This window comes from Dermacentor variabilis, chromosome 4 (assembly GCF_050947875.1).
Source record: "Dermacentor variabilis isolate Ectoservices chromosome 4, ASM5094787v1, whole genome shotgun sequence".
NCBI classification, from domain to species: Eukaryota; Metazoa; Arthropoda; class Arachnida; order Ixodida; family Ixodidae; genus Dermacentor; species Dermacentor variabilis.
Window position 1 is genome coordinate 47,735,197 of NC_134571.1, and position 121,896 is coordinate 47,857,092.

General features: G+C 45.1%; 3 protein-coding genes and 1 pseudogene across 7 annotated transcripts in view; 1 reads left to right on the forward strand and 3 right to left on the reverse strand.

Annotated features, from left to right (window-relative positions):
- LOC142579069 (cytochrome P450 3A14-like) overlaps nt 1-10,280 on the reverse strand; it is a 32,360-nt gene extending 22,080 nt beyond the window's left edge. For both annotated transcript variants that reach the window (XM_075688906.1, XM_075688905.1), the window contains exons 1-3: nt 10,180-10,280; nt 1,007-1,103; nt 586-638 (exon numbers count right to left, since the gene is read on the reverse strand). In XM_075688906.1, the coding sequence (XP_075545021.1) occupies nt 586-638; nt 1,007-1,103; nt 10,180-10,238 (209 nt within the window). In that variant the 5' untranslated portion in view covers nt 10,239-10,280. The remainder of the gene's footprint in view (nt 1-585; nt 639-1,006; nt 1,104-10,179) is intronic.
- Nucleotides 10,281-13,569: 3,289 nt separating this feature from the next.
- Ids (iduronate 2-sulfatase) lies at nt 13,570-30,033 on the reverse strand. 4 transcript variants are annotated; one of them, XM_075688914.1, is made up of 10 exons: nt 29,967-30,033; nt 26,101-26,248; nt 24,307-24,446; nt 19,360-19,540; nt 18,715-18,803; nt 17,600-17,828; nt 16,908-17,068; nt 15,819-15,945; nt 14,728-14,990; nt 13,570-13,955 (listed from the first exon to the last, which is right to left on the reverse strand). In XM_075688914.1, exons 2-10 carry the CDS (start codon nt 26,183-26,185, stop codon nt 13,638-13,640), a joined length of 1,593 nt encoding a protein of 530 aa, XP_075545029.1. In that variant the 5' UTR covers nt 26,186-26,248; nt 29,967-30,033; the 3' UTR covers nt 13,570-13,637. The 4 variants fall into 4 exon arrangements, with proteins under 4 accessions (XP_075545029.1, XP_075545025.1, XP_075545027.1 ...); XM_075688910.1 differs by having other exon boundaries at nt 24,307-24,449; XM_075688912.1 differs by lacking the exon at nt 29,967-30,033 and adding an exon at nt 28,350-28,431 and having other exon boundaries at nt 24,307-24,449.
- Nucleotides 30,034-39,945: 9,912 nt separating this feature from the next.
- LOC142579073 (cholinesterase pseudogene) lies at nt 39,946-43,101 on the forward strand (annotated as a pseudogene).
- A 15,639-nt stretch (nt 43,102-58,740) lies between these two features.
- Nucleotides 58,741-118,059, reverse strand: CngA (Cyclic nucleotide-gated ion channel subunit A). The gene is made up of 7 exons (XM_075688915.1): nt 117,928-118,059; nt 85,339-85,405; nt 67,602-67,873; nt 65,342-65,491; nt 63,205-63,341; nt 62,359-62,582; nt 58,741-61,878 (listed from the first exon to the last, which is right to left on the reverse strand). Exons 3-7 carry the CDS (start codon nt 67,782-67,784, stop codon nt 60,449-60,451), a joined length of 2,124 nt encoding a protein of 707 aa, XP_075545030.1. The 5' UTR covers nt 67,785-67,873; nt 85,339-85,405; nt 117,928-118,059; the 3' UTR covers nt 58,741-60,448.
- Between the last annotated feature and the right edge of the window lie 3,837 nt (nt 118,060-121,896).

Below are 121,896 nucleotides of genomic sequence, written 5' to 3' on the forward strand. Positions count from 1 at the left end.
CGTCTGGTTGACCATCCTGTCTTTCGTGTACTTGCTTTCTCTCGTTTCTCTCTCTCTCTCGTTCTCTCTCTTTCTCTCTCTCTAGACCAGTTTTTGCATTATAGGCTCTTTGTTTTTCTTTGCTGAGGCCTCAGTGCTACAGAAAGAAGGGAGACGATCGTCATAAGCTTCACATTAAAATGAAAGTCCTAACTGGCGGGATATGCATCGCCGTTTCCTGAGCGTTGATGTGTCTGGCTTCATTACGTATTCAATATACAAGATCGATCTTAGCTATATCATTAGCAAGTTTGTCAGGAGACACGCTCGTATCCTTTTCAGGAGCACATAAACCATTGTGGACAGGCTGTCAAAATTTGAGCACAGCATGGGGGCCCCTCTTAAAGGCGACCTCGTTGGTATGAATGAATGAATGAACTTTATTTTCCTTTTAAGAGAGGGGGGGGGGGGCCCGGGGGCGAAAGAGGGAGGTCTAAGTACTCCGGTCCCAGCGGGCGTCCGTCACCACATTATGTGGCTAGAAGTCGTTGGTAGCTTTCGTTGGATGATATCCGTTGAATACGGCGTAATTCGCACCGAACTTACCCAAAGATGTCTCCATACTTCTTCAGCCACTTTCCAATAACTTTGTATCGATCCTGGAAGAAAAAAAATTAAGCATCTAACTAACAGATCATGAAGTACGTGAAGGTTCCGCGTCTTTCTAGCACAGACGTCTTCGCTGGGAGACGCTCGCCCCCTCTCTGTTTTCTACGCGTATTTAATTTCTTCTCTCGCTCCCGTGTCCTTATAGAATAAACTGGTGGCGTTCAGAAGAGTGTCGTTATATGCAACATGGTATGCGTTTATCCTACTTAAGAAGCTTCAGGCGTTCTGGCTTTTACAGCACTCATAACCAGCAAAAGGAAAGGAAACAAGGTGGCAATGCTGCTGGCAAGCTGATGATAAAGGCGGAAGGGTGCTGAGCGTGTGGTTATGGAGCATCAGTTCATCGGCAGCAGCTCACGTCTTGGTAGTACTCCAACAAGTTTCCCCAAATCAAGTTCGGTTTTGGCCCTGGAACTCCCAGATCCTCGAAATACGAAAAATGTCTTCGACGCCATCTGCGGAAGCGTGAGAAACATGCAGAAGGTGTATTGTTAGTACCGCGTGGCTGGAAATGGGGAAGGGCGGCAAAAGATGCAGATTATGTTTATTCGCTATCGCACCAGTGGTGCTATGAATTATAAAACGTTTTTCCGCGCTCTAGAACGCATTACCAGGGAGATGACGCCGGAGAGTGTAATTTAAATTTGGCGCTGTAACGTGGCCACCTCTTCGGTGGCCACATGTTCCAGCGCGTAAGAAAAATGAAGATGTGCAGAGACAAACAAAAACAAAAGGACGTCGGAAAAGGTGGAACACTGGGACTAGCCTTGGCGCTCTTTGGCCACTTGTGGCCGTTGCGCCAACAAACCCCAATCATCACCATCATCATAATCGTCGTTGTCATCATCATCATCATCATCATCATCATCATCACTGGAACTAGCACTCTGCCTTCTTCGTCATTTTTTTCTCTCTGCCCCTTATTCATTTTTCTTCTATTTATCTAAATTCCTTATTCTTTATTCTTTATTTATCTAAATCTTCATTTAAATTCTTTATCTAAATTCTTTCTTTATCTAAATCGTAATTTATCTAAATTTGTATTTATCTAAATTTATCTAAAACGTGTATTTATCTAAATTCCAGATAGTCATTTACGTCTGAAAAATAAAGCGAAGTGTAATAGGATAACTGCAGTGCACCCTATGTGCAGACCACAGTCATGAATTTACCCTAGTCTCTGAGCAAGTTGCCATATGCGCAGTATAGTTACACAGCAACAAGTTGTCATTGCTATATGCTTGTTTCTCTTCCGCTTTTTCGTCTTCTTGCGCGTACTTTACGTATTTTGTTGCTTCGTTGGCTATGCGCTTTAACGCTAGCAACGCTATTCGAGCAGAGCTGCCAAGCTCCGGCCACTCTCTTCCTGCCTATCTCGCCGTGCATTTGCCCTTCTCCTCCCTTTCCTGCACGGCTAACAGATGCTCAAGTGCCCGCCACGCGCTAGAATCGTACGGTGTGATTAGCACGATTTTTTCTTGTTATGTTGTAGTTGTTTTTGAAAGGCCTACGACTGAAAGTATCATTGCCTCGTACTTGAACTCTCACTGCCACGCGAATGTAGTTTCTATGCATTTTTATTATCTTTAATCACTGCGGATATTGTGGGGCCGCGTTAGGTGTTTTTTATCCTCTTTTTTTGCGGCCAATGGCTTCACCGCATCTGTTTACATTGTACTTCCTCGAGTGCTTCTCCCCTGGCGAGGGTAACAGCGCAAGTGTCGCAGCACATGTACATGCCATTTTGTTCAATGAAGGCCGGTGTATTGTTGTAGCACATTGTATTATTAGGACAGGATAAACCAGTCTTGTGATGCAACTGGGTGATTGCAGGCTGAAGGGAACCAACTAAGTTGTAGGCAAAGCCTTTAAAAACAACAAAGTGCCTAAGAACTACGCGGACAATCGCTTGAGGAGACCAGGGCCGCGACATTGTAGCGATGCCTTCCCGTCAATTTTAGGCTACTCTTATCATCCGCTGATCCCATTGACGAACTAGTCTCATTGGCCCACTCATCCCCTTGATATCATCCGCTCATCAACTGATGAGCGGATGATATCGCGGATGATATGATATATGATATGATATGATATATGATATGATATGATATATGATATGATATATCGCGGATGATATGAGCGGATGAAACGCGGTCGGAGCGCCGTTTTGGCCAATGAGCAAGCGCGAAAAGGAATAGCGATGGAAAAGGCATCGCTAGAGAAGTGCGGCCCTAGGCTGGTTTTTGGTCAGAAAAATAACTTTTGACACATTTTCTCCTTCCAATAAGTCGTTTCTGCATAGAAAAATTGCTACTTGCAGCGGCATGTAACGTTCATGAGAGGCAAGGGCCAGGATATTGTAGCATTCAACCATTTTCGTACTCGGGCTTCGTCACAGGTGCGGGCGGCGCTTCATCTGCATTAGCAACCCGATAGACCGGTATTGTGGGCATGACAAGAAAGGAGCACACCCCAGACAAAGGTATGTTTGCACCATAGCAGCCAGTATGAACCTAAAGAAGTATCGGCATCGATGCTGAGGGCAAGTGTGAGGGATAGTGTGATGACGACTAGTTCTGCACTGTTATTTCTTGAAGTTTATAACAAATTCAACCAGCTCCCAAGACGTGTGAAAATGTGATGCACAAAGCGCGTTTCTATTTCAAATGATGCCGAACTCTAAACGGATACACAAGGCGCAATATCTCGTTTGTTCCGCACTACGTCGCCTCATCGGTATCTCTGGTGCACACGGGCTTCGTAATAGAATAGCACCTGACTTTCAACAGATTCTTTTGAAATTCATTACAGTTGTTCTACCCGCATTTCCAGGTCACCGAATGTGCGCCACTACGTACGTTCCCATTCATAGGTGATACCCGGAAATGTTACGTGCCTCTTTGGCACAAGATATGTGTTACACAGGAGTGTTGCTCTTTCTCCGCCCAACTATCCCCGTACCCCGCGTATTAGGCTTTAGAGCCATACCTTCTCCAAACAAAGGTTTCATTCATTAAATATCTGCATACGTCTCTCCTCATAATTTTGCTCAGCAAGCAACTGGCATTGCTTTAGGCCTCATGACATCGCTCCGTCGACGTCTCACAATGCGAAACTCCCCCGAACTGGGCGCAGGATCTGCGTAAGCTTTCTTTAGTGCTAAGGTAATTTGAAAGATACGTTCAACGCGAATAAAAACATAATAATAAATATGCGCGTTTAAATATGCACATAATGTGTAAGTTAGACTGCGCCTTCACCAAAGTATGCTCGACAAAAGATACAGGCGGGGATACAAAAGCCCCGGCGTATTCATGGGATATCTTGCAGTTTTTGAGCGTCGTTTTCGTTGTCGCTCATCCTGGCGACGCGTCCCACCACGTGCGCAGCTGGACGGCTGCACAAGTAATGTCGCGATTATGGGCGATATATTTTTCGACGCTGACATTTGTTGACGAGTGATAGCGCATTGGCAACTTGAAGTTCCTGTGAGCGCGAGGCACGATGCACAAGATGCAACAAACCCGCCGTGGTTGCTCAGTGGCTATGATGTTGGGCTGCTGAGCACGAGGTCGCGGGATTGAATCCCGGCCACGGCGGCCGTATTTCGATAGGGGCGAAAACACCCATGTACTTAGATTTAGGTGCACGTTAAAGAACCCCAGGTGGTCGAATTTTCCGGAGTCCTCCACTACGGCGTGCCTCATAATCAGAAAGTGGTTTTGGCACGTAAAACCCCATAATTGAATTTTCTTTAAGATGCAACAAATACCAAGTAACACGAGAGGGTAGCCTTCTTCGTTGGGCGGAGCTATGTTTAAAGACCACATTTGTGAAAGTGAGCCTATGGAGCTCTGATTGACGTAAACCACTTTGCCTTTTTATATACTTGCAGTTAACGCCGTTTCATCTCAGACCCTGAGTCCTCTCGCACCACCAAGGTTCTGGCGTAATAGTTTAATACTTCGCTGTCACTAATACTGCTTCACCTTTCTGGAGAAACTGCAGCGTCTCTCTCTCTCTCTCTTCCTGCGAGTCCGAGTATAAGCGCTGTTGCGCATGAATGCTGGTGATGTTGATTTCGAGTGAATCTGGCTTGGCTTCATTTCGGTTACTTAGGGAATTATACAGGGTGTCCCAACTATCCCGCACCAAAACTAAAGAAAAAAGAGCAATTACGTTACTCGAAGAAAACCTTGTGCATATTGTTTCCAATGCACTGGATTAGCCGACAGTAATGTTTCGTTACTTAGATTTAATGAGGTAATTATAATTATCTAACACGAGAAGTACTGTCGTAATTATCAAAGCGTCCCTGCCGCATTGTAGGCGCCTCCAAATGACATTTAAGTGCGGTGTTTTCAGCGACGTGCCAGTTGCGTACTAATATTTTCCGTCTGGTAAAGAAACCCCACAAAAAATGACGAATACCACGTGACTGCACTCCCATCTGCATCATAAAGCAGCGTCCTGAAACGAGCTGATTGGAAGCAACTGCTTTGCCTGTGGCGAACCCGAAGAGACAGTGCATCACCTTGATAATGGCACGGAAGGAGCACCAACAGCAGGTTTCGCGGCTTCGCAGCTATTCCTTCCTCTCATCTCTACGTCACACTTATTATCCGTCTCTCAAGGCCGACTGATTACATTGACAAAAAAAGCCCCTAACAACGTGGCCGAAGCGCCGCTCTGACCTAAATGCGAAAAGCAATGGAATAGGCATTGAATGTTTCAAAATCCCGGCCCTGCTCGCGCCTCATCGAAAGAATGCGCGCGCAGCTATATTTCGCGCCAGAAACTTGCTTCGGGCCGAAGCAAAATTAAAGTGACGCTTTTATTTTTTTATTATAGTGTATGCGTGCTGCAAAAACAGGTTCGCGGCAAAAAATAAAAGCGAAATAAAGAGGCCATGAAGCGACTCGCATGTAAAGTCAAAACCGATGCGTTCGAGGAAGTAAACGTACCACTTCTAAATAAGCCTAATTGCCAATCGGGAAAAACACACACACACACACACACACACACACACACACACACACACACACACACACACACACACACACACACACACACACACACACACACACACACACACACACACACACACACACACGCCCACGCACGCACGCACGCACACGCACACACACGCACGCGCACACACACGCACACGCACACACACGCGCACACGTAGAATCTTCTCTGGGATTTATCTCAATTATGCGTAAGCCTTTCGTATTACAGACGGTGTTTCGTGGTAGCATGCCAATGTGTTTCGTGTAATTGCGAGAACAACCTCGAAGGAACCGTGAAGTCGAGTATAACAGCTCGTGCGGTGTCGTCTTCTCGTCTGGTGTGTCGTCTACGTTGTGCGCTGTTAACACCACGATGGAAAACCAACAACGCCAAGCTGCTATTCTAGCGTGAAGCGGAGAAGCGCGGTTGCAACACCAAACTGTTAAGTGAGACCTGCACGAGACGACGTAGTTAGTGGCGACTACAAGCAACCTAGAAGCGGGTGTGGACGTGGGATGAAATGACCAGGGAGATGTAGCAAATGAAGCATATGTATGCAACACCTATTAGGCACACTGTACCATTATGAACCGTGATTATCAACCGTGCTCCGGCGGCGGCTACGTCTGGCGCGGCGGCTCGGCCCGTACCTGGAAAGCGCCAAAGTGCGTCATGTGCTGAGAGCTCCGTGAGCGCTGTGTTCTCGCGGCTTCGCTGGCGTTGTAGCGGGAGGCAGCACGCCGGGGAATTCGCTCGCTGCTGCTGCCGCTATTTCGAGAGCAGGGACGGACGGAGCGACGGTTTTTCCGTTAGGTAAGGATAGAAATGCTTACGCATTTAAAACCGTGAGATTTCAGTGTGCCCTTATCATCTACGAATTCGTAAGCGCCATTGAACAAAAGCTTCTGCCCAGAGGACGTGTTTGAACAGGTCTACTTTTGCAGCTATCCAGTATACTGTGTCCGTTTTATCACATCTTCAGTGACATTCATGATGACGCACGCTGGAATTCTACGGCAGACATCCGTTACCCTTTCCTTGAGCTCATATGACGTACGTCTCGATCATGTAAACATGATTTTTCCCATAACCCCAAAGAAAGAAATCGAGGGAAGAGAGGTCGGATGACCTAGCTGGCCGATATACAGGTCCGTCTCTTCCAATTTATTGCGCATGAAAAGTCGCATCCAGCCAATTTTGTGCTCGGCTGCTGCTGTTTGCTGGCGGCCGCATCTTGCCGATACCGCAGAAGTGGAAGACGTGACAGCGGGACTTCGCTGAGAAACTCATCTATCACTCCTTCAAGGATTTCGTCCCCGTAACGCTGTCCAGTTTCAGTGTATGATGGAAGAAGATGAGACCTATTATAGCACCGGCGTGAATTCTGAACCACACATTGAGCGACCACTGGTACTGGTATCGAGTGCGCTTTGCTCAGTGTGGAGTGTAGTCGTTCTAATAGTGCGCATTATTCAAATTTACCTGGCTGTTTAGGTAAAATTCGGCTTCATCTGTACACATGATGTTGCTCAAAAAGTCCGGTGACTCATCGGAATTTGTGAAGGCCCAATTGGAGAAATCTAGACGATTACGGGTCCCTATCTTAAAAGCAATGGTGCAGGTTAAGGTAGTACGCGTGAAAGGCCGAGTCACTTAGAATCCTCCAAACTTATGACTCGGAAATTTGTACATGGGCGGCCACGTCCCGAACGCTAGCATGGGGGTTTGAGGCCATAAATGCTAGAACATCCGTGCGTAGGCTAGGACACAAAGATGGAGTCCTCCGCCACTGTTTCTGGGGGCAGCCGGTTTGTCTCAAGTTTTAATAATTTCTGATCAAAGCCGATGCGTTCGGTCGGCCATCACACTTCCATGACTGATATACAGGGTGCCCCACATGACTTGAGACAAGAACTTAAAAAAGAAAGGCGCGTCGGAAGCGAATTGAACCGAACGCGTACTATTCGCAATAGCATATAGTAACTCAGAGAATCTTTTGTATTCCCCATAACTCACTAATTTTTTAAAGTTTCGCTACCCAATTTTTAATATTGGCTGAGGACCCCAAGTATGATACGCACATTTGTAGAGCACCTTCAGAAACCACCGATCGAGTTGTTTTCCTTACGACACGTCTCACGTAGTTCTTTTTTTTCCGGGTTGCAAAGAAAGCCGCGAAACATGAAAGAAGCCATGTGACGGAGCGTTTTCGCAGTGGTATTGTGCTGCTCTCAAGCGGGCGTTCGGTGAACAAGGTCGGCTGCATCGTGACTGGCGACGAGGAAGCGGCAGGGTTTTCTTTATCTCACCGGCAGCGCTCGGCCAGCAGCATGCATTATCGCCGTCATCCGACGGGAGCCGACCTAATGAATGTTGCAAATTATTAGATTTTTTTTTCCATGAGTCGTTAGCATTGCTTACTGGAAAAAGAAGCAATACCCAGACGCACATCATTAACGTGCATTACACACGCCGTTCATAAAAAGACTCTACCAAAGGGGTCTCTGAAGTCTGCAGGTTTTTTCAGGGTCAAAAAAAAAAAAGACACGCAAAGCAATTTGAAGCGAGGTGCATGAACATATAAGCAACATATTCATTCTCTAACTGTAGGCTATTCATCATACCATTAGAAATAATTTTAATTGACTATCTCCTTCGGGTATCAAAAACATAATAAACTTTGTCCTGTATGTATATTTAAATATATTGTATATTGGCGTGGTGCTCACAGCGAAAGTTTAATGCAACGTTGAAGTAAGAAAATACGAATGAGGCACCCCCAACTAATGCTTTTTCTAATGCGCTTGTCCTCCTTTATCCGGATTTCCAGAAATAAAACGACGAAAGCACGAGTTACAAGCCATGCACGTCCGCTCCAACAACGATGCAGTAAGCTGTTAGCCACAAGAAAATTTCAAGTGAGAAGGTGGGGGCAAGAAAAAAAAAACGTCAAATAATGTGGGTGACAAAACCTCGGTAATTACATTTTGAGTGTGTGTTTGTGTGGAGGGGAGGGGGGAGTGTAGGCTTCGGTATCGCCGAGAGGGGTGGACTCGGCCCCCTCCGGAAAACTCCGCAAATGGGGCTAAACCCGGAGAAGTCAGTAATCATGTCCATCAGTCGAAAGAAAAATGTAAACAAATACCCTTACTTGCTTACTACCCTTACTTACTTACCCTTATTAATAATACCCTTACTTACTTGCAAATACCCTTGCTTACCCTTACTTCATAATCGGTAAGCAAGTTAACAGAGTGCAACAGCACGAATACTTCGTTTAACTTTCACTCCCTACCTACACTGGAATACGCACATAGATAATGTGTGCACCAAGGCTTATCGGGTAACTCGGAGTCTGAGCCGTAACATCCGCAATGATACTACCGATGAAAAATTACTCAGTTATAGAGCACTGGTAAGACCAGTCACTGAATATGGGAAAATTCTGCGGGATCGCTACACCGCATCTAACATAGCAAAAATAGAAAAAGTGCAGGCACTGGCCTCCCGTTTTATCTCTAATAAATATCACCGCACGTATTCACCGACCGAGCTATGCAAACAAGCAAACCTTCAAACTCTTGAAGGCAGCACAAAGGTTCAAAGGATGTAGTTTCTTTTTCCGCTAATTCACTGTCACTTTAAGATAAGTACAACACAGCACTTTACACTTCATTCCGACGAACCATCTAGACATCGCCACAGTATGTACATTCCTGTGCCACTTTCTCATATAGGTTGCTTTAAATACAGCTTTTCTTTCCTCAAGTTATTAAAGAGTGGAACCAGCTGCCCGACTCCATTGGGAGAAGTGAATCCCTTTGTGTCTGTATTGAACGTCTCGAATCACTCATACACCACGGCGCACCTAGACAATAGCATAAGTCCCTGCCTCAACTTGTGTATTATGTATTCTTGTTCGTTAATTTAGTTGTTTTTCTTGTCCAGTGCACTTGTTTGTATATTGTGTCGGATGCGGTTGTTGAAATTATGCCCGTGTATACTTAAGTTTTTTTTTCCACTCCTGTAATGGCCTGAAAAGGCTGTCAGTATCAATGAATAAAGAAAATAAAAGCATTACTTCTCCATCTCTCATCGACTTGTTCATTTTCTTTGTGTAGCGCATACGAAATGCAGATTGACAAGCTGTTCTGGAATCTATTTGCTTTCACTTAATTTATTACCCGCGCACTTCCAAAGGGATTCTGCGTATAACATTTATAGGCATTAGTCGCAAAGTGCGAGGTTGTGAATTCTGGGGGCTGTCTACATACATTCTACCCACTTTATCAAAAATATGTGCGTACTTTTTAAGGACTCTCTAAATTTTTTTTCAGAGGAAGGTCCTGTTGCCCATTACTATTTTCGAGGCCTCACTCTCCTTCCGCTATCCGGCTCATGGCAAAGCTTTTTTCGCATGCGCAGTTACGTTCCCACTAAGTGGCCTAACGGAATTAGTGGCGGTGTACGAGGCTCAGCTGAATTAAACTAGTGAAATATCAGCGATGCAGTACTCACGCTATCAGAACTGCCAGCAATCCAGTGGTGACGATGAGTACCGCGAGAGTTGCAATCATCTCGTTTGCATGCACCTGCGATGCATGCAGTCTCAAACTATACTCCAGTACACGTCAGCCGGATCATAAACCGGTCGGGCCAGATCCACTCTCACCTTCTCTGAGAGGGAAAGCGGCTGGCCGCATCCACCACATCTAGCATCTAACAAGAAAGACGAAGAAACGAGCGCTTACTTAATAAGGACACGCTCACGGAGAAGTCAGTATTGACGGGGTTGCCTTTCGTGTACGGGTAACGATCGCGAAATCGGCAAAACGGAACCATGCGCACCTTTGAGCTAGAGTCGCGTATGAACAGTGGTTGCCGCGAAAATAAATTTCGCGGTTCACCTTCAGGTGCGCTGTGTGAAATTGGTGAGTGCACTGCGCTGTTCTTAAGGTGACATTCGGGCCACATTTCCTCATTCCAGGTTGCGCGCCTGTAGAGCGCCAAGTTCTGCGGCGCTCGTAGTTCGTATGCGGTTGATCACTGGTGCGTTCCCCTTATTTCGCAAAATGAAAGAAACTGACCATGAGGCGGTAGGATTACGGTTCTCCGAAGACGATAAGCGGGAAGCTGAGTCTGCTTTCACGCATGAGGAGAACACACAGCGTAATCGTTACATAATGCCATAAACAACGTGCAAACAGTAAAACATAGAACGATAAACAAACGAAAGACTGAAAGAAATGCAGTAAGCAAGTACAAGCGAATGAATAAGTAATGTTCGTCAAGAGAATACAAAAAAGTCACTGAAAAAGGAAAAAAAAGAAAGGCCGACTTATTCCATGTTTGGTTCCTTGGCGGCCGATGATGGTAGTTTTCTACCTTGCCCACTTTCTTCTCCCCACTCTCTTTGTTATTCGGGTCTTCTAACACCTTTATCCTATTCATATAGGATACATATACACTTTCTTCAACATTTTCTTCATTCAGCCCAACATACTCTTGTTTTCCTGCCATCCAATTCACGTAATCTGAGATACTACTGCACTTAATATTATGTAGCCATACGCCATAAGTGCAACGCACGACACCGGGGCATATTTGGAAATTGAACCCGTGGCTGCACGTGAGCATGCACAAAGCGAAATTCCTTGTAGAGCAAATACGTAAGGATATTTCCTAAAAGTGTAAAAAAAAAACCTGATGTCCACCGCCCCTGGTTTATGTTCAACCATTGTTTAAGCGTAACTCTCAAATGGGAGAGTTGGCTTTATCGAATTTTGTTGGCTGTTGCACGCACGTACGTGTTCCCCGTAGCAGTATTCGCTGCGTGTAAGTTTTGCTTGTTTCGTAATCGGGTGCTTCTCTGCTTCGGCACCCTACCTTCCTTCGTGTTACCTTTAATTTTCATGCGTTGCGCGTGTGTTTAGAACAGGACCAGGCAATATTTAAAATGTTTTTTTAACTGACCTCTATGAATGCCCTCTAAGGGAGCTAGCTAAGTGTTATGTTTAGAACGGCTGCAAAAAAAAAAAATTTATTTTCAAATATTCTTGTACCGTCGGCGGCATCAAGTATTAGTAATGTGTTATTAGTAATCAAAAAATATTTATTACTTAAGTACAGTTCGAAAGACGACAATAAGAGATGTCAGCATATCGTATTCCGAAAGTACGACTACACATTTCGGGTGACTAATTATATTGAATATAAAACAAGTAACAGCCAACCCGTATGCAATAAAGCCGCATCAAGAAACTAATAATGAAAATAAAATCATTTCAAACCTAAAATTGCATCCACGAACTAAATATCAGTTGAGGCACATCTCCCGTAGAATACCACAGATAACAAAAATATGGTTCTAGAACAATTGAGCTTTAGTGATTACCTGTTGTTAATACCAATAAACACATTAAAACCTTAGTTATGATTGTGTTTTTTTTTTCTAGGAATTCAAAAAGAATGTTAAAGAGTGGCTGCTGCTTAACAGAAATTAGCATATGTATGGAGTGCAAGTGCTGCTGGATGGTGATATTGAATCTGTGTTACTAGAAAGTGTTCCAGGTGAATATCTCATCAGGTTCATCTTCACTGTGCTGTGAATGGTGGTGTTGCTGATTGTCAGATGCTATGATTGTCCACTGTGGGACGGGCCCGGTCAGGCACGTTGCCTCCTGCCCTCCTACATACGTACGTACGTACGTACGTGCGTACATACATACATACATACATACATACATACATACATACATACATACATACATACATACATACATACATACATACATACATACATACATACATACATACATACATACATACATACATACATACATACATACATACATACATACATACATACATACATACATACATACATACATACATACATACATACATACATACATACATACATACATACATACATACATACATACATACATACATACTCTGAATAAACTTGATTCTTTGCAAGTGTGGAAATTGCTCCTAAATGATGTGCGTAATGTAACCGATTAAAATCACGAACGACCGCCTGATCTGGAACTATACCGACGCTCAGGACGAAACGGAGCGAAAGAACTCCCGTTAGGAAGGTCCATCAGCACAGCAGTGCATCCAGTTTTGCCTTTAGATAAAGACAAAAGAGAGGCCAAGTTCTACTAGGTTGTTGGCGTTTCTTTGGTCGTACAACCGTCATTCGTGGGCACAATAACGAGGTTACAAATGTACTGGAAGCATATCGCGTTCTGAATAACAATGGTATGCTTGCAGTTTAATACACCGCTGCCACTTTTGGTAACCCGCCGCGGTCCAATGCTCAATGGGAAGCGCAAACGCTTGCAAAAGCGCTTGTGTACATAAATGGAGCTGCGCGTTAAAGAAGCCCGTGTTGTAAAAATGAACTTGCTGCCTCTTACGAAGCGTCTCTCATATGCCCAGTGTTGCTTTGGTAAGTTAAACCCCATGAAATAAAGCAATTACTTAAAAGATCAGGAATAAATAAGAACAGTTGCGCTGTCTTGACAACTTGTACGTGGAATTTTCCTGTTTTCTCTGCGTTACTGTCTTTCGTGTTGGTTTATAGCTCTTGACAACATATTTCCATAAGTGGATACATTTGTTATGTATAGCTGACCTGTCGTAGCTACGCTAGTTACTTTATTGTGTCTGTTTTCAATAAATATTTAAAGTTACAAGGCAGTGCTTATCGTGTCGTTTCTAGTCTCTCCGTGCTTATTCCATGGTTGAAACGGTTCGGGGCAGCAGTAGGCTAAGGCAACCAGTCATTACCCATAGCAGCCATAACAGTCTGTTGACAACACCGTTTCACTGAGTGGTATTGTAGTACACTGCACTGAACTGGCAGCATACAACAATGCCGTGCACCTTACGCTGGTATACTTCTCTTACGAGATCACGGGCGTTTATTTGACAACTCGCGCTATACGAGCGCATTTAGAGACCGCTCAGCTTCCAACAAGTTCGCGAAGCCTGGAGGACAGCGCTACGACGACGTCTTTGTACTCTGGCGAGCCCGCCACGTTGCGGTCTTCGCGAGGGTCCGAGCTCAAGTTGTACAGCTCGCGGGCGTAAACGTTGGTCCAATTTCGGCGGAAGTTCGTCGTGTCAAAGCCGATCCACTCGGTGTAGCGGTAGTCGCGCGACAGCATGGAGTAGCCCATGATGCGAATATCTCCGAGTGCCGGCTGATCGCTGTTCTCCTGCGGGGTAGCCGAAGGGCGCGGGTACTGGTGCAGCACCTCCTTTCGTTCCACTGGATGAACCTGTGTAAAATAAAAGAAATTATGATCGGCATTAAAGAAAAGGTCCTGTAGGAGGCAGGTAAATTTTTTCAAATTGCGAAGATAAGTATCGCGCTTCAGCATAAACGCTTTCCCCTTTTCGTTGTCCCGGGCATTGTACAAAGTGCGGAGCATAAGAGTCGACCGGAACGTCATGAATTTTTTTGACGGTCGGTGTAGTCAAGCTTATGAACGATGTCATAATGCACAACAACGCTGAAATGCTATCGTATTCGCGTAGATATCTGTAGTAATGAGACATAATGCCTTCAATATTTTTATTTAGTGTAACGAAAAAGAGCTTGGAGTGAAGACAAAATTTCTAATGCGAAGGGGGATGGGGGCGTCTTCAGAGCTTGGACTCACAGAGCGTCGGTACGCACTCATGTACTCTATTCTCGTGTTTAAAGCAGTTGTACAGGGTCACTCATTCTTATAGAAAAACTCCCCCATAGTGGTAGCTCGGTCATAACTTTAAAATTCATTCTATTCTAGCAGAAAAAAGTCGACAATTTGACGCTTAACGCAAGTATCTGTTATTAACTCTTTAATCTTGAAGACTTCAATGAGAAGTTAGGCTGTAATGAGTACTTTAACACTGATGAGTTCTTTTTTTGTTTTTGCCTGAAGAGTAACTGAAGGTGTCATTATGCGTAAGGACAACCTCGCCCCCCCCCCCCCAAAAAAAAAAAAGAAAACTTACAATGTGCGTATCTAGATTCACAGAACAACCCTAGCCGATCAACGTGCGTACCAAGTTTACGCCGTCCGTGCAGGTCGTCTGAGTCTGCGACGAACCAACCGTCGACTGGCAGCTGGGAGGCACTGGAAGCGACGCCAGAGACGCCAGTGTTGGGAACAGGTCCACCAATGCCACCGGGTAGTCGACACGTTCCGCCGCTTTTCCTGCTGTCGAGCTTCTTTGGGACCTTGGCGGTGACACGATCAAGGGTACGTTCGTGGCCACTTGGAAGTTGCTGAACTTGCTGTACTCCTGATGCTCGCCGAGTGACCACCCTGTGATACATCGCGGAGATAAGTGCACACCGCGGCAAGACAAACTTCAGGGACTTTAAATAGCACCACACATTTGCAACCCGAGTCAACTAAACTTTTTATTCTTAAGGGTGATACGGATTGGTTTGTCTTTGTGGACCCAACGATAATGACAGAGTTTGATATGATAACTGAGGCATATTCTAATCCCGAACAACTCATACACGCGCTCAGGGCATTGTGAGTCAGGTGCACTTCTTTATTACCAGATGGCGAGGAACGCATCCGGCTGTCCGTAATTCCATTCCTAACGGCTTCGCAATGGGAAGTTGATTCATAATGTCTAGTTAGTAAAGCTCTAGAGTGTACGCCTCATGAATCGCTTCATAAATATTCAGCCCGTTAACCGACTCACTATTTACGAAATTTGATATCTTTGCCTTTGCATGCAAATTAACTTTTCCTGACACTTATCAACTCTCTGATGCGAATACACGGTATTCGAAATAAGTTTTGTATATAGTAGTGGATGTATTGCCAGAAATACGTCGGCGCCTTTGTGTCAGATAGAACGTGTGCAAAATTCAAACATTTAGCATATCTTTGTGGTTTCCTCGGCGACGAATCTTAACTCAAAACTTCTAACTATGGCCGATATTACTCATCCTTAGATCGTGTTTGTGCTATAAAAGGAAGCAGTTAGTGCGTTATTGGCCCTCAGTGATCGTGGAGTTTCAGAGCACAAAAATATCGAATGAAAATCAATGCAACGTTACGTATTTAAAAAAATTAAATATGATATTCTGTTTTTTTTTCTATGAACTTCAACGGTTAGAAAAAGATGTTTACCGTGATCGCCTACGAAGACGATTAGCGTGTCGTTGCGAAGGCCAGCCTCATCGAGCGCAATCAGAACCCTTCCCACTTGCTTGTCCATGTACGTAACCGCAGCGTAGTAATGTCGGCGTATTTCTTTCTGCCCATTCAACAAGGACGTAAGGAAACAAAACAAAACAAGCACAGTTAATATGGCCTAAAAATAAATTTCTACTTAGTATACGGACATATCCAAGGTGTAATATTCACATTTTAAGGATTGGAAGCTTCATTTATTTTCACGTTATGAGCCGTGTTGGATAATAACAACGCAGACATTAGGCCGTTGACGCTTACGGGGAGTGACAACACATGGTCGCCCACTTGCACTGCAATTCCAAACAATTGGTCTGTACGAAATGAGCGTCCTATGATACGAAATCTGCAGTTGCATGTCCGCAGTGCTATGTATGTATGTATGTATGTATGTATGTATGTATGTATGTATGTATGTATGTATGTATGTATGTATGTATGTATGTATGTATGTATGTATGTATGTATGTATGTATGTATGTATGTATACATATGTATATGTATATGTATGTATGTAAATTTGGACGCGACTAGCCGCGGCAGCGCAGTGGGGATGACGTTGCGCTACTTAGCTGGTGCTTCGGTGGCCGCATTCCGATGGGGACGGTTTGCAAGAACGCTCGTGTGCCATGCATTTTGTGCGCCTTAAGGAACCCCAAATAGTTAAAATTAAAGCGGAGTTCCCCACTATGACGTTCCTGATAACTAACTGTGCAGTTTCAGGACATTGAAACCGACTATTCTTATTTTGAACGCTTCCTTGCATGAACGTTTGGATTTCTTTTTAATTGTCAGCAGGGGAAGGGTATTTTTCTCTTAGTGCACGCACCACAAGAATACTTGACTGTAACTCGACAGAAGCGCCACTTTCGTTATATATTGCCGAATACAGTCATTACACCTGGGGAGCATCATGCATAACGCAGATTACTATAAATATTCCGTTCACGTTCATCAATACGGCGCCACGATCTCATTTCCCATTTATCGTTCGATTTCAAAATACACCGGTTGCTTGCGACGCACCTGGAAGTCAACTGGGAGAGGGCCGTACGGAAAGCTGACGTTGAGGAGGCTGGCGTCGTGACGCCTTCTGACGTCAGTCCAAGGATTCCAAGCAACAGGTGGTAGGTCAACGGGTAGCTCATGGTCTGGTGGAAGCCTGATACGTTCAATGGGGTACAGATCTGCACCGTGAAGATAACTTAAGATGTATGCGCATTGCTGCTTTCGCATACTTTGCGACCAGAATGCCAGGGAACAGCGCTGCAGGTGGCGCCTACTGTCTCAACTGACCCTTACATAAAATGACGTTTCTGAGACCAGAAGCACAGCAAGACGGATCGGTAACTGTGCGCTTTCTGTTGCATTGTTCCAGGGAGGTATTTTTAACTTCAAACTTTTAAAAAGATGCCGCTGTTAGATAAAATTGAGGCGTACTTACAGCGTCAGCGAATCCTAATAAGGCGGGGTGCATATGCGGTAAATATAGAATTCAACTCGCACCATGGCTCAGTTTGTTGCGAATCATGAGCCTAATGCATGGCACCAGGATTGGCGTCCCGCGTCCGTAACATCACCTGTTTTCTTCTAATCCTCATAATAAAAGTTTTTTGCGGTACAATTTATTACACATGCGGCAACGCAATAAAGAGCAGCGAACGTAGTAAGAGTTGTGAAAAAGACAAAAGCAGGAAAAATCAAAGTGTGCTGCTTACCGAGGTACTCTTTCGGTATCCTGAAAGGAACATGGGGTTTGTAGAAGCCAACAGCAAGGAAGAAGGGCGTCTGTGTGCTGTTTGCGCCCTCTCTCGAAGGCCACTCTCGCAAGAATTTCGTCGCGGCTTCAACGTTCTGCAGATCCGGCAGCGTTTGTAGAGGTTGCGTGGACACGTTCACGGCGCACAGAAGGTTCTCCTTGGGGGTACCGCTCGGGTCTGGGCAAACCTATAGGATGCGCGTGTATAATACGATGCGTGGTTATCGCATATGAAGAGATGAGAGCACTAATGAATGCACGATAAATCAGTTCTTGCTTATCATCCAGTGTACTGCTTTGCAGCGTTCACCGGCAACGAAAAGATTTCAAAGTGCTTTTCAGCATAAGTGTTTTAAATCAACTTATATAGCAGTAAAAGAGTTGTCGATCGGCGAAATGCCAAGAGCTGAATGACAAGATCGCGGTGGCGAAATGCATGCACAAGATACGCGAACCCACACTAAACATGTTCTAACACATTAGAGTTTATATAGACTTAACCGACAGTTTATAGATTCGTCTTAAGAATGTCCTGTACATCCTGCGATCGTACGTCTACTTTTTCTCGTACAATGTTAAAGAACTACGAAGAAGCCATCGGGGCCAACGTAACGTTGTGAGCTTAAAAAAACTTAGTTGTGTAGCAGTGTTCGTCTGCAGGCACTCTATAGATGTTATGTGCAAAAATTACAGGTCTATAAGAAGTCACTTTAGTCCACTTGCAGTTAACAGGACGTCAACGCATTCTCTGCTACGTTGTTACTCAAGGCGTACTTAGCCCATCGCTTCGGGGTATGTGCCACCTTCGCTTGTTTTCTGGAACCTCTCCAGCATGTGACTGCGAAAGGCTGCGTGATATTGTGCGGCACGTGTCTGCTTTCGTGATGAGCTTGCGCTGTGTCCAAATGATTTATTCTTACTTTCGTGATGCCACTGAACAAGGACGCACTGCCACAAGACCAAGAAATCGCGAATGCCTCACCTGTGCACAAGTAGGAAATATCGTCGAAAGAAGTGTCTGGCATTCAGACTATATAAATAGATTATCTTTAAAAGAAATGATAAATATCTTGCCTCTTTGTTTTCGAAATATAGGGATTTCGGCGTAAATGGCTTGACAGACCAGCTGTAAGGATAGTCCAGATGGTGGCCAGTTGGAGTACCTGCAGGTTAAACGTATGCCACATATCTTGGTCCGATTCCCCAAGATGGATTTGTCATATTTAATAAAAAAAAACGTACACATACAGCTTATCAGATTTTCAAGAATATCCTCCCTTGGCCTGTTTCGGGAAGTTTCAGGGAAGGTTCTACACTTGTATTTAACTTTTGTACTTAGTGATGAGTAGTTTGAAGCATATATGAATGCACAACTTCGCAATACGCGAACATGTGTGGCTTCCGTTATCTAATTATAACGTGAAATCTATTATCTTGCTTCTTTGTAGAGCTAGTCTACCCTTCTCACTGCCCTTCTGTTAACTGTCAGTTGAATGACATATATTCCGCTCATACTAGCGAAAGAATTTATTGACACGATCGGAACACTGACAACCTAGGACACCTCCTCTCTTCATTCCCCAACCCCTTTCCTTCCTTTTGTTTTCCTTACCCCCAAACACTTCCGCTACCACAAAGTACTGGATACCACAATCGCTGCATGACCGCTAACAATCGTCATGTAGGAGCTGCATGAGGCTGAATGACGTTTGGACCAACCTGGATGAAAGACTTTGCCCACGCTGACAGTGTGGTAGCCGTTTTCCTTGAAGTACTGTGGAATCGTGGTGAAATTGCCCACTGTGTGGCGCCAGTAGTGGCAGTGATTTTCATAAACGCGAAGCGTGTCTGGCCGACGGCTTGTCAGGAACGATGTCCTGCTCGGTCCACAGAGGGCTTGCTGAAAGGCAGAGAGACCGTGGTGATCAGAGCAGTGACAGCCTCCTCCTGCGCCACTACGGCATCACCAGAAGAGCCATGTTATAAGGGGAAAAATGAAAAATATGAGCAAGATGTTCAGTATATGAGTATTACATATAAAGAAAAGATGTTGAAAGTTGGGAGCCAGATAGGCAGTTAGCAAGAGGAGTATAAAATAACTTGGAGCAGAAATTATAATTATAGAACACGAGTTCAAGACGAAGGCGCTTTGTCGGCTTATCCTTAGTACGTACCATCCTCCATAGTACTGCCCAAACAGGTTGACCGCACTCAGAGTTGAAAGCTGAGAGACATTAAAGAGAACAACTGAGACGATTTAGACATATAAAGTATTTTTTCAAAGTTCTATTTTAGTTGAATTCCCTCTATTATATATGCTAGAACAGACAATTAAGATCAAACATTGATATTTCGTATTTTGTTCCGAAAACTTCAATGCTGGTACGTCAATGTGTCGTTACGGTTTTGAGGGTATTTTCTCGTATTAGAGCCGCTGGTGGTGCAGTAAATGTTCCTGAAATTCTCCGGCGTTCACCGTGTGTACACGTCACCATTCAGTACGATATACAAATTTCGATTCCTATAGCGAAATTCATTGATATTTATCCAAGCACAGTTTGTTATATTGAGCACAAGTGAATGTATCTGATAGCGTTCGAGCAGAGCAATTCTGCGTGTTTACAAGGATTGCACGAACCATGTATTATACGCAATCTTCACCTCGTAAATGCACTTATTTATTATGTGTATGCGTGCGGGCAGCAAGCCTTGTCTTCCTCACGTGTGCCCGTGACAACTTCTATCACATTTGCACATGAATTTGCAGACTCTACATCAACGCGGCGAGGCATTAAAGAAAAGCATTTACTTCGTAGAAATTGTGCATGGTGAAGAAGCGGAGTCATGTAGAAAGGAACCAGATCCAAAGCTGAAAATCCCTACAGTAGTTTGCTTCACTTGTCAACTCAAAGTTCTGCAAACTCTTGGCGAGCAAGTTGTCACATGATTGTGGCAAGTGAAAATGAGAGGAAATTACCCGAGGGAGAGGTAATTCTCCCTCTCTCTCCCTCTCTCTCTCTCTCTCTCTCTCTATATATATATATATATGTATTCATTCAAACTAATATATTTTTCTCGTGAACTTTAATAACCACGTATCGTGTAGGAGGGAGTCAGGGGATGCCAAGGGCTTATTAAAGTTCACGAGAAAAATATATTAGTTTGAATGAATATATATATATATATATATATATATATATATATATATATATATATATATATATATATATATATATATATTCATTCAAACTAATATATTTTTCTCGTGAACTTTAATAAGCCCTTGGCATCCCCTGACTCCCTCCTACACGATACGTGGTTCCCCAAAGCTTCCGGGGGAGCTCAAATGACTTACTCGCTAAGTAAATGGTTATCTTAAGGATGACTGACCGTTGGATGAAAATAAATATATTACATTTGACGATACTCCCCCTAGGGCAAGCTTACAGTGTCCGTCCAAAGAATGATACAGTAATCGACTTTGCACAGGGTACTTTGATATTAGAGTAGCTGTATATGCTACTAACTTGTGAAGCACGTCTTTAACACGCGACAGTAAGATATATCTTAAGGTAAGATAGTTATAATCTTTATCCGCATAGACTCAGTGCAGTTAGACGACTCTTCAGTAATAAGTGAATGTCTATATTAAACGCTCAGCTAGTGGTCACACGTGTGTTGCAGTCCTTTTGCTTTGTCTGGCGCCGTTGCAAATGACAGGTGGCTCGACGCGCCCAGTGTGCTATTCTAAATGGCGGTGTCCAAACCAAAGTCCCACCGACAGCTTCTTTGGCCTCTCAAATGTTCCTTTAACTTGGGGAACAAGGGATAATCACTAGGCACGAGGTGTGGGCTGTGCGGTGGGTGGGGCACGACAGTCCACCCAAAGTTTGTCAAAAGTTTCTGGGTTTGACGGGAGACGTGAGCTCGGGCGTTGTCGTGAAGCAGCGTTACACCGACCGTCAGTCGTCCTCGCCGGTGGTTCTGGACAGTTCGCCTGAGTCTGATGGCTCGACGCGCCCAATATGCTATTCTAAATGGCAGTGTCCAAGCCAAAATCTCATCGACTGCGTCTTTGAGTAGCAGAGAACAATCTTGAAGTTTATGCTTTCTATGGCTGCACGTGCCAGAAGCAACAGCAGAGCTGGAAGCACGTTATAGACGCCATGACTTAAACAATAACTGAGAAGGAACACGCAGAAGTGAACATGAAGGTATACTGGTGTAGTGGATGCGACGCCTTTTTTAAACACCTGCCGACGATGACTTCGTGCAGGGCGAGTGTATTCTTATTTCCTATATTGAAGTATGAATACAGTCCACATCCCTCTACGTGATACCTGCCACGTCCTTACAAAGGTTCAGGACATGAACGATGACATAGAAAGGCTATCTAAAAGAAGCAGAGGCAGGCGAGGTAAGTCGAAGGCAGGCGCCGGTAGTTTATTGACAAAAGTCGGTGACACAGATAGATATAACAGGGGAGTTTAATGTGTATACTCTTATCAAGAGCAAGTTCAAACATATGGGAAACCAGTTGAGTGTCATCTAAGACATATCGTAGGATGTCAAGGCCTGCGAAAGGTCGAAAGGTTGCGGGAAAAGGCACGATTGCATCGAAAGCTCGGCATCCTATATTTCGTTTCTGTCGCGTTACTTTCCGATAGCTAATCCGTTCAGGTCCAGTAAACTAGAGTAAGTGTCCTGCAATTACATTAAAGGACCTCACGCTGTTTCCACGCTGGCAAAATATAATTGGAGTGAAAGCCAGAGTCATAGTACCAAGTAAAATAGGTGTCTGCAAAAAAGCTAAATATTGGGATTTCATGTGCCAAAACGCCAATATGACTATAAGGCAAGTCCTAGAGGGAGGACCAGGGATTAATTTTGACCACCTGGTGTCCTTTACACTCAAATCTAAGTGTGCGAGTGGTTTTGCACTTCGCCCTACCTCAACGCGGCCGCCGCCACCGGGATCGAACCCGCGACCTCGAACTCCGTTGCGCAACGCTCTACAGCCACTAAGCTGCCGCGGCAGGTGCAAGTGTCCGGAAGCCTGCGTGGTGTCTCATTAGGCGACTAATTATTTTTTTTTGGCGGCATACCAACTGTGCGCTTCCTTGTGTTGCCTTGTATGTCAAAATCTTGCACTCACACGAATGACGTCAGCCACACAGCGTACAGCTTTCTCACGAGAACAACGTGCTTTACTAAAGGGGCCCGAAGTCTTCCCAAGAGAATTCCATTCCCTCTCTCTCTTTATCTCTCCGTGTTCTCACGCCAAATGAAAAGACTACCACTCAAGTAAAGAAGCCCAGGAAGAACACATCGATTCATGGTTCTTCCTGCTCGGATCTTCGTGCAGCTTTGCGTCTAATTTTGGACCGCGGCATAGGGTTGAATCGGTCGCAGAACAGACTCTCCGTAAGTATTCATCGTGCAACGTTACTTTGATTTGCGTTTGCCATGAACAGAATTCTTTCCACAAACATTGGCCCAGTTTTACTTTTGAAACCTTCTTAAACCCAACTGACCATGAGGTACAGCTCATGCGTTCTTCAAACGGTTACGATACGTCGCTGCCTGTCCAAGACAGGAATTCTCAGAGCTGGCTTTTTCAACTTCTTATTGACACAGGGGGATGATAGCATCTGATAATTTTATTGTATGGTGGAGTGCTGCTCTCTACAATAGTGCCCGTCGGCTGGCCCTTTCGCCTTTGAAAGCACACTGGTGATGTTTAGAGAGAGAGAGAGAGAGAGAGAGAGAGAGAGAGAAGGGTAGAAGGAAAGGCAGGGAGGTTAACCCGGTGATGTCTAATAACGTTGTAACCACGGAGCATAACTTTCTTGATCATTCGGGGAACCAACAGAAGCAACATAAATTCATTTTGCGTCTGCAGAGTTTCCCCTAGCTTTAATTCTCAGCTCCGCAAGTCTAAAGCCATGCAGACATCTATAAACGTATTGCGGACCCTAATAATCTTCGCGCTTATTTATGTACTACAGAAATTAATTTCTGAGCTGGTATTGTAGCGTGCATGGCAACAGAGACATAGAGTTAGAGTAAATACAGGGAGGTCAACCTCACGTGCTTCCGGATTGCGGTGGTGGTGGGGGTGGATGATGATGATGATGATGATGATGATGATGATTATGATGATAATTACGTCCACTGCAGGATGAAGTGGCATTTAGCTGCGTAGCAGCATAGGTAATTAGAACTACAGGTTAAATCTGCTGTTTGAGGAAATATAGGAAGTCAGGAAGAAAGAACTCGAGAATTTTTCCAAGGAGGTTCCGCCACTTATCTTCGTGGCCGCAGGATTACTGAAAATAGTGCTGACCACGTTGAAAACTATAGCATATGATCAAGTCCTCTTGTAAATAATTAGCGCTTTAGCATGATGAATTAAAAAAAGGTCACACCGCAGTCACTATACGTGTTTGGCTAACGTCGCTATGTTAATGTCCCGTCCCGCTTTACCTGCGGTGTGACGCATTCTAAATGAAGTGTGATCCAAGCACCTTGCGTTCTTTTCGTACATAAATCAGGATAATATCCTTGCACAGCAATATTTCACAGCACTGTAAAGACTATTGTGCAAAATGAAGTATAGCTTCTGTGGAAAATGCAATTTAACGGAACGCACACGAACGTCAGTACCTGTGCGTGAGCATTTGTGAAGAGCACACCATCTTGAGCCAAGCTGTCGATGGATGGTGTCAGCGCCAACTCATCGCCATAGCAGCCCAAGGTTGGCCGCAGGTCATCCGCAATTATTAGAAGGACATTGGGCTTCCTCGCTGCTGGCCCCCAAAAAATTAAGAAAAGTACAAAGAAACAAAAAAACAAATAAAAGGCTTCAGAAAGGAAATTCACTTACTGTATACAATGGAAAATTGCTCTAAATGAGGAAAATCGAAGAAGCGAGGAGACAGTTTACTGACGCCCGAATGAGAAAGAGTACGATACCTTGCGGCAAGAAAATATAGCGAAGTAACGAGACCTTTGTCCGTTTCTTTGGATTTATGATGAAAAGTGATAGTAGTTGAAACAGATCGCAACACGCTTATAAATGGACGAATATGGCGCCAATGTTCTACTCATTCGCTACAAGATGCTAGTATCATGCATACAAACTTTTGTCGTTTGTTCAGCTGCGCGTGATGTGTTCATAATGTGTTCGCCTGGTCCTTTTCTCTACATTATGTTAAATACATATGTTAAGCATTTTGTTAAACACGTTATCTTAAAGATAATCCTTCGAAGGAACAATTGAAGTGGGCTCCTAACTGCAATTTTTTCCCCTTGGGGTTAAGCCTCAAAGTACAGAGCACCGCAAGCGAGCACAGAGGTCAATGGCCACCATTCGCAACCGTCTTCTTATAACCACTTGCGCTATTGCACCTAATTGTGCGCGATGACCGCATGATTAATCCACAGCCCGCCAAAGTCTCGACTCGATCATGTCCTTCACAATATAGACGCTTTAAATAAAGGCCAGGTGTTTCTTTTTTTGGTTTTTGTTATCGGCTTACGCTCATACGCTAGCCGAGAGCGCACCGATTGTTATCAAGTGACAACGGTCACAGCATGGTGCCGCCAGTGCTCTCACGTTTTACTAGATACGGTGTTTACTATATATATATATATATATATATATATATATATATATATATATATATATATATATATATATATATGTATATATAAACGAGAAGAAAGGGGGTTAACCGAGGGGCCCGATTTTTATTAGTCATATCATAAGAAGCCAACAGTGTATGTTGGCTTCTTATGATGTGACTATATACATATATATATATATATATATATATATATATACACGGTGTTATACGGGTTGTACGGTGTTACTATACACATTGCTCTGTGTTTCTGGTGCTGCGGCTTGTTTCAAGTCCTTGCTGAATTTTCGTCGACAAAGCAGTTGGTGCAGTTCGAGCTAACGAGCAAACCGTTGAAATTCTCCCCCATGAATTTCAATTCCTTCAAGCTGAGGCGACGTCGCGATGGATGGGCTATTGAAGAAGTTGATCATCTTTCTCAGCGTGATCACATGCAGCGTTGTCGTCAGGTTCAGTCGCGTTCGATATTTCTGTAAGCGAGTACATGGCCACCCTGTGAACCAATAAATCGGAAGGTAAGTGGTAAATTTTATCATATATGGCTGAAGTTGAGAGCACTCAGAAAGGCCCACGCACCACCTATCACTAAATACGCTGTCTATGGCTTCTTCCACAAGAAGGGTCCCATAAAAATTCGAGCATGTTTCTTTCATTGAATAAAACTGACAATTCAAAACAAAATACAGAAAAAAATGTTTCGACTTGGGTAGGGGCGCATCCACCTTAATTTATCGTTCCTTAGAACAAACAACCCACACACATGCTTCCTGATGCTTATGGGCTACAACGTGCATGTGAACATTTCGCTGCTTACATTGAACGCTTGAAGACATCGCCTGCTGCGAGGAGCACCCCAGCCAGAGGGACGCACCCGCAATTATCAGAAAAGCCCAGCACATTTGATCAGCATCGGCTCACGGTCCTCTTGCGTCTTCTGTGGCGCCGCAGTCTTGGCTGTTCCGCTAGAAAATTAATATGATCGGAGAAAGTATTCCGATAACCACATGCTCAAGTGCATATAAACCAGGCAATACAATTCCATATATATATAACGTATCCCCGACAATATAGTGGCTGTGCGTAAAAAAAAAAGAACTCAAGCGCTTTCTTTGGCAGCATTGACAATCCCTTTTCTTTCTTTTTTGTGCGCTGATTATGTGAAAGATGTACGTTAGTTAAGAATTACTGAGCTTAACTACCAGGTGCTTCGTTCGATCAATGTGTGCATTTTGCTTTGGAGAACGCTCTAGTCATAAGCAGAATATCTCTGTATGGAACCGTAGTGATCCTTGTTTGTGATACTTGCCTTTGATTCAGCGCTTTGAATGCAATAATGTAGATGACCTCGTTACAAAGTAGAAACGCGAGCTCGATCACGTAATGGCGCCAGTTGTTGCACATAAATCCAATGAACAATGAAGAAAGCACACCGAACGTGTTTTCAGAGGTGTAGTTTTAGCCAAAGACAGGTAAGGTTTCAACAGTGTTGGCACACCAAAGCAAATAATATCACGGATGTAATTATGCTTAATATTCTGAAAACTTGGCACCTTACTCATAAAAATATACTCGTATTTATTTAACCCAGAATAAGAATTAAGTAAGCGGCAACCAATGAGAGCACATTTGCTCGATTTGCGAGTAGTGTTCTTCCCACTCAAAGCAGTAAAGTCCGAATGTGGAACCTACAATGTGCCTCTTAGATTTTCTCGGCAATCATTATTCTTGTCCTATGAAACAATCAGGCCCACATCCTGCAGGAAGATACAGAGAGAGAGAGAGAGAGAGAGAGAGAGAGAGAGAGGAATATAAGGAAGGCAGGGATGTTAACAAGTCAAGAGACTGGTTGGCTACCCTACAGTGGGGGAAGGGAGAAGGGGAAGAGAGAAGGGAGGGAGAAGGTATAGAAACATGCACGGAGAGTACTTGAGTTAAAGACGCTCGCGCAAACCAGACTTTCTGAGAAAACACAAAAGTGCTTTCACTGCCATCTGAGCCGGCGATCGGTGGGGTAGGTGCTCTAGTACTGTCTGTTCACTCAGAGGAAAATCATCTAATTTTCTCAATATGTTGCACAAAGATTGTCTTTGTGCTTTAAATTGAGGACAATGGCACAATAAGTGGCCAATGTTCTCCTCGCATCCGCAAGCATCACATACAGGCCTATCAGCCGTTCCAGTTAGTGCTGAATTCTTGAGGGCAACTCCGGCCGGAGGGTGCAGTCCGGCCGGAGGTCCGAGTTGCAATGAAAGGTTTAATCTGTGCAGTCTTGTGCGCCTTGTATGTGCGACAGTCCACTCTGCTAAAGAGATCGTGCGTGCTAGGATAGGATAGGAAAACCTATTTTAAAATGCCGGCAACCGACGGTTCAACGCGTCGTGAGGCTGGCCAAGCGTCGACCCGGGGTTATGCCCTACTCAGCACTACCCCAGTTCGGCCCGTATGTGCTGGGTCGTGAGCCTTGTGCTTTTCGAGCACACCCCGGCTCTGCTGGAATGCGAAGTTGTGTCGCAGTGTCGGTCCTTGAGAGAGGAATTGGGACGCAGCGGCCTTCTTTATTTGACGTCCAAGCTGCGCTGTCTGCGGCCTCATCATTTCGAATGATGTCGCACTGACCTGTTATCCATTGAAAAGAGATGTCATGGCCTTTTTTTTTCTCAAGTGATGGACAAGTTCCACGACCTCGCACGTGAGCTGATCGTGAGTTCCATGTCGGAGAAACAACTGCACACATTGCAAAGCCGGCCTTGAATCGCAGAAGACTGCCCATTTTCGAGGACTTTCAGCATTTATCACACGAAGCGCGTCGCGGAGAGCCGCGAGCTCTGCAGCTATAGACGTAGCGATATGGGAAGTCCTGAACCGCTGGGTTATTCTCATTGTTGGTATAACTACCGCGCCACTGATACTGGTTAATGTAGTTGATCCATCAGTATAGACATGTGTGCAGTCGCTGAATTTCTCGTACAAGAGAAGTAAAGTTAGTTGCTTGAGTGCTGATGACGGCAAGTCCGAGATTTTCTGAAGTCATTGGATTGTAAGGTTTACTTGAGTACGGCTCACTTCCTTGCAGAATTTCGATCCCTCCAAGGAAGATAAGCAAGGAGGATGTTAAGCAGGCTCAGTCCGGTTGCCAGTCCCGTACCTGTGAATGGACAGGGAAAGGTGAAATTAAATTTTTTAAATTAAAGTCTGGGGTTGCGCATGCCAAAGCCGTGACCAGGTTGTGAGGCACGTCGTTGTAGGCCACTCGGGATTAATGTTTGACCGCCTGGCGCTGTTTAGCATGCGCTCAAATTTGAGTGCGCGTTTTCGGATTCCACCCCCATCAAAATGCGGCCACCGCGGTCCAGGCCGAGCCCGTGAACACGGGCTCAAAAGCGCAACGCCATAGCAGCTAAGCTACCGCGGAGGGTAGTGAAAGCTGAAAATATAGAAAGAAAAGAAGTTCACTGTATACACGCACACGCACGCACAAGCGTATATCATCTATCACATGCTGCAGGAATAAACTCATCGCCACTAAAGCCATAGCTGTGATCACGTATCTTAGAACACACGACATTTCACTATCAGTGAACGGAACATTTGTACGGGCGACATGGCTGCTTTCACTAAGCACCTCTCGCCTAGACATCGATTTCAGCTACACCAGCTTGCAATGAAGGAAATATGGCAAGTATACCTAATAGCATGTGCTTGCGAGGGTTATAGACAGATGTCACTGTAAAACCAGCAACGGTCAAACTAATGGGCACGCAAAGTTTTCACGTGAACAGAAGGAGACTAAAAAATTCTGCTAGATTTCGTGTCAGAAAAATTAGGCGAAATAATTGACCGGAAATATTCGTTTGTGTGAAATATTTTTTAAAAATGTACTGGAAATTTTGAATAACTGCGCTGGACAAAAGTGCGCACTAACGTCATGACGAAGGAAACTTCTGGCTAAATTGATTTCTTTGTGCCGTATACCACGTCTTATACTGTCCTTGAATAGACTGGATAACAGGCCATTTACGGAAGCGAAGATCTTGGGAGCCTGGCCTCACAGTTCATTAGCGCAGAAAGCAGTTCGAGCGCTTTTTCACTACCTGAAGGCAACAGACTTGAGTGCCCGACTATAGACATCCTACACCTAAGTTCTCTCTCTCTCTCTCTTTCACTCCCCATTCCCCGCCCCACGTGTAGGGTAAGAAACTGGACTCAGTCTGGTTAACCTCCCTGCCTTTCCTTCTTCCCTTCTCTCTCTCTCTCTCTCTAAAGGCAATATAAAGTGCACCCATATGTAAGCCGCAGCACATGCAGAAAATGGGCGGTCCCTCATAAAAGGGGAATATTGGCTATAATGCTAAGTTGCATTGCATAAAAACAAAATGTGCTCGCGCTTTCAATGCGGACTCTTATCGGTGAAACGCGGACCAGCAGTGGCAATAGTAGTAATTGCGACTACTTCGAGACTCTTGTCATATAAATAATCAGTTTTCTAAACATACATTCGGCTTGTTATCAAGCAGGCTTGACTAAGAGTGCAAAATATTCTTGCGCTGTTGACCAAAAATCTTTTGCTAAAAAGGCTTTTTTTTTTTGTTTTTGCTTAAAGCTCTATAATTTCGTCCTATACGTGTGTGTTAGCGCATCCTTTTTTGTTCACCCAAAGTAAGCGTTCAATGGAAAACTCACCCGCTGAGTGCGCAGCCTAGGAGCAGCTGTCACGGTCGTCCTTAACGTCTGGCCACTTCAAGCCCAACAATAAGTGCCGATAAGGGATGGTATCAGCGAGACCGGAAACCTTCCTTTCGCTAAAGCATGCTTTCATCACCGCAAGAGATTACTAAACTGCTATATCTAATCGGTCCTACAGGTCGAAGTGCAAGCTAGTACTATGCCTACCATTATTATTATTATTATTATTATTATTATTATTATTATTATTATTATTATTATTATTATTATTATTATTATTATTATTATTATTTGTGTAAACATACAAACAAAAGAAACAGGGCATGAGCAAGCTGAAAACTACCACCGAGAGGGCCACAACGCCTGCTTACTCTTTCAGGAGGAGGGAATCAAAAGAGGAGAAGAGGAGAAGAAGATAGGAAACAAAGAAATAGGAATGAAAATTCGAAATAAACAAATGACAGAGACACGGATAAGAGAAAGTAGGATCACGGAAAAAATGTCTATAAACGGGAAACCAAATCAGTTTTCTGCATGAAGAGAGAGAGAGAAAGCAAGGACAGGAAAGGCAGGGAGGTCACCCAGAAGAGCATTCGGTTTGCTACCCTACACTGGGGGTGGGGGCAAGGGGAATAGAAAGAGGAAGAGGGGAGAAAGTGAGCACTGAGTGCGTGTGGTCGGGACACTATGCACAGGGACACTATAAACGGTCTCTTAAGCCGGTGCAATTCAAGTATTGCTTCAAGTATTGCACTAATGCACGATTTGGTTTTCGTGCCAGGTACGGGTGTGGCCACGGTCCGAGTACCTTTGACTCGGTGAACGGTCTTAAGTCCAGTCGGTGTAAAGTTTCCCGCAGAGAGACGCGTTGTACATGGTAGCGGGGGCACGTACACAATATGTGCTCGATGGTCTCCTCGCACCCACAGGAATCGCACATCGGGCTCTCGGCCATTCCCAAACGATAGGAGTATGAGTTCGTGAACGCTACTTCCAGCCACAAGTGGTACAGCAAGGTTGCTTCGCCGCGGTTTCTGCATGAAACTTAGCAAGACTCCATGGGCCTGATCGGGTTGAGCAAAACTCCCTCTCATAAACAGGCAATCATCAAGTGTCGTATACTTGAGTCCAATCAGTCCGTATTCCTTAATTAGTAGTGCAAGTTGTGTGACGAATGCGGGACACTTCAATATAAGGTGTTCAAGTGTCTCACAGGAGCCACAGGACGTACACGACGGGCTGTCCACAGGTCCCTGACGATACAAACGTTCGCGCACGAACACAGAGCCAACTCCTAATTTCACTAACAGTGCTCTGGTACTACGAAGCAAGCCGCGAGCAAGAACACGGGGAGGGAACGAGCCGTTTGCTACACGCCGGTCTGGGTGCTGCTTTAGGAGGTATCGGCGGATTAACACATGGGCGTTGTCAATCACACAAAAAATTTCTGGCCAGTCACTCCCGTTGTGAACACAGGTTGAAGCGAGGCGATCAGCTTCTTCCTTTCCAGCAGTACCCACGTGCGAAGGTATCCACTGGGCAATGAGGGACACCCCTCGAAAAGTGATTTTCTTGGAGGGTCCTATTATACTGCGTAGAACTGGGCTACTGGCATCATTTCTCGACAGCCTGCTAAGGGCAGCACAAGAGTATGCAAGGATGACGGCCTTCAATGTGCGTATTTCTTCCTGTACGTACGTCAGAGCAACGTCAATCCCTGCCAGCTCCACAGTTGTTGATGATGATGGATGACCTATTCGAAACACCCTTCTTATGTCAGTCGAAAGGCAGAAGAAAGCAGCTGCAGCGCCTTGAGAGTCGCTGCTTACCGATGCGTCCGTAAATACATTAAGATGACCTCCATATTTTTCAAATAAGTGCAGCTGGGCCAACTGGAATAGTGCCGAAACAGGCTAGTCAGACTTTTTGTGCGTCTCGCTAATCGGAAGATGAATAGGGAAGGGGCATTTGTTGTTGTGTTCCTTCGGAGCTGTCAGTGAGGTAGTACCTTGTGGACTGCCAGCTATGTCAACGAACAATGTCGCCATTTTCTCCATGCGGGAGAACGGTCACTGAATCAGCCGGTTAATAAGTGCTTGTCCGTCTGATGCTCGGTGCAGACGCTCTACGTGAGATAACGCTCTCTGGTCTGCTTTCAGCTTCAGGGGCAGCTGGTGTGCTTCAGTGAGCAATGGAAGAGACTGCGCCTCACGAGGTACGCCAAGAGTAAGTCGTAGGGCGACACGATGGTCCTGTTCCAATTTAGACATCAAACTAGGCGGTACGTTTAACACTGGCAAGGCTATCGTGTTCCAGGGCTTCCGTGAACGAAGAGGCAGACTGAACTTTAAACATGCCTTAGGGCATGGCAGCAACTTAAAGTGGCAGAATGACAGCCAAGGAATATAAGGACAAAAAGCACACCACAGCTTGGCGGCCAGCGATTACATACACCAAGTGGGCGAGGTGATGGGATCGCGATATGGTCCGCGTGACAGAAAGGGAAACGCTTCCGTTTCAGCACTGCTTCAAGATTAAACAAATGTTCTGCTTCCATGCCGCCCGTGATCAGTATGCCATCGAGATAACACGTCCCGCTGTTGAGTCCTTTCAGTGCGTTATCCATAATGCGCTGAAATAATGCGTGAGCCGACGAAATGCCAAACGGTAGGCGGTTGACCAAAAAATCTATGGGCACTTTGCTGAGCTAAACTGCGATAGGCTAAAGCTTATCTATGACTGCCTCTTTTGCTGTTGTCTGAAGCGTTCTGTGAGCGGACGCCGCCGTGGCGGCGAGCATGGGATGCAATTACAGCCATATGGCTGCAAGGTTTGCCGCTGATGTTCGCGCATCCCCACGCGCATGTCCGTGCTCTCCCACGCGCCCACTCGCACAGCGCTACTGGCACCGCGCCTCTTCTCCTTGCTCCCCTCGCCAGTGATCACCGCTTTCCTGCGTCCACCACTGACTGCGCCCGGACACCCATGAGCCACTAAAGGCTTACGCCTTAATAGACCTTTGTGTGTGTTCAGAGTGAGATATTGCTTGGACTGGTCATCCATTTCAACCTGCTGGTACGCTTTACTTAGGTCTCTTAGAAAAATGTTTTCCACCTGCAAGTGCGGCAAATAACTCGTCCGCTTTTGGTAAGAGATACCTTTCGATGTCGAGTATTGGGTTTAGCGTGACTTAGAAGTCACCGCGTAGTCTGACTGAACCGTCGCGTTCGACCACTAGCACGACAGGCGTAGCATAAGGGCTCGATGTAATGGGTGTAATTATCCCTAGCTCTTGTAGCTTGGACAGTTCGTGTTCGACAGCAGTTTTTAGTGCGAAAGGCACACTTTTAGCTTTAAAATATGTAGGTCTCGTCTCTTCCTTGATGAAGAGAGTAGCCTTTTCACCGTTTACTGCGGCGAGTTCGTCCTTGAACAGGTCTTGATAGCGACTTAGCGAGGGTTCGAGCTCAGGCGATTTCTTGGAGCTACTTGTGTTCCCCAGCGGTATGTTGTGACGACCGCGGATTTGCGTGCAATCCAGCTGGATGTGCTGCAGCCAATTGGGCCCCAGCAGCGGCTGACCATCATGGCGCAGCAAGTACACTGGCAGGTGCTGGCTCTGTGCGTTGCACTGGACTGCCACAAATGCTACTCCGCAGGACTTCACAGGTTCATTCGTGTAGTTTCTTAGCGTAATGTTTCTCCTGCGAAATTGAGCACTTCTAAAAAGCGAACAGAACTGTGAAACAGACATAAATGATACAGTGGCTCCTGTGTGAAGTTCCAACGGTAACTTCGACCATGATCGGTTTTGCTCTTACTTCTGCAGCGGCGTTCACGCTCTGAAAGTTGCTGCATGGCAGTGCCAGAGTACGAACATGACGCTTATTTTTTGTCTTGCGATTCTTTAAACTGTCTGCTCCGTCAAGCACGCTTGATGTGGCCCTTTCTGTCATCACCTGCTCTTAAACAACTAACTCTGCTCCTTTTGCACAAGAGATACGCCGAACACGTACATATTTATACTGATTGATCGGCAACTCTCCAGTGCTCCTCTGGAGCCGTGGTCTTCCTAACGAAAGCCACCACCTTCAGTTTCAAGACATGTCACCCAACGACACCGATGGCTGCGGAACTTGCAGTTCTTCGCGCTGCACTTCGTCTCGTCAGCCAAGAACAACCTCGAAGATGGTAAATATTCAGCGACTCGAAGGCAGCACTGCAATATTTGCTATCAGCGCTGCGGCGCGGGCCACACTAACAACTGGTATTTGAGATTAGAGAACTAATCCATACCTTTACTGAGAAAGGATACCACGTGATATTTCAGTGGCTTCCAAGTCACTGCGGAGTCATAGGGAACGAACACGCCGATAACGCTGCTCGGTCGGCTCTTCAAGGGGACGAAGAGGAGCCGATACCGTTATCAAGGACAGATGCCGTTAGAAAACTTCGAATACTCAGCCGTGACATCACATTCTCCTTGTGGAATGCAGGAAGTTTTCAAAACAACCGGCTCCACAATCTTGACTCCTCTCTACGCCTTTGCATTCCAGCTGGACTCTACCGTCCCGAAGCTACCCTGCTTTGTCGAGTATGGCTAAGGGTGGCTTTCACCAAGTCTTTTGCTTTCCGAATCGGATGCGCCGACGACGCCTCGTGTGATCACTATGGTAACGAGGAGACTCTTCAACACCTTGTTTGTGACTGTCCTCGCTATAATTTACAGAGCCGATCACTCGCAATCTCGATAGCGCGCTTTGACTGAAGTCCTCTCACAGAGGAACTTATTTTAAAATGCCGCCATCACAAGCCATCGCAGCAGAGGGCAATGAAGGCACTGTTGCAGTTTTTGAGGGCGACAGAATTGGACGAGTGGCTGTAGCCTGAACGGATGTTTATAGTGCTGCAAGTACTACTGTGTTGTGCGGTGGCAGTATGCGGCGACAGTGACCGACTGTGATTGTATGTGTACGCTCCTTTATTTCTTTATCTCTACTTTGTTATCACTTGACCTCCCCTCCCCTCTCTCCCCAGCCTAGGGTAGCAAACCGGATCTTCCCCACTGGTTAACCTCCCTGCCTTTCCCCTTTCCTCTGTCCCTCTCTCTCTGTTGCAGTGAAAGCATTTGGCATTCATATACCGACAAGAGTTTGCTGCGTGTTTTATTGACCCGCGGCGATAACATGAGGCAGAAGTTTGTTCGGTGCTGTTAACTTTATGCAAGCCATATTCTGTCGATGGCGTTGAGCGCGTTGCAGACGCACTTTGAATAGCCGCTTCGATAGCTTTGCATGGTCTACCGCTGTTTGAAACATAAGCTGATTGTCTTCTGCAAATAAGTTGCTTTGAATGTCAGCTCGAAGCTACCACAAACAAATCTGTCCCTTTAGGCTTGATTGAGAAAAGTGCCGAACTCGCAACTTTGTGCGAGCCTCCACAGCCCTGCGGCATACTGAGCAGTAGTCTCTAGCGGCAATTGCGAGTGGCGATGAAATTTGGCTCTTTCTCCAATTATGGACAGTTTTGGGACAAAGTGGCTTCGCAGTGGGTTCGAATCCCACGCTTGTCGCCAAGACTGTCGTGTTCCAGGGCTTCCGTGAACGAAGAGTCAGACTGAACTTGAAACATGATTTATTGCATAGCAGCAACTTAACGTGGCAGAATGACATCCAAGGAATATAAGGACAAAAAGCACACACCACAGTTTGGCGGCCAGCAATTATATGCACAAAGTGGGCGACAGTGATGTGATCGCGATATGGCCCGCGTGACAGAAAGAGAAACGCTATCACACAAGTACACGTGTACAGATATGCGACAAGGCATACATCATGTCAGAAAGTGCAGATGATTCGTATACCGGTAGTGCTGTCATCTGGTCACAGCCGTCGCCCCTAGCATACCATTGCTTACCACACGCAATTAAAAATCAAGCAAAGCTCAACACAATCCAATATTGTGCGTTTTCTTTATAGAGTTAGAACATTGTTAATGTGGTAAGAGTTAATGTAGTGTTCTCAACGCAACAATTTATTTTCTTCGTATAACTTATTATCAATGCGATCTTGTTTCTTCTAAAGTTTGTGTGCCATGGCTGTCGTGAATTGGGGATCGCACGACTCCAAAGCTGCACACTGGGCTATAAAGGACGTCGTATGGCTTCGCGTTAATTTTGCCTATACCTGGGGGTTTTGATGTGCGCCCAAAGCATGGTACGCACACGTTTTCATGGATTCCATCCCATACGATATGAGATGGTCGCGGTCGGGGATCTAATCCTCGACGTCATGCTCCGCAGCAGATCGGAATAGCCAGTGAGCCCCCACTGCAGGTCCAGAGCTGCCTTAAAGTGCTGCCGTGTCTGGTCTTATGGATGTTAATGAATGTTATTTTTCATTTGTGGAGGTTAATGAATGCCATAGATATCTGACAACGCATAGTTCTCGTAGGGAAGATTGCGAACCTCAAGTAAAGATGTGGGGCGACGGGGGAGGCGTTCTGTTAACAAGCTTCTGACGTGGTGTGATTTCCGTTAATTTTAAGAAAGCGATAAATACAGTGAGGGACGAGATGCTAACCAAACATCATTAAGCAAGTTAGCTGCCTTGCAGCGGAGAAAAGTCGCAGTTTTGCCAGAAAAGCGATGCATCTATTGCGATAACAAATTTGTGGACAGCTAGTTGTACGAAGTAAAAATAGTAGTTTTATCGGTCGTGTAAACTTGCAAACATAGGCATACTAACTAAATAAACAGGCATAGTGCCCCGCGCGCACAAGCAAACATGAACGCACCTCACTCGATGACCGCGCAAGCTCGCTGTCAAAACGCTCGAGTAAGGAAGCGCGGCAGCAGCACCGAGTAAATTGACCTTCGTGCTGCGCCTCGCATGAACGCGAACTTAGCCGTGAGAACAGAGGCCGCGGCGAACTCTGTCCACATCGCAGAAGGCTTTCAAGATACAACGGCAAAGTAGAATGTAAATACAGAGTAGATGCAAAGTACAACGCCCCCCCCCCCCTCTCTCTACGCCCCTCCATTTCCTTGCGTGCGACGGAAGACGGCACACCTCCCCGCTTCCCTCGCTTGCGTGCGCGAGATTCAGCCTCAATCACCGGCTCACCCTCACGTGTTTTAAATCGCACATACCGTACAGGGTGCGCAGTGGCGATTTTATCACCCTTGAATTTTATACGGAACCTCACGACGGCGGCGACGGCAGAAATGCGCCTGGGATGTCCATATAATTTCTATCGCAATAAAAGAGCATGGAGGGAAAACGATGGAGGCGAGACGCAAGAGAAAGATAACTAAGACTATAGAACAAAGAAACAGCGCAGTGTTTGTGCAAGTGGCCACTTGAGTATTTCAAATGCGTTTTAACCGGGCTCATAAAGTGTTATCGGCCAATTACGTGGGGTTCCCAGGGTAGTCACTCTCGTAAAAATCGTCTAGCGGACTTAATGCACCAAGGTGCAAGGTTCGTCAAACATCAAGGCAGGGACAGTGATCGAACGAAAGTTATTTTATGCCTGTGATGTCTGTGACATAAAAAAGCGCTATTTTTTCGTTTTTTGTATTCTCTCCGACAGATCTGACGTTTCTCAAACAGATATGATGTTCAAACAGATATGGGGACCTGTTTAATCAATAGATCTCTGTCTGGTAAGCCGATACACTTTTCTTGTGTGGAATGATAATGATTTTGTGAAGGCTACTTCGGGCCATAGGCGACTAAGCTGTAGCAAGGCACTACGCAGGGTTTCTGTACCCGCTTTGATAGATCAGGGCCAGAAGGAATCCGCTTAGCCAATTTTGCATCCTGTGCAAGTAGCCAAGGCTCCCCTGCCACGTCCGCTTTTGATAATGCCTCGCCAATGAAAGGAAGTGTAACCGAGCATCGTTATAACGCATAGAGCAACTCTATCGACTAGATTTTCGAAATTGTTGCAGTATTATGTACAGCCACTAGAATATTTTGTTCTTTAATGGAGCCTGTGCTTCAAATGTTCGATATGGGCTTCTCGCCGGACTTTTCACAACGCAGTGGCGTGTGTCAGTTTTTATGTGTAAGCGGGTCTTAGGTTTTAACAGAAACGGGATTGAACCGGCCACGCCGAAAAACATAAATAGTCTGCCATAGCCACAGTAACATTCAAAATTCGTCTCCTAATTGGAGAAGTATATATCTCAGTGAATGGGGAAAGGTACTGTGCCAAACGTCAACTACATTTAATGGGTCGAGAACTACGATATGGGTGCCCTCTCATCTCAGGTGTACTTTGTCTCAAAGAAGAGCACCGCAGATAAGTCCTTGGGCTACATTTTCTGCTGGGTTCATGTGGGGAAACTTGATGGCATTGTTACCCACACTGCTATATAAACAGTGTGGCTCTGTCTGAAGTTCCTCATGAAGTGACAGTATCGATTCGCCAGATAGCCATATCATTCAAGCAGCGTCATATTTACCTTGCCCGCTTACTTCTTCCACATAAACTCGAAGGTACAAGTGGCCGATATGGCGTCAGGTCGAGCTGAGATTTCCTAGGTTTTCGACAAAGGTCAGGCAGTTAGACGTCCATTGTTAAGAAACACCGCCGTCTTGCCAAGGCTGACATCAGAAGGCGAGAGGCTCGTGTCGGCTGTCGGACTCATCCTGTTGCGTTGGTTCATTAATTCAGGCGCGGCAGCCTGCTACGAGGGCCCATCACCTATGCGGTTTCTGAAAGGTACCAAAGAAGCGCCAACGCTTCATCTTTTATTCCTCGTTTGTTGCCCCATTTATTTTTCTGCTCCTTAGTAATCAAGGTAACCACTTTTCGAAGGGCTTTTGCTGGAAATAATATTCCACTAGTGCCGAAAATAAACTAATTAACAGCACACGAAAAGGTTGTGATAGAAACGCATAGGACTACATGCAGATGTTGCTGTCTGCGACATTCCTCGTGGAACCAAGGTGTCCGTTTCCGCTTAATATAAGCAGATTCCCCTTGCTGTAAGATCGCCGTCGGTTTCGCCGATCTGCTCGCAAGATTCTGCCCAGTCGCTGCAATGATCGATTATCCAGTTTTCAGCCACAGATTCCCATTCCGTACCCTAGAAACCAAAAGAAAGCACCCAGCTTTACTTTTAAGTAAAGAAACAGAGCAATATGTGACAGAAATAATGTACCAAAAGCTACACTTGCACATTCAAGTGACAAATTTCCTCCAAGTACGCTGACACGATGACGAAAACGTTTTCCCTAACGGTTGGCTCGAAGGGTTCATCTGGTGCACTGGAAACCTGGGACGTTTAAGGGGTGCATCCTTGGGGAAAGTCAAGAGCAAGTTCAGGATGATCCCAATTGAAATTCGCTGGTCCAGACTTCGGCCTAATCCAAGCCTCGTATGACGACATTCGCGCCGCCTTCAGATGTCATACTGCGGCTTACTGCAGAGCGTGGCACTGTCGCTCAAAATAGATTACATAAAAATGATAAAGTGGTCAGCACTTTACTTCTAATAAGTTTTAACAAATCCACCATCATTGCTTTTTCGGTCTCTGATGGACCGTCACCCCTGCTGACTTTGTATAAGTTTATTGTGTACAGCATTCTTACCCCATCCTCTCGTCGTGGCTGTGAGCCAACCTGACTGTGTCGGGAAGTGATAAGAGGCAAAGAGAAGTTACCGTCGACAAAGCTTTTCTGGTCCGTTTATGTATCCAAAAATGTTACTTGAAGCGTAACATTAGAACTCCGTATACTGAGTGGTGAAAGTTTAAGTATCTTGGTACTGACATTTTTGCGTGTTTTACTTTCCTTCGCTCTTTTTGGGAGAGTGTGCTTCCAGCAAGGTCACCACTCGGTGTGGCGAAATGACCTTTCTGTAATGATAGCTGCTTGTTGACGCAGCCACTGCTGCAACACCAAAGCCAGATTGCTAATACGGTAAGCTGGGAAAACAGAAGGCGCCAAATGGGCCTCACCGCGGGAAGTTGTTAATCACTGACACCTAGGCGGCTGCTGTTGCTTGCTTTTCATCTCTTGCTCTCTATTTTGTTCGTTGTGGGACGTGTCATTGTAATAAAGGCCAAGAAAGCCTCGGTCACCGTAGAGGTGTTCAAAGTCGTGAGCTGTGCGCTGCACGTGACACCTCGGCGGTCACGACTTTGCCCCTGGTGCACGTAAGGAAATATCCATTTTTATAGGTATTCTAAAGAAGGAAAAAAATGGTCATGTTTGCATGATTGATTGTTTACGAGAACTTTACAAAGTAATGTGAAATATTTGTTGCTGTTGCAGAGGGTGTGAAGCGCGAACACTGGGCGACGACAGTAAGAACTACTGTTCAGTGTTCACGATGTTCAGAGGTGTTTATTGTACAGTAGTGGGCAGGACGACTATAGTCATCTTGCGCACTACCCGCTAAACAAATCTGCAGCTGCAATGATTTGCCAACTAGCTTGCTAACCTCCCAAGAGAATTTCTTTGATCTGGAAACCAAGCAACTTCGAAAAGAAAGTAATGACTCCGGCCTTTCATGAGTCATTTGGTATATAAACCTGGGAAAATTTTTAAGTTAGTATAAAGGACTCTTGAAATATTTTTGCTCTAGAGAATTATGTAAGCAATGAACATCATCAACGCATTTAACCTAAATAATCGAGGTAACATGTTGTGAAAGATGTAAAGCTTTAGTGTATGTAATCCTTTTTACATGTTCTATCCATGAAAGTGTGACTAATCCCTTTCAATGCTATCTTATTTCTCAACAGGGCTCTATAACTCTCTAACAGGATGCGGAGCGTATTGACGTACCTTCTGGCGTCGTTCGTCGTACAAGGTTTGGAAGCTGGGAAGTCACTGATAGCATCAACAAAAAACGGGCACGTCGAAGGACGCACAGTGGAAGTCCTCGGTAGGACGGTGGAAGTTTACCAGGGTATTCCATTCGCTCGCCCTCCCGTCGGAAAGCTTCGATTCGCGGAACCTGTTCCCGCCGACCCCTGGTCCGGCGTCTACAACGCCACGGCCCCGAAGACAGCTTGCATTCAGAAAGTATTCAGCGACGATTTCGCGCCTTACGTCAACCAGTCCGAAGACTGCCTCTACCTCAACGTTTGGACCCCAGCGAGCTCGAGACCACTCAAGACAGTGCTGGTATGGATTCACGGAGGTGGTTTCACATTCGGTTCGGCCTATCAACACTGGTACGACGGCTCCGCGCTGGCGGCTTCGCACGACGTCGTCGTCGTCACTTTCAACTACCGTCTCAATATCTTCGGTTTCCTGAATGCTGCCATACCTGAAGTTCCGGGCAACATGGGTCTCCTGGATCAGAACCTGGCGCTTCGTTGGGTTCGCGACAACATTCGGTCGTTCGGTGGCAATCCGTCCCAGGTGACATTGTTCGGAGAAAGCGCCGGTTCTTTCAGCGTGAGCGCTCATGTACTGTCTCCCCTCAGCCGGGGCCTTTTTCAAAGAGCCGTCTTCATGAGTGGAGCGTACGACACAGACGGTTTGATAGATAACGCTTTTGAGAGTTTATCCAAGGGCAACAAGGTCGCTGAACTCGTTGGCTGTGCATCTGCTTACAAAGACCTCGCCTCTTACCCGGAAGAGGTACTCAAGTGCCTGCGCTCCAAGCCGGCTGAACTTCTTTGCGATGCCACTTACGAGGGCGCCGCGACTAAGGTGTTCAACTTCATTCCATCACATCCGAACGCTTTCTTTCCGAAGCGTCCCACCGTGGCAATGAAGACAGGCGAGTTCAACAACGTTGACGTCATGCTCGGAGTCACCGCAACCGAAGGAACTTTCATAATCATGTCTTTCCCGGATAACCGCATTCAAACGGAGGAGCTCGAAACCATCAGCGAAGAGGAACTCAAGAAAGTTCTACGCATCGTGTCCCTCGCCTGGCTTCCAGACAAATTCGCGCCTGCGCTGGAGCAATACGTGAGGGCAGCCACTGCGGGCGATAAGCGACTGCTGAGGCAGCTGCATGCAGAATTTATAACTGACGGCCAGTTCATCTGTCCCAGCAAGTTTTTCGCCGAAGACTACTCCGATATGGGTAACTCGGTCTACTTTTCGGTACTCGGCTACAGGTCGGCTAAGTTCCCGTTCCCGAAGTGGACTGGCGTCCCGCACACTTCTGACATTGTCTTCTACTTCGGCGTTCCCCTCCTCAAACCGGAACACTTCACCGACGAAGATCGGGAGTTCAGCAAGGCTGTGATGAAAGCGTTCACAAATTTTGCAAAGACGGGGCAAGTATTTTGAATATGACATGATCCCGACCGAGAGAGGATTTAAAACATAGCAGCCATGAGAGAACAAATTTTCCCACGCATTTTCTTTTTTTGTAGAGTTGTGAAGTGAGAGAAGTGCGAAGTAGGGAGAACTGCGCTTTTGTGTTTCAGCTTGCAGCCACTGGCAGGGAGGGATTTTCTTTTATTGTGTTTTTAGGCTCTTGGTTTTCGTGACCTTTTGAGCTCAGAGGTACATGGAACACTTAGAAATATCTATGTGCATGAACCAAAAATAGACGCTTAATTGGCGAGCAGAGTAGGTGGAAGACAACAGCTGCAAGGTGTGTTTAATATATAAGCTTATCATACGTGCAATGAGTAAAACTTGGCCGAGTTGCAGGTACAACGCTCTACCGCGTGTACTGTGCGAGACACAGGATGATGCACAGCAATGCACCCTCGAAAGTGTTACACTAGTACAGAAACTGCAACCATTTATTTGTTAACTTGGAGGCGTTGAGGAGCGCTGAGAGATATACTCGCCAGGTACTTGTCAAATCTAAGGTTTTCTATAAAGTACGCAAAGAAAATGGTGATGAATTTCGGCCGTACTTTAGGCATCGTATATGGTTCGCATATCACAGTCTTACGTGACCAATATCTATAATTCGTTTACAGGTATGTGCTATTACAGGTGTCACTGTCTGTTATTATTCTGCTTGCAGAAAGCCAGTCATCGACGGAGTCGAGTGGCCGGCGTACACGAGCGACGATACCGTGGCCCTGTGGATTCAGCCAGGAAATTACTCCCTGCACCGAAATATTGGTCACAAGAACTGCGACTTCTGGAGAGAGTACTTGACGTACGCAGGAAAATAAAGGTTCTACCTACGAGCGAGTGACAGCTAAGTGGAACAAAAATGAAAACAGCATATACCCTAAGTGCGTCACCAACAGCAGGATCAAACCTGCTTTTGTTTGTTACAAAAGTTCACACTGTCGGGTGCGGGGCCAGACCCACCGAGATGCATCGCTTCTGGAATGCCTCTTCACGCAGATGGAGCTATTGGGGAGTTGTGAAGGACGCGAAAAGGAGATAGGGGCTTCGTGTTTATTTCAGGCATCTTAACACAGCTACAGTGCGGACTCTGAGCTCATGCTTTTGGTCCAACCTTAAGCAGTCATCGCGCTTTACTGCAGAGAAAATTTGAGCAGCTTTGTATTCCCCGATCTTCGTTCTGTGGCTTCTTATTCCCAGCAAGTCGAGAGCCAAGAAGCTGTTCCAGAATTCTTTCCGCGGTTGGACATTCTGAGCACGCGGGTAAATACAAAATGTAAAGAATATAACATGAAAAAAATATTAGTAGACGTATCTCCCGTGTGGACAGATAGGGCACCACTTCCACTAAAATAGATACAAATGGCGCGAAATCTGCCAGACCTCATCGATTCCACCGGCTCTCAACTCAATTACTGCGACAGCAGCATTCTCTTAGAGCGGACATAGCGAGGCATTTCTTTTTCTGTGATTCGCACAACTGCGTCTCACATGCCGCGCTGGCTGAGTGACTATGGCACTTTGCTGCCGAGGAGGTGACGGGTTCCATTACCTGCCCTGACACCGGGATTAAGACGGTGGTGGCGTGTAGAAACTTTCAATACCGTTCTTTGAGCGCACGTTAAAGACTCTCAGATGTTTGAAACATGGTAATCGTCGTCATCCTAATGCATGTACTGGAAAATGAAGAATTCTATCAGCGATCTCCACTTACTCCTGCCTTGCCGTCAGCCAATTCCCTAGTATGTGCCCAGAATTTTTCCTTGGTCACATCACCTAAGTCGCTGCCGTCCTCGGCTTTCACTTCCCTTCTCTCAAGCTCTTACACTCTCGTAGACCGCCGGTTCTCTGCTTTACGCATTACGTATGACTTTCCTAACTGTATATTTTCCTCCTGGACTATCTGCAAGTGAAAGAGGAAAACCTTAAGTGCTACGTCTCTCGAAGCCCACGGGCCGTAAAATCCCGCCCAAACTGTCAAACGCCAAAGCTACGCCATAGCGCAGTGATCTGCGGGTTCAGTGACTCCCAATTGCACACTGCAGCAGAGCATCACTATGAGCCCTAGTTGTGAGTAGTGATTTGTTTTTTCTTTGTCGTTTGAGTGAGGGTGAAGCTGAGAGTAAGGAAGCGTCCTGACGACGATAGCATGACGGCGTAACAGAAAGTACAGACTGGCGGACACCGTAAGCCAGGTTTTGATCTTTATACATCTGTTCGAGTATTAAAGCACGGGCAACTGCAACCAGCACTTGACTTTTCTTTCGTCTGAGGCCCCATGGTCTGTAAAAAACCGAAAGCTCGCGGGTCAATTTCAGCCGTGGCGATGGTGTCGCCGTCTCCCGTAGTATCGCAAATGAGAAAGTGGAGGAAATCTAACGTTTCTAACGCCGCGCAAGAGATGGCGCTTCAAACCTCTTCCTCTCTTTCGGCGGTTTTGCATGTCAGCAGCGCAAAAATTCGATTCTAAACGCACTCGTCAATCATTTGGAATGAGCACCGCTTCCTACCGGAGAACCAAAGTCACACGCGCCCGTTTTGACGTCAACAATGCCACGTATTATGGGGTGCGACTACGTTAAAGCATCCAATGAGGAACTCGCAAAACGCCCCTGAAGGTGCGCAGCTGCAGCAAGAAGATTAAGTTAAAGAAAGAAGAAGGTGGGGGTGAGGGCGAGTGGAGGGGGTGCTCGTGACATAAACATGACACGATGCGTCGGCTCCTCTATGGAAGAAGGTAGGAAATGAAAAGGCGCTTGAGAACGCTAGTCGAGGCAAAAGTTTAATGCAAAGTGGGCCTATGTGCAGCACTGCAGGAGGCGACGTTTCGAGCTCCCCTATCTCATCTAATAAGGAACCAATTAAAAGAAGTTGTTCCAATAAAACGCTCTGTAGACGGCTCTTCACTACATAAGCTGGTGTCTCGGGAAGACACCTGTTTCGAGATATTAATTGCCGAACTTTGTGGAGAAATGCATTGGCATTCCAGTTCCTTTTGCCCTTCAATGCATAAAACGACGTTTTGTTGAGAACGTAAGCGAAACTACACTGCATTTTTACCGCAAGTTTGACGGTGCGTACACCTCGTAAATTGTGTCATCCACACATTTCTTTTCAAGTAGATATGACTTGCAGTCTCACCAACTACAATTTCTAAGCTGTAAATGTACCACAAGAAAATTTGTTAAATACTTAATTAGTGATGTTTTGTTTATTAGTTGATTATGCGTTTAATTTTTTGCCGCAAGTGATGTCTGCCTCTTTGAGTAGACTAGCACACGGACTAGAATTGTACTGTTTGCCATAGGAAATCAAAAAAAAAATTGAAAGTATTCGCTGAAGCACCCCGTATACTTGCTGTGTTTGCTGCATCTTACTACACGTAGTAACAACTTATGCGCAGTCAAACTTAGAACCTCGCTGTGCGCAGTCTGTTGTTGTCATCACCTCCTTAAAAGACAATCTACCCCTAGCCATATGTATTTAATAATCGCATGTGAGTATTGGATGCGGGACGTAAGGGCCATGTTCTTTTTTTACTAAATAAAGCAGAGCAGTAATTACCTAATCCCGTATAATCACAAAGAAGCCCTTGCACTAAACTTGCTTGTTAAGCGTACAAACCAGTCTATCGCAATGTTAGATATACCAACAGCGGAAGAGGCCGTTCAATCGCAAACAGGCCTTATCAACGAAAAGTTGCGTAAATTCGGCCCCTGGAACTGAATTAACCGATTTTTTCGTTAGAAGTACTGTGTTCGCGCAGGAGAAAGCACTGCACAATTACGAGCTGGACAGTCGCTGCCACTAACATTAGAAAACTCTGGTTAAGGATCCACCGCTGATGTCATTGACCGCAGTTGCACTCTTTGTATCTTCACCGTTATAGCTTCTCTGCAGCGAACATACTCGAGTGATCGCGTCTGGACAAGGGGGTGTTTACAACCATGAAACAGCGAGCTAAGGTTATTGTCCTGCGTTCCGGCAACGTTCGAGGAGGGCAAGGTGAAAGAGATCGGGTGCCTTGTGGAGGCTTTGTTCCCGATTCGGTGAACTGTCACCGCTCTTATCAGCGACCGATGCGTCCCTCCGGACCAACGGGGTGAACAGACCGACTCTGGAGCGAGCACGACGGCGTGGGCTGCGCATCGCAGTCCCCGATGTCGACTCGGCGTCGCTGGACAAGAGGCAAACTCGGGCTTATGTCGCTCTAGAAAGTAAAAAAAAAGAAAAAAAAGACATGTTGGCAATGCCGGAGCCGAGCGCGTTAGAACGCTTCTTGGCGGATGGGGCGAGATTCGACTGTCTCCGCTCCGGTAGCGAAATCAAATTAGCGCCTTCGATCGTCGGGTATTGGTTGGTTGTCATTTGTGAGGAGAACAAATAGTCACTATCGAGAAACTCGGAACAGATTTACGCTCGATTTTTGGGCGAATGCCCGCTCACTGCGAAAATAATTAAAATTTTGGTTATCCTGTAAGTTGATCCAGTGAAGGCGGTAAGTACGTTCTGCCGTAAAAAAAAAGAGAAAGTGGTGATCCGGCAAGCACGTTGGAAGCTATGCGAAGCGAAGTTATCTTTAAGAGCTTAATTAAATGCTATATAAATAAATGCGGCGTACTCAATCGCGTTTATTATCATTTTATGCAACGTGTCGTCGCAATCATTGTTCATGTGCCACACAAGTCGCGACTTCAATTCCATTTAACGTTTTGTTTCAAGCACATTATGGTTTAGAAGTCGTTTTCAGACAAACAAGCTATGCCGCAATGTAAACACCAGTGCAAACGACTGCATGCGGTCAGACATAGGCGCAGCAATGTCACGAGAATGAAGGCGATGGCTGATACCTGTCGGCTGCAGAGTCGAAACTCGGCCGAACAACATGCGTAGTGTACTGTGTTCTACTTTAGTCTTTAGATTTGTCCTGTTGCTCTTCCTTTCCTCTCTCCTCCCCTCCTTCCTATCTTCCATTTCTGTGTTGCTGTCACCTCCCTTCAGAAGAGTAGGCAGGCGTTGTGCCCCTTCCGGTGGCAGTTGCCAGCCTGCTCGTCGCTTTCCCTTTCCTGTTAACTGTGTATATGTGTATATGTGTTCAAAACAAATAATAATAATATTAATAATGGTGAAAAGTATGGGCAGAAAGAGGGACGACACATGTGTGTCCCTGCATTGTATCACCCTGCACGCACGCAAGTATGCATTCAACGTTGCTGTGCTCTCCGCGTGTCATAGACACAGACACACGTAATAGATATATATATCCAGCCTGTAGAATCGGCTAGGAATGGGCACACACACATATATGGCCATATGCGCAGTGGCCCGTGAATGGGGTAGGTTAAATGTTGGAAACTTCGGCCGACGCTGTCGAAAATCGCGTTCTCTTTCATTAGCACGCCTGTGTACATCAGAGGTACCTATGAGGCGACATAATGCATACCTGATTTATATTTTGTTGGCCCTAATTTGGAGTTTAGCGTGCTTTGCCTGCATAGGCCTGTTGGCTGGAACTTGTATCTGGAACTTGTATATATATTGCCGCGTCACTATTTGTGCGAACTACACCGTGACGGCGACAAAGACGACGACGCTCGAGAGTACGAGCACGATAAAGAGAAGACAAAGACGTTCTTTTGTGCGGGCCTGCATCTTGCACGTACTTTTCGAGTACAACGCGGTACTGCGACTTGCCGCAATAAAGCCCCTGTGCTTTGTGACCTGCGACAATACACTATATAGAGCAGGGCATGTATATATGTAGTATCTCGCAGTGTATACAACAGATAGTTTGTAAGAGTATACAGCATTTTTAAAACTCGCCTGTGGGCGATAGCACAATTCCAGTCATGGAGTTGAATTACTCAAAGAGGCGGACATGCATGACAAATCGAAATGATTATCGAATAATTAAGAAACATTTACTAATTACAATTTTAATTAGTTACTTTTCGGCACATATTTCAAGTTTTGAATAGTAGCCGGCGAGTATGCGAGGCACTTAAACGAATTTTCAGAATGACAACAGCATCATGATGATCATTCCCAAGGTGTGCGACGAATATCGGTGTTATAATTAATTTTGTGCTTCACTACATAAGTCGGCAGTTCGTTAAAAATTTAAGTGTAATAATAGTGCATTTTTACCGCAAGTTTCACGGCGCATATCTCGAAACCCGTGCGATACTTAGAACTCGTTACAGGCGACTGTGCCATACAAACTCGCGGGCTACTGTTTCTACATATCAATACGGGCTGTAAGGTAATTAGTTGCAAATTTATTGAATAAATATCTGTTAATTGATTATAATTAATTAATTAATTGATTATATACATTTCGATTTCTCGTACGAGTAATGTCCGCCGCTTCGAGTAATTTATTCAACGGCAAAAATTACGCCATGCGCCACAAGCGATATTGAAAAATTCTGTGTAGTAAAAAAAAAGTGTTCCTTATATAGGCTCTGCGAGATACTGACCAACGCAGGACGCGACACCGTGCTGGGTTAGTCAATGATAGCTTCCATTTGAAACTACGCACAAGGTGTTTTCTCCGTTCTTTGTTTCTTTCTAGAAGCTCTGTTGTCAGGAAGATTGGTAAGAGGAGTGAACATCAAATTACAGGTGGATGCTGGAATGTTATTCCTCAAATTTTATTAACACAACGATGCAATAAACGACTTAGGACAGCTCTTCCTTGATTGGGAATCGTTACTATGTTTATGATAGAAAGTTATAAGCTTTATTAAGATTTCTGGTTTGGATTCGTAAGTGGACGAAATGCGCGTGGTGGAGTTTGTGGATAACTTACCGTTCCATGAGAATTGATGACACTTCCTTTGGAAGCATTGCAAATGAGCGGGAGTGAGACACAGAAAGCATCACGATATGTTGAAAGCATTGGGTTGGCTGCCAATAGAATTACCCCTGTTAGAAAACAGTGTGACATCTCTGCCAGTGCCACTTCTATATGCCCCACGCCCGAAGTTGCTGCTGGATGAAAAAAAAAAGAACGTTAAGCCGGCGGGTTGTCTACAGAGAAGCACTGTTGGTATCTAAACTGCGGCGATCGCAATTTCAGCATATATTGCTCTTTTCCGAAGTGACAGCGTCTACAATGTGTGCTCATAGTAACCGTCCTTGTTTTGCTGGCGCAATAATGTAGCGTTCTTGCCAAGTGTATGGTTGATTGAAAGTCAGCATATATGGTAAGTTCATAAGAATGCCTCCTGCGTAGATCAAAGAGATACAAAAAGTTTATTAATCTTTAAAAGTGAACATTTTACCAGAGAAGCACATCTTCATGGTGCCGTAACAACGCTTTGCTTAAAAGACTGCTTATCGGACGAAAAATTTGCATTGCAATGTTTTTCACGTCAGGGTACTTAGTTTGCGTCCCATCTACACAATTGTCTTAAATGACATACAAGATGAAAATTGTCAGCGAGTATCAGCCATACCCAGCGACGACGCCTAAATTCTGAGGCGGACAGGATGCCATAACGCTCCTTAGCGTGTTGTTCTATCACCCTCCTTAGCGTGTAAGAAACTCCAGGCTGTGGTGGTCAACATTAATTAGAAGCACACCATTAAAGCATTCTTCCTAAGACACTGTGAAGCTTCTAGTACCGCCTCGCCGCAGCCGCATCAATATTCACCACGCAACCCGAAGTAGGACAAGAAACGGCCATCGCTTTGGCTTACGCGGCTACCAATGCACACTGCATCATAAGCGATTCAAAAACGGCCATTCGTAACTACACAAGAGGACTGATAGCACCCCAAGCACAGAAGATTCTCTCTGGTACTCCTCCCTCAAGGCAACGCCGCGTGCAGATCATCTGGGCCCCTGGTCACTCGGGTCTGGCTGGAAACGAAGCCGCCCACGATGCCGCCCGAGCTCTCGCACACCGGGCGCATCATCCTTCTCCTGCGTCTTCCGATCCCGACCAGCCCTCTGTTCTGCATCGCGGTCACGCGCGGGACCGAATGGTCACGTTGAGAGAAATTCTCCTGCACTACCGCAGGGAGCGGTTACGCTACCCCCCAGCACACAAAACACTGAATAAGTCTCAATCTACCACTTGGCGACTCCTTCAGACACGAACCTTTCCGAACCCCGTGCTTTACAACCGCATGTACCCCGATGCATACTCTCCACTCTGCAAAGCGTGCGAGGCCCGCGCTGACCTCGATCATATTATCTGGCAATGCCCCAAAGCCTCACCCACCAACACCTCCCACACTAACACACGCATAACTACGGCCGAGCAGTGGGAGACATTGCTGCTCAGCTTGGACCCAGAGGAGCAGCTCTGGGCCGTCCGGATGGCCGAAGACGCCGCCAGAAAGCAAGGACTGGCCGCCGTCTGAGGAAGGGGGGATTGGGGGTTAGTCTCCCGACCCCGCCACCCCTGAACCCCATCAAGGACATAACAAAGTTTTAGCTCTCTGGATGGTAAGCCCCCCACCTACCTCTCTCTAGCTCTACTTTATATTCCTTCTTTCCCGTCCACCAGAGTAGGGTAGACAACCAGAGGCGTTTCTGGTTAACTTCCCTCTCTTCTCTCTTTATTTCCTCCACCTCCTCCTATGGATGGTAAACACCCTATTACAGCGAAGCTGTACATGGCTAACTGATTCGTCCCTCCGTTTATCGGTCGCCTGAATGCCGAAAACTCCTCCGGCTCAATCTCAGGCGCATGCGCGAAGAGAGAGAGAGAGAGAGTGGCTCACGATTAGCCAACACGACCTAGATCGCACAAGGCCTGTTTACTCCGATCCATGACGTCGCGCTACCTGGCCCGAAATTTCCATTGACAAGGCTGGCATGTTGAAAGCGGTGACGTCAAAATTACTGTTGCCTACTCCGGAGCATCCCCATTAGATTCTGTGGCAGTCGGGCCAGGTAACATGACGTCATGGGCCAGAGTGAAAAGGCCTTGTGGTATTTAGGTGGTGTTGGATTAGCTGCGCCAGTAGTGATCTCGTCGCTCTCCGTCGCAGCCGAGCAGGCGCGCAGCAATTTCTCTCCGGCTCCGAAATGGGTAGACCACGCGTCATACGTACTGCTGAGGAGCAGGCACATTTCGATCAGCAACGCCGCGAGCAGAACCGGGAACGAGCTCGTCTACGCCGTGCCGATGCTGCAGATCGGGCTCAAGAGCAGGCTCGTGCAGCCGAGCGCAAGCAGCAACTGCGTACTGAGGATCCCACAGTCTACCAAGCCGCCGTTTAATGAACCGTCGGGTTTAACCCAGTGATAGACACCGGGGCCGCAGGTTTCAGCTCTGCTGGTTAACCACCTGTACGGAGTGCTTGGGCGGTGATTTTTCTAAAATTAATTTGAACTATTAGTCATCGCCATGTGGGTGAGCATAATGTATACTAATGCATAATCTATTACGCGGCACTTTCCACGGGACTCATGCCTCCAACGTGTCTGCTGCCTGCCTTTGGTGGTCTCAAGCAAAAAAAAAAAATAATAATTTCGCTTGTTACTGTAGGTCATCCTAGTATAAAGTTCGTGCCGTAATGGCAAAGAAAAGAAGAATTTTCACTGTTTTCCCTAAGGCCCATGAGATTTGCCATAAAGTAGAATAATTTCATAGGGTCAGTGTTAGTGCATTTCCTGTGCAGAAGCGTACACCCTTCGATGCTTCAGCAATAGTAAAGCCATGTTAGTAGCGCATGCACCTCCCCATACGGGCACGTACACCGTTCCAGCAAGGGTAAAAACATCCTAGGAGCTCATTCACAACCGTAACTTTCAGACGATATATTACACTGAAATTTTCTTTTTCTCTGCACAGAGCGGACAGTGCCGAGGTATACGCGCTACCTGATCATCGCGTCCCATTCATTCGCAGCTGTACAGCAATGACGGATCCTGAAGTTCTGTCATTGCCTTGTCACTGCGACTGGTCTAGTTGCATGCAGTCAAGGTTTCGAGAAAAATTCGTCTGGTCAGGCATTGAAGGGAAGAAGGTTTACAGTCACTGACCAAGTCAAACGAAAAGAGATACGTTTTGGAACCCGTACGGGTTCCTTGTTCACAATGAGGCGGACAAGACGAGTAGTGACATATTAAAGGCTAATTTTGTGACATAATTAGTGATTTTAGACGATTGGCATGCTTCCTGCTGATCGGTTCATGGGCCCAGTTGTCAATTGGATGAAGGAGGACTCAAGAAGTAGCCGTGTTGTCAGATTTCGTTTTGAAACGTCTTTTTTTTTCGTTTGACTTGGTCAGTGACTGCAAACCTTTTTCACAATTACACGCACCGTGCGCCCCCGTATGTGCAAGCGATATGCACGGCTAATCACGCAGAACACCAAACACGCACAGGAAAGGTGGTCGCGTTCGCTACGCAAAACACGAGACGGATATGTCCGCTATTTTTCGTCGCGCACGTTATGATGCCACAACAAACCTGGCGCGTTTCCGAAGAAAAGCAGATGTCGCTGTTCCTCATCGCACAACTCATCACAAACGGCCATGTAGTCGACTTCCTCAAGTAAAAAAGTTGGCGTACTCAGTTTTTTGGTCTCGCAATTCACCACACGCCGATTTTCTCTGGCAACCAAACTGCTAATGTGGCTGACAAGATGGTTCTTGAGATCGAAAAAAAAAAGGTGTCCACGTGGGGCACCTCCCCTCCCCTCCCCCAGCACTCCTCGACTGCACCACGCCGAGAACCGGCGGCGGCGGTGTTTTGCCAACCAGAGCCACTGCACTCACGCCGGTGACGTCACGTCGTGAGGTCAGCGCAGATCTTGTACGATATCTGTCCGTGCCTCAAAGCCTCTCGCAGCTCACGCGTGGCGTCGCGGAAGGGCGCAGCGAGGCGAAAAAGATTCGCCTTCTTTATAGTGGTGTCAATCGTTTCCTTTTCCTTTACTAAAGTAATGAACTATAGGGCTCGATGTTCACTGCACCATGGCATGATGCAAGAGGCCGTCCAGCTGCGAGGTGATACCAGCACGAAATGAAAACAATTGAGCGTTACGTGGAGAACAGTTACGCTTAACTGCCAGTAACGCTTAACTGCTAAGTTAAGTGTTACTGGCAGTTAAGCGTAACTGTTCACCATCTATCATGCGTGGCTGTAGAAAGTTGCACATACGTTGCGCAGTTCTTGCTTACTATATTCAGTTGTACTCAGCGCAGAGGGAGTTATACTTAATTTAATTAAATTATGCGGTTTTACGTGCACGATCTTATTATGAGGCACACCGTAGTGGTGGACTACTTGGTGTTCTTTAACATGCACCTAAATCTAAGTACACGGACGCCTTCGCTTTTCGCCCCCATCGAAGGAGTTATACGTTGGATGTGAAGCCTCTAGTATAAATAAACTCGTGTGGAATATGCGCCTTCAAGATGTGTAACCAGAAAGAACTTGCTGTAGCGACACATACTTTGCGTTTACACATCGTTCATGTCATCTGGCGGCGCATTAACGCCGTATCAAATTACGCAAAAAGAAAGAGGGTGGTGGGGAGCCTGAAAGGACGGGGAAGTCTGCACCAACACTTTGGAGTCACGAAACGTCATCCACGTTGACTATTATAGAAGGCGCCACAATAACACACTGCATTCCAACACGAAGGCACGTAGTATCTGCTGCTTGCTAGCGCAAGTTCATTAACGTGCACCAGCAAGAGCACGTACCTTAGCGGCAAGTCATTTCCGTCGTCATTTTATACCAAACACTTTTCCTGTGTTGAACGTTTGCGTCTTCCGTACTAATTTTCTTGTTCAGAGATCGTCGACTAGAAGAAACCAAACGGTTGCACTCAGTTTTCATTCGCTAATATGGCGCAGCGCGCATAGCGTAGATATAACATGAGCTTTATTAGTTCCTCTCTGCGGCATTTCAGACAGTTCGCTAACATCGTTTATACAGCTACCAAACAGAGCCAAGGGGAAACCACTTTCCCTTGAACAACTGTGGTAGAGCAAGCACCAAACAATTTTATTTCTACAACAATGCAACGCCCAAGAATGCTGATATGCAAGCTCATTGCCCCATTAGCTAAAGTACATGCTGCGCAACAAGCACAAATACGTCTCAGTGCAAGAGAGAAAAACGTCTGTTCGTTCCCGTGAAATAAGGTATTAGACGTGCCAACAGCTGTAGCGCATTGTGGTGTCGTCTCCCTTCTGTTCGTGTTCGCTGGCGCTGAATATGCTTTCCAAGCTGTACCTAATTAAGACATAAAAATTAAGGTCAGTCATCAGACGATGTCATTACGCCAGACAGCTGTAACGTGGCAGATGAAAATGATTATGGCATGCAGTGCATTGTTCCAACGAGACACACTTGATGAATGTATATATAAAAAAAAACAAGCGGCAACAACAAGAAAAGTTCGTCTCCGTTGTCATCAGCAACTCAACAATATATTGTCGCAACACTTGCCAAGGCGGAAGGTTACCTCCACAGCACTCCCTTCTTAAAGACAACATGAGTGAAAACTTCCCAAGAAGTATTTGAATTTTGCTGGACTCTAAAATGAAGCACGTACCATATTAGGTGTTCACAAATATCCCGGGACAAAAATTGTAAAATAGTGACACGTTGGAGGGCAAAATGTGAAAACGGTTGGCTGAATTCTGCCTGCACTTCATGTGATGAATGTCAGAAAGAAAAATTCAGCAATTGAATAGTCTCGAGTTGCGTAATAATCAGCAGCGTTGATGTGAATTGTACCCTTCTTGGGATGCACTGCGTCCCCCGTCTCGGCCATTTCTATCAAAGGAGGTGACCTTTCTACATGAATTCAGTGTATGCTTACACTTATGACTGAATTTATTTCATCCGCTGCATTTTATTAGTTTCACCATCCGAGTTCTTTTTCCTTTTTTTCAGAATAACATGGTACTCTTCAACTCCTTAAACAAAGCAAAACTGCCGTCCCCAAGAGCGTCACGAAAGCCCACTTTTAACTCCGAAAGTGAAAGCAGGAGTACTGTCTACAGAGAAGTTACCTCCCATGAACAACATCAAGCTTTATCAAGCTTTATATTCCCACTCTCAAAGTTATGATGTTTCTGAACTAAGACTGCTTATTTTGTGGCTATAATGGTGATGGCAAATGAAGGCTGAACTCACGGCGCACTTAATGCAGGCAGGAGAACAGTCTTCGCCAGGACAGTGCAGGAGGCGATACCAACGCAAGAAGAACGTTCACTGCAATTGAAGCACAAGCTTGCTTCACTTTACGTTTTCAGCTGGCGGCAAGAGCACATCAAGTGACACACGAATAGCGTAGAAGTGTTAGGATCCTTGAGATGCTTGGCGCTGGCGTTGTGTGGACGGATCGGTCATCGTTGTATTGCCGGCGACGCGCGCTCACAGCCCCCTACCCCACCCCCCGCCCCACACCGCACCATCTCCGATGCCACAAACAAACCACGTTCGCCAGTGTCACAGACAGACCCACTGGTGCAGCAGTCTGGACAGCATACAAACATGCGATGCAAGTACACGTACATATAGAGAAGGACTCGAAACGCTGTGCTTGTCGCTGTGATAAGAGCCACGAAATATGAGAACTATGAAAGCAGCGACACCATACTATACACATGGTTGCTCCCGTTGAAGGATGTAGATGCAGAAAAAAGGAAACGATAAGGAACGGGATACACAGGGTTTTAGGGCGCCATGTCACGCACCCGAGCAGCAAAAGTGTGCATTTAACCTCCGTCAAAAGTACACGGGCCACTAAGTTTGGAGAGCGCAGTTCAGTCAGCAGCGCATACCAGCACTGCCAGAACTACAGATTTGCACTCACACATACAATTTTCGTGCAACATATCAACTTACCCAGATTTTTGAAGATGTACAGGCATTTATGGCGTAAGTATATATACATGCTTATATTTTATTCCCGAGGTCCGCTGGCCTAAAAATGCTGCATCCTTTTCCTTTTTTTCGAACTTCAAATTTCATTTCTTTTAACCGGTCATCTGCTAAATGCCGTTACTTATTAGTTTCAGTTTTATTACACTTTATACTTGTTACCTTAGACTCTTAAAGTGCTCCGTTCTCGCGCTCCCGCACGATAAAGCGCCATATTCAACGACGGAAGGCTGTAGGATTGCCATGAATTGCATACAGCGAGAAGACATAGCACATCCAAAACAGGCGTGAAGCCGATGACCAAACGAAGCAAATTTCCTGAGGTTGGATCATTTATATCATTCTCAAAGTAGCGAGAAAAATTCTCCGTGCATTTATCTGTCAACTCGCAACAATTATTGGAGCACAGAGTGAACATCATGTGAAAGCGTTCAAAATGCACGGCTCTTCTCCCTGCTTCGACCAGTCAATCTCCATAATTAGCCAACATTAGTACCGACTACTCAACCAACAGGTATCATCTCTCCGTAATGCTGTGGCCCATGTGCTTCTGACAAAGGTTGCAGATCTGCAGTCATGTAGTTTTGTATTTACGACAGGCGCTCTGCTCATATGTGTAGCAGTTTTGTCATTACCAAGGTTCATCTCAAGGGTACTACTAACCAAAGGAGTGGCTAATATTTCTGAACGCGCAACATTCTTTTTTATTCAAAGCAAGAACCGTTGCGAGAACAAGAACTATCTTCCAGTCAACTAACAAGATGATTACGGAAACTCTTTTTTAAATATGTCTATCGATTATAAGAGAGAAGTACCATAAAGAATTCCTGAACCTTGTAGAATACATAGCGGTGTGACGTAATACCAGCGCTCGTCCTGTGTCGTTCTAACTCTGTGTCTTTCATCGTTTTCGTTCTGATTATTAAGTATGGGTCCTTTCCAACTCCCTATCTTTCTTTCCTACTGCTGACATATGCCTACGGGATGTGATCAAACAAATTTTATAAAAATATGTGATTTAGTTTTCTGATATATCACTGTTTGCTAGATTGTGCACTACAAAGAATATCCAGACTCGAAGAAAGTTATTTCTTTCTTTCTTTCTTTTTTCTTTCGCCCGGACCGTAAACGCATGCGAAGCAGGGAACGTGCATGCTCTGAAACTTGAATGTCAAGAACATGAGACGTGAAAAGTGCACTGTACGTATAGACGCGTGCAGAGGGAGGGGGGGGGGGGGAGTGAGTGCTATGGTTACCTCCAGCCAGCTTAGGCTGCGCAAATGTAGTGCCCAGTCCTTAGTTCCTGTAACGAATCTGAAACAGCAAGCCTCGCTATGGTGGCTGATACCGGTGGATCATATTTTCATCAATAATAATAATAATAATAATAATAATAATAATAATAATAATAATAATAATAATAATAATAATAATAATAATAATAATAATAATAATAATAATAATAATAATAATGTTTCTGTTATGTGTCATTCTTTCCATATTCTGTGTACGGCAATGTAATTTGCTACGCTTTTCGTTATTGTTATTGTTGTTGTCTTTTTATTTTGCCCCTCCTGCCAGGACCCATTTGGAGTCTGCAGTATGTTGTAAATAAAAATAATATTAAACAATAAATGCAGAGGTGAACCAAGGCATTTTAGGAAAGGTTAGACTATGAGAAGCCTTCTCTGCCCCGATGACGAGAAATCACTTTCCTAGCAAGTTAGGTCACAGTGCGGATAAAACTACCCGTAAAGTCTCGTCAAAAAAAATTTTGTTTCGTCAACACCGGAGACGTTACCATTGGAGCCGTATTTTCAGGGATTGTTGAATAAATGTATGCTTTGCGGATGGAAGGTCAGGAGGAGGCGGGGGGGGGGGGGGGGGGGCGTTGCAATTTAATCTGTGGCCCTTCCTAACGGAAATCCCCTGGCTGTGGTTGTGTTTAAAACTTTTCAGAACGTTACGCCTGTTTGAGGAGACGTATGAAGCACAAAACCAGAGCGCAAAGAAGCATCAGAGCGAGATCTCTGAAATCGAGCAAATCTCGGTGACTTATGAAGTCATTATCTGCAACAAACAAAACAAAACCCCCGCTTACCTATGCTGCACTCCACGTTGGTAATGGATAAGGTACCTAGGATCTGGTATATTAACGATTTTCTTGAAAGGACAATAAATGTAGTATTTTGCAATCAACAAACCAACGTTTAAATCATTGATGTGAGTAGTTAAGAAGAAAAAAAAGTCCTGTGTTCAGACGTTCATTTCGAGCACTGTCACATGCAGAAAATTAAAATGAAATCAACATAGCACGTGTGCATGTGCCTCTTTTTCTGCTTTCTCTTGGACTTTTGTTTCGCACTGTACGAGTTTTTCGGAGAGAAGTCGACCTTCAATTATTTCGTTCTGTGATCCCATGACCCCAAACAAGCCATGTACAAATTAGGCCAGCTGGTGGAAATCTTAAAATTCGCCTATGCTTCCCGAGTGATTCACAATTTGAATTGGATACTTGTGCTGAATTAGGTATAAAGTTTCATTGAAGAAAAATAACGGTAAGATAATTATTTACTAGAAGCATGCGATATTCATAGTGTCTATGAGATAATTTATCCTTACATGACGTGTTAAAGAAGACCAATTCGACAGTTAAAAGAAAACCCGCAGCTTACAATGTAGTAAAAGTTCTATTGAGATGCTGTTATATCTTGAACGCCTTGATGTACAACCGGCGCAGTATATATGGCGTATTTGATAAATGCAGCAATTGCTTTAATGCTCAAATTTCACACATCGCAGAACAACATCGAAGGTTAAACGCAATGATGTTCGGTTCTCTTCCCTTCGCATAGATAATACTTTCTGTAAAGACGTTATTTCACACTAAATTTTGGGGAAGAGCCTCGGAGCTCAAAGACAATATGACTAAATGCGAGAAAAACCTTGAATGAAATTTTTATACCAGGAACTAAATGTTTATTAAACGCTGTGAAATGCTTTCTAAGCGTGCAACTAGAGTTACAGCGATTAGACACATTGCTGTTACTATGAGCACAAAACTCGCAACCATCCCTAAAGCACACAACATGGTACCGGCTAGGTGAGTCAGAACTGTCAAGACGATAACAGCCGCTTTTGGGCTCTATCGGCTTGAGGGTATCTGGTCCCTTGTCATGAAGCAATAATGCACTACGTGGACAAGTCCACAAGCCGCAAACGTTATTTTTTGTCTTGCCTAGATTACTGAGGGCTAGACAAAAGCTTGCAAGTTTTCCTTTCGCTTCAAATCTGCGTCCTTATATTCTGCCTACAATCCGCACATATAGAAGCCATCGTGCGCATTAACAATGAAGTGCGACACATTTACAATGCTTTAGCTCATTCTGTTGCTCTACAGCGTCCGTTTTCTCCTAATGGAGTAATAAACGCGCGATGCATACACAGTCGTACGAACGCTCCTGGTCTCCAAGGTTCATCAGTAGTGGCTCGTTCATCGCCAGTTGCCCCAACGCTCAAAGGCCGCATGTGCTATCTAAGGTACACGCATATTCGCAGAGGATAGACTAGCACTAAGGTGGTTGTGTTTGTTCCTTTGTATTTAGCATTATTCACTTGACCACTGCACGGGGTGGTTGTTAGCTCCTTCTATACACTCAACATGCGCTTACATTTTTTAAAGCAAGTACTCATTCATCTTTAGAGAAAGCTAACTGCTCATAAAATGCACGATTATGTTATGAGCACATGAAGAGCGACAATTTCCAGTCGTGGTCTCATCCCTGCAGGTACCGCTATAGATATGCGCAAAGCTACTTTCATATCATTCTAAAAGAGTGGTTAAAGCTGTTTCGTTCTAACTTAACGCTCAGAACAATAACTAGATCGTTAGTGTGACCTCACACTTGTATATACCTTTTAGATTGCAACAGGTGGTATCAATCATAACAGATTATGCTCAGGGGTTTCGGGTCTAGCCTTTCTTTAGATACTGCAAAGTGTAAGACTTAGGTACTGACGTAGATACTGCAACGTGTAACACGATCGTTCAACATCAGTTAGATACTTCTTTTCTGCTGTGAAAAACATCCCGATCGTCTTTCTGCTGAAGTTACATTAAAGTGCCTTTCAACACGCAGGGATATCGCGATATAGAAAAGTGTGGTAACAATGATTACCGCTCATAACATTTAAATTATAGACAAAACCGATTCATCTTTGTAAAACCTAACATTATGATACTTGATACATGAATGTTTAGATGATGAACCCGTGCATTCAGCACAAAATATTCAGTCATTGAAGTCACACAACATCACAGCTGGCTGCTTTGACTAGCAGCGTCATCGTCATCATCCACGGCAACCGGTACGTTGTCATCGACGTCTGCACGTCCTTCTAGTCTGCTTATGCGTTGTTTCATCTTCACCTGGAAGGCCATGTACTCGGCCAGAAGCCGGGCAAATCGCGTTTGAAGGTTGTCCAACGCTTTCTCGAGCCGATCACACTTTCCCTGCAGAGACTCCTGTTCTTTCTCGGAAGCCTTGACGGCGTCTTCGTCCAGCAGGCCATCACGGCGCAGTATGCTGCGTCCTCTTTCAATCAGCATCTTCTTAGCCTCCGCATATTCCTCCAGCACTATCCAGAGGTCCTCTTTGGAGAGGCAAAAAAGGTCAGAGTAGCCTACGCTGCGAACGTTTGCCGTCCTACGGTTTCCTGTCCTGTTGCCGGTGATGTTCAGTATACTGAGTTCTCCAAACACACTACCATCGCTCAAGGTAGCAAACACAGTCCGCCCGTCGTCACCAACCACACTCAGTTTTCCCCTTTTTACAATATACATCTCCTTGCCGACGTCGCCCTTGCGGCAAATGTAGTCTCCGGGGCTGAATACTTGAAGCCTCAGCTTCAACACTAGCTGCACCAAAAGTCCAGGCTCGCAGTCTTGGAAGAGTTTCACTCTTTTTAGTGTATCCAAATGCACGTGGATCGCGATCTCAGCTTTCAGTTTGTCGGGAAGCATTGACGTGATCTTATCTTCGTCCAATGACTGCTTGTTTGTCCATAGGTAGTCGAACCACTTTATGACCCGGTTCTCCAGCTCCTTGCTCACTTTTCTGAACTCCATGTACTGCTTCACGCTGTCCATGCGGTGTTGAAAGTCGGCTCTCGCAGCATTCATGTTAGTGATCATGCTGCCCACATTGCCGACAATGGTGGCAAAGATCAGCACGCCAACGAGAAAGTCAATAACGACGAACACGTACTCTGCGTCCTTCTCCGGAATGGGCACTTCACCTATGGTTGTCAGAGTCAGCGTCGACCAGTAGAAACTGTAGATGTACTGATGCCGCAGCGTGCCGTACACGGGCAGGCTAATGTTCTTGTACACCCAGTTGTCTGTGCCGAAGCCTATGGCGTAGCTTACGGCGAAGTATAGGCACGCGTTCCAGTGGATGATCACCAATATGAGGAAAATAAGCTTGGCGATGCGGAACGCGTACGGAAAGTTTGTGCGGGCCTCGGTCCGGTCCGAGAATTCCTGCATTCGGTAGGCGCGGAAGAGGCGGTTCAGCCGCACAATCACTGTACATGGCACACGCACATTGCAGTCGACACCAAGGAAGAAGTACGCTATGTCCGTAGGAACCAGGCTGATGAGGTCTAGTTTGAAGTGGAGCGACTCGATGTATCTTATCAGAAGCTTGCGAGTGTTCCTGACGAGAAGGCCTTGCTCAAGGTATCCTGAAAGAACAAGGTGATAGGGTCCTTGTAGTCACGCATTATGAATAAGCTGCAAATTAAGTTAATCAAGGCAAAGAAGCGCGCGCCTGCTAAGATAAATCAAGGGGCCCAGTGTTTATGCCCTGTCACTTTCCTCAGTTTGACACGGTACTCGAGACGCATAACCACAGTAGTGGCGGTCTTGATGTCAACACGTAGGTGAATTTTTAGGTAGGACAGTGCGGCTACTTTCGTTTATTGCATTGTAAGCAGTGAACACATTTTTATCTTACACGTACGCCAACGGTAAGGAAACCAACTTCGGTGACTTATTCTCCCACAAAACACAACAGATTTTTGCAAACATAAGCGCCACTACTCCTACGACTTTGTGTTACGCTAAGCTAAATTTAAACTGCGCTTAAGTGAATGCCGACGATGAATGCGGAGAAGTTACACTTGAACTTTTAGAACTTGAACCTAAAAACGATGAAGGCGCACCTGTTCTGCCGTGGAAGACCATGTCGAGGAGGTAGATGCCGTCGCAGGTGTAGTCGAACACGTACCAAGCGATAGGCATGGCGTTCTGAAGTTCCCAGAACACACTGCGACCCACAATTACCAGCACATTGTAAAGAACAGCGGCGCTGATCACGGACAGCCAGCGGTAGTGGAAGTTTTCGGCCGGGTCCACGACAAATGCACGGCCATGCTTCCGGAAGAAGCTGAAAAAAAATGCATCAGTCAATAAACCAACCAATTAAACAATTGATCAATGAAATGTTTCTCTGGCGGATGTTAGGGAATTCACGAATGACGCAGTCGAATCTGCACTGTTCTCAGCCTTAGGAACTAAAGTGAGCAATGAAGCCATCTTCGAAATATGAGAGCATGGTGGACCTGCTAGAGTAAAAACATAATGGGTCGTCCACGTACTATCCATCGTTTATTTTTTTGTATATGTGCTTCCTCGTAGACGGACTAATTGAATAACATATCCCAAACGGCCATCTTGAAAAGGGAAAGCATCTTGAGTAACGACCCCAGTTAGCTCATCAAGATACAGCATGCAACGTTCTGAGTATTAATTGACGCGCATCGGCATTAACGTTTATTTGAAGCGCTGCCGTGTGAACCTTTGGGCCACTCAAGTTTGCCGGTTTCTTTTTTTTTTATCTATAGCATTGCTCAGAGCCCGGCAAGAAGCACCACCTCAAACACAACATTTAGTGTCAAAAATTTGTTTGAATGCTCCTGAATTGGATTTACAAATTTTTGATTGACACTGTGTTTTTTTTGTCTTGTGGTGCTCTTCGCTGCTGTTAGCAAGATAGACAGGTGTACTACCTTTGCTTTGTTTGTTCCCCTTTTGGACGCTCTGGTGCTTCATCCGCCGCTTGTCCCATGGCGAACTTCTCCAAGAACGAGTCTGGTCGATCGGGCTCCTTCGCCTTTTTGTGGCGCACTGCCCATTTCTTAAGGCCCTGCGTAGAACAGCGCGAATACACGAAATGCCTGTTATTGGCGGAAGAATGAGCACGCACACTTCACTGGCGCAACATGCGTTGCCGTTCCTGCATTTTGTGCGAATAGTGCTAAGGCCTGTTTAAAAGGGATTACATCTGGCGATGAGGATCGGACCTGCATAGGCGAGGTGCGCTTATTTCTTTTTCTGAGCGTGGATTCATATTTGACAAGCAGCAGCGCTAACTAGATGAGGTCAAAGGGGATCACAGCCCATCGATTTTGTTATAATTCTCTTTTCCTTGCCCTCGCCTTTCCTTTCTTTGTTTTTTCTTTGTCCTCGCTGCTTGTCAAATATGACCTTCCACCAACTCACCCTAGTTTCCCTTATATTATGGAGCATGGATTGATCAGGTAACGGTATAAGTCACGCTGGCGTATTGACGGAATTTTTCATCTTTACGTGGGAAACCACCACTGGCCAGCAGAAGCTATGGCAGTTTGAGTTTGCAACTAAAATGTGCTGGTACCATTCGGTAATGGGAGAAGTGTTTAAGGAACATGCTCAACCACCCTACTGCAGGGGTGGCTTGTTGAAATTTAACCAAATTTGACATGAACGCTACTTTTTGCATGCGGGTAGTGTGATCGCTTGCTTTGTTACAATTTAGTTGTGCTTTACAGGCAAGAAAGAAGAAAAGGGGGGCAAACCACGAAAATGGCATGTTTTGAACGTCGACAGACTCACGCCTACATCAGTGTTTGCTTTAGCCTAGTGCGCCCATCTAAGCTCTGTACCTTGTGGTGCGCTCTGCGAGGAGCGAATGCGCCTTTATGTTCTAGTACACCGACACATTGCCAAGTCGGAAGTTGGACAAATGTTGCTCAAGATGAGCGGTCGCTAGCCGACGCAACATCGCAACACATGTTACTGAAGAGTGTCTCCTCCGCTCGCTCAGCCAAATGTTGCGACACTGCTGTTTGTACACAAAGTTTCGACGTTGGTTGCCCATAGGCGATGCACAAGTGGCAACGTAACTAGGAAGATCACCTAAAAATGTTGGGGAAAAAAATGATGACATGCCCAGAGCGCATCGGATCACAAAACTCAAAAGCGGAACGTCATTTATTTAAGTTATTGGTTGGCAATGTTGCACAACGGAAGGAGATGGAAGAAATGACGAAGCAAGTACGAGCGATGAAAGTAACATTGACACGCACGCAAAGGAAGCACTCGATAAGATTACAGGGTGTCACATAATTCCTTTCTTTTATATCGAGTGGATTGAATTGAATCGAACTGAATTGATTTCCTTCAAAGCATTTAAAGTTTCAATTTGAGGTAGAGACCCATGACATGGAATGCCTGACAGAACTCTGTGCGCCCGTATGTATATAAACAACAAAGCGCAGACAAAGAGGTCACATTTGGTTATACATCGATCCCGTAAACATGTGGGGCAGCGCAGCGCATATACATATATTTGGGTGGAGTTCAAATAGGGCTATATAAACATTCTGTGCACACACACAAGAAATTCATGAACTTGACCACCAGTGTGCATATGTTATAGAACCAATACAACGAATGACAATCATAACCGCAAAGAAATGACGAAGGAAGGACGAGCGAAGAAAGTAACATTGACACGCACGCAAAGGAAGCACTCGATAAGATTACAGGGTGTCACATAATTCCTTTCCTTTATATCGAGTGGATTGAATTGAATCGAACTGAATTGATGTTGCAACAATGTTACAAGCAATAAGTAATGAGCAACCTATTAACGAATCTCCAAACAAAACATTCATTCTGTTTATAAAGATTCCGTTGATTGGAATGAAACGAGATAAACGACTATGATCGATGTCAGCCAACGGTTAAAGATTTATAACATAAATTGATGTTTATTGCTAAATACTTTATTTGTGTCCTAAACGTGAGCGCACAAGAATTTTCTGGCTATGTGCATGACATGTCTGCGGCGTTTTATTAACAGCCGAGCCTCGAGCTACAAACCCTGATTCTGCCGATGTATTTGCCCAGCTTGGTCTCCGGCGGCGAGTCCTGGTCACTGGCCATCTGCTCGATGCGCACAATTTCCGAGCATGTGCTGCTTCGGTTGGACGGGCTTGGAACGCCATTTTCAAGCAGCTCCAGGTCGCCGGGCTGTGAGGAAAGCATCCGTGTCATTCGCAGAGCGAAAGTCAGTCAAAACTCTTGTCATTTGCAGATATACTAGGCTGTTGTTACAATACATTTGAACCAACAAACGCCTGTCTCAGAAGCGTCAGCATGCACAAAAAATTTAAGAGGCACTGCACCGAAGCACACTCATAGGCATCAAAGAAAAAAGAGAACACTGAAGCCTGCAAGTGAAACTATAAAGCATTTGCGTAATAGAATCTGCGGGGGACGGGGGGAGGGGGGGAATGCACAAACACCTGCGTACTTATATTTAGGCGCTCGTTAAAGAAACCCACGTAGTCAAAATTAACCCGGAGTCCCTCACTACGGCGTGCCTCATAATCATATCTTGGTTTTGGCACGTGAGACCCCATAATTTCAAAAACTACAACAGTGCCGTTGTCGCCCTTCGCTGCGATGGCTTGTAATGTCGGCATTCTAAAATGATTCCCTCTGGTAAAGGTCTTTGGTCAAAGCGCGTTGTCGTGATTGCGAGTGGTCGTCTCTGTAAATTGCAGCGAATACATTCATAGAGAAGGTGTTAAAAAGTCTAATTGCTACCACAATAATCACACGAGGTGTCGTGTGATGATTGTGGTAGTGGTGATTGTGGTGTGATGATTGTGGGAATCCGATTCGGAATTCAAAAGACTTGGTAAAGGCCATTCCTAGCCATATTCGACAAAGCAGCGTAGCTTCGCGTCGGCAGAGTCCTGTGGGGATACGAAGGCTGAGAGGAGACCAGATGGCGCAGCCGGTCGCTTTGAAAACTTCGTGTGTTCTACATGGAGGACGTGGCATCCTGGGTGAGCTTTCGAAGTTTCCTAGCGTAATCTGTTCTTGATAACGGCATCGACTCCTCTTCGCCACCTTGAAGAGCCGACCGAGCAGCGTTACCGGCGTGTTCATTGCTTATGACACTGCAGTGACTTAGAAACCACTGAAATGTCATGTGGTGTCGTTTATCAGTCAAGGTATGGATTAATTTCTTATCTCGCATACCAGTTCGTGTGGTCCGCGCCGCATGGCTGGTACCAAAGAGTGCAGTGCTGCCTTCGACTAAATGAATATTGAACATCTTCGAGGTTGTTTTTGCTTGCGAGACGAGCTGCAAGTTCCACAGCCATCGATGTGATTAGGTGACACGTATTGAAATTGATGGTGGTGGTGGCTCTCGCTGGGAAAACCACTGCTCCAGAGGAACACTGGAGAGTTGCTGATCCATCAGTCTAAATATGTGCGCAGTCGGCCTGCCTCTCATGCAAAAGGAACAGAGTTAGTTGTTTAAGAGCAATGGATGACAACGCAGAATTTTTTCCTGATTCCTCGTATGGTGAGGTGCACTGCAGGTCGAGCCAAACACCATGGAGGAATCGATATAAGCGCGAATAGCACGTTTGCGTTCTTACTTTAGGGCTTATAGATGTCTCCGGAACCCAGAGCCTGACCTGATACATCTAGCAGTCCCCGCTTCTGACGGTCGCTACGTTTGCGTTAAGCAATGTTGGCAGCTTTTAGGTTTTATTCTCTCCCGTATAACAGACATTTCTACACCTAAGTGAAAATAGCAGATAGACACTTCGAATTTTGATAAAGCAAAAAGGTGTTCCGAAGGTAAGAATTAATAGACGTACGTCCATCCTGCTGTCCCACAGCCATCAGTTGACTTGCCAGGCGGAAGAAAGAAAGCGTAGTTTCCCCTGAGGTACTAAAGAAAGTGCCGATGCTCATTTAGTCTTGAGCGTGGTGTGTAAAACTTAGCGGTTGCTAACATAATACCCTTCGTTTGCCACCTAAGACGTCGCTCGAACACCTTAAACAACAGTGTAAACTTCTGCCTGCGAAATGGCCACATTTTTCTAGCTAAACAGCAACACAAATGCTTAAAGTAGCACATAGGGCTGAAGAAAGAGAGAGAGCAAGGACAGGAAAGGCAGGGAGGTCAACCAGACTAGCACCCGGTTTGCTACCCTACACACTGGGGTGGGTGAAAGAAGAATATAAAACATTCTATAAGCAAACGGGCATAAACACCGAGACCAAACCTGTTTGGCCACGGTGTGATCACGCTTTCCTTTCGGCGATGCCCTACCTGCTCAGAAGTGCGCGGTGCCGCCTGTCCATCGTTGGGAAGGCTCCGGTGCCGGGGCACCTGAAGGGTGGTCGGCGCGGGAACCCTGAGCTGCGGCGAGCCCAGGGTCCTGGCGGCCTGCCCGGCGACCGCCGCCGTGTCCGAGGCCAGCACCGGTGCCGTGTCGGCGGGCGGTTCGTCCATCAGCGCCGCCGACGGGTCGTCATCGCCTCCGTCCGCTCTCTGGCCCTTGCGGTGGGTGCCCGGCGCCGCTAGCAGGCGGCTGGCTCTTCCTGGGCGACAAGCGGATCGTCCGGTGTTACGACAGAGACTCGGCATCGCGCACCGTATTCGAGTAGATCGCACCGTGTTCTGAACCATTCGAACCGATTATCAACGTGGCTCTTTCAGCTGTGAACAGAGCACCAAAATCCTTGTTTTACGAATACGTATGCGACTCGGTCGATGCAATACAATGTCACAGGTGACTGCAAAGGAGCCCTTAAGCACTTTTCAAGAGAGTTCTCTACGATCTTTTTTATAGAGTTGGTGCGCTCGTTCGCATGTGCGTGCTACCAGTGCTCATTTTATTTGTTCTCCTCTTCTATATCTTTCTCTCAGTGCTGGTTAACAAACCGGAAGTGTGTGCTTATGGTGCACTTCTCCACGTTTCCTTCTCTCTTTCTTTTCTTACTTATTTGTGATCCTTTTTAAGTATTTCTCCGCGGTTAAATTCTGTAGATTTGCTGAAACTTTCTTGCATGGTGAAGCATTCATTTATTGCTGGTACAAAAAAAGAAAAGGAAGAAGGACAGGGCAGCACTGTCGCACCTGTTGGCCTATGAGCGCTTGCATCACACCAGTTGCATCATCAAAAGCGCTTCCGACGCACTTCATTCTATCGCTTCTATACCTAATACCGATAAAATAACGGGTGCATAATAACGAGGCGCATAGCCTAAGTAATCCTTACATGCCTAAGTCTAATAGCGTTTTCTGAAACAAACAAACAAACAAACAAACAAGCTAGAGAGTCTATCGTTTATTTACTCGTGATTATTGCTGATTTTGTGTTTAACTGCATATTTGCAAAGTTGAAACCAAATCAAATCATTCCTTACAAATTACAGGACGTCTTCTTGCTACTGAGCCTAGGTTTCTCGACAGACACACGGCGAAGATTAATTCATGCCCCTGCAACTTTTCATCCACCACACTGCAATATATTACTCTCCAGTGTGCCTTGAATAGACTGGATGACAGGCCATTTACGGAAGCGAAGATCTTGGGAGTCTGGCCTCACAGTTCATTAGCCCAGAAAGCAGTTCGAGCGCTTTTCACTACCTGAAGGCAACAGACTTGAGTGCCCGACTATAGACATCCTACACTTAAGTTTTCTCTCTCTCTTTCACTCCCCATTCCCCTCCTCACGTGTAGGATAGCAAACTGGACTCAGTCTGGTTAACCTCCCTTCTCTCTCTCCCTCTTTCTCTCTCCCACGGTTTCAAGATATCTAAAGCAATGCTTAACGGCTCCTTTACTGCAACTACTACAACTGACAATGAGGTGTCGGTTTGTTTTGTAGGTCGCCAAGGACAGTGGACTCGCTTACATAGGCAAGTCTGTCATGCTCCACGACGATGAGTTTCCTTTTTCTTCTTTTTAGCCAAGCTTTTCAATTAAAAGGAAACATTTAAAAAAAACACGGTACAAGACATAATTTTAAGACCCACAGTGCTCGGTCGTCATACGTCTGACAACCGAACACTGCGGGTCCTATAATGTTATCTTGCATCGTGCATTTTTATTCTTCTTTTTTTGTTTAAAGATTGTGAAAGCATAATTTTGCTTTCTGTGATCCACCAGACTCGCTAAACACCTATGGTAGTTACTAATTTTTTCTTTCTGTCTCATACTAACATTCTTCCAGCCCCCGTTTCGCTAACCGTGGTGTAGGGCAACATACCGGAGAGCTGTGCCTGGTTAACCTCCTCGCCTTTCCTCCCTTTCTTTCTCTTGATGCACTCCTTCAGTCGTTAACAAAGAACTCAAAAAACGTAAAATTCTTGCGCAAGCTAAACATTCATCTAGCTTAGTTCACTGGGGAGGTACACAGGCAGAAATTAGAGACATCAAGCGAACTGCTTGTTCTTCTACAGCGTTCGCTAAAGTGATCATAAATATGTTTGACTTTGTTAACGTAATTTACCCATTTACTTAACTGTAATTACCCGCTAATAAGCGGCTAATTAATAATTACAACACTTGATAGTTTCCGGCTCTTGTCCTCGGTTGCTCTTTGTGGCGGGAACAAGGAAGCCGACGAACAAAAGCATCGCGCCTGTTCCTACAGCCAGGCTCCAAGGTTGGGGCGCGAACGGCCCACTATTGGGGGTCGTTAGCATCAGCTGGTCTAACTCGGAAAAGCGCAGCAAAATAAAGAAAAGCGGAGCGCCGCAGCAGCTTCGTTAAGGCGCCTTACGAATAATGTCTTCTGGTGGTTGCCCATGTGCGCATGCAAAATGGCAGTACCACGAAGGGTAATATCCCCTCGGCAGTTATGTAACGGCGACGTGTCGGAAAAGTATCCGTACGAGCAAGGCGAGAAAATGACGATTTACGCTACATTACCCAATAATCGATGTAAGCGGCTCAAATACGCGAGGGGAAAGCAAGCGCAGCTGTAGCTTGTGCATAACGAAAGTGCGAACACGAAATGTTCGTAAAACCCCGCAGAAGGAATCGCAGCATCTCACGGCGACTTTCGCTGCACATTTTGCGTATGCAGCGTGAAACTGCCCGTCAGATCATGCCGCTTGAATGAACACTTGAAGAATAAATCTTTAGAGAGTGCCTTACTGATTTCATTCACTGTTCGTTTTTGATGCGAAATCTTTGTATGTCCAGTTGAGCGAAAATACGTCGTACTCGGCGTGACCGAAAGGTGATGCCAAAAATGACTGACGGCGCAAATAATAAAAAAAACTCGTCAAAAAATGCTCGGATTGACGTCAAATTTCTCAGGGACGTTCCTGCAAACAAAGCAAATTAATGGCTTTGAAAAGAACATTTGGTTCAATTCGGTCTGGGTGGGAGTCGAACCTGGGGACTCGAGGTGCGAGACGAGAAGGCTCGCCGGACGCCCCAGTGGCTTCACCATTGTGGCTCACTAAAGGTCTAACTTGTGCGTGCGTCATTGGACACGTGACGGGCGCAGCCAATGGAGAGGAGGTGGCGCCACGTCACGCGTGTATAAAGTGAGCACGTTCGTGATGTTCCGAGTTCTGCAGACAGATAACTCTTTCGCATTTCCCCAAGCAGTCTTAAGTGTCTCTGCCGATTTTTTTTTAATCTACTGCAGAAACTTTGTCTTCTACAAGTAGCGCTCACACTGCGAAGCATCACGGACATGCCATTTCACTTTCAGAATAATATTTCCGGCACTCATTTGCATGCCTCGAAAATGAGAGTGTGTAGTCCTCACGTTGAAAATAAAATCCTTTCTTTTGCACATAAATAAGCATGGATTAGAGGGCATTTAGGTGATAGACTAGTGAGTTTATTTACTCAGTAGAAGAAACGTCGTATGCCTACAAGTCGTAATAATTTTCTGCCCATCAAGGTTCTGCGCCAGAAAAAAAAATTTATTAAAATCTGACGCGATAGTTTTCCTAAACTCGACGTCGCTCTTAACCGAAGTCGATCTTACCCAAAGCCGCTATTATTCCTTGAACAGTTTGCGCCTAATACGATTTTTTTACAGTACATTACACGTTTTGAAAGACGTGAAGCGTTACGCATGTATTACACAAATGATGCGTTTCTTTAGCAATAAGTCATAACGAAACCCGCCAACCCCTGTTATATTCGTACGAGCTTTCGCTAACGCAAGCCTCAGAACTTCTAGGCGGCACACGCAGCGAATTCTTCGCGCGCTTGCATTTCATAACTTCATTCAACTCTTTGAGTTCGAACTCTCCGTCTTTGGAAATTTTGAGCATCAAATTGTCCGTGGGATTATACGACGCCAATGCGGCCTAATACATCAGTGCGAATAGTATTGAGCTGAATAAAGAGCATTGAGTAAAGAAGAACGAAATAGTCTTACGAGAACGAATCTAGGCTTTTTTTTTTTTTTTTATAGAGCGCGGTCGACAATTCGCCGGCGCCAGTTGACCGGGCAAAAGTACGAACGCCTTTACTTGACGCAATGTCTTTTTAAAGCGCTCCGTTTGTCCGTGCCATCACAAGCCTGAAACGAGCGTATGTCGTCTCGGAATCTCGATACAGAAACCCGCGTATACGCATAGCATATAAGTGCGCACGGATTACAACGACGGCAGACTGGCGACGACATCTCACGCGAGACGGTTCGCTCCAATTAACGGGATCTGAATCTTCTGGCTTACCGAGGCCGCCGCTCGTCGCCGGTCGATGAGGCTCTCGAGAACGTTGCTACCGTTGTTACCTTTGCTAAACTTTTTAGTTCCGTGACCTTTCGTTATACCTATGACCTTTTTACTTTCGCTTGCTGCGCGTCCAAAGTCAGACATTGCCTTCGCGATCGTTAAGGAGATTTCATTCCTCTTTCTCGTCGCAAGCGCGTGGAATTTGAGTGTCAAGCACCTAAGCGTACGAAACTGTAAAAAAATAAAATGTAGCCGGGTGAGGAGAGAAAGTAATGGCTTCTTGACGTAAAACAGTTTTTGCTTTCTTTCTTTTTCTATCCCTTATTAGTTTTCAGGGCATAAGAAGATTTTGTTAAGGACATATGCTTCAAACATAGCAGTGAATCAAGCCAGTTAATTAATATAAAAGACATTATAGCCTTGTTCTTACTGCTGGTTTTTCAACGTCCATCATTATTCCCGTTCTTTGCCACCTCTTAGCCAACACCTCTGCAGTTTCTTGTGCTGGAAAATGGAAGCGCCCGTAACAAGGTTACGGTTTCATCATGAAGCAAACTATTTACCCAGCTTATGTCCGACTAAAGTTTAAGACGCTAAATTTATCTATGCTTGCACTTTTAAGAAGAGGCGCGAAAAAGGCGAAGTGTCGTCTTTCTTTCTTTCTTTCTTTCTTTCTTTCTTTCTTTCTTTCTTTCTTTCTTTCTTTCTTTCTTTCTCTCTTTCTTTCTTTCTTTCTTCATTCCTTCCTTCCTTTCTTCCTTTCTTTTGTAGAATGAAAGTTCCATTGGCAGGATGTAACAGGGGTCGAATAATCACACTTCCAACTTCCAGTTGCTATCCTATCGCTTACTGCCACAGCGGCGTGATAGTATCGGATTGGGTAACTACGCCTGGACAAATATTCATTTAGCTACAAAGCTTTTCTTGCCGGGGCATTCGTACGGGTTTTCATCGTGTTCATTCTGGTGCGCGCAAATTCTCCTTTTCATACACATGCACTTTATGATCAGCATCTTTCTTTGGCAAGCACCCTACGTAGCATGTCATAAACCAAATTGCGTACATTTGAGTGATATCAACGATAATCGACAATAAGTATAGTGTGCGGCCATCTATATCTACTTACCCGTCTCATGAACTAGGAATAACGCAGCGAACAATCATTATGGGATTTTTAAAAATTACCTTGATATCTCCGTTGTACAGTGATTTTGTTCTTTGCGGTAACCAGATATACCCATCTATTGCATATGTCAATTAAAAAGCTTGCGCTAAACATTTTGATACACTGCTGCCGACGGGGGAGGGGGGAGGGATCATTGGCTGGATCTTGAGATCGGCAAACCGAGTACTAAATGTTTCGCCCTCTTTACGCTCAATGGCCAAAATACTCTGCGCGTCAGATCTTTAACCTTTCGTTCCCCTTTCATCTTACTGCAACGCTGAGTGACAGGCTAGAACACAGAAGATCAAGCCGACGCCTAAGCCTTTTTTTAATAATAAATCTCTCTCTGATAAGCTTCTGCTTGTGCTAAATCCTCAATTTTGCGCTACATATTTTCCACTTTTTTTTCTAAAGGCACCGATCTAACAAGTTTGCCCGCTGCTACGTCAACTGGATCGTTTATCTCGAATTATTTTTGAAAACATATATACGTTTAACAGGAAAGAGAAAGCGAGGAGCAGGCTGGCAGCTGCCACCGAAGGAGGCAGAAAGCCTGCGTACTCTTCAGGTGACAGCAGCACAGAAACGGAAGATAGGAAGGTGGGGTGTTCATAGGAAAGACACACAAATGCAGCATAAATCGACAAAATATGGTATCAAAAACTATAGGTGCATCTAGTATTAAATTACAACTCTGGTGTAAGCTTTTAATTAAGAGTAGTCTTAATTAATGGGTGCTTTTACGACACGCGTACACGACGGCTGTGCTCAAGGTTGTGGTTCTCTGCGGGCCTTAATGAAAAGCATCAATCAACTCTATTCATCACGTGCACACTGTTCAGTTACTTTTGCTCCGCTTGGTTAAATATGAAAATTACCTGCCTGCATTTTATTCTCGTTCTTTTTTCTCGTCATCCTACCTAGTAATCAATTTGCCCGACCAGAGTGCCGTCCGGACGATGCCATGCGCGAGCAGTACTGAGAACCCTTGCTAGAGCCACCTTGGCAACGGTAAAGTGATAAATTCGAACGATGTACTTTATTACGACGTACATGGAGGTTGGAATTCTCAGGCGTTTCTTATATATATATATATATATATATATATATATATATATATATATATATATATATATATATATATATAATTCAGGAAAGACAAGAAGGTGCCTTTATGGGAGCTCGCTACTCTTATTCGTAGGGAAAGCAAAAGTAAAAGCCCTGAAAACACTGAAAAACGCTGCAGACATTCACATTATATCACGAACATTTGCGAAGCTCTGTGCATGAGTAAAGGAGGGCACGTAATAGAATAAGATGACGCTCTCAGGCACACACTTACCGTATATACCGTAAAAAAAATCAGCTCAAGACAGTGCAAAAACACGCACGTACGTGTCACACTTGGTCCCAGATCTTAGTTCGGCGCAGAAAAAGTTGTCTTTTTAGAAAATTTGACGGCATATCGTTCAAATACTGTCTCGCCTTCACTTGCCGAAGCTCACCATTTCCCTAATAATTCTCGAGTCAGATGCGACAACGCGGACGACTCGAAAACAACCACACTGTAAAATAAAAGGGAGAGTAACGTTTTCCCGCACAAACATGATTTAAGGCCGATAACATGTCCTAAGCCCATTTTCCTTTTCTATTTTTTTCCTCATTTCCTCTTTTACGGTATGGTTCTCCAACTGCAATAACTTTTTCCGGAAAAGAATTTGGTGGCGACACGCGCGATTTTGACGCCATATCTCGATCGAGAGAGCGCGGGAAATGGCCCGCTACCGTCTTCCGTCCACCAATAACGTAAAAGGCGTTGAGACGGCAGCGATAGAAAGTCATATGTGTCGCTCCATAAACCAAAGGGGCCGTAAAACGACACATGAATCTAAGCATCGATTTTTCTTTTATCGTTTTCGACAATACATCCCCGCTTTACGGAGCAGTCGTAAAGAAAAGTGAGACGTGCTTGCCGATCACCAGAGCGAGTTGCATGGATTTATTTAAGCGTGCTCTTTCCAACTATAAGTGCACGCTATACGGATAGGGTCAGTCTGTGCGCTGTCGGAGAGCGTTAGTATACGTTAAACTGACGGCCGAGAAAGCGGCATTAAACATTGTTATGTTTTGTTTCTTTTTTCTTACGTACTGATGTATCTCTGGTGATGTCTAACTTAAATATCTGTACCTCCACGACAGAAATCCTGGGAGCGATTCGACAAAACTTGTTCGTCAGAGCACTTTCTTATTAGCCGGCCATCTTCACGAATATGTCTAACATTAGGACAGCTTGTCAGCGTTCGTTACTAATAGTGAAAGCGTAAAAAACTTATTCTAGAGCGAATGTTCTCAGCTGGCAGCGATTTATTGATTGTTTGGCTGATTGATTGATACATTAATTGATCGATGCAATAACAAACTTCACTCGTGTTCCTAATTATTACCGCTCTCTAGTAAAGATGGTCTTCGAAATTTTTATATTTCGTTCATTCTGGACTTGTGAAATATGGAATGTACTTTGTTTTCATTCCCAAAGGGGCGTTTCTTTCTGTCTTTCGATTGCTTGATTATTATTATTATTATTATTATTATTATTATTATTATTATTATTATTATTATTATTATTATTATTATTATTATTATTATTATTATTATTATTATTATTATTATTATCTGTTTTGAACACATATACACAATTAACAGGAAAGGGAAAGCGAGGAGCAAGCTGGCAACTGCCACCGTAAGGGGCACAACGCCTGCCTACTCTTCAGAAGGGAGGTCACAGCAACACAGAAATGGAATATAGGAAGGAGGAAAGACGAAAGGAAGAGCAACAGGACAAATCTAAAGACTAAAGTAGATCACAGTAGAGACCACACACAGAAGGGACGGCCACTGAAGGTCACGCTACCATAGAATGTTGAATAGAATTGTTTCGACGCTACAAACGTGAACCTCTAAAAAAGTAAGTAGAGCGCGATGAGCCTATCACGTTTAGATGCATAACCACTGGGGTACAAACATTCGCCGAGTGTCGTACATCGCGGGCCAAGGAGATGATAGTCTTTCACTAGCGACATGCGCTGCGCACTGAAAGCGCGACATTCAAATATAAGGTGCTGAACTGTCCCGCAGCAGCCACGAGACCTACACGATGTAGTTGCCACACGTCCTTGTCTGTACAAACGTTCGTGCACGTTCACGCAACCAACCCTCAGCTTGAGCAGCTGTGCTCTAGCGCGACGAGGTAAGCTTCGACCGCGAACATCGGGCGGGAATGTTTCATTTGCGACGCGCTGGTCTGGATGTTGCTTGAGTAGGTGGCGACGAATCAGCAGACGAGCGTCAAGCTTGCACAAAATTTCTGGGCAGTCACAGTTTTTATGAGAGCAAGTTGAAGCGAGCCGATCAGCCTCTCCATTTCCGGTGATTCCTACGTGTGAAGGTATCCATTGAGCAACGAAAGATACCCCACCTGATAAAATTTTGCTCGAAGAGTCAGTAATGCTGCGCACAGGTGGACAATCAATCTCACTTCGTTGTAACCTGCTAAGGGCAGCGCGGGAGTCCGTAAAGATGGCAATCTCCGATGTCGTGAACTCCTCTTGCACGTATTTCAGTGCAACATTAATCGCTGCTATACCTCCGCAGTTGTTGACGATGTTGAATGAGGTATTTGAAAGATACACCGTACTTTAGTCGAAGGGCAGAAAAAAAGCTGCAGCGGCGCCTCGACCGTCGCTGTGTACAGATGCATCTGTGAATACTTGAAGATAATCTGGAAACTTTTCGAACATGTGAGACTGACCCAATTGGAATACTGCCGAAACAGACATATCAGCCTTTTTGTACATGTCAGGGATTGTTAGGTAAATGCGGATTATGTGTTTCGTGATACCTTTTGGAAGCGGAGGCGTAACTGACGTAGCATGTTCAGAAATATCAGTGATATTCATAAATAATGCCGGCATTTTTCCCACGCGAGACATGGATTTATGCAACACACATACTTTCCGACCAATAGTCAACAAGCGTTATTCAAGAGTGCACAATATAACCGCTATCACGAAATTTGTGTTGGAAAGTGGCACTGCGTAGAGGCATACCAGTACAACTGCTAACAATAGGCTCATCTTCCACATGCAAAAAAAGGTGGGATAATTAAGCGTTTTGTTTATATCAATGACTTTTATTTGCACTGTTCATTAACACGCTTTGTGGCATAGTGTCATTACACATTGTATCAGTGGCATTTTTTTTCGTGCTGTTGCTTTCCTGGTTAACCACCCTACCTTTCATTTATCATTTTCTCTCTCTCTCTCTCTTCATTTTTGCGCTGTGACATCGCTGCTTGTATTTACTGCTACCTAGTCACTTCCGTAAGCAAACTATATGAGCAAAACTGTACATAGTCGTACAGGCGCACAAGTGTACAACCCCCCTGATCACGGAACAGAGTAACCCACGTCGTATTCGCGCAGCAACAGCGCAATATGTTCATGTCGATAGCAAAAAATTACATGCACCATAATTCATTACGCGCACATAGCTAATTAACTACATTTGTTTTAATTATGCATGCACAGATGGTTACATTACTTAGACTAAAACCGGGCAGTGCCAGCTCCTGTTCGATTAGCACAACACCTGAGGCTAAGACAAATTTCGAGGTATCTGGAAATACAATGACACTACATGCAGCAGTTTACTGAACTTACTGCGATCAGGCTCAATGCGATTTCTTCCTTTCTTTCTTTCTTTCTTTCTTTCTTTCTTTCTTTCTTGCTTTCTTTCTTTCTTTCTTTTATTACACTTTTCTCTGGCTATGCGTGCGGGAAGCCCTTTCGTGCACACTCGTAAATATGTGCGATGCCAATGCGTTTTGTAGCACTCTGCACAGCCTGGGGGTATCACTGGATCTTGTGACTGCAGACAAAAGTGCTGCATACGGGGCTTGCTGCTGCGTTAAATAGCGAACGCTGTTCAAATTTTCGATATTGATCACAATGGTAGTGTACAGAGACAGTCTAAGAAAACAAACCAGACTTATCAAAAGACGATTGCCGGCCACCGAGAATCCAAGTTTTATGAAGTACTGAAACAAGTCTGATGTCAAAGGTCCTGAGACAGAACACAAAAGCGACAACGGGTGTGATTTTGCGAGTTTATGCGCTAATGATTTTAGAGGATGACTGAGCCTCAGGATAAACTACTGTTGTTTTTTTTTTCATTCGTCATCGACTCTCGATACTCAGAAACTCATGTAGGGCACCACGGCTTCGCAGAAACAAATCTCTCTGCTCCAATGAAGCAACCGGAGGACAAGTCGGTGAGGATTTAAGGAAAAGGGTCGGACGAAGACGTCGTTCTTTTTACCTTGATCCCTGGGGCTTACTAAAGAATCGTGGATTCGGCCATTTTAAACTTTCCTTTATAATACTAACAATTTAAATCAAGAGAAATTATTTTTACACTGACGTAGTAGTTTCCTTTGTAGCAATTGCTACAAAGGAAACTCATACGGGTTCCTCGAAGGAAAGCCTCAGAGTTGAAGAAAAATTCGTCCTGGTCCGGGAGTCGAACCCGGGACCACCGCCTTTCCGGGGCAGCCGCTCTACCATCTGAGCTAACCAGGCGGCTAGCAGATGGCAGGGCGAAGTCGAATTTGTCGACAACACGAAGCAAAGGCAAGAGTTTGACGTAGTAGTTCTGCGGAAACCCGTAAGGTGGAGAGAAGTAATGACTTCTTCAGCATCATCAGCAATGGCTTATAACCATCCCTCCTACCCTAAGTAAGCAAATATGCAATTGCTCATTCCTCTCGAAATGTAGAGGATATATATATATATATATATATATATATATATATATATATATATATATATGTGTGTGTGTGTGTGTGTGTGTGTGTGTGTGTGTGTGTGTGTGTGTGTGTGTGTGTGTGTGTGTGTGTGTGTGTGTGTGTGTGTGTGTGTGTGTGTGTGTGTGTGTGTGTGTGTGTGTGTGTGTGTGTGTGTGTGTGTGTGTGTGTGTGTATGTAGTCGTCCACGCAAATTTATGAGTAAATGTGTGTACGCACCTTCATTTGAAATTCTGTGTAACCTCTGCATCGTGGGCTGAACAGCTATGCTGGGCATCCGCCGTCACAGAGTGGCATGGCTCATGATTTCTCTGTCTTTTTTTGTACCTTTATTTCTTTTCCTCTTTCTTTTTTCTTTCTTTAGACTCATGGCTGAATGACAGTATTCTGCAGCCCTGCTCAGCCGACGTAGCACGTTCAAAACTCCGCCAGCTAGTAGTGCTTCAGCGGGCATCGTTGAAGATTGAGTTAACGCATTCCAGAGATTGCATTGCTTCTGTTCACGAAAAACGCGAAGCGCGTTAGTCACGTTGGCCGCTTAGGTGCACAAAGTCCTGGCGTCATAGAGTGCGAAGCTTTCCAAACATCCAAACAGTTTGGCGTTAGCAACGTCATTTTCACAACCATCCGCTCATGACAGGCAGCTCAAGACAGCGCAATGAACGCCAGAGTTCATTGTGTTGCAGAAGGGCAAATGCAAACGTCTGCCGCGTATGGTGTAAAGGCAAATGCAAAAAGTTTGCCGCATATGGCGTAAGCGAGGCATGTATATATGCTTTACGTGCTATTCGAACGAGGTATCACACACATAGGGTTTGGTGACGACAGTACCATGAAAAACATCTAACACGCATTCCTAATATTTTCACGGGCAGGCAGTTACATATACGCTCAACTTAATGGGCAGGCTTAAGGCATGTGGCCTTATGATACTGTCACTTTCGTGAGCGGGATACTTGATGCTTGTGAAACAAAAGCTGGTTGTACTTTTAAAAACGAAGCAACCTTGATCATATTCTGTGCCTCCTTGCTCTTACTTTTCATGCCTGAAATGCACACCGAACGATATCCTTATATTACTCCATGCTTGAAAGCCCGTTTTGTTGTGTTCGAAGGTGCGAGTACATTTTATATTTGTAGATTTCAAACAGAAGCTACAAAGATTGTTGCTCGGAATCACGAAAGTACTGTCACGTAATCGTGCTTCACCGGCGCGATAGCTGTCACCGTTTTGTCGCTTTAATCGCTTTTGTTGCGCGCATATGCCAATCACAGAGTAGACTTCAGCGAGGGGAGTTTTGCGTGTCTGGACCTCTACTCCTGCTCTTCAGAGGCGAAGGCAAGCAATGGAACCCGGTTGAACTGTTTGGACACGAAACCGTATATACACAGCTAGCAAAGGAACTGGAACACCTAGAGCTTCCGCGTTTTTCCTGTTTCATACTTTTGCGAGCACCACGTCTAACTGTGGTTCAATATCCTTTACCAAAGGGCCAATAGTTCGACCATACAGCGCACTTAAGTGTTCGAGAAGGAACCACGTGCACTGACAGCGTACAATAAAATAAGTATCCAGATTGAAGAACTGACCAAACACCGGTCCTTCTGATCATCACTTCAGATCAGAGCACACCGCTTCTGCATTCATACGCGAGTTTGGTCTAATAAGTATGGTTAGCAATGAACCGAACCCTTAGGACAAGCCGCTTGAGATCGTCTTGTCACAAGGGACTCCATTTCACCTCAGTGGAAATAGGTGTGTGGATACAATGTAACGCGTCTCGCGAGTCCAACAAAACAGGGGGATTGCTAGAACGGTATTAAGCTTTCCTCTCGAAGATAGTCTGAATGGAAGGTATTGCCGCCTAGATTGAAGCGTAAACTGATGGCGCATTACGGCCAGAAAATGTAAATTGAAGGCATTGCTGCCGAACGGCACCCTATATATATTAAATCATAAACAAGAATCATTACAGCCGAGTGCTTCCCTATATAGACATAAATGTAAACTGAGGACATTGCCACCGAGTGGTTCCCTACACGACAGTGTAGACTGAAAGTGTATATTACCGCAGAGCGACACCTTATACGACAGTGTAAAGCGATAGAATTACCGTTCAACATACGTCGCAATAGGTACTCGTTCTAGTTGTCGTTTACAGCTTTGCTATCCAACCAGCTTCACAGCGTAGATTGGAGACCGTTTTTTACCACAGAGCGACACCAGAGGCGACCGTGTTAACTGATAGCATTACTGTCGAGCTGGAAGGCTTGCCGCCATGGCTCCTATCTGCTTAAAGGGCCATTCATTTTTTTAGCTTAGTGTAGGCAAGCATCAGCGGTTTCTTCACTTCATCATACATTCTTTTTCACTGGAATATTTTCCTCACAGCCAAGTTGAAACTACGTTTACGTAGTGATTTCGAGAGCTTTCAAAGGTTCATTACAGAATGGGATTCTGAGAAGGAGACCACGCGAAAATGCAGGACGTTGACAGCTTCTATTATGCAGTAGAATGGTTCTACCAATCATCAGAAGAACAGTTGTGCTACTCTGTGTCGACGACTTCTTCCATTAATTTCTCAAAGATAGGCACGTTTATGGTGGTCAGGGTGAAAAGCAAGGAAGAAATATGCAGCCCTGGATCAGCCTCTGACCCCCAGCACGAGAACGTGGCTATATCAGCCGATCTGAGGAGTCATCAGCGTCAGCGTGTGCTCGAAGGAGCTATCGCACGGAGCTGGCGGGGTGAGAACGATTGGACAAACAAGAATACGAAAACTCGATGGCACCTCAACTTATATCTGCCGTCTGGATATGCTTTGGGAACGAACGAACAAATAAACAAGTTGCCGTGAGAGAAAGCGGCAAAGACGAAAAAGGGATGAGGAAAGTGAAAAAGAAACTGATTGCGAGGAACTTGCAAGATACGCGTCTCGGAAAACGAAGATGTGACTCAGCAACAAAGCGAAATGGTCAGATAAAGTAGGTGTTTATGAAGTAATCAGGAAACTCATTGCAGAGGGCAATACGGTGACATTAAGTATAAGAAAGCTAACGTCCATGACACGAGGGCTCATGAAGCTGCCGACGGGTCAATACGTATTTCGTCGTAGGTCTAAAAGAAACGTTATTTGCAATGACCGCGCAAGAGGTGCGCTAAACACAAAACACACCGATGTGGACTTGGTTACACAACAGTCACGCCCAAATGCATCTGTGTGAAACACCAAAGAACCTTTAGGACTAAAGTTATTTATTCGCTTAAAATCCAGCAAATGTTTACGCAAAAGCTCATGATACGTAAATGCGCCAAGCTCACAAACCACACAGCAGCCAAGCCTTCCGGGATGTGTTAAACCCCAACGTCTGCTCCTTCCCTCTAAGCCGGTGTAACCAAGATAAATTGCCTTTCATGGGTGTACGAATGATGTATAGGCGTAAGAATAACGTAGAGGCGTAGACATGCAAGAAGCATTACAAACCCGCGCAGTAGACCACACTAAAATTGCGCTAGACCTACACTTCAGTTAGAATAAAGAAAATCGGCGTTTGCGGTAGAATTGTTTACGTTTTTGTTGAGAAAAAGCATGACTTGCATTGCAGCCAACGCTGACATGCCCGCCTTAGTGAACAGCAGCGCACTCGTCGCTGTTACCATACACCAGGAACGTGCATCCTCGGCATAACCACCAATCTGAAATCCGGGCTTAACGTGTTCCTTGCAGTGCACCATGTAAGCCATGTCAGAAAGCAATAATTCGTACCACCGCTATTTTGCTACCGCTTCCGCTTTACGCGCTTTGTGACCCGTCAGCGTGCTGGCGCTTATTAATGATTCTCGCTGCATGCCTCTCTACGGATCGATAATTATCGTAACAGGCGCCCTAATAAGTCACACCCTCAGTTAGTGAAGAACCGATTGCCAAGCTAAGCCGCTTAGTGTAAAGCTTAACGTGGTCATCGACTGCTAAACGAAACATTGTCCCGCCGCGCTCTTGCGAAGAACAACTGAGCAGCTGGAAGAATTAAACAACGAATCGATCCAAGAAGAAGAGGCGCCGTGTACGTCAAAAAATGCTGACGCTGTACGCAATCATTTTCTTAGTCATCATTGCCTTTCCCCTACGGCTCATTAACATATACACAGAATCTTGACAACGGCGTTGAATCTTCGACAAGATACTTCGATCACACCAATTGTCAGCCTGACCCTATCATTTCGACACGCAATTCCGCACATTCCTTTATTCTTGCACGGCCTTTGTCGTGTCATTTCATTAACTGATGTGCAGAGTGTTGCAACACTAAAAGGGTGCCACCTACTGCGATGAAGCACAACGATGCACCGCGTCTCGCAGGGGCGCCAGCTCTGCCGGATGCAGCTGCGCGATGATGAGTCGGCTGCGGTTTCATGATTCATGCCTGCGCGCGCTGGCGGTCAGCCAGCCACTGGAGCCACGCCCATCGCTCTAGCCGTGAAACATTGAAGCGAAGCTACTCCAGGACAGCCGAGCCCCGGTCTTGTTTCTTTCTCCAATGCTCGAGTGTTGCACAAAAAAACAACCCCTTTCGTGCGGCGTTCTTTCGCTAGCGCTTCCCCACGAGTAGTTTTTCTTTCTCTTTTACTAGTTCGTGATCCTACACTCGGCACATAAGCATAGTCCCAGCATCGTGCTTAATACATGCGTAGAACGACGCAGCAGGGAAAAGAACACTGCCAAAATTGTGCCAAAATTTATGTCCGCGTAATGACTGGGCCTGGTTATTGGGTGTTTGTTGCGACGCCTGCTTGTTGCTATACCGCGTGCCATCACTTTTGGCGTCGGTATATGTCTATGAAGAGCCTATGGAAACAATTGCTGCAATAGAGCTATCAGCTATCAGGCTACTGTAAATAGACGAGTAGCTAGAACTAGGCGAGTTCGAATATGTTCGCGATCTGTTAGCGCTACAACTAAACAAAGAAGAAAAAGAGAGACGATCACGTCAGAGAGGTCATAGTTTCTTCTTTTCTTTGTTTAGTTGTGCTGATGGATCATGCACTGTAAGTAGCCCTGCTGGCTTTTCGGAGCGGCCGGCTCAATACGTGTTGCGCGCAGCGGACACGCGTCCACACAAACACAGACCCACACGCACGCACAAACGCGCACACAGACACACACAACCAAGCACACACACACACACGCACACACGCACACACATGCTTTGAAGTGCTCACTGCCCCCACTAGCAGACGGAGATGCAGTTCGGCTGATTCGGTCACCGCTGGCGTGCTCCGTTTAATTTCTGGTGTGTCTGTACAGTGCAGCGCAAGCGTAACACATGGAACAAGCGGAACAACACTTAATGTTTTGTTGGCGCCTAGAATTCTGCCAAAGCCCGATGACAACTTTTAGAATGAAAGAACGCTCGTATTTCAGACAGCGAAAACCAACTGTCTGTGCTAATTAACTTGACGTTTATTGCATGGAGGGTTGTCTTGTTGGTTTCTTTAGGGGACACGAAAGCAGAAGCGTCAAATTAGTTTGTAAGCGGACATTCATTGTACAAAACTTTGTCTTAAGTTTTATCATAGGTAAAGGTTACTAAAAGATAAAATGAATGCCAAACTCATCTTTCTAAATTTCGTTACCCGCCGTGGTTGCGCAGTGGCTATGGTGTTGGGCTGCTGAGCACGAGGTCGCGGGATCGAATCCCGGCCGCGGCGGCCGCATTTCAATGGGGGCGCAATGCGAAAACACCCGTGTACTTAGATTTCGGTGCACGTTAAAGAACCCCAAGTGGTGCAAATTTCCGGAGTCCTCCACTACGGCGTGCCTCATAATCAGAAAGTGGTTTTGGCACGTAAAATCCCATAAATAAATAATAAATTGCGCTGTCAAATAACTATTTTGCTATATTTTAGTCCATTTTCTTTCAATTTATTATTTTTTCGCACGGGAGGACTACAGAGATGTTGCGATTTGACTATGGCCTTAAATAAGAAGCCCTTGATTTCCTTTTTCCCCTTTTTCCATAAATAAATAACTTAACGCAGGCAATCGGCGCCAAAATCTATGACGACATGGGGACACGGTACCGACCTTTCAAGATGGGCACCGCTACACGTAATTGTGTTTGACGTTTTTCTAGCGTAGCAAGCCGGCGATGACGACAGTACTGACATATATGCAATCCCAGAAGTCTAAACTGAACCCTTTAATGTGGCCTGGTTCTGCTCTGCTTTTTTTTTTCTCTCGTCACGTGGATGATCAGCATTACAAGTGGAGGAACAAGCCTTCACCGGTGAAAGACGATACTTCGAGAGGAAATCTTGCTTACCTGACGACACCGAAGTAAGTGGTGCTCAACTGAGGCATGTGACTGCATCTTGAAAGACTGCGGCCGCCTGCAGGAAACAGTGCTAGCATCGTTAAACATGTTGACGGTTAGGGCGAATAGTTAATTCATGGCAGGAAATTAGGAATGTAACCGAAGATAAGAACACATAAAGCCACAGGAAGAACATTGTCTTCCACCTACATCAATTTTTAAGGATCGACATGATATAGTCTAATCTACTTACAACAGCGAGGTTCAAGCAAGCGTTCAGAGGGACGACCTCTGGTCTCTTCATCACGATGGCGCAGCCTATATGAAAGCTTAGTTTTAAGGCGGCCCATCCTTAAGCCCAATGCTTGTGAGTCCTTGCCGTCCTGTGTCCCTCCTTCCAGAGAACGCATTTCATGCTAGTTATGGACACGTTACCTGAGACTATTTCAACATTCGGGATGCCAAGAGATGCCGTCCATGCTTCCTTATTATGGATACCGCTGCCGTAAGTATACCGCGTCAGTACCGCGACCGACACCGCCCCTAGCTCCTCGGGAGGCTCGCCCGGGAGACATACGGACGTCACGCGAGCGATCTCGCTTTTATTGCAGCAACTTGAAAGCTACATAGCCACGGCACCACCCGGCCTACAGCGCGCTGCGATACTATCGCCACCCGTCTCGGAAATAGCCGAGTTTGAGGGTGATGCCGATCTTCAAGTGCAGAAGGTGAATACGGTTGATGCTCGCCATTCCTGGCCGGACAACAACAAAATGATTGGTGGCACAGGGGCGACTTCGTGAAGCCCCCGAGGTGGGAAACAATTACGAAGGTTACAGTTCCTGGGCAGAATGGAGTGGAGCTTCGATAATTGCTTTCGGAAACCTCTCCGCTCCATCGGCAACGCAGCCTCCACGCCCACCATGGTTTGAGCACCTGGCGGCACACGCTCATGAAATAACGCAATCGGTTTTACTTCAACGCATAAACATGTAGACGTAGACCACTGCCGTTACCTTGAATTGCTGTCTACGCCGCAGTCTAGCTGCGGCGACGACAACCCAACGAAGCTCGGGAGAAGCACCATCTCCGCGGCTCTGCAGCTGCGCCTGACAAGGACTCGGCAGACGGACTCGCAGTGTGCCCCTCTGTGGACTCCTACTGCGGCCTGTATTTTCCGCACCATGTCTCGGACTTCGAGACCCCTTCTCAACCACATCAGTCGGTGACGCGGCCTTCGCGCTCATGATCGCTTTGCTACATGAATGGGCCGGCTCCTCTCGTACTTGACATGCTACCGCTCCGAAACCTCGGCCTGTCTGCCAGATCCAAGAAACGATGCTTGCGGACCCATGGGAGCCCCACCTCGAGAGTTCCCTGCAGTCACTAACCAAATGCGTGGTCGTTCGCCGAGCACCGAGCGAGTTGTCCGTGAAGGAAGCCAAGGCGACGAACACGGCTGAGGTCACAATTAGCGAATACTTTCCCCTGCGGCCAAAGCCTCCTTATCAGATGCCTAAGAGACCCCATGTTTCGACGCAGATGCAGTTGTCCCGTGTTGGGAATCTTAACAGCTCGCACCCCCGCCTATTTACCTACTATACATAGCGGGCACGTCGTCTCCGGTGGATGTCGCGACTCCTGTCCATGAATTGCCATTAATTTCACTTTCGGACATGCACGACTCGGCATTACGCGGCATGTCATCCAGCTAGGGTGATTCGAGCATATCGGCCAACCTCGATCCCTAAGCGGCGATGGTATGAAGGCACACGCAGTAGCTGAGCAGAGGTTTTTGCTGTTTGCACGGTGTGTCAGTGTGGCAGGCCACTGTTTTGCGTCCAGCCTCTCCAGCGGTGCTTTCGCAACGGCGACGGCATAATCGCCTGCGAGATGTGCGACCGTGCGAAAAAAGCCAATGCCGCCAGTCAGAGCCATCTTCGGTGGCCAGGGTGGTCATGAAGTCGCGCTGGAACCTTGCATGCGTGGCGAAGTGCGAAGATGAAAGGCATAGGGCAGCGAGAAGAATGGGAACGTTATTTATGCATATAAATACATGTATGCCAGGTTGCAGCATCCCCGCACCGCATTCTCTCTCTCGCCTTACTGTTGTGCAACCAACGCCGCCACCAATTACCTCAGTGCCGGTTACAGCGCGCAGTTGTTCAGTCAAGCATGGCCCATTTAGGTGTCCTGTGGCATACGCCTGTACTAGCCCGTCTTGTTGGCCGGCCATGCTGCAATTCGTCTTACTCCATTTTTTTCTTCATGTTTTTCTTGCAGCGTTGATATTCTGAAAGCAATATCGTATTCTGGGCAGATGCTAGCGGGAGAAACACCTTTGACTTTGAGTGTTTCTGGCTGTACGTCAAGTTATAGCTGTTTTCTGATCAATCAACGGGCCGCTGATCCCAAAGTGGATGAAAACATCGCGAGCAACCAATAAGGCAGCAAGGCCGCTGCTACCGATTATTGAGTTTGTATTTGCCATCATCAGACTTGTGCATGCAACCACATCCACGTACGCTGAAACAAAAAAGAAGAAAGCAAGAGCAAAGAATGAACATAGTATGCACAGGTATACAGGGTGTTTCAACTAACATTAGCCAGTTATCTTTAAATATGCCCATGCACTGTAAGACGACGCGACCAAATGCATGTTGCTCACTTTTGTATGTAGTGTGTCACGCTATTTTTCGTATTTTGCTTATTTAGATAATTAGTCAAGTATATTGGATCAACTTCTGAAGCAACGACGCTAGGAAAGGAATTCCAACTAGAAAGTTACACAGCGGTTTGCAAAACGTCCGAATAAACAGTTTCTGTATTTCTATCTGTTAAGTATTAGTGTTTTTCAGCTTACTGCGGATGGCCCGCGAAATAAAAAAGAAACACCACGTGACATCCCCGCTTGCGCGTCGTGATTGCACTGTTACCAAGCATTCCGCGCACAAACGAGCATAGCATTTAGCCCGATGTGCTGCCGCTGCGTCTGCTTATCTCTATCATTAACCACTGCGAGGGAAGCACATCGCTGGCGTAAACCGCACAGTCAACGCGTTTGTCAGTGCCCTGCTCCTTTTAAGCGGCAGGGGGTGGAAATTAATCTGGAGTCTTCTACGGCGTGACTCATAATCATATCGTGGCTTCGCCACGTAAAACCCCATAATTAAAAAAAAAATACCGGGAGCGTGTGGGGCGCTGTGTGATTGACCCGATGTATTTGTCTTTGTCAATGTCTAGCTTTCCATCGCAAACCAAAAACATGCATATGGGTCTGTCACTACGCCATCGCGTCTGTAATAACTCGATATTTGTCTGTTTCGAAAGAGCGATCGGTGAAGTGTTCCAGTTGCACGAATTCCGTAGGAATTTAATTGCCTTTCTTTGGAAGATCTCGAGCCCTCTATTGTTAACTTGACTACGATATCTCAAACCACTGAAGAATAATCGAGGATGAGGTGAATAAATTTATTGTACGCAAGTAACCTTATTTCTGGTGTGAACCTTCTCAGGCACCTTCTCAAAAAGCCCAAGCGCCATGAGGACTTCTTTTGAACGTAGGAGACCTGCTCGTTCCATTTAAAATCCGAGCTGAATACGATGCCTAAAAGCTCAAAAGATTTTACAAGAGAGTTTTATGGTCATTTATGGCGCAGGCAGACTGAAGGCGAATCCATTTACGCATTATAGCCACAGGCACAACTTTTTTGTTGATAAGTTACGTTCATTTGTCATGTTGAAAGGTAGACAAAACCTGAGGCACTACGCCAACCAAAGTAAAATTTAAAAGGTTTTGTATACCTATTCACCATATTTCATCCCGACCAGACGGGCTTCTGTCAAACACTGAACTTCATTTGTCATGTTGTACACCAAAACGTATTTTTAATAATGCCAAATTCATATAATGACATATAAAGCCTGGCCACGGGCACTATAAATTTTATTATATAGGCTGCCGTCGTCTGCAAATAACCCTATGTTTCGAGACCATCTAAGAATTCGAGACATTCTTGCACCACAAGAAGAAAACAACTTTCAATGTATCCTTATCGAGTGTGTCTACCTTGAAGCATATGCCTAAACGGTGGCCGCATAGCATCTTGTTCGTTCCAGAGGACAATATCAACAGTCTATGTGTAATTAACGGGGCAGCACCGTCATCCTTTTGATAAAACATCACTCCGAATGAAATTAAGGATGTAAGATCTAACTCCAGAGGCAACATTCTGGCCATTGATGTTATCAACAGGAGGGCGACAGGAGTTAAAAATTTTCAATTATGGGGTTTTACGTGCCAGAACCACTTTCTGAGGGATGCCATAGTGGAGGACTCCGGAAATTTCTACCATCTGGGGTTCTCTAACATGCACCTAAATAGAAGTACACGGATGCTTTCGCCCCAGTCAAAGTGCGGCCGTCCTGGCCGGGATTCGATCCCGCGAGCTCGTGCTCAGCAACCCAACACCATAGCCACTCAGCAACCACGGTGGGTCGCGCGAGTGGAGCGCCACAGGTGCCTGAAGCATCAATCCTATTCTATTCTACTCGTATCCCCAGGAAATATAGCGCATACTGAGAACCTTGTTTGGAGACCGAGGGCCAACAAAGTTAGTATATCGGGCCTTAGACGCGTTCAAGGCTGTCGCATTATAGGCATTCGTCTTTACAGTCCAAGGCTGTCGTATACAGTCTTTACAGCCATTATATAATGCTGTCGCCTTACAGTTAATTGAGTAAAGCGTAAGCGCGTGCGAGTTTTTTTCTGTTGTTGTCGTTCTTTTACATTGCTTTTCATTCAAGTTTTCTTTTCAGTTAGCTTAGCAATGCGTATATCTTACTTCTCTCTTTTTTTTTTCGCGTGCGATCATCTCAGATCATCATCGTCGTCGTCATCGTCGTCGTCATCATGATCATCATCATGTTCATCATGATTTGGGACAACCCATGTTTTCTGTTTGAGGTAATGTGACTGCAGTATGTTCTTTGTGATATGTCGTGGTATAAAACCACGTGCCTTAGGGTTCCACGATCCTCATTCTGTATCTTCGCATGAGGAAGTAACTCTGTTTAACGTTTGCGCAGCCATCTGTAAAAAACAGTGCTCTCGTTTCTCTCCCCTTTTCCTTTCTCATTTCCAGAAAATAAAGAAAGAAACAGCCGTATAATTTTTTTACGTGCGTCTTTGTAGGCTCTATCTTCAGATTCCCCGATGTGTTTCAGTGCCACAAAAGATTTAGACAGGAAACAGGTCTTACGGCCTCTTTGGCTGCGGCATTAGTTCACCTACTTTAGCGCACAGGCTGCAAATTGTCTGTAGTAAAATAATTCCAAGCTCTTAACTTATTTTACAATCCCACCGACCGCGCACACTGTATACAAAAAGGAAACGCTTTGTGGCACACAATATAGCGAAGAACGTGAAAGCTGCACAAGCATATCAGCGCTAGGCAAAATCACTTCAATTCTAAATCAGAGAACCGGATTTTGTGAATATATACTGATCTTGTCTTGTTTAATTTTGGTGGGTTTCTGCGAAGAGCCCTTGGTGTGAACTTTCTCGCACAATGTGTTTGTATTCTGTACACATTCATTATTTATCGTGATGTTCTTGCTACATATGTTTCTCCTAATACCACCATATTTATTGCCTACTGCGGCCCTTTGTGTGTCACAAGAAAACTGATTAAAGCGCGATGCTGCTGCTTTCTGAGATTTCTCTCTCCGAGGAAAAAAATAAGAGAGATGAGAGGGCAAAGCTATATGCCACCTGCCTAAACAAAGATGTAGACCAACAAAACTTTGATTGATTGATTGATTGATTGATTGATTGATTGATTGATTGATTGATTGATTGATTGATTGATTGATTGATTGATTGATTGATATTTAATTGGCTGTGTTGGAGTGCTCCGGGATAATTTTTACCAACTGGGTTTCACAACTATTCACCCAGAGGATTGTACCCAAAGAAATGTGTATATTATGTGAGGCCACCAGCAAGGCCACAACCTCCAGCAACTCATTAAAGCCAGCATCTGTGCCGCTTCAACTGGGACGCGTCCGCCGCGACTGGGGCTCAGAGCTGCGACTTTGTGCTAAGGTGGGATGATGGGCTAGGCTGCTGTGTATGATGAAGCGTAGAATCGTCGTCGTATAGCGGAGCGCGAGGGAATGGCAACGAAATACAGTTTCAAATCTGCGCACTGGGCATGTCTTCATCTATCTTTCGAATCCATCAACAACTCGAAGCAAAGGCACGAGTTTGCCAACCTCTTGCCTTTGCTTCGAGTGGTGTATGGATTCAAATTCGACCTGCCATCTGCTAGCCGCCTGGTTAGTTCAGATGGTAGAGCCCCTTCCCCGGAGAGGCGGTGGTGTCGGCTTCATGTTCCGGACCAGGACGAATTTTTCTTCGAGGCTTTTTCTTTCGAGGAACCCGTTGGGTTTCCTTTGCAGCAATTTGCGACGTTTTGGTGAATGCCTCATCTTCCATTTATTAATTCTTCATTTCCGCACAAACCCCGCTCGTCATATTGCGCTCGTCCATTATCAGCCGTTGCTTGCCTCTCTTTAGCTAGAGTAGCTGGAATCACGTGTCGCTGTGAGTAACAAAAAAAAAAAAAAGAGAAAGGTAATCGAGTTCCTTGGTTCCCCTTGTTTCTTTGGCTCTTTAACTTCAGCTTTTCCGGACCCTTCGAACATTAGGTGGGCGCTAATCCAAATTCCGCGACCGAGTGTCCGTGCCATCCAAGACGCACTGATAGCCTTCTGCCACCCCCCTTTTCCTTGTCGATTTGCCGCGACTTGCAATGCGAATTCTCAGCCAGATATGATCGACCCGTTCACCGCGGTTGCGAATCGAGGAGAAAGGATCGTTCCTAAGGGCGGAAAAAATCACGAATAGAAAATATTTCGTTCCTCTGTCGAGTATCTGGAGAAGCAAAGGACGGGCCTTTGTATATAACCCGTATTTATTTTAAACTCTCTCTGCCGCGAGCTCCCCGCCACCACGTGCCCGCATGCCCAGTTCCCGATAACAAAGAGCCACCGCATAGCCTGCCGAGCCTCCCCTTTCCTTCCAACAGATACCTTTCCGTCGCGTGCACGTATTTATAAAAACGAAACAAAACCACGGAAAACAACGATTTTGCGGCGCCGTGTTGACGCCTCTGAATGCTCAACATTCGTGGAGGCAGCGGTAAGCGGCACCCCGACAGTTTGAATGGGCGCGACTTCCCGAAATGCCGGCAAGGCTTGGTTCCCTCCACAACGCGCCTCCGGTTGCAAATCAATTTCTCATTTCCTCTTTTCAAAACGAGAATAGAAGGATCTTTCAACTGCAGGCTGACATAGCGTTGAGAATGGCGCTTCTTGCTTGATTCTTTTTTTTTCATCGGGCTTCCTTCAACGGGCTCAGCTTCCTTCAGAACTAAGGCATCCACCATGCGCCGGTGAAGGATGCTCTTATCGATCCCCAGAAATTACGGCAGCAACTCAATCGATTGCCGGCAGTTCTAGGATAATTTAAGAAGATTCCAAAAAGTGACAGCTTCTGTCTGCTTTCATACCGCCTATTGCGACTTATTCGTCTTGTTCGATATGTGAGAGAGAAGAAAAGTGGTAGAAATAGAGAATAGAAAAAGGGTCGAGGGGGGCGGGGGGAGAGGTGTAACCAGATGAGAATTTCCGGTTTGCTATACTACACTGTGGTGGACGAAGTAAGGGTCGGAAAAACAACAGAGAGAGATTTAAAAAAGAAGGAACAGGAAGGATGTTCCTATTAGAGGCATTCACACAGGTCGGTGTTTCACAAGAAGAACAGCAAGGCTTCCCTGCCCTCTGATGTGAGTAAGTCCCGTCGATGTTGTAAAGTTCTTCCGACAGAGGCTGGTCGTCTAACTGGCTTAGCACAGTGGAGAGCGCTTGTCTCTGCCTACTGCACTGCGGGCACTCGCACGGAACATGAGGGATTGTTTCCTCGTCGCCGCAGTGGCCACATGCTGCAGTGTTGGCCATCCCTATGCGGACTGCGCATGCTTCGGTAAACGCGAAGCTCAACCATATCGCGTACACAAAATGTTCGTGTTGCTTCGGTGAAGTCTTGGTCAAGACCGAAGTTATATGTAGGTTCCAGGTTTCATAAGCGGGCATTCCTCAAGTGCGCTTCAGTAGAGTGAGTTGTGGTGCATTGGCGTGCAAGTGTGCGGAGATTCCTTGCAACGTCTGTGCTATGTGAATCGGCAATTTTATAAAAGTGCCATGCAGAGAAAAAGTCGCCGTCTTGCCTGAAAGGAGAAGTATCGATTCCAATAGCGAATTTGTAGACAGCTATACGAGCTAAGAATATCAGCTTTATCGGCCGTATACATTTGTAAACATTCGCTTACTAACTAAATTAACAAGTATGGTGTCACGCGCACACAAGCAAACGTGAACGCATCTTACTCGATGAACGCAAAAACACGCTGTCAAAAACGCCGGTATGAGAAACACGGCAGAAGGAATGAACGAATTGACCTTCGTGTTGCCTCTCACTTCAACACCAACTTAGCGGCGAGAACATAGCGCACAAAAAGCAACCAGCCGTCGCTGCGCCTAGACTCTGTCCCCATCGCAAATCACTTTCAGGATATAGGCCGCGCGGCCGCGTCATACGCAGCAGCCGACGGAGCAGAACATCTGCCCTCTCCACCCGGTGCCTTGCGTGCGACGGAAGACGGTGCGCTTCGTCTCCGCTTTCTTTCGCACATATGGCATACGGCGCGCGGGGATAATTTTATCGCTCTTGGACTTCATACAGAGCATCACGGCGACGGCGATGATGATGTCAGAAATGTGCCTGGAGTGTCCATATAATTGCTATCACGATAAAAACATAACCGGGCCCTACAGTGGTGCTTTCTTCCAGGCGCGTTCCTTAGAATACAACTACGGCGTGCAGCTGCCGCCATAGTGAACTCTGGTGAAGGGCTTTCGGAGAAATGCGAGAGATGAACGAAAGGAGGGAGTCGGGAGGTGTGAGGAAGTGGATGGCTGCATTTTTGAAGTGCAGGCTAAGGAGAGAAGGCACGCAGGCATCCAGATTGGGTCGAGACACCCCGCATAGAGTTGCAGTAATGGAAGCCAGAAACACATCTGCTTCAAGTATGCTAGCTGATGGATTCAATTTCTCGGGCTCGAGAGGGAAGGCACTTGCCCGCTCAGCACTGGTGCGAGGACCGGCAAATAAAATAAAGGACAATTTTCCGGCTTTCCTTAAGTGATGCTGCTGCGGCGACCAGTTCCAACTAATGCATCAAAGAAAGAAAGAAAGAAAGAAAGAAAGAAAAGAAGAGAAAGAAAGAAAGAAAGAAAGAAAGAAAGAAAGAAAGAAAGAAAGAAAGAAAGAAAGAAAGAAAGAAAGAAAGAACAAGGGAACGAAACAAATGTCAGAAATTGCCGTACCTCCCGCTGGAGAATTCAAGGCCTCGTGCTCATTTCCGCCTTCTCTCCTCTAATCGTAATAGAGTAATCCAGTCAGTCTCAAACGAAAGAGAAGGCTCTAACATATTTCTACGGTATAGCAGCGTTCAAGCATTTAAAACGACGTTTTACTTCCTTTGCGTTTTCCCAAAGTCTACCTTCCTTCTTTCCCTCTATGCCTGTATTGTTTAGGAATTAACGTTTTTCTCAGCTTGACTTCACAAGCTATTGTCTACATCTATTTTTCCTGCATCCTGTTCTCTTTATTCGGTAGAGAGGAACAAAGACAATATGTGGCGGGCTCTGAGGCAAGGTGTGGTTTTGTGGTTCCAGCTTTGAAGTATGCCCAGCAACTTCCCAGAAATTATAAGGGTGTCTATTTAGAAGACGTCGCGATAGCGCACAAAACAGACCATGCTCAGGCAAGTCAGCTGATATCTCGCGCCAGCCGAGCTGATGGTGCTGCCCTACTCGTTTCGTCTTCTCCAGCGCCTGCTGCATATGATCTTTGATCTTCATTACGATTTCCAATATGCCCTTTGTATGCACCGGTATTCTGGGTTGAATAAAGCTTGTGCCCATTCTTCTTTGTAATGTGGCAAATTTATAATGTTCTAATGGCTACTGATAAATATTGGAATGAAGCTTGATGGATGCTGCGTACTCCTGGAAGTTCTTAATATATAATCTCGGAGTTCCAATCTGAAAATCAAGGAATTCGTGATTCATAACTGTGTATTCAATACTGACTCAATGTTGCGTATAGGAGGCTGTGAAGTATGATGAATAAGGAAACCAGGCTGACCGTCACGCCTGTCAGTCCCTCCTTCTGCCACCACCTTCCTTCACCTCATCATGCATCTACCTACCCTTCCTGTCTGTCAAGCAAGCGAAACCAAGCCAAGCAGAACCAGCCGGCCAGCTAGCCTGCCAGTCCGTCCATTATAATGTCATTTGTTGGTACTTCCTCTCCTTGTCTCTTAATTCACCCATGTTTATAGATCCAGAGCGTGAACTCACTGAGTTCACGCATGATAACATATAATCTACAAAATATGCTGGTTCACAGTTTATTTCGTCGATTGAGTTCCGAAACAGCCATATCATGAATGGTGCAATTTATTTCTGCAATACTGTCAATTCCTGCCGGGATTGACAGTATTGCAGAAATAAATAAAATAAATAATGAACGGTTCAGAATCGTTTACCGTTGCACCGTTTAATGCAGCATGCTGTGCATGTTCTTTTGGAACTTTTGCATGTCAGTCTGTCTGAGACTTCTATGTGCCTTTTGACTGTAGAGTGCACCCCCTACGCTTCCTTGGAAACTACGATTCAAACTGCAATTGTGAGTGAGCGTCGATCCTGTCCACATCGCGTCTTTCCGCCCTTATTCCGCTCAGCGACACAACATAGTAATGAACGCTTCGCTTCGCATTTGGATCAGCTTCAAATCTGCCATTCTGCGACATCGTAATATCCTAACTTTACCGCTCACAACTGCATGCAAGTAAAAACTATGTACAGTAAACCCCCCCCCCCCCCCGCCCCGAAAGAAGAAAAGAGCTTTCAGAGGGAAACAAAAGGATCAACTTTATTTACAAACGGTTCTTTGTCCGAGGCGCCAGCGACACTGGTACCCCGTTCTTATGTTGTCCTTTGGGGTTGGGAAATCTAGCTACGGATATGTACTACTCTCATGATACTGAACAAAAATGAGAAAGCAAGAAAAAGAACAAGAAAGAACAATGAAGAGGAGATCAGTCCATGAACTGCGAAGAAAGTATGCTATGGAAGAGCAAACAAAGAAGCATGAATTTGTTTCCATATTCCGGTAACATCGAACAGGAAGTGTTTGCATTTCCCCTTCCGGGTGTTTCCGAATCACGAAGTGCGGCAAAGTGATGCGCTGGGCAAGCCGGTCCTTCCGCTTCCTCTGAGAGAAATCTTCCCGGAAGGCGGTCCAGCAAAACCGATTCTTTTCGTTTTATTATTTTTCCTTGTGTAGAAGCACACAACTCGCTTGAAGGTTATACGCGACAAGGGGAGCCTCGCCCAGGAGCCACCGTTTTGACGGTACAGTCCAGTTGTTGAAACAATGGCTCAGTGCTGAGACTACTCTTATTCGACCACTGTTAATTATACATGAGATGGTAAAGTTGTGTCAGCGAGCAAAAACGAGATAGATAGATAGATAGATAGATAGATAGATAGATAGATAGATAGATAGATAGATAGATAGATAGATAGATAGATAGATAGATAGATAGATAGATAGATAGATAGATAGATAGATAGATAGATAGATAGATAGATAGATAGATAGATAGATAGATAGATAGATAGATAGATAGATAGATAGATAGATAGATAGATAGATAGATAGATAGATAGATAGATAGATAGATAGATAGATAGATAGATAGATAGATAGATAGATAGATAGATAGAGAAATGGCAGAGAGGTCAATAAGAGCGCCCGGTTTGCTACACTGCCCGTGGGGTAAGGGAGAGGCAAAATAAAAAGAGAAAAGAGAGTGAGAGTAGAACACTGCCTTCATGTGGGATCATGCATATATGTGTACGAACCATACACAATTACTCGGGCATGTCTATACTTCAAGAAGTACACCAGCCCGCGGATAGCCTTCTGCGCCAGCGACAGATGTTGCTTCGGTCCGAATACTCTTGATTTATAAATATGGGTTCGTGTCCAGCCGGCTTAAAATTATCCGGAGAGGTAACAAACGTCGCAGCGAGGACAGATAGAGGGGCATGGAAAAAAATGCAAGGCTTCCAACGGTCAATTGTAAGTAATTAAAATAAAGATACATCCACTCTAGCTACACAGATGAAGATTGCACAGGTGATTTATCCGCTTTGAGGGACGCAATTTTGGTTAAAAAGTAGGGTCCGTCAGTGCACAATTCAGAAAATGTTGTATTAATTTTATTAATTTCGCGATCCTGATATACGCTTTGATTAGGTGCTTGACGACTGCCGCATCCTAAAACAACTTCATTTTTTTGGATACGGCACAATTTCAGTATAGTAAGCAGAAACATCAGCAGAGATAAGACCGACACACAATATAAACCCAAGCGCAGACATGCCTTACGCTACGCGCCGTGGTTGCTTAGTGTCTATGGTGTTGGGCTGCTAAGCACGAGGTCGCGAGATCAAATCCCGGCCACGGCGGCCACATTTCGATGGGGCGAAAACACCCGTGTACTTAGGTTTAGGTGCACGTTAAAGAACACCAAATTTCAAGAGTCCCTCCCTACGGCACGCCTCATAATCATATTGTAGCTTTGGCTCGTAAAACCCCATAATTTAATTTTTTGTCACCTCCGCAGCACCGTATTTTAATTACGCCATTACAATTAGCCACAACGCAAGCCTCAAACAATTTTAGTAAGCAAGTAGGGCTATCCAATGCATAATTAACAGATATTTATTCATTAGGTCTTCTGTTTATTTATCTGTTTATCGTGATTATGGTATACGTTTATTTCATGCACTTGAAGAGCAATCTTATTCTAAGACAGCTCCATTTTTTTTTCGGTGTGTCTGTGTGCGTGGGGGGGGGGGGGGGGGGGGGACTTTTATAGCACTTGTGTTCTGATATACTCGTCATCCACTTTTGACACTGAGCACCCTAAGTTTGCATACAGAGGCGGTAATGTCGGCAGAAAAAACAAACTATGCACGTGACCCTGATTACGGCGTGAGAAAGAGGGCAGCCAGTCTTGTTTTTGTGCCAACCGAGAGAGCAGGAGCGCCGCTGTTATTACCTCCTTCCTACTTCTAGACTTGCGTGCCACACGGAATTAAAATCAATCAAATTCTGGAATTTCACGTGCAAAACTAGGATGTGATTACGAGGCCCGCCATTGTGCGGGACTCCGGATTAATTTTGACCACTTGGGGTTCTTTAACGTGCACCCAACGTACGGTACGTGGGCCTTATTGCATTTGGCCCCCATTGAAATACAGCCACCGCAGCCGGGATTTGATACCGCGTCAGTGGGCTTAGCAGCACAACTCCAAAGCCACTATGCCACCACGGCGGATCTATACTGAGTCGACCAAGTCAGATGGGATGTTCGTCTTTGCGTCGAGACCGAATGTGAAGCTACCGTGCTGAGTGCCAAATTCAGTGTCTCGAAACACAAGTGCTTTAGAAGTACCCAAGAAAATAGAGTTGTCTTCGACTACGATTGTCTTCAAGACTTGAATAGATGTGTGCCGTAATCACGAAAAAGGTAACAAACGTATATTCGCTAATTACGTATTGACTGACCTTACTTGTCCGTCGAAGAATAGAATAGAAGAATAGAAGAATAGAAGAATAGAAGGCTGCGCAACACCGCTTGCGCAGCCTTCTATTTCTTCAAATAACTTAACGGACAGTTTACCTATAGGGGGGAAGAGAGGTTAACAAGAGGTAGTTGTGGTTGGCTACCCTGTAAAGAACTGAGTAGCGCTTGTGTGCATAAACCTTATCAATATTATATAATCTTATCGTGGCTTTCTGGGTAATCGTGAAAGTCGCTCTTAATTACTACGTACGCTCTAATTGGATAGCGAGCGGCTCCACATAGTCAACACTATGTGCACCATTTTAAATCAGTTTCTGTTGACATTGGATTTAAGGTATGCGGAGAAAACATTGCCATTGGATATACTAGTTAGGTCTCTGTACATTTCAACGCAAGTGTCTCAAAGGTGTCTCAAAGTGCGGCGCACAATCGTAATGTTAGGAAATAGGGATGAGACGGTCTGTTTTGTTGTTATTGTTGCCTCAAAACCTGGTCTGTTTATTCCGCCGATTTAGTAATCTTCCTCTTCTTCTGTGCCCCCCCCCCTCTTCCATGGCTGTTTTCCTTATCTTCACGGAGGTTCCGCTTGTCTTAACCCAGACACTCCACACAGAAGTAATAGATTATTAGTATGAATGAAACCAGGGTGCGGGTTAGCAACCTCGAAAGTAAATCTCATAAAGCCACAGACATCAAGCGGCAGGTGTTGGTGTGAAATTTTTGCCGGACACACGCACCCAACAGCCACAGAACCCACGTTTCGTTTATTACGCTTCTCTTCTCCGGCGCGCCGAAAAAACGACGCACTGTGCTGCATACTTTGTCACAACCTCGATAACAAATTTTTCGACCAATAAATAGTACGTCGACACAGCATATTGAAGATGTCGACCCTCTGTCACAATAGAAAATGATGTCACTGACTGCGCAATAAAAGAAAGAAATAATGAAACGACAATTTGTTTTTTGTTTTTTTTTTTGTTTTTTTGCAGCACATGAGCGCGGCAGCGTGGAAGTGACACACAACGCTTGAGCAATCCTGCGCCGTCCCTCGAACGATTAGCGTCTGCTCAAAGAACTGTTGGCCAGCACGCTACACAGACGGGCCACAAAATAGGGGCAGTTCAGCAGAGTCTACAAATACGGGCGGAACTGCTCTCGTCAGAAACGCCATTGTTGCGCTAAGTACACGCTCAGCGCAACATTTTGGAAAAGACACAGCTGAATAAAGAAGCCATGCGAACTGTTATTCAACTGAGAGGATTTTTTTTTGTAAATTGCATTATTTTAGCGAACATTGTGAGCGAAATCAACTTTATTCATACTATCGGCGCCACATGCAGTCGTTTTCGTAACATACTCTTAATGATTCAGAGTTTTAGTGCAAGTACGAAGCCAGTGACTGAGATAGAAAAGTTTCCTTTTACGCTCCGATTATTTTGCATGCTTCCCTTACAACTACTATGGAAACTGTGCAAACGCAGTATAAGCTCTCCACCATTCCCGTACGACAAATACTGGATAAACCGCGAAATTGAAAAAAAAAAATACCACACACACACACAGAAAGTGGGGAACACTGTACACATGACGCAGGACATCGCTTAGAGCTCGTCGACTTATCCTCCTCTTTTTCATTATTCCTTCAATAACCACGCTGTGTCTGGAGTATCTGATCATAAGTATCTCGGTTTCATTGTTACGCATATGTGAGGGTCTAATGACGTTGATTACATTTGCAACAAAGCACTAAAAAAATAAGTTACTCACGTCGTACACTATCCAACTCTCCAAAAGATATTAAGCTACTAATATATAAATCGCTAATCCATCCTGTTGTTGAATTCACATCTTTCCTTTGCAACGCAGTGTTAGACTAACAGGCCAGAAGCAATTCAGTAAAAAAAAAGCTGTAAGATTTACATGTCACCGTTATGATCGTGACTTTTCACCCTCTTCTGCACTTCGTTCCTTGAATTAAACGTATCTCCATTCATGTCACCGCACGGCATCATTAGATTTTTTGCACATCATCGTCAATTGTTCTGTTAGAATTTCAAAAATAACTATACTTACATCGCGCCACAGTCATCGACGAGACGACACCCCAACTTAAGCTTGATGCCCTACTTTGCACGCACTAATATGTTTAAATTCAGCTTTTTCCCTCGTTCCATAGAAGACTGGAATTCCTTACCTGGGTCTGTTCGCTCATGCCCATAACAAAGTTTTGTATTTGCCATCCAAGATTTATGGTGTTAGCTCATGAGCTTCCTCGTTTTATTGTATCTTGCGGTGTATAGTTTCCCTGTGTTAATCCACTACTGCTATAACACTTATTGCGCTGCAGCATGTACAAATAATATAAATAAACAAAGTAATGCTACATTTTCTGGGCTCCCGGCGGACGTTTGAGGTTTACTGTGAGGAAACGCGCGTCTCAAGATGATGTAATTGATTTTTTTTTCACCGTAGCGCATCGTAGCGGGCGTAGCGCATCGAGGGGCCTGGCGCTAATGTAGAATTTCTGATTCGGTCCTATGCAGAAGTTTCGAGTGTATAACTGTTTTCCAGTTTTACAACTATATGCAAGCCACACAAACGGCAATTCTTAGTGTGCGTTTTCTGTATAGTTTGTTCATTTCGTAGTTAGGCGACACTACAGAGGAATATAAAATTAAGCTACATAAAAAATTACATTTGTAGAATCACAGAGGTTTAGCGTTTACAATGATTAGAAGCCCCGGTACATCAGAAGTTTAATTAAGCAAATTAAAAAGGACAAATCATATTGCACCATATTGAAATTCACGCAACAAATCACTTTCGCGATTTTTATTTTGTTTTAGTAGCGTTATCAAATTGCGCGAGTCTAGGTAATTGATAAACAAAAAAGTGAAATCAGGCACACATCAGTCTGAAATTAACGAAAATTCGACGCGGCACCTCCTGTGGCTTTTCTTAAAAGAAAAGAGGAAAATACCGTGGCAGTACTTTGGAATATATGACTTCATCCTGATGCCAACAGCACTGCGACTTTGGGTGCGAAATAAGGAAGTGCAGGAATGTTCGTTTTTCAGTAAGTCAACTTATCCTTCATTAGGAAGACACACTAATGCCCTGAACCGCTCCATATCAGTGTATACGACTGAGGCGACTTATTTTTTTCGTCTATTTGGTGAAATTTATGCGTCTCGTTGGAAGACGATTAGCTCTGTTGTGAACGGCTACCACCACGCGACGCTGATGAGAATACACAGTCTAAGAGAAGTCTGATCAATTATTTTACTTGCGCCATTCGATACAGTGGCTAAATCAAAGCGATAGTTTCACGGAGGCTTCAAGTCACTGATAGAAATCCTATTGGTCCTACTGAGCGGCTTTGATATTGTGTTTGCAGTGCCACAGCTGACCGCCAGAGCTGCGTCGTTACTGAACCTAGCCCTGATTATTGTGCTTCTTGTAAAAACTTAATAGGAGATATTTCATTTGAAATTTGCTAAATATCGAAAGCTAAATATTATACCCCATCTAGGGTTATGCTGGGTCACAACCATGATTGCAATCATCCTCATTACCATTAGCCCACAGAGTGGCGGAAGTTGCGAGTGCGTCATCCAGCCACGGCGGTAGTGCAATTTTTGTTTCACGAGATATAGAGTGAAAATGCAGACCAGATATATACCTCCGCATGCCTGACTGCGAAATAGTATGGATTTAAATAAATCATTGCGGTGAAAAAAGTACTGCATTTGGCTGCATCTACCAATCACCGATTTCTAGTGCAAACATGGTTTGCTGCGCCCTAGACGAAATTTTGCACACTGTTCCGAATGAAAACAAAACCGTAGTTATCATGAGAGACGTAAATATCAATCTTCTGGATGAGGACCGTGCCTACATCAGAGAATACATTACCATCTGTCATGGATACGGTACTGAGTCTGAGTTCCAACTTCCCATTAGATGCATCTCTAACTGGGGTACTCTCATCGATCATGCATTGACAAATCTGCTTTATCGCCCTCAGGTTTTATCTCACGAAGCAACATAACCAGCCACTTTCCTCCAATTGTGCTCCGTTTTCCACGTCTTCGTCAAGCCTGCGAAACTATGTGCACAAAATCCATGTTTCACAAAGAACACTTCATAGAGCTAGCCACCAGTTCAGATTGGTCGTGCGTTACATCATCAAATGATGTTGAAGCTTGTTATAATGAGTTATCTGGCATAATTAAACCTTGTATATCGTCAGCAACAACAGTAGTTAAGTGCCGTAAACATTTTGCTTCACCTTCAAACCTTTGGCTCACACCAGGATTGCTGAAGAGCATGCGCAAGAAAGTCTGTATCGTAAACGTAAATACTGACCACTTAACCAATTTCTTCAGCTACAGTACAAAAAGTTTTGCTACTTACTGGCATACCTACTTAAAGAAAGCGAAGAGAACTTACCATGAACATGTAATAAATCAAACCGGGAACGATTGCCGAAAGCAATGGCAGCTACATAATGCGTTTCTGAATAAGAACCCTATTTGGAGTGAAACAACGAAAATTAAAGAAAAAGACTGTGTACCCAAAATTCTAAAGATATTGCAGGCGCGCTCAGCAACTCTTTTGCTACTGTGCCTGATATCTCCGGCGGTAATGACACTCCCATGTCGGATTTGTCACAACAATCATTTTATCTTTTCCCAACTACACCTAGTTAAGTTGGCGCAACGATTATGGATCTTAAAAATTGTTGTCCTGGTTTAAATCTCATATGCTCTTATCACATCATGGAAATTGTTGACAGCATATGTGAAGCTTTCAATCATGTTGACAATTTAATTTTTAAAACTGCCGTTTTCCCCAGTGACATGAAAAGATAAAAATAATTCCTGTGTTTAAAGAAGAGACGTCACCTTATTAGCAAATTGCAGGCACATATCAATCTTGCCGTGTTTTAATAAAGCAGTAGAAAAACTAATAGAACAGTGCCACTCTAACTACTTGGACAAGTTCCAACTATTAACACCAAGACAGTTTGGTTTTCGTTCTGGATATTCTATTAATCTAGCTTCAATCATGCTCACTGACAAGGTCAAAGCGGAAATTGATCAGGCAGATTTGTAGGATCTGTCTTTAATCATTACTCAAAAGCATTCGATTCCCTTAATTGCAACGCTCCGGTTACTAAACCTCGCGCATATGGCATAATAGGTCCCTCCTCAGAGCTACTACGAAGTTATTTACACGAAAGACGGCAACAGCTTTACATTTCAGGAGTATTGTCTGACACAAAAATAATTAACACTGGCATTCCACAGGGGCCCCTACTGGGTTCCCTCTTATTTCTTATATTCATTAATGATTTCTCAAGCCGTCTAACTTCTACAGGATGTCTTCTGTAGGTGGACGACACCACTGTTCGCACTTCCCATAACGGCTAACTGAGCGTTTAAACGATTAACCAAATAATATCAGTAGTTGGTGTAAAAAAAAATTGCTTATTAACCCTCAGGAAACAAGGTTTATGGTTTTTAGTTCACACAATAAACCTCGACCTATCCTTCGGCACCCATTCTCGACTATCGGCACCTATTCTGTAACTGTAATGGTCCACCGGTAATCTACTTTACATGACCTGTCCATCTCCATTTTTTTCCCTCTCAATGTCAACTAGAATATCGGCTACCTCCGCCTGCTCTCTATACCCAACCTCTCACTTCCTGTGTCTTAACGGTGCGTCTATCATTTTTTCGTTCCCTCGCTGGTATAAACTTCAATAATTAGGTTCAACACGACAAACATGTAGACGTTCAGAACCTATATACTCCGGCATGCTAGTTGCTCACGTGGCCTGCACAAAACGCACAACCGAGGTCGGTCATCGTACCCGTGGCGAGAAGGTGGGCTACACCACCTGGCTAATTGCCTTGCCGGTAACTCAGTCTCTGCGATTGCGAAAACAGGGATCGCTAATTGCAGTACCACTCATCGATCATGCGAGTCCAACGCGTTCGTTCACGGGTGCGGGCGAGAACCGTTTAGTCCAGCTGCTGCGCATTCTCCACTGCATACTCGGTATCTACGCAAATGTTTACATTTAGCACTCGTCTGTGTAATTTTTACTAATGAACTCGCATACGTGTTTGCGCAAAGCACACGCTTTGCATCCGCACCAAGTTCTCGAAGAGCATTTCCGTGCCGAATTCCTTCCCCTGTGGACAGTAGCATGTAAGGCATTATAAACACACCGTAATAACTATCTACTTTTTATTAAAAAGCATTTCCTCTCTCTCACTCACACACGCACATCGAACAAGTTGGGCTGCTACCTTCTTTGACATATACCTTTTTTCTTGTTCACTCTAGTTCTTAGACCTGAACATCTTTCTTATCTAAACAAAACAGCCTTTTCCTCCCACTCCATTACGTATGACTGCATTTAGAAAAGATTAGGGCCAATTTCTTGGAGAAAAGCCATGAGCAGCTCAGGTGGGGTATTTGCTTTTCATAGTATTAGTTTACCTGGCGGTTACTAGTTTGACCTGTGAGCATTAGTTAAAACGTCGCGTTGCCTTTTCGTGACTAACTTCGATCGGTTTAGTTTACCCATCATGGGCTGGTGGAGCTTCATACACAGCAGGCTGATCTGATATTTTATAATGCCTCATCAATAAACTTTAAGACACCAATATGAATTTATAGATCTCGGTGTGCCTAAGCTTTTGAGAGCCGTTAAATATATTGCGAAATTAAAGTGCAAATACTTTCTTTCGTGACATGTTACGCTTCTCTGTTTGCCATTTGTTTTCTCTCTCTCTCTCTCTCTCTCTCTCTCTCTTTTGATCTTGAATTATATCTGACGCTTTGTAATTTTGTTGTTACTGCTTTAATCGCCGAGTCTACCGCTCAAGATGTCGTTCCATTATCCATTCACACATCATATTACTTTATGTAAAGCGGGCTTTCTCTCAAAACTAGTCATGCTGCCGCGAAGGCAGCTTTAGGTTTCAGAGAGAGTAAACAGAAATAACGTTAAAAGGCGACGTGGCTTTTAAACAGACACTACAACGTGTCTTGATTCACTGAGTGCAATTTCTTTAGCTCAATGACCTAAGTATTTTTCACTATGGCGTAATGTAGTGAGCAAGAAATGAAGAGTGGAACCTAAAGTAGGCATATAGGAAAATCCCTTGCAAAAATTTTGCATCTCAAGAATAAAACAGAATAAAATAAAGAATAAATAAAACAGGAAAAATAAAACAGAAGAAGGGAGAGAGCATGGTGTGGGCAATCATAGCACAGAATCACGTGCAACGCAATGAACACCAATTAAAACTAAAGATGTTTGCGCATCACTGGCAAAATACACATTCTTTTCAACTAAAAACCATTCAAGACATCCATAGAAAAACGTCAGTAATGAGCAAAGACAGCGAAGAACGTTCAGCAATGATAAACGCGACATTTCGCAACTGAGCAATTTTTGTGATCGAGAAAATTAATGCGGTACCGTGGAAGCGTTCTCACGTATTGCTGCCAATAGAGTGCGAACATTGAGAGTATATATCTGAACTACAACCCAAGTCGTTTCGCAGCCTTTCAAAGTCACAACGACTCGCTGGCACTCCGCGATGGGAGCCCCCAGGCAAACACGGACGCAGAGAGATCCGACGAAACCCTCTAGGCTTTCGCTACAGCGTGACAAACGACATCTGTGAATGGCTAGCGCCCAGGCGAGATTAAAGCTGGCACAGAACCGGCCGCAGTGTTTCCGATACTTCGTGCTCGCAGCCGGCCGCGGCCGCCTATCACCTCCGCCTTGAAGGCTCAGCATCGTCAGTTACGCAGCCGCCGGTAGGTTGAAGTTGCTCTTTCCTCGTGGACGTTCATCCAAGGGAACAACAGACAGGCGAGCCACATCCACTCGATCTCAGCCCGAACAATGCACAACAAGAGCGAGATGCGGGAGAGCCTGCCGGGCAAGAACGAAGGGACGCATTCGGGAAGCCTTTCGTTCGTAAGTGCCCTTTGCCATTGGCTGGCCTCTTTGGCTAATAGTGCGTCCAGCATCGGGATTGGTGGGATGCTCTGACGAACAACTCTGGCGTAAGTGCTTTTTGTGAATACGGGCCCAGTAGTTCTCGCGGACAGTGGCTAGCGCGTTAGTGAGCCAGTGGCCATAGAGAATGCGAGAGAGAAAGAGAGGGGCTGAAAGTGACGCGTAAATTTTATCACTCTGAGGAACACCTGCCATCTCTTGGACCTTCGCTGAGTGCTGTTCGTGAAGAACAAGAAAAAAAAGATGAACTCGAGCTTTGATGCCCCGTCCTTTCGCACTGTTTTAGACTCCAAGAAAGAGGGAGACAGGAACGTTGTCTTGGTGGCGTGACAAAAGCAAGTCTGACTTGCTCTGACCACCACAGCACCACAAAATTGACTGTAACTCGGTTATAACTTAATGCACAGCCATACGAAGAAATATAAATAATGCAGGGATACATAAAGACGCCACCTGGACCGTTTACTTGAGGTAGCGAGCTTGTGCGGCTATCCACACCCATCGTTGCACCTTTGGCTGTAACGGAGATGCTTATAAATATCTTATTTCAAATCTCCAAACTAAAACTTGAAATTCTGATGAAGACAAAGCGTTTGCACTTCCAGAAAACACAATGCAAGGCTATTACGAAGCATAGAGATGAATAGAGTCCTAGCGAAACCACTCTTTTATTTTAATCCTGATTTAGAGCGGAAAATTTTCATTCGTAAGTGAGAACGCGGCTTTCATTAGACCTTTACTTTAGTTTTATTTTGATTTAAACCTTAAAGCAGCATGTCGTTTACGTTTTATGCCATGTCCAGCAAAGCTTTTCTACGTTTTAATGCATGTTTTTCTTATGCATATTATGAAGTCATTTCTTCACGTGGAGTTATCAATTTCTCATTGATTAAATACTCAAAAATGGGAGCTCTTACGATGTCAGTCGCATGTTTTTTTTTTTCTTTAGTATTCCAATTATACTTTATCATATTTGTGAGTGGTTTCTGAGCGAAACTTTCTGGTTTGCATTTTCAGAGTCCGCGTTTCGATATTCATTAAATCTCAGCAAACCATTGCCTTCATCAGCATTCAAACAAAATCGCTCAATCACTTGCCGGTCTTCACCCTGTGCTGCTTTTACATTGTTTTTCTTTCAGCAACTGTTGAATTCTGCATCTATCAAACCGCTCTTTGCGCAGCATTTACTGATGCACCTTGCGTAATGTAAACGAGCTTACCGATTCCACGTATCCCTTCTTCCTCCCTGTGCGCTGTGTTTTCACACAACCCAGAGCGCGACAGAACCAACCGCTGTGCGTTAAAAAAAAATATCCTAATAAAATTCTTACAGTTTACCGTAGTAAGTATCCTTCCTTTTATTATGTATTTGCTTGAGTACAGGTGCGCACATACTGTGCCTCTCCCCCACCTCTGCCCACCCCCCCATTTCCTTACAAATAAACCAAACTGGTTCCTTTAGTTTTCTTTCTTTTTTCTCAAGCAAACAAGTAACGTCGCCTGCGCGACATGCATTAGTCAACGTCTCGGTTTACCGTTCTCGTAGAAATATAAAGCGGTATTCCAGGAACTCGCCTTCCTCCTACGCTTTATTGCGCAAAACTCTCGTGGAGCCTGCTGTACGCTCCGGAAAATGAAAGTCTAATAACATGCGCGAAAAAATAATAATATTGACAGCAGCAAGCAGTTTCTGATGAAACCGAGTCTGCGACCGGATGTGATGAATCGCCCCTCCGAGCGTATGCAGAAAGATAGCGTACACGAATATGCTAGGCCCGAGAGAAGGGAAGCAAAAGAAAAGTATAAAATTTCTAAGCAACCAAAAGATGTGTTCACAGCCATATAATGCATCTAGGGACGCCCACAACTCTTCAGTGGCGCGGCGACAGCATTGGCAAACGCGGTGGCCTTACCACAAATTCCCTTGGGCACGAATGCAGCAACTCCCCCCTGCATAACACGAGCAACCGCGCAATAAAGCAAGATGCTGGGCGTTCTACGTCACTCAGCCTGTGCTAATGTCATCACCCAGCGGAAGCAAAACAGAGAGAATAACGTTTCTTGTGAGGCCAAAAGTCAAACTCCGCCATCATCGACATTACTGCATTGCACTGCCTCAGTTCGCGAGTGCCCACGATTAATCAAATAATTGCAGGTTTCTTAAGGAACTCGAAGGTTCAAGTACTGCAGTGAAATCCGTGCTTTATGAGAAGGCGCAACCAGTAAAGGACAAGAGTAGAAGGAACATATGCGCGTGTACACGCATTGCGTCCTGCAGTGTTGGTTTCTTTTTTGCGTTTATTTCGGATAACTTTCATCAGTCATAGCCCCTTAGCCGATACAGAAGTCATCAATCGAATAGCAGAAAGTTACTGTCATGCAACCTGTTAACCTGGCAGGGGTGATAAGGTTGAAAAGGAAGAGAGGAAAGTTAGCAGCAGCAGCAGCAGCAGCAGCAGCAGTAGTAGTAGTAGTAGTAGTAGTAGTAGTAGTAGTAGTCGTAGTAGCAGTAGTAGTAGTAGTAGTAGTAGTAGTAGTAGTAGTAGTAGTTATGGTGCTGATGTCATCAATAATGATATCGCCATTCTTTTTGAAACGAGTTGGTGCAACAGGCCTCTGAGTGTACAACCATTCAGAGTGTGCAACCATTCTGCTGTATCGTGTTCTTTGAATAAGCAGCAAAAGAACTGAAAGTTGGTCGCGTTGGCAGTGGTTCGTACTGTGGGTTGGAAAATACAAGGTCCGGAGGGTATGAAAACACCAGCGGTAGGGATTTTGTCCCTCCCTGTATTCCTTCCTTATCACTCGTTCTTTTCTTGCGCAACACAAGTATGACATTTCCATATATATATAAACGAGAAGAAAGGGGGTTAACTGAGGGGCCCGATTTTTATTAGTCATATCATGAGAAGCCAACAAACACTGACACCAAGGACAACATAGGGGAAATTACTTGTGCTGAATAAATGAAATAAAGAAACGATGAATTAGTGGAAATTAAAGTGGATGAAAAAACAACTTGCCGCAGGTGGGAACCGAATCCACAACCTTTTCATCCACTTTAATTTCCACTAATTTATCGTTTCATTATTTCATCTATTCAGCCCAAGTAATTTCCCATATGTTGTCCTTGGTGTCAGCGTCTGTTGGCTGCTCATGATATATATATATATATATATATATATATATATATATATATATATATATATATATATATATATATATATATATATATATTAAGCTACATTATTCAAGGTAGTAAGTTTGCTTGATCGCAAGTTTTTTTTTCCTTCTTCTTTTTCTTCTGTGCGCCACCTATCGTCGAGCCGTCTATTACTAGTTTAAATTGGGGTGTGCGAATATTCGTAACTTCCGAATAACGAATCGAACATTCTTAAGTTTGATTAGGTCTTCGAATCACATAGTCGCTATTCATAAATGCGAACACGTTTGGAATAATTCTCCCATACTTTAGATTGCAAACTTAGAGCGATTAAACACAACATTGAAGCAAAAGTGCGATAACTTTCATCCTGGCGGCCATAAAGGTAAATCACGAGGTGTAACGTATGGTGGAGTACGTTATGCCTTGTTCAGAGAGCCCAAACTTTCTGGCTACATATTTAACATTTATCGAGGAATCCTGAACGTGCGACAAACAGCAGATTTGTTCAGCAAGCTTTATTTGTTCTTTAATAAAACAACGCTTCATAATGTTCAGTGCGATGACAGAAGCTCGCTAACGTTCTGAATATATTCGGATGAGAACATCGTTTTATATTATGTTGATAACATCTGTTCATTATTTCAAAACTATTCAGAAAGTATTTAAAACGTGATTCGATTCGATTCACTTCAGGCACTATTAAATTTTTACTAGATTCGGTCTCAACAATAAATATTCGCAAACCCCACTAGTCTTTTATACGCCAGCGCCTTTCACACTTTATATATATATATATATATATATATATATATATATATATATATATATATATATATATATATATATATATATATATATATATATATATATTATTCATTCGTTCATTCATTCATTTATCCAAAGTTCTTTGTACAGGGTGAATTATCTGGTCAATCTAAGCACGCAGCACAATATCTTATTGCTATCTCAATTATATGGACACTCCAGGTGCATTTTTGCCATCGTTATCGCCGTCGTCTTCGCCGTCGCCGTGATGTTCTGTAAAAAGTCCAAGGGCGATAACACCGTCGCCGCGCGCCGTATGCTGTATGTGCGAGTGAAGGCGTGCCAGGGGGAGCCGACGATCACGGCTCAACGTCGCGCGCGCAACGGAGGAAAGCGGGGAGGAAGTGGGCCTTTTTCAGTCGCGCGCATGGAACCGGGCGAACGGAGGGAATGCGGGGGGCGTTGTATTTCGGCAGCAACTGCGTATGGCGCGATCGCACGCGGCCGCGTCGGCTTTGTCTTGAAAGCCATCTGCTTTGGAGGCACAGTCTAGGTGGGCCGACGGCTCGTAGCTTTGCGTGTGCTTTTTCTCGCCGCTCAATTTGCGTTGAAGCGATAGACAGCACGAAAGTCACTTCGCTCGATGCTGCTGCCGCGCTTCCTCACGCCAGCGTTCTGACAGCGAGTGTCCGCAGTCATAGAGTGGGATGTCTTCTTGTTTGTCTGTGCACGCTGACTGCATGCTTGTTAAATTAGTCAGTGGAATGTTTACAAGCTTATACGGTCCGACAAAGTATTCTCATTACTTCATATGGCTGTATACTATTTTTTTATCGCAATCGTTGCTTCGCTTTTCGGATAAAATGTCTGAATATATTTGCGTGGAATATGACAGCGCCTTAGGCGTTGACCTATTGTAAAGCGATCTTTGTATTTCATCTCAGTATTTATGGCAGAAGAACTGATAACATCTGTCCCTCCATCACTCCGTCAGTCCGTCCGTCTGCTGGTGCTGAAATTCTGACTGGCCTCGATAACGCTAACGGTCACGGAGGAACTCATGACATGGGAGAGTGATGAAGACACTCACATAAAACAAACTTTTTGAGACCTTGATTTGATATACAACGGAGTGGGAAAAGGAAACATTTGAACAAATATTTCACGTCAGAGGTCCATCACGGGATTATATACCAATAAATATATCACCGGTCTGACCACAAACCACCTTAGAAGGGCTTGGCAAAAAAGATTTTGCAGGTCTTGTACAGCACATAGAACAATATGACATCCCGCTGACAAGTTAAAGTAGAAAAGCGATAGTTCTGAAAGAGCAATCTCGGTCTGTTTCCGTGAGTCGCCCTTTCGCCACCACTCTCTTTCTGTCTAAAACTACATTGATCAAACAGCCCTCCTGCGACTGATAGACTAATTATGTTATAGGATTTGTGCTCCAAAATTGGGGATGCAGATTATACAAAGGGACTTGACACACAAGTAGAACAACACAAGAGGCTAGGTCGCAGAGGTATCGTCCGCTATAGACACGGCCACGCAGTGCGCTTCATACTAGAAATTATTGCAAACCAAAAATGAAAAAAAAAATCGATGCTTATATCTGTGTGTGTGTGTTTTCTGTGCGTGTATGTGTGCCTTTCAGTCTCTTTTGTAACCCACGCATGACTCTACCAGCCATTCTAATGTGAGTCACGTTTCATTCCCCTTTCCCCAAAAATTCGCTCCCTCATGGAAAGTACTACAGCTCGGGCTTCCAGAACAGATTCGCCGTCAGACTGCCAAGAAAAGATATAAATAAATCTCGAAGAAGTGGAGGTGCGCTGAGAGAATGCGAAGAAACGATAAAGAAAGAATACTTCGGTTCCGTTCGCAGCCGGCTGATATTGAACAGAATGAGCACCTGTGCACTACCGTTCTGCTTCGCGCACCGCTGAGGGGAATGCTTTGGTCTGGGTCTTGTATTGGCATCGTGCGAGATCGCAGCAACACCTACCGATGTGACAAGTAACGGGACCTGCCTGGTCCTGCGAAAGCAAATGGAAGGCCTTTTGAAGGAGTTTCACTTTGATGACAAGGTGAATGATTGTGACGTAAAGTACTGAAATGACAGATTAATGAACAAACGAAGTGAAAACGCAAGCACGGAGGGCTCGGACCGAAGCACGCAAATAAAAAACGCTGTTTCTTGAGAGAAGATGCACATGCATTTTGTTCAAGGTAAAATGACAGCTGCAGATATCGCTTGTCATAAATTGTTTGCTGGCGTATTGGAAGAGCAATTAATCATCCGCTGTGTTAATAATGCGCTGCTATTTCTGCCTACAGAAAGCTAGTTCACTGAGGAACTGAAGAGCTGTACGTAAGGAAATGCGTGTTCTAAAACTAAAGATCATTAACTTGCGCATACTCCTACCGTATGATCAATGTGTGACTCAATTCACGCCCCATCATAATTAATGAGCGCATTCTACGTGGTCCGCAACTTGTGTGATCCTTAAAAGTTGATCAGAAAAACATTTACGCCTCCAAAAACCTACACCGCTGTATATTGGGGGATAAAAGGTCGTCGACGTTAGGACCAGCTGATCCCTAGGGGCCCGTTGGAAGCGCCAGGAGCGTCGCTTCTCACATATACCTTATGTTATAAAATATGGCCATGCGCATGACAAAATAGTTCACCAGGATGTATACAGCACACTACAAATTCACGCAAGTGTTTTTTCTCGAAGTGTAAGCATCGCTGCGACGTGATCATTTCTTTCTTCCACGACAGGTAGTTGTCACGACACACGGGTTCATATTTCAAGTTCTGTAGTCGGATCTTGTCTGTAATGGGAAATGAAATAAGGTTAAGTGAAATGCAAACCCGCTCGACAGTTAAGGTGAAGGACCTCCGCGCGCCCAGTATCCCAATTCGGAAGGTCCTGCCGTGGCATTCGGAACGCTACCAGCCACGTAGGCTCTCATGGTCACATCTCTCTAGAGGCTTTGTGCGTTGCACGCGCCACAAACGATGCTTCTACGTGGATAGAAACCATCCGCCTCAGCCACATGGAGCATAGCACAGGGAACGCCTTCCAAAAAGGAAACTTGCTTTTGGTCTATCTGGCGGGCTTTGATACCGAGACAGAGTGATAGCAAAACATGCACGCACATCGGACACAAGCACACAAACAAATCTATTCGGCTCTGTGTGTCCGGCGCGCATGTGATGTCGCAGTGCCCGATTTTACCATGGCATCTCGGTCAGCGTCTGGCGCAGCGCGGACTGATGCATGGGGTGCCAGTAGCTAGGCACCGCGTGATTCTCGTGTTGCTGCCAGTGATCCCTCAGGTATATCCTCCCGCTAAATTAAAGCGAAGCCTTCCAGGTGAACTCTCCCAGATTTTCCTGACGGTAGCTGCTGCTTCTGCTGTAATGCCAAATAGCTAGCACAAACTACAGCACTCATGTAACCAATCGGCTTATGTAGCCCCTTCTGTACTGCCCCTATACAGAGGTGCGGGCGGCCGGCTCTATTCTCCACGGCATTAAACAGTGAAACAAGCAACTGTACCTAAATATCCTCACTGCAACCAGTATGCCCCTTCAAGTGTATTTGTTTCTTCTTTAAAGCGAGGATTTAAATATTTCCCTTTATTCCTGAGGCTTGGCGCGTCCGCTCAATCGGCTTCTTGCCTAACAAGATGTGCTGATCCTGTATGTACTGAAATAGTAAGCCAGGCTGATCTCCGAGATAGCGTAATGAAAAGTAGGTCGATCCCGGAGGCAGGGTAATTCACGGGATGCATGCATCACGTGGGTCGCGTGGTTGGCGTATCCGCGTTTTGTCGATTTCGCCGGGCAGACACGTGATCGCTATGCTGCAATACACGTTGCGGAAGAGACGTATAGCATTTACGTATCTTCTTCGAGGCAGCATCACTCCACGCGGATACCAATGTCTGCGCCGAATCTGCATAATGTTGTTTAAAGCGAATCAATCTTTACTTACTTCCTGGGTCTCGCGTGGCATTACATTTGTTTCCCAATTTAAACCGGCATAAATTTATCTCTGAGTAAATGCGTTCCAGCAAGAGTGCCCACATTTTAAGCTGTTCTTAAGCAGCCTAAGGGCATGCTAAAGAGAACAATCGAGAACAAAACTTTACGAAAAGAATTTCAGCCGTGCACTGTAACGCCTACTGAGCGAGCACTTTGCGCTTGCTGCTCGAGACGTCCAAGGAGCTTATGCATGAGAAGTCGCGGTGACGAGCGCAAACGAGTACTCACTGCTTCCAATTGACAATCGAGACTCGCTTTCTGCAACGTAAAGTAAGAGCTCGTTTTTTTTTTCTTGCCTTGAAGTGAAAAAAAAAGTTCGTCATTCTTATGCCTCGCTTGTTGGGCACGACGGGCGATAGATGTCAGACGCCTGCGCCTTCGCTTTCGGACGGCCGCATTAGGTACTCATGCATTCACAATCAGGGCTGAAGTCATGCGGAACCAGTCACAATGTGACGTAGTTAAGAAAAAGAAGAGCGCGGTTGAAAGCCTAACAGCAAAACCAGAAAAATAGAGAACAAGAGAGAAAGGCAGTCACACTAAAGAGGTAACACCTTCTATACTTAGCTTGGAAAATGTGGAAAGCTTTGTTTCTTTTTTCTTTGTAATGTCAAAATGCTAAAGCAGCATTCGCGTAATGTTCTGCGTGGCCTACGCAACTTATGATTTCTTTTAGGAGCTGCGCGGAATCTCACTCAGCACATATTTGTTTTTCCTGTTTTCTCCAAATCTTTTTTTTTCCACGAATTCAAGGCCATCTCCACAACGCATTCAGAAGGGAGTTGTCGTGGAAAAGCACCACTTTCGTCATCAAACTGTCATTGTCTAGAAGCTCTGATGGCCTAAAGTAACATTCATAATAAATTAAAGAGGGAAAGAACAAATGATTCTGAAGTGCATTGAAATCGTTTGGTGCCAGCACTTTGCGGCAGACGGATGAATTGGAACACTATTTCAGAGGTAGTTACTATCCCTATGGACACTTAGTTAAATAATGTTAAATTGTGTGAGCGCTTCGAAACTGATGCACATTTGAAAATGTATAGCGTCAATACAGTTCATTCACCCACCGTCACTTCAAGGCAAACTGCACGAGCGTTTATATCTTACAATTCTTTTTTCGAAATTTTTTCGATGCTTGCAAGATGTTACAGGTCTAACTTGGAGCTCTCGCAGGGCTTTAGCCTTGAGCGAGCGGTTAGATTCGCCGCGCCGAAAAACAAAGTTAAAATTGACTTTGTATAGAATGCCATTTTGGACACAAAGCGCGCGCCGAGATAAATATTTCGGCGCGTGAAAATAACGAAAAAAAAAACGAAAGGCTAAGCCTGTCACATGTTCTTTTTCTTTTTTACGTAGTGCCATTCGTCTGTCAATGTCGGTGAAACTCATTAGGTTCGCGAAGAGGCTGACGCGAAAGCTCAGGGGCAAGCGCGTGTTCATCAACAGGTTCTATCGAGCACAACACAAATAGTTGCACTGTATAACTTACCGCGGTGACAGATCGTAAAGTGGGTCAGGACACACTGTCACTTATAAGTGGCAGCATATTAATGACCCTCCCAGTGCGGAGCAGTTCTGCTGGGCGTCGTTGCCTGATAACACGCGATAGGGTGCCAAAGTTCAAAGTTCTCGACGGCGATCAGTAATGAAGTGTCGAGAAAGTGAGAGAGAGAGAGAGAGAGAGAGAGAGAGAGAGAGAGAGAGAGATGTACAGAAAGGCAAGGAGGTTAACCAGAGGTAGTCCCGGTTGGCTTCCTATATATATATATATATATATATATATATAATACATGGGAAAACGATGGAGATCCTGTGACATTATTCAAAATGTTAGAATTGTGGTCCGAAATTATCGTGGTTTCCACGTCGTTGTTGCGTCTGATGTCATAATTTTTACTACGCATACTGAACGTGGGTGGCTAGACGCTATGTAAGGAGCCTCTTCCTCAATGACCACGTCACCTACCGGTGTTATAATTGAAGAAATGTGCTTTGTGTTGTGCTCTATTATAAATAACCTAATATTGAATCAGAAAAGGTCGTTCACTTGCATGAAAAATTTTGTATACAAGCCGGTAGATCTATATTTGATGGAGCGCTACGGGTAGTTGCATATTCATTCGTCTGAAAGGTTTCGTGATATTTCAGCTATATAAAAAAATATCAGACATAACATTTATTTGTATCACAACATACCACCCCAATTGTGCAATAATCTTGCTCTTAGGTTGTTTTTTCTCGTATCAATCGTTTCTCTTGCCTATGGCATCTAATCTAGCTTTTTCTTCTATCATTTCTCGTTATGAAACCAGAGGCAGCTCCCAAACATTGTTCTTAGTGCTACGTGCACGTTTTCACCAGTCTTATAATTTGTTTCACTCAAAATGTGCCTTGCGAGGACCAGTATGAATTGGAGCTTGTACGGCGACGAAAGTTATCGCGCGTTATCGCGCGTAGACGTCGGTTATCACTCTTCATAATCTTAATATAAGTGTCATTACGCGCGCATAAAGTACGCAGAAGGAAATATTTCAGTCCTGATCGCCCTTGCTCACAAATGCTCAGCGTGCTTCCTCCGAAATATACTTTCCTGCGTTCACTCAAGCCAACTAGAAGAACAACTCACTGGAAAATCGAGCGTCCCACTATGCCATAGTACGATTTCAGCAACTCCGAAAAAAAAATGCACCAGTTACTATTCTAGCGCAGGATGGCTCATGAAAGTGAGTCCAGCAAATAGTAAAGGAGCGTCTACCTTTCGCAGTAAGCCGTCATCCGCTGGAAACCCGTCGGTTGCTGAAAGCAGCACGGTTATAATCCGGCAGAGATGGTCCTAAGAACACTTCACTCCAGGCGCTCGGCTCACCGAGTTGGTGTTCTCAGCGGAACAAGACCAAGGCACGAGGCGCTGTTTGGGCCAAAAGAGAAAGAAAATATATAAAGTATGTTAGCAACTACACAAGAAAGAAGAGGAAGCCAGTGCATGTTCTCTAGCCGGAGGGTCTTAAACAAGCGAACTACGTCACAAAGAAGCAGTGTGTGAGAAACTGCGAGTCTTTTCTGACGTCAGAGAGAGAGAGAACTATGAGAGAGGAGGCCAAGCGGGCACGACTATTCGGCTGCGTAGATCGCTAAGCTCAGCTCTCTTGACTTGCAGTGTTGAGGAGTGCTTAGATGATTGGTATGGCTCTCGCATTGTCTATTTTCCTTTCCAGGAAGAAAAGGAAACTATGCTGGAGTGTCTACACGGTGGAGGATGGGAGATAAACTGGATCAGGAGAGAGGGAGTTGATTTCTGCAACGTTTCAAGTGGTGGCGCACTGAAGAACAAACCAGCGTGCGTTTTCCTAAGGCAGAACTTCCTCAATTTCGTGCATAGAAGCAGGCACTTGCTAAAATCTGGACATACAGCGATGCAACTCAGATCTATATTTCGCAGCTTATAGAGGACATTCTGCAGCGGAAATGTTTTGGATATGTTGCCTCAAGCAGGAGCGAGTACTTCCCGGCGGTAAATGCAGTGAAAGTAAAGTGCTTCAAGTGAAAGAAAGATTAAATTGCGCAATGCCAACAACAACAAGAACAACAACAACAAACCAAGATTAGTCATGACACACTCTGTACATAACTACTTTTCATTCAGTTGAATCCATTTTACGAGTCGAATTGGCTTTGGCATGTATTATGGATCTGCAATGACAGGAGTAAAGGATTGAGGAGTTATTCAGTGTAAGCCGCCAAGGAATGTTGCATTTTTTTTTCTCCCTTGGGTTGCCAAGCGGCATAACGTCATAATGGAGTTAAATATAAACATGCAGGCCCGGTTTTATACAGACTTCTTGAATTTTGTCACACTCATGTTTTGAACACACGGAATGCTCTCTGCTGACCATTCCGTCCCGGAGTCACTGCAGGTGCGCCATGACGTACGGCAGTCATAAGCACGGCAGTGTTGGCAAGAAGTTGGAATTTACAGCTAACTACTAATCAAAATCACACTGACTCTGTCGAAAGAAGTCTGCTGGGAATTCCTCTACGTGTGACAGCAAAACTCATCGCTGCGTCCACAGCCACAGTTACAACGCAAAAATTGTGCTTTTGGCAAACAGGACACGTCCGCAAAGACTTACTGAACATTCCTAATGCAAATGTTAAAGGCGGCTGACCTCTGCGACCAACCTAATGCATGGAGAACGCGGCTGTGTGCGCGCGCATCAGATTTTTTTACCCTTTCCTCTTTTTTCCCTCCTCGCCCTTTCCCAGCGCAGGGTAGCAAAGCAGGTGAGACCTTATCCTCGCACTCAAATACTATCCTCGTTTCATTCTCGACCTGTTATTCATTTAATTGGTTCCGGTGAGCGCCCTCACAAGCGCTTTCCAGACCGACGCAATTTCTCAATGAGGTGACGAGCCCAATCCGCCTGACACTTTGTCGGATTAGCTTCGAGCATCTGGGCTTAATTGACGTGCGCTCTAAGCACGGCGAAACGAGCGCCGTTGAAACCCACTTTCATTGAAAAACGCCCACCGTTGTGGCGACCTCGCCCTCGGCAACTGAACGCCGTAGACCCTGAGCGAGCATGGTGGGTAGCATGCACTGCGGTGCGCACGCCATTTTCGTGCCTCGTTGCTCAGAAAGGATTTCATCTCCACACAGGCTGCTGCTTTTTTTGCTGCTGATTCTGCTTAAAGCGTACCGTTTAAGCTTCGTCTGGGTTGGGCCTGCGACAGCCGCTCCAACAGCACAACTCGCGAACTTCGGTAAACAGGATTAACATTTGTAAATAATGCCGCTGAGCGCACTCTTCCTCGTCATCCCGTCATAATTTGGGAGCTTAAACTGCGCAGAAAAAAGGAGCAAGAACTCGAGCGAGCTTGCAACAATCCGTACTTTCTCGTTGAAGCTGAGGCCGCTTACGCTGATGCTTCCCACGCCGCAAAGGAGCGTTGAGGCACCTCTTGCCGAGTTCCGGGGCGCCTCTCGCCGGCTGCCGTGAAAATTGTTGCCTGTGGCACGGAGTGCTCGGAAAGGCCAGCGATCGGAAATAGCCTGGCTTTTGCTGGAATAGCCTCGAAACCTTGGCTGTTTGTTCTCTCGAGTGTCTTTCTTCTGGATCACGGCTAGCCCCTGTACCCAGGTTTGCGCAGAGCGTACGCGGCGCAACGCGTACAGGCCAGATGCATAAGCAATATATTTTACTGAGAATGCGCCATATTACATGCATACGGTACATGGCAAATCTTCGTAGGTGTCCTTGTCGAGGCTTTATAATGCTGAGCTCATGATTTACCGAGTTCAGGCGAAATTGAGTCATCACACCCGAACATATAGTGCCTATACTGGAAACCCGCTCATCCTGGAAAGCGGTGTATCTTTAAACGGGCGCCGGAAGTGCCACGAAAGATTAATCTCCCCGTAGTCACTGGACTGTTTGTCGATGGGTTGTGTACAGTGTCCGTCGTTTAGCCAACGGGCGTGATTTATGACACATGGGCAAGATAATTCCAAAGTGTCGGGGAAGCCAGAATACCCGCCCACGTGAAATGTCAGTCGGCTTTGCGTGACCAGCCTGTCTAGCGATCGCAGAGTCATTACGGGGCGTCTTTGGGAGTTATGCGTAAGGCTTCTGTCTTTGTAATAAACTTTCTTTTTCCTTCAGAATTTGCCCTATATGGGGGCGACAGCAAAAGAAAAAATATGTTTGCAATATGGACACAGGGCAAGATATGAGCACGTATGGCGCTTGAGTCGCACATGATTAAAGAATGTGAATAGAACCATTATTATTATTATTATTATTATTATTATTATTATTATTATTATTATTATTATTATTATTATTATTATTATTATTATTATTATTATTATTATTATTATTATTATTATTTCCTGAGCTGTAAGAGCTCAGGAAACCAACGACCTTGGAGTGTACTTCGATAGCTCTCTGAGTTTCTCGCCCCACGCTCAACAGACGAAGCAGCGAGCACTTCGAACGCTCGGCACAGTATGTGGTGTTGCGAGAGACTTAAACGACCTGGGTCATTTGTAACTTTACATATGAGCGTATGCCTTCCAGTTCTTGAGTACGCCTCGGTGGTTCTGGGAAGAGGGGGAGGAAGTAGGCACTTGTAAGTCAAATTGTGAGCTTCTCGAAAAGTGAAAAAAGAAGTTCACATCTATACCTAAATGTCGATTTTGTCAAAAGCTTTCCATCTTCATAGAGCTAGCACAGACACCTACGTTACCTACCCTCACCTGTAGACGCAACAAATTGGCTGTTCTTTTTCTTCACAAATTAATGCACGGAAAAATTTGCAGCTCGCACTTGTTTTCTAATGTGCGCTTTTGCATTCCGCAGAAAGGCTCAAGGAAACAGCGCTCCTTCCATCCTTCAGATTTTGGTGACCCTCTATCTATAGTGCAGGCGACATTTAACGCCTATTCAGAGTGCCTGGATATCTTCGTCCCTAATTTTAATATTTTCCTGAAAGGAGTTGCCGAAGAATTTCAATAACTGAACAAGAACTCTCGTATCTGTTGTGTGTTCTGTCATTCTGTAATCCTTTTTTTTTCTGTTTCTCCACTTTTGCTTTCTATTTTCTGCGGCACAGCGTGTGCATACATGACAGGAGCGAGTCATAGGGGAAAGGCGATGCTAGGAACTTTTCACCCCACCGCGTCGAATGTGCACAATGCCCTCTGGGGCTCCCTGGAAGCAGTTCC

Bases quoted from the DNA above. Each gene is read 5' to 3' on its own strand.
- Ids (XM_075688910.1), bottom strand. From the start codon at position 26,185: ATGTGCTGGGCTTTTCTGATAATTGCGGGTGCGTCCCTCTGGCTGGGG. The intron at 15,946-16,907 runs GTGCGTCGCAAG...TTGAATGGGCAG, and splicing joins CTCTCCCAGTTGACTTCCAG to AAAGAAATACGCCGACATTA. The intron at 14,991-15,818 runs GTAAACATCTTT...GATGTATCACAG, and splicing joins CGTCTTCGTAGGCGATCACG to GGTGGTCACTCGGCGAGCAT.
- CngA (XM_075688915.1), bottom strand. From the start codon at position 67,784: ATGGACGAACCGCCCGCCGACACGGCACCGGTGCTGGCCTCGGACACG. The intron at 63,342-65,341 runs GTTTGTAGCTCG...TGTTCTACGCAG, and splicing joins AATACATCGGCAGAATCAGG to GGCCTTAAGAAATGGGCAGT. The intron at 61,879-62,358 runs GTGCGCCTTCAT...TTGTTCTTTCAG, and splicing joins GGTCTTCCACGGCAGAACAG to GATACCTTGAGCAAGGCCTT.